Source organism: Hemitrygon akajei, chromosome 12 (genome assembly GCF_048418815.1).
Source record: "Hemitrygon akajei chromosome 12, sHemAka1.3, whole genome shotgun sequence".
NCBI lineage: Eukaryota > Metazoa > Chordata > Chondrichthyes > Myliobatiformes > Dasyatidae > Hemitrygon > Hemitrygon akajei.
The window spans coordinates 53,232,199-53,376,377 of record NC_133135.1 but is presented as its reverse complement, the minus strand read 5'-3'; the positions used below and the strand labels follow the sequence as shown (position 1 = coordinate 53,376,377).

Here is a 144,179-nt window from a genome sequence, read left to right as displayed (position 1 = left end):
TCATTACTTTTAAGAATATGTTGACTCACACTGGGATATTAGCACCATAGAACCATAGAATATTACAGCACAGAAACAGGCCTTTTGGCCCTTCTTGGCTGTGCCGAACCATTTTTCTACCTAGTCCCACTGACCTGCACCTAGACCATATCCCTCCATACATCTCTCATCTGTGTACCTGTCCAAGTTTTTCTTAAATGTTAAAAGTGAGCCTGCATTCACCACTTCAACTGGCAGCTCATTCCACACTCCCACTACTCTGTGTGTGAAGGAACTCCCCCAATGTTCCCTTTAAACTTTTCCCTTTTCACCCTTAACCCATGTCCTCTGATATTTTTCTCCCCTATCCTCAGTGGAAAAAGCCTGCTTGCATTCACTCTATCTATACCCGTCATAATTTTATACACCTCTATCAAATCTCCCCTCATTCTTCTATGCTCCAGGGAATGAAGTCCTAACCTATTCGACCTTTCTCTGTAACTCAGTTTCTCAAGTCCCAGCAACATCCTTGTAAACCTTCTCTGTACTCTTTCAAACTTATTAATATCCTTCCTGTAATTAGGTGACCAAAACTGCACACAATACTCCAAATTCGGCCTCACCAAGGTCTTATACAAGCTCACCATAACATTCCAACTCTTATTATTCTTCTTGTTCATTTCAGTATTCTACCACTATTGTTTATCTTATTGCCATATTTGCCCTCTATATGTATTGCCACTCATATTACCACAATGAATTCCATTTGGTACATTTTTGGCTCACTGAGCAATCCATTCTGCTCACAATTCTTTTATTCACGATGAACTTACAAAGTTGATATCATTTATGAATCTGGGGCTTCCTTATTGTTTAATCAAGTCCAGCTTATTGATCTATACCAAAAGGTGTAAGATTATACTTAGATAACCTTCAAATTATTCCAGATATCACCACCGATTAAGCTGAGATCCTATGCACTGATCTCTAAAGTCCAAATAAGATTATAAATAATGTACATTGGGTGTGAAGAATGAAGAATGCTCTAGCTGTAAAACTCACCTTCTAAACTGTTAATCCCAGGTAATGATAGGTGTTTTAATTTGACATTCCTTTTACTGCTTTTATTAGCTGTTGCTTTTACTGGGAATCTTGGAGAAATTAAGGGATTCACTGTAGAAGTTGAGCTTGTGTTAGCTGTAAAACAAAAGTACAGCTGCAAATAATTATCCATTCACTTACTGCTTACATTCCAGACTTTAGGGAAAGCAACCATGGATTCTAGAGCATAGAATCAGGCCATATTGTAGAGCTGCTTTGCTTGTAATTGCTCTGCCACATCAATTACTTTGTCACTCTGCCTTTGCACTTCCTCTTCTCTCTCATATTTGAATCAAGCCTTCCTTGAAATATGTCCATGCTTTTTCTACTACCCATGTGGCAGACTACATCTGCATTTTTACAACATAGAAAGTGATCGGAAATTCTTTTTGATCTGCCAGTTGTCTCATTTATACCTTTGTTTTACTAGCTTATGTTTAATGATTTTCCATATCCATCTTAACAAATTACTGCACAATTCTAAGAACCTGCAACTGCCAGAATGTTCTCTTTTCAAGAGCCTTAATCTTCTTTTATTACAGTACTCAATTCAGTCATCCTTGAAGATAGTTTCTGCATTTTATTCACGTCTCCTTGGGTGACCCAACAGAAAGTCTACATAAATTCAATATTATTTCAAATATTTTTTCCCCTTCCAGAAATTAACTGCAGTCTTAGGTTTGTACTTTCCAGCTTCAATAATATATGTACCCATTTCCAGATCTCATTGCTCATTTATCCTATTTAGCTGGCTTCCAAAAAAGGAACAAGTGGCCTCTTTTATTTATTTTATAGGTAAGCATTCTCATGTTTGAAATGATAAACTTGCCCAAGATTCATGCATATGCTTTTTGTTCTAGTTAATTACATTGTAATCAAACTCCCATCTCCAATTTCGTATAATGATTTAACATCACAGCTCCAATTCTATTATGTGAATAACAATGACTGTTTTAGCACAAATTCCTATGGATCATGTTTCCTAAGACACTTCCCTTAAACTAAGCATCTATTTTCAATCTATTAACCATCTTTGAATCCATTCTGTATCTGGTCCCTGACTCCCTATGCCTCTAGCCTTACCAATAACTCTTCATACAATACCTCACTGAAGGCATTCTGAATATTTCACATATTATCATTTTCTTCCAACAACTCCTTGGGCTGGCACTTCTTTGCCAAAGTCCCAAACTGGTTGCCCTACAGTGACAACATCCAGAAACTTTGTGACTAAATTCATGACTATTTCCATACACTTTTATTGGGGAATGGGTCCAATGACCCTGCACCGGTGGTAAGACCTGGCAAAGTATATTAAAAACAAACATAACAATGGAGAGGAGCAACACACAATCAGCTGGAGAAATTCAACAGGTCAAACAGCATCAGTGGGATGAAATAAATTGTACCGATGCACATTTTCAACTCAAAATATTTATTTTCTCCTAATGATGCTGCTCAACCTATTCACTTCCTATAACAGTGTGTTGCTCCAAATTCCAGCACCTGCAGTCTCTTGTTTATCAATAGAGAAAAATGGCTGCAGTTGGCAAGGATCTAATGAATAATTTTATTTTTGTATTACCTGAGCTGAATTAATTTTTTCAAGTCTGGAAAAAATTGTAATACCTTTATTTAGAACTCTGAATAACACGCTTTTGATAGGTTCAGCAGATGGCCAAGTGAAAGGATCGGACTTTGCTGGCTGATAAGGACATGCACCAGCTTCAGTTTTCCTGTTTGTTCTCTAATCATATCCCTAAACTGATGCTGCTCCATGCGCAAGACAAGCCATAGTGCAGGATCCTGCTACTGAGGATTGGGACAACTTTGGAGATCAAAGTCATCAGTGCATATTTGTACTAGATATTTTCACATTTACCTTATGCTTAGCAGTAAGCACAGCAACTTCTGGTCTTTGATTTTTTTTTGATACACAAATGGATAGTCAGTGGAATAACTTATTCAATGAATTGGAGCAAATTTGCTCAAGTTAAAGTTCAGCTTTCTTCTAGATTATTCTATCATAACCAGTATCTGTGTATAAATATTGTACTAACTTTCTTGATATTCTGATCAACCTGTAGTAAAATTGCACCATGTTTTCAATGAGAAGGCAGCAAAGGGCCAGATATGATTTAGCGCTGAAGTTCAGAGTATTCAGGCGAAGTTTTCTTTTCATATTTTCCATGGTGGCTATATTTGGCTACTGTAATTAATTAGAGTTCTTTTCAGTGATCTGTGATATAGATGTAAGGAACTAATGGATGTACTATATTTATATTTCAAGGATTTGATTCCAGAAAACCATATTGTTGAAAATTAAGCTCATAATTTAAAAAAAGGTAACACATTACCATGAACACAAGACTGACTGGCTAGTGGGAAACAAAGTAGGCAGGATTATCCTTTTTCAGCATGCAAACTAAAGAGTGACAACACGGATCATGTTGGGGCTGAACTTTTTACAATTTACAGCTCTTCCCCAAGTTACACAAGTCAGGGCCTGTCTTATGTGAGTTGCATGAAGGTACCAACAGATATAATTGCTAAATTTGTTTATGACCAAAACTAGATATGAAAGCAAGTTGTGGGGGACATTAGCGAGCTACAAAAATATACATTAGGTGAAGTGAGTAGGCAGAGATCTGAAAAATATTGTGGAAAAATGTGGAATATTCCATTTTGGCAGGGGTAAAAAGGACATTACATAAACGAGGGCAAATTGCAGAGCCCTAAAATGCAAATGGACCTGACGATGCATCACTATACTCTAGCTAAAATAAAGCTAACAAAATGCTGTCGTTTACTGTTAAAGGGTCTAAAGATACAAGTGCAGTAATAAAGTTTAGTTACTGAATACAAGGCATTGACAAGATCACGTGGAGTACTAAGTACAGCTTTAAAACATACATACACTGAAAACAGTTCTTAGAAAGGTTATTAAGCTAATACCTAGAATGTGCTGATTATCTGAGGATAAATTAAGGTTGTAGCGCCTGAAGTTTAGAATGAGAGAAAGTGAGGATGTTCTATATTGTAAGAAAAGCTAGAACTAGGGTTCAATACAAATGGTGCAAAATGTTTTCTAAGGGCTGACAGTCCCCAGAATGCTCTCTCAAAAAACAATATAAGCAGAGTCAGAATATTTTTAAGGAAGAGGCAGATACATTCCTGATCAGCAAGAATGCAAAAAAAAATTATTATACTTGGAGGGAATGAAGAGTTGAGATTAGTCTGATCTGGCAAATCGTTCTTCTCCCATGACATTACTAAATGAAGAACATGCATGAGAGCCCAAGTGGGTTCTGCTGCTCCAAATTCATATGTTCATATATTGGAGCAAAATTTTAACAAACCACAAAGTACAACAAAATAGTTTAAAAACTTCATGGACTGTTTCCATCCTCTAGGACAAAAGTCTGCAACAGAATTGATTGACTTTTCTCTCAGACGATATCCAAACTGAACATTGATTTTGATTTTATATCTAAATATGCATATACTAATTTTTTTCTTCAATGTCATTCAAACTACAGAAAAACAAATTCATCTAAAATCATGCTTCCAACAGGAAATCATGCTGACAGTATGCAATGCATCATTCCATTTCAAGAAAAATTATCTAATGAGGATAATTTACATCATTCATTCATCCTGGAAATCTTAACTTCTTCTGGTTTATTTTCTCTTTCACAAAATTTACAACAAAGGTGCTCATCATGCCTCTGTCAAAGGACAAACAGCCTAATCTTACCTTCCAGCTCTAGGTTCATATTCTTGCAGGTCATGACTTAAGTACACAACTACATATTAATTAAATGTATTACATGTTTTTGTCTCTACTACTTCCCTGGAGTTCCAGACCCCTATTACGCTGACAAAAATACTCATCTCTGCACTGCTATAATCAATTACTTCAAATCTACGCCCTGCTTCTTTCACTGCTAGAGAAATTTGATCCATCGTTTTAGCCGTCTGTGCCCTTCAATTTTATTCACCTAAATCCTAGCCTTTTCCGTTCCAAAGAAAACAACACAGGCCAATCTAATCCTTCCTTGATTTTCCAGTTCTAGTAACATTTCCCTCTATATGCTAAATATTGGATTAAACATATTCTAACAAAAGGGATGTTGGGTAACTGAGTGCACAAAGGCTATGTAATACATGGCCTACTCCATACTAAACCTACAAGTATTCAATGTCAGAAACAACAAACTGACTATCCCATCCTTGATTTCCAAGCACCACACTCAACATAATTAAATTTGCCATCAAGTTACACGTCACTGATCAGCTCTAATTTCAATATGTTTGTGATATCATTTTTCAAAGTATACAGCAATACTGGCCTTCAGGCAAGATTAATTTTACCCACTTTTAAACAAATGTCAAAAATGATTATTACATACACAATCATTTCTTAGAATAAAACTCATGCTATTTCAGAAAATTTTCTACAAAAATCAAGATTCTCCTTGATAATCAATCACTTTTACTAAATTTTAATTAAACTTTTTAAAATTCAACTATTGATGACTTTCTGAAAACAAAAGTATGACATTTAATTCTATTCTCTCATTTTGGAAACAGCTTATCAAATAGTACCGTAGATGTCAGATTATAAGCCGCTACATTTTTCCCACGCTTTGAACAGCTTTGAACACTGCGACCTTTACTACGGTGCGGCTAATGCATGGTTTTTTTCCATGCCGCCAAAAACATTTTGCCTCGTAACAGTAGACCAATAAAATTGATGAGTAGTTCACAGAGGTCCAATGAAATTGTACGATAAATCAAGCGCACTTTCACAATTAAATTATTGTAAATCAGTCATTTGTACTCACCCTCATCAACATGGAAAACACTCGAAGAAAAGCATTGTGCTGCCTTTATGGCAGTTATTTAGTTTATACTATTTTCGCTTAGTAATTCATTTGTTAGTATTTTCTAGTTAAAGTTAGAAGTGTTTTAAGTATATTTGTTTTCTGTACTACATCCCGGGATACTATGACGTCACATCTGGTTTCGCCGGGTCTTGTGGGAAATACTGGTTTGCGATAAACAGGAAGGTGGGGGGGGAGCGCATTAGACCCGAGCAAACGCTGCTTTTAAGTTAAAGGCGATCAATAACTTTTCCTGGTAGGCTGCAGTATATATTTTTTTACCAGTCGTTAGGAGATATTGGAATGTTGTTCGTGCACTGCTCAGTAAAAAAGTATACGCAACGTAATTTGTGTGTTACCGATACGTATGTATATTTAAAAGTAGCCGTGTTACAGGCACGGTTCGAAAAAAAGCATTTGCAATATGTATTTGTTTATGTTACCATATGGATTTAATTAAAAGTTAAAAAATCCTCACGTGTAATATCTTTCTGTGTAAATATCTCATATTACAACGTGGGACACCTGCGGCCTAAAATCCAGTGCGGCTTGTACAAGTACAAAATTGATTTTCTTTCTAAAATTAGAGCCTGCGGCTTTTAATCAGTTGCGCTCTGTAGTGCGAAATCTACGGTAACTTTAGTTCATAATAACATCTTGCAAATCTATGACACCACTGCTTCATAAATATCAGTTGGTATTAGTGCACAGTTGCATTCATCATGTGTAAGCTTGTGCAAAATCCAAAGGTTATTGAATTCTGGACATTAAAGCAAACCTACATCTCTTCCTCATTTGAGGCCAATACACCTACATATTCCAGATATCTATTATAAGTAGAATCCCTCAGTTCCTTTTCCAGCTTTTATGGCACTTTGGCCCCACTTTCACATACAAATTTGACAATCTCAGGCAGTATAGCTTCATAAACTAAACTGGAAGAAACTACATGACATATGCAAATCTGAGAAATGAAGATCTCCGAAATAGCTGTGTAGATAGCCAGCTGGAACAGAAACATTTTGCTCAGGAAGGAAGGTTCCCATCTATTTTAGGTTTTGCATTGGGCATCACCAAAACACAGCTAACACCAAAAAAAACCCAATTTAAAATGGAGTGTGCCTTGAGGTAATTGATCTAGGAACACCAGATAAACTTGAAGGCAAATATTTCAACTATTATAAGATGTTGGAGGGCTCACATTTTTAAAGTTTGCACTTTTTTTTGCTGTTGGTAAAACAGAAGATTGATCCTGAAGAAACAGAAACATAAAGCCCTAGAAAAGTTCATTTTAGTTTCTCTATATCAGTAGCCTCCAGGGAAATTATTAAAGGTCTATCTGTACGAAATGGATTAATCTCCAGGAGGTATCTTTGAGATTGCTCATGCTCTTGTTCACAATGGTAATAATCTGCATTACTATGAACTAGTGCACAAACCAGATCGTGGTCAAATGAAAACATACCTGCCATCAAAATCTCCAAAACCACTCAAGCAAAAATTATGGTAATTTCAACAAACATGAAAGCTTTGCAAATTTTTTCTAAGAAAATTTGTTATCCAAATTTATAATTATAATGAATTTCAAATCAAATACTGCTACCTCTCTTTGGCCGGCAGATAATTTGGCCCAAACCTGTGTCCAACTATCTAAAGAAATGACACATCATCACTTCTGCCATGGTTCTGAACTTTCTAGTTGCTCTTTATTTGCAAGTAATGTTACCAATGAGCAATGTTTTTTAAATGAGTATTATGATCCATGGCGATCCTTGGTTCAAATCTCATAAGGAATACTAATTTTATATGCAAACTACTTAATTTCAAGGTTCTTGTGCTAAAAATGTCAATTAACTAATCATTTGAATTAAACATAAGCCCCAAAGTGTTCCAACATTGATTTAACATTATTCAATGTTTTATGTTACACACTGTTGCACTTGGGGGCATGTCTTTCAACACATACTAGACTTTTCATGTTGAGTCACTTATTACTTTGCAATAAAACTCACAGCACAGTATAGTCCTAAAGGTATATAGCCATTAAAACTCTGCAGCAAAGTTTTGAGTAATTATTATTTTGCCGTTGACTTTTTATTTGAATTTCATGGTTGTTTCATTCTTTGGATTCTTCTCCTTTCTATGCTTACAGTTTGCATAACACAGATAGGATCACCTCAGAAATTCAAAGGATTTCAGCAGTTATTCACCTGACTTAATTGGAAAGTTCGGAAGAAAAGCTTCAACTACGAAGGGAGACAGAGATATAAGAGGGCATAGTTAGAGAAGTTATACTCCTGCTATATAACAGAATCTTCTTTCTCCTCTACCTTCAACCCTCCCAAATACTTAAAACAGAAAATACAGAAATACATCTTAAACACATTCAAAATGTCGGTCCGAGACTGCCTCTATTGCTACAATGAGGCCACTCTCAGATTGGAAGAGCAACACCTCATATTCTGTCTGGGTAACCTCCAACCTGATGGCATGACCAATGATTTCCTGAACTTTCCAGTCATTTTTCCCCTCTCCTCTCTTCTTCCATTCTCCACTCAGGCTTCTCTCTTACCTCTGTGTGAAGTTGCCATTACCAGGGAGAAGGTTCTTGGGAAACTGAAACATCTGAAGGTAGACAAGTCACCTGTACTGGATGATGTACATCCCAAGGTTCGGAAAGAGGTGGCTGAAGAGATTGTGGAAGCATTAGTAATAATCTTTCAAGGATCACTAGATTCTGAAATGGTTCCAGAAGACTGGACAATTGCAAATGTCATTCCACTCAGGCAGAAGAAAGGAAATTATAGTTCAGTTAAGTCTGACCTCAGTGGGTGGGAAGATGTTAGGGGTCGAATATTGGGATTCAATGTACTTGGAGGCAATGATAAAACAGGCCATAGTTAACATGGTTTCTGTACGGGAAATCCTTGCCTGACAAATCTGTTGCAATTGTTTGAAGAAATAATTAGCAGGATAGACAAAGGAGAACTGATGGATATGGTGTACTTGGGATTCTCAGAAGACCTTTGATAAGGTGCCATACATGAAGCTGCTTAACATGGTAAGAGACCATGGTATTACAGGAAAGATACTAGCATGGATAAAGCAGTGGCTGACTGGCAGAAGGCAAAGAGTGGAAATAAAGAGAGCCTTTTCTGGTCGGCTGTCAGTGACTAGTAGTGTTCCACAAGGATCTATGTTGGGACCAATTCTTTTTACATTGTATGTCAATGACCTAAATGACAGAATTGATGGTTTTGTTGCAATGTTTACAGATGATTCAAAGTTAGGTGGGGGGCAGGTAGTTTTGAGGAAGTAGAGAAGCTACAGAAGGACAGATAGATTGAGAGAAGGGGCAGAAAAGTGGTAGATGGAATACAGTGTCGGGAAGTGTACGGTCATGCATGTTGGTAGAAGAAATAAAGGTGTAGTCTGTTTTCTAAAGAGGGAAAATTCAAAAATCTGAGGTGCAAAGGGACTTGACAGTCCTTGTACAGGATTCCCCAAGGATTAATTTGCAGGTGGAGCCTGTGGTGAGGAAGGCAAATACAATGTTAGCATTCATTTCAAGAGGACTAGAATATAAAAGCAACAATGTAATGTTGATGCCTTATAAAGTACTGGTAAGGCCTTACTTGGAGTACTGTGAGCAGTTTAGGGCCCCTTATCTTAGAAAGGATGTACTGAAACTGGAGAGGGGTCAAAGGAAGTTCATGAAAATGATTCCAGGATGGAATGGCTTGTCACATAAAGAGGGTTTGATTGCTCTGGACCTGTATTCACTAGAATTCAGAAGAATGGGGCGGGTGACCTCATTGAAACCTATCGAATGTTGAAAGGCCTTAACAAAGTGGAATTGGAGAGGACGTTTCCTATGGTGGGAGAGTCTAGGACCAGAGGACACAGCCTGAGAATAGAGGGGTGTCCCTTTGGAACGGAGATGAGGAGGAATTTCTTTGGACAGAGAGTGGTGAATCTCTGTAATCCATTGCCACAGGTAGCTGTGGAGGCTATCATTAAGTATACTTAAGGCAAAGGTTGATAGATTCTTGACTGGTCAGGGCATGAAGGGACACAGGGAGAAGGCAGGAGATTGGAGCTAAAAGGGAAAATAGATCAGCCAAGATCATATACGGAGCAGAGTCGAAGAGCCAAATGCCTTTATTCTGCTCCTATGGTCTTCTTTGCCTCACCTGCCTATCAACTCCCCAAGGTGACCCCTCCTTCTCTTTCTCCCATGATCCGCTCCCTCTCCTATCAGATCCTTTTTTTCCCTCACCCTTTACTTTTCCACCTATCACATCCCAGCTTCTTACTTCATCCTCCTCCCCACCCAAATGGCGTCACCCATCACCTTCGAGCTTGTACTCCTCTCCCCACCCCCTACCTTCTTTTTCTAGTTTCTATAGATTCTACATGACCTGCTAAGTTCCTCCGGTATTTTGAATGTGTTACTCTGGATCTCCAGCAACTCTTACATTTAACATAATCTCTTGCGTTTAATACATCTTAAAGCAGTGGGAAAGTTCAAAACATCTATATTTGTACAGATGGCTGAAAGTTCTATGGGGGTAAATTCTGACAGTTCCAAATGGAATTGCCAGCTTTTCTAAGGAAGACTTGAGCCATTATTTTCAAAGGAGGTTGGAACTCACATACTTGATAAGTATATGAAAAAAATTAATTTGATGAAATAAAGACTAGCAAGATGTCAGCAGAATATGGCAACTCAATACAAGCTGCTCTGTGTAAAACTTTTCATTATGTCTATTACAATCATTCTACTCTTAAAACTAAAATTCTAAGTCTCTTAAAAATTACTAATAATGCTCTTAAATTTATTTACAGGTTTGGTGATACTCTAGCGATCTGAGCGAATGAACCACCAACCCAACTCCACAACCCACACAGAACCAAATAGCAAGCCCTAGGATGGTCCCATCTACGCAGCAGCTTGTATAGAGTGCAGACCCAACTTGACAGACCTGTTGCCAAGGTTCAACTCCGGGATCCCAGAGAGGCCTGATCTGCAGGAGCAGATATCCAACCCACTCCTAGGGCACCGTGATTGGAGTCCCAATCAACAGCAGCTCCAGTGACCAAGTCTTGATGCTTGACCTACAAGAGCAGCCAACATCAAAGCCCGACAGGATCAAAGACCCAACCCTACAGAGCATGTGAGACAGAGCCCTGATGCACAGACTCCACCGGACACTTTCACTTACTCGCTGGTGCAGCTTATTCCTCACCACAACCTCTGTATCTGTCCAGAAACAACAGCTTATCTTCCAGTTCAGCTGATTCCACTCCAGAAACCAAAAGAAACTACAGAGTTGTGGGCACAGCTCAGAACATTGTGCAAGCCAACCTTTCCTTCATGAACCCTGTCTAACTTTTACTGAGGCAGCACAAACAGCCAAGCATAATCAAAGCCCTCTCCCAACCCAAATGTATTCTCTTCTCCCACCTCCTATAATGCACAAGATACAAAAGCCTGAAAGCACGTAGAACAAATATACCACCACACTTAAGGACAGTTTCTATCCCACTGTTATAAGACTAACGAATGGACCTCGTACAAAAAATGAACTCAACTTAAATCTACAATCCATCTCATCATGGCCTTGCATCTTATTGCCTGACTGGACTGCATTTTTTCCCTAACAAAAAAAAAGAGACACTATATTCAGCACCCACGAGGAAATCTGCAGATGCTGGAAATTCAAGCAACACACACAAAATGCTGGTGGAACACAGCAGGCCAAGTAGCATCTATAAGGCGAAGCACTGTCGACGCCCTGACGAAGGGTCTCGGCCCAAAACGTCAACAGTGCTTCTCCTTATAGATGCTGCCTGGCCTGCTGTGTTCCACCAGCATTTAGTGTGTGTTGCTATATTCTGCATTGTGATTGGTTTTCCCTCATATTACCTTGATGCACTGATAACGATGAAAATATCTGTATGAATGGCATGTAAAAGTTTTCCCACTGTACTTCAGTACACCTCAGATTTACTGGACAGTTCATGGACGAGGAACAACTCCCAGAAATACCTAGCTTTTAAACTATTAATTGGACCTAATTTTCTGTAAAGTTAACTTCGTGCACCTTCTATTTTATTTTGAACCTTTGTGTCTCAAAAGAATTTAAAAAGACAATTACCCACTTTGGCTTTTGCTACAGAATTTTCCAATCTCCTGACCACTACTGCTAAGTAGAACAAAGGCAAAATAAAAATGGGAATAGCACCACATACAATGTATCCCTCCAAGTCACATACCATCCTAATCTAAGAAATATTGCCTGTCCTGTATTGTTGCTTTAACTGACTTCCAGAAAAGATGTAGCAGGTCAAGGCAGCAGTTTTCCACCCCCTTCAAAGACCTTTTAGAGAGCAGTAGGATTGTCAGCCTTGCTAGTGATACTCACATCCCCTCAAAAACAAACTGGAATGAAACAACATGTGCTTAGCAGTATTAGACAAACAAAGCAGAATAAGTAAGCGACTGAAATTCAGAAGTACATCACCACTGACATCTGCTGGTTAATTATTGAACATGTCTTCAATTTCTCACTCCATTCACACAAACACATCTAGTTTTCTGCTCCCGCTCTTTCTTTACTTCCCTTTTGCCCTTTCTCCTTCAACTTCCTTATCAAAAATACACAAAGATTAACAATAAAGTGCTTAACTCTCATGTCACATCTAATTTGCTGGCTCCATTAATCCCAGGACATCAGAAGTACTAATATAGATAAAATGGTGCATGTCTAAAAAGGTGAAATCCTCAAATTTGCTAAGTAGTACCAATTTTCCAATCATCAAGAATACAAGTTCATTAGATTTTATTCACACACTTTATCATTTGACCATACAAAAGCTAACCCCATTTACTGTATTAGCAGTAGCATATAAAACTTAACTAAACAGTTTACTGCAAATGGTCCAAATAATGACTGGACTTCAGAAAATGCAGAAAGAAAGTCCTGCCCCTAAAACAATTGGTAAAACTAGTGATAATGGAGAAATTACTAGAGATAAAAAAGACACACACACACAAAGAGACAGAGAACTGCATGCCAGTTCTTCCATTTTGGTGCCACTTTCTTACACATACTCAGTGAATGAGCCTTCACAGCTCTCTTGGGAAGTGATATCTGATGTTTCAGCATACCAACTGCAGAAATCTCACCTTGGCCCAGCCTGAATGCATAATCCTTATTTTCAGATTGTGACCCTTGGCTTGAAATACTTCAGTTCACAAAAAATACAGGGCAGGAATCAGCAAAATCCAGCTATTTATCCCATAATTGCAGGTACTAATCTTACTTATCGATTTCCTTAATCATTGCAAGTTAAATTTTTCAAATACAGGACTATTCTTCCAATTTCCTACTTCATTAATGAAGCATTATCCTTTAACCACTCGAGTTCACTAAGCTATAACCCTCTTCACATTGTGCCTTCCTGAAAGCACATCTCTTGGTTTGCTTCAGGATTCAGTTTCTCTTCCTTGCAGCCTTAAGATATTTTTCAAGGTACGTTCCATATAATCCATTTTCTATGTAATATAATGGAATTTAGTGAATGCTCTATGACATTAAAAGTACTGATACAAAGTTCAAAGTTTTGAAGTACTTTGAACTTTTAAGACAATTCACATAGTGCTAATAGACAAAATTTGACATTGAATTACAGTAAGAACATTAATCAAAGAGGTAGGCTAATACAGCATATGCTAATAGGGGAGAGGGACAGGGAAACACGGATAATCTGACTATAAGAATATCAACCTGGAGATTCGCAATGTAATTTAGATATAACAAAATTCTTTCTAATTTATCACATATGCAATCTCAAATGTGCAAACTTTAAATTTTGTATTAGTAGGGAAGAATATGAATAATTGATTTTTAATCTGTTCTGATCAGAAAACCATAATGATGAACATCCTTATGGTTGTTTAACTATGTTGTACTTTTAACTATGAAGGAACCAAACAGATGCTAATGTTATCTTTTACAGGGAGAATTTTTTAAAAATGAATAGCATTTTCTTAATACATCAAATCCAAAAGCAGCGTTTCCTATCTTTAAATTAGCTTACCTTGGTTGTTGACTACACTTGTATTACCTAGATTATCTGATTTGTTGGCGAGAGCATTGACCATAACCTTCAACCTTTCCCTAAAATTTGGCATTTGAATGTTGTCATTTTGCTGAAAGAAAAAAGTATTGAAAATAATTATTTAAGATCAGGAAATATCAGAAATAGAGAAATAAGGAATTCAAACTATAGTGGTAAGAAAGCTAACTTCAAAGTTAAAAACAATTAAAAGGTTTTAGGGCTCTTGCACATGTGGAAAATTGGTGCATACGAAAGGCCAAGATGTAGCCTCTTTTTTTGGGTCACAAAAAGGGTGTTAAATCTCAAGATTTACTGATGTCAAAACAACAATGAGTGCATCCTGGCAACAATTACAGCAAAGGGAATTAAATAATTCATTAAATCATGAGACGTCTTTACCATCTGATTCAAGAACAACAGATGAATTCTTGTTTATACTTTCAAATACTGAATAAAGGACTATTCCTGAGGTGTATTTGATATTGTAACCCCTGAGCAATAGGAAACCTATGAAGCTTAGATTAAAATTTTTTTTGTATATGGAGCTCTTAAGTTCCTAGAAGAAACTGGGGCTAAAACAAATGAATTGGCAATAATAGAGCTGAAAAAAATTCTGTCTGTTTTATTCTCTCAACATTGCATTACAACACAAATATACTCCCTAATTAGTCATGACCATGATACAAAAATGCGGGCACCTATTGTGTTTGATGAGGGGAATGTCAGAGAGACATCCCTGACTGTGAAAATGTTCGATCTGCTGCAAAGCAGTGACAATTAGAAAATTATGACATGACTGGGCAGAGCTGACATGATTTTTGGAAGAGAAATTATGTTTTACAAATTTAATACAGTACTCTAAGGCTGCAAATGGTAGAATGGCCAGTGGAAAGCCAGAAAATATACTGAATTTGGATTCTCTCTGCAACTTCCTTTTAGAGAAAACTCATAATTTTTACAAACCACTCCCATATAACCATTGAAAATATCTGCCCATCTTTCCTGCCCCTTCTCTCAATTCCGGGACCAAAAACAATATTTCCATAAGACTACATTTAATTTGCATTCCTTCAATTTAATTTATTTGCTGCTCCTCCACATTGGACAACACCAAACACTGATCCCTTTGCAGAATATCTCGAAGAGCTAAGGGGAAGACAAGTTATCAAGTGATATTCCCAAGTTCAACATCAGTAATGGCAGCACATAACTGAAGATCTTGGCACACTGATGGCAATTGAATCAAAGAATATGTTCATCTTATGCAGATGCTGCTGAGCTTGAATTATCTATCACTATCCAGACTCGTACATGAATAATCAGCGTGATAAGGTAATTGAGAGCAGAGTCTTAAACTTCTCTTTAAAGCTTCAAGACCCACTAAAAGTAAAACATTTAAAGACTACAGAAATCTTTTAGTCCTTACGGCAATATTTTGGTCAGCATCAAGGTTCTTTTTTTACTTGTCTGTCAAACCTTTTAATTCTCAAATTGTGAGATATTTAAGAGGCCCAGGTGGTGTAATAAATTGAGTTTCATTTTGTATTTGACCTTCAGCACAGCTATCTGAAAGCTAACAGCCTTTTGCTGCTAGGCAAGCAATAAATGTCAGCTAGTTGGGAAGCCTTTGTGGAAACAACTATTGGCAGTAATTCCCCCTTATGAGGTACGAGCATACTAATTAGCATATCCACTAGCTACATAGTTTGACATTTCCAAAGTCCATTAAGTGTCTATTTGTACTGCTCGTTCATGTTTTTCTTTGCAATAAACTGACGCAGAAAAATACACCTCAAATAGTTTTTTTTTAATAAATGTCAAGATATCTGTTCTTGAGGTTCCATTCGTTTTATAGTTAAAATGACTACAATAACAACTTTATGAGATATGCATGAAATTGCCTCAAGAAGGACAATCTTAGACAATTCATATGGTTATTTTTAAGTATATCAATTACAGTTTGATTTGAACCATTCAAGACTAATGTTATTTGACCTACAGAAATTTTTGTTCTTTCAAGTAATTTTCTTTTCACTAATATTCAGATAGTATCTGTATTTGATTTAATAACAAAAATAGTTGATTAAATGAAAAAATAGTGTTACATTGAAATACCACACTAGATAGTCCAAGTTTTAAGGTCAAGCTTTGTGCTGATTCTCATTGTTGATCTTATTTATCTGTTAATTGTCTTTAAATTTGTTAAATTGCTGTACTGAACATTTTATTTATTTTGTTTCTATTCAGAACTTAAAACAATTGCTTTACAGAAAAGTTATTAATTTTAGAGTCATAGAACACTACAGCACAGAAACAGGCACTTTGGCTCATCTTATCGATACCAAGCTACTAATCTGCCTAGTCCCATCAACCCGTATCCAGACCACAGCCCTCCATACCACTCCCAGCCATGTGTCTATCCAAATTTCTCTTAAATGCTTAAATCGAACCCACGTCCACCACTTCCATTGACAGCTCGTTCCACATGTGAAGAAGTTCACCCTCATATTCTGCTTAAACATCTCACCTTTCAATCTTAACTCATGATCTCTAGTTCTAGTCACACCCAAGCTCAGTGAAAAAAGCCTGCTTGTATTTATCCTATCTATTCTCTTAATAATTTGGTAAATCTCTATCAAATCTCCTCTCATTTTCCTGTGCTGTGGGGAATGGAGTCCTAATTTATTCAACTTTTCCTTCTAACTCAGGCCTTCAAGTTCTGGCAACATCCTTGTAAATTTTCTCTGCACTGTTTTGATTGATTGATAGATATCTTTCCTGTAGGTAGGTGACCAGAACACCACACAATACTCCAAATTAGGCCTCACCAATGTCTTAAACAACTTCAACATAGCATCCCATCTCCTGTACTCAATATTTTGCTTTATGAAGGCCAAGGTGCCAAAAGCTTTCTTTACAACCCTATCAAGTGTGACACCACTTTCAGTGAATTATGGACGTGTATTTCTGGATCCCTTAGTTCTACCACACTCCTAGTGCCCTACCGTCCACTGTGTAATACCTACCCTGGTTGGTCCTACTGAAGTGCAAGATCTCAAACTTGTCTGCATTAAATTCTATCTGCCATTTGTTAGCCCATTTTTTTCCCAGCTAATCCAGATCCTGTTGCAAGCCATGATAGTCTTCTTTGCTGTCCACTACATCCCCAGTCTTGGTGTCATCCTCAAATTTGCTGATCCAGTGATGTACCTTACCATTCAGATTATTGATGTAGATAACAAACAACAATACACTCAGTACCTATCCCTGCGGCACTCCACTACCCACAGGCCTCCAGACAGCGAGGCAACCACCTACTAACACTCACTAGCTTCTCCCACAAAGCCAATGTCTGATCCAATTTACTACCACATATACTTACTAATTTTCATTCCTATGCTTTGCTCCATACATTTTCATTCAAAACAAAGAGCAAAGAGCACCAGCAAGCTATTTACTAGTACGTGTAGAGTTGCCAGTGTGGGCCTGAAGAAAAATCAGGAACTGACAAATGGATGAAATCAGAGAAACAAGAAATCCAGCACAGTAGAGAACTAGAGGAGTTTGGATAAGCAAATGTAAACCCATAAAGTGATTAAAATAAGAAACTTTTATATTTTATTATTCGGTTACAAAGCAAACAACATGTTCCATGTGAAAATACTAGCACTCTAATAGTTTGATTAAGATCACAATTAACACAATTAATTATTAAATAATTAATCCCAATCGAATATCTTTCAATGGTTTTAACTGAGAATAAAGCAAGCTTTGTGTGTCAAATTATTTTACGGCATTTTTGTTAGCGTCAATTTTTTTTGTAATATATGTGCATTCTTCAATCAAATGCAAGAAACTCATATTGTCTACACTTTGCTTGGATGAACTCATCATCAAGCACTGATTGAATTAAAAAGTATACTTACCATAGTGCTATTCATGCTCTTGATTTTAGCAACATCAGCAACTGGAAAATTCCTTTCAAGCAACGTAACTCTCTGGCTCAGATTACGAACATTTAAATCAATACGTTGCAGTTTTTGGTCATTATGGGTGTGGTAAAATAGAAGGGTGGCATTCAACTCATTTAATTCATCTTGCATGTCCAGGATATCCTGAAATGAAAAAAAACCACACTTAATTGCTAATGGTGTTAGAACACAGATTAAAATAATAGCCAATCCAAACCCAACACAGTCCAGGTAACTGTAATTTTCCCAAACCCAACTCAATTTGCAAAGTTTGCAGAGAAGCGGAAAAAAAAGACTGGTTTAAATAACAATGTATGGGCAGCTAGAGCCAAAGAGCACATGTAATAATACTAAGTAAATTATCCTGACCCAAAATACTAAATAATGTTCAATCTCTTCCCATTGTTTCTTTATCAATGCATGAATCTTATTAAAGTGATGAATCAGAAGATTGGCTATTTTAAGTTTCTTAATATCCATTGCCTTCAGTCTAACTAGCCTGCCCCAACCTAATCAAATGTTCTATAAAATAATGTGTACCTGAACCTGGCACACTGATTGCCCCTATATGGTAGCATGTATCTGGTAAAATAACTTTCAACAGCAAACTGACAAAAGCCACTACTTGAGTAATACTTCAATTATCCAAGTATCAATGTTTTGATTGGTCACATCTTGAGAGATTTGCCTTCAAATAATTATTCGCTTCAAGAGAATGGCAGGCATCTATTTGCTGCCGGTTTAAAAAAAATAAATGAACGAGGCATCATTTTGTCTACCAGTTTTCAGTCTACATCTAAATAATCTGTAAGCAATGTAAACAAGTAAACAATTACTTCAAGATTGCATTTTTTTTGGCTAGCCTTTCATGGTGGGATTGTTATTCAGAAAAGCCTCTAACATTTCTGCATTTATGTCTGTCAAAAGTGAAATCCAATTTTCATCTCAGTCTCTTATTTCACTACTTCAAAACAAGTTTGTTTTATTCTAAACATTCAAGAAAAAGAGTAATGGTATGTGTTGTGAAATGTTCTGTTCCAACAGAATTTGTTAGGTTAGCTGTGCAGCCTTTCTACTCTCAATAGATTACAGCACTTGGAATTTACATAAATAAATCTACCCCAATCTGTACAATAGGTTCCTTTCATTGACCCTAACAATTTACTGTACTGGCAAAAGTGAATAATGTTAAGGGCTGAAATAGAAACTGTTCTGTATTAGGAGTATATAATCAAATGTGTGCATGCAGGATAAGTATATAGTAAGAATCGGCTTCATTGCAGTTCCTGGGAAATTCCAAAAAATTTATTCTCTGTATATTTCTTCCTACCTACCTTCCTTCCCATCAATTTAGAGAAATTGATTTAATCACTAAACACAGTACAGTTAGACAACACTTGAATATTTCCATGCTTTTTATATAAATAGTAAAAACAATTACCACTTTCTTTCTCTACTTAAACAGATCTCCTATATATATTTCCAAAGATAATATGTTAAACTCTTAAATACTCACTTCCACTTAACTTTAAATCTGTAGTATTTCTTCCTGCAAGGTTTTTTCTTTGGATTATTGAGATTTTTTTACACTCCATAATAGAGTCACACATCACAGAAAGATGCCTTTAGGCCCAACATGCCCCCTCCAATCTACACCAATTCCATTTTCCAGTACTCAGTCATAGTATTCTTTGCAATGGCATTCAGCTGCTCAAATGCTAACATCCACCACCCCTCAGGCAATAAATTCAGAATTCAAGCACCCTCTAGGTGAAAAAAAATCCACAAATTCACTCCAAATCTCCAACTGCTTATCTGAAAACTATGCACACTGGTTATACATATAAACTGCAGCTCATGGAAAAAGTTTCTCACTTTTTCCCTCTTATCTATGCTCCATCAATCTTGTATACTTTTATCAAATCACCCCCCAGCTTACTCTGCGCCAAAATCTCATTATTGAAACTTTTACTCCTAGACAACATCCTGGTGAATCTTCTCTGCATCTTTCCAGTGTGTGCATCAAGAAACTTGTTGGAAAAAAAATGTTTATTTCTTTCACATGAATTCTGTGAGAGTCAATTCTGTAAGGATCTGTGTTCTATCCACAGCAAATATGAAGGCAAGTATTCTATATGCCTTCTATACTTACCTACTTGTGCCACTGCCTTCAGACCAATATCCCTCTGCTCCTCAGTACTTAAGATATGGCAATTTATTGTTTGCATCCTAGCCATAGCCCTCCCAAAATGCACCAGCTCATATTCTACAGGATTAAATTCCATCTGCCATTTTGCTCCTTATTTAATCTAAAGTACGATATCAGTAGCATAATGGTTAGCACAATGCTTTACAGTTCGAGCAACCCAGGTTCATGTCCCGCCACTGTCTGAGGGGTGTCTATACTTTCCCTGTGACTGTGTGGGTTTATGCTCCAGTTTCCTCCCAAGGTCCAAAGTCGAACCGGTTGGTAAGTTAATTGGTCATTGTAAATTGTTACGTATTAGGCTGGGGTGCCATCTCACTATCAACAAAAACCACCATGTCATCTGTGAACTTACTAAGTATACTTTCTACAGACACATTCATAAGCAAGGGTCCCAACACAATAGCTGTGGTACACCAAGTCTCAGGTCTTCAATTGTAAAAGTACCCTTCTACCTCCCACTCCTAAGCCAGCTTGAAATTCATTTCCCAATTTGCCCTGGATCCCATATCGCACATGGTCAAAGGCCTTACTGAATTTCATATAGACTGTCAAATAAACTGTCAAAGCAACACACTTGCTTGAAAAATTCAAACAAATTAGTCAGCAGGAACTTCTCATACAGCCACGCTGACTCTGCCTGAAATCCTCAAGTGCAGAATGTTCTCAACAAATGGTTATGCTTCAATCTTTTGTGCTCTAATCTGACTTTCTAGTTTGCATTTAAACCATAAAGTGGTTTATCTAGAAAAAAAATTAAAGTTAAATAGCAGCAATTAAAGCAATGGGCTAGAACATGCTGAGCTCAGTTTACTGCCTGGATCACTCCCACTTTTCCAGATGTGCAAAGCTGAATAAACTGACCTTACGTACCCAAGTTGCAACCTGTAGGTTCTGAAAGGGAAGCAGGCCTTGAACTCATCCAGGAAATTATGGTGATCCCAAGCTATCTCATTATATATTATAAAGTCCAAGAACATCTGAAATCTGAAACACTTCCGTCCTCAAGCATTTCGCATAAGGGGTATGTACTCAACCTGTGTCCAAAATCTAAAATGATGCAATGCAATTATCCTGAAACACCAGTTCAGTTTATCTTTACAGAGGAGACACCTGATCAATTGAAAACATATACCCGTTTTAGTTTTAATCTCAAGTTCCTTGTATTTTCAGTACTTTTCAAACTTTCAAAATGCAGGTCAGCTGTCCACAATGTTACAAATGGTAGTATGTGATTATGCCAATTGAAAACCTGGCATAAAACATTTAATGGGTTTAAAACTGGCATTTCTTTTTCCAGTAAACCACAAAGAATGAATGCAACTCATGAGAAATTATGCAAAGCTAAGTAGCTTTTAAAAATTACTTAATAAATGCAGCAAATAAAACATTGATAGATTCTTAGCAGCGGTCATAAAAAAGATTTGTGCAGTTTTTGTCCCCTAATCTGAGGAAAGACATTCTTGCCATGGAGGGAGTACAAAGAAGGTTCACCAGATTGATTCCTGGGATGGCAGGACTTTCATATGAAGAAAGACTGGATCGACTGGGCTTATACTCGTTGGAATTTAGAAGATTGAGGGGGGATCTTGTTGAAACGCATAAAATTCTAAAGGGATTGGACTGGCTAGATGCAGGAAGATTGTTCCCGATGTTGGGGAAGTCCAGAACGAGGGGTCTAGGACCGAGATGAGGAGAAACTTCTTCAAACAGAGAGTGGTGAATCTGTGGAATTCTCTGCCACAGGAAACAATTGAGGCCAGTTCATTGGCTATATTTAAGAGGGAGTTAGATATGGCCCTTGTGGCTAAAGGGATCAGGAGGTATGGAGAGAAAGTAGGTACAGGGTTCTGAGTTGGATGATCAGCCATGGTCATACTGAATGGCGGTGCAGGCTCGAAGGGCCGAATGGCCTACTCCTGCACCTATTTTCTATGTTTCTATGTCATTTTCTAACAATTCATTTGTATTATAATCAGTTTAGATTGCAGGTTCAACTACAACATAGTTCTAAACTTTCCACATTGCTTGTAATGATCACACACAAATTGATTTTTACATCTGCGAAGAACACTCAAATGATATGAAGAAAACACATAATCATAATGTCATGCAGGAAAGAGTGTATGAGAAATGTTGGTAGAAAATAAAAAGAGACTGTAGGCTAATATTACAGAAGAACTTATGTGTCAAAATAGCAACCTGCATGGATATGTCTGTTAATCCATCAAAGATAGCGGGACACATTGAATTTGAAACTATTAAAACATATGAGATCCAGGGTTAGATAAGCAGAAGCAGAAAATAAAACAGGTTACACAAACATCTCAACTTAGGTTAGGCTACAGCTTGAGTAGTGTGTCCAAATCTAGTCACTATACATCAGAATGTGAAGCTCCTCAAGAATATAAAGAATGTCCAAGAACGAAGAACTTTTGCTTTGTTGGATTAGAAAAGCTGTTACTCTCCTTAGGAAGTGTTCAAAGAATTGATAGGGATGGCAATAATTAATCAAAAGACAATTGTGGAATCTCCTTCCTGAATTCAGCTGCCCACAAGGATTCATCTCTCCTTTATGTTTGCTCTATAACAGTAATCAAAAGGTCTTCAACAGAGCTAAATCTTACTGAAGGTCAGAGTCAAATAAGGCTGAACCTTACTTGCACCCACATCAAATAAACTGACAGTGTTGCTAATCTTCTTTATTAATGAAAAACTGTTTAACTCATTGTGACTACACGAGAGCCAAGCTTCCAAACTTCCAATAGCCTAGCTGCAATATGCAGATGATGGATGCACTTGTAGACATTCAAGAGGCCAAGTTCCAACCCTTTGAAACTCTTTCTCTAAAGCATACCAGAATTGGCCTTGTACTCCATAAAATGTTTGCAATTCATGTGTTTCGTTTTGTGTGTGATATACACAAAATAGGTGAGCTGATTAATAAGTTTGGAGATAGTAACAAAAATTGGTGAAATTCTGGGTAGAGAAGAGGCAGTTAAAGGATTCAGTAGGATTCAGACCAGTTGAAAATGTGGGTAAAGAAATTGCAGATGGAGTTTAATCCAAACAAGTGAGGTGTTGCATTTTGGGAGGCCAAATGCAAAAAAGTACACAATTAAAAGCAGGACCCTTTGAGGCACTGGAGTACAAAGTCTTGGGGTGCAGGTCCATTCCTCTCTGAAAGATACAACACAAAAGAAACACGGTGGTAAAGAAGGTCTGTACCTTTAGATGTAGGGATGTTATGTATAAAAGTCAGACAGTTGTATAAAATTTTGGTGAGGACACATTTGTAGTACTGTGTTCAGTACTGATCACCCTGTTACAGGAAGGATGTGGAGGTTTTTGAGAGCGTGCTGAAGAAGTTCACCAGGATGACAGTGGATTAGAGAACACTACCTATAAAGCAGAGGTTCCCAACCTTTTTTATGCCATGGACCAATACCGTTCAGCAAGGAATCCTGGAAGCCCAGGTTGGGAACTCCTGCTATAAAGTGAGAATGGACAAACCTGATTATTTTCTCTGGACCACTCATCTACCTTATCTTCACTTGCCAGTTTACACTCCTCACTCTCCCCCCACATCTTATTCTGTCTTCTGCTCCCTTCTTTTCTATTCCTGATGAAGGGTCTTGGCTTGAGATGTCAACTATTTATTTCCCTCCATAGATGCTTCCTAACCTGCTGAGTTCCTTGGTATTTCGTGAGTGTTGCTCAAGATATCCAGCATTTGCAGAATCTCACGTCCTCACTTATAACACAATATATCAAGTGTGATCTAGCCAGAGTTTTATAGAGCTCCAACATTACCTCATGGCTCTTAAACTCAATCCATGACTAATGAAAACCAACACACCATACGCCTTCATAACCACACTATCAAACTGCACGGCAACTTTGAAGGATCTATGGATATGGACTCCAAGATCCCCTAAGATTAATGGACTTCTGTTAATCAAAAGATATTAAACAGCATAGCAAAAGTCACATCATTGGAATTAGGTCACCAATCAATGACTGTATCAGCATCTTGGGACTGGGAATCTTAAGGATTTAACAGCCTATTTCTATTCCTACATTGGAGTGCATTTTTCTGTGTTGAAAGTGAGCAGGAAGCAAATAAAAACAAGTCAGAAAAATAAAATGGTCTTTTATAGACAGTGAGGAACAAATGGTAAAATGAGAATATTAAAGGGAACGCACTATCAATTCAGAATCATTCAGGTAAACAGAATGTTCACCCAAGTTGTCATCCATGTGTTTGGCCTCTTTATAGAGGTCACACTAGAGCAGTATTTACTGTATGGTAGCTTCAGCTTGGCACATAAATCGATATCCCAGATGGAAAAGCATTTTAGCGTAGAACTGACAAGCACCATATCTGTTGCAATTGTACTGAAAACAGACAGTACTAAAGTTAAAGAAGGGATATTGAAGAAATAAACACAAATACTCCAGATGTGTTAAATAACAGGCAGGATAAAATAGAAACTGTGTAATACAGTGGGATTCTGGAGTGACTTGTGGAGTTGGGGGTGCAATTGGAGTCACTACTACATTATAAACAGTGAAATGGTAAGAGCAAAGATTCAGGAAACCAGGTGTAGACACAAAGCATAGATTAGTATAGATACATCAAAGAGAGCAAAGGATGCAGCCTTTGTAGGAAGTGAGAGACAAAGCACAGGATCTAGAGGACCTAGAAGATTTGGAAAAGTGCTTACAAGAAGGGAAGGGAACACAGGTTACAAAAATCAAGAGGATAACATTTACCTGATAACATTCTCTAAATCAGAGTGAAACAATATGGAGCAGAGCAGTGACATTTTCATCATGTCAGCAGAAGTTGAGTGCTTCTCAGATACTCAAAACAAGGTAGGCCTATTTTGAACGCAAGGTTTCCAGATATACATATTTTATCTCGAGAAAAGGACCTAAAAGGTCAGACTGTGTGGACTAATGCCAGCAGTTCCAATGGGAATTGCCTGTATTAAGCTGCTAAACTGAATGGTGGCAGGTAAGAGAGAGAATGAGGTAGAACAATGAAATTGTTAGCAGCTGGGCCATAATCCAATGGACAATAGGATGCCATGTATATAGCTGACAGTAAACTTCAGCCATAAATAGAGATGCTTCCCCCAGTTTTAAATCTGATACTGGCAGAGAAAATGGAATGCCCCAACTTCAGAAATCTTTACTCAATTTCAGAGTAATATTGCTATTTTTAATGCATTCAGGTAAGAAAGGATTTTTAAATTAATGCATAAACCAAAGAAAAATTATGCTTAAAATTTGGCAATTTCCATTTTGCATCCAATTGGTCAACAATATTACAAGCACAAAAATCCATGTTATTATGCAATGTCAAAGACAATCCATTTAGTATTCAATCCTGCAAAACAATTGTCAGTGGGGACAGAAAAGCCTATCGGAAAAAGTTTTGGAAGCTGACCCAATCAGACTGGAGAATAAACCTGATATTTTCTTTTCCTGAATGACTTAATGCTACACAATACAGGTGACCCCTGTATTGTGAACGTTGGCCATTCAGGTAACAAAAACACTCTTGCAGAATTCACAAATAACTATTCAAAAACTTATAAAACAGGATTAGATTCAGTTTTACAGAATATATGTGAAAAAGTTAGTAAATCAACAAGTTTAACTTTTCTTTAAACTCATATACACAGATCCAGCTTATTACAGATAAATCATAATATGGCAACTGCCTGCATAATTAACCTTTGAACCTTTTTAATGTACCCATCTACAGAAATACAAAAACAATTTTAATTTGTCAACTTAGACTGTTTTGTCTACATTATCAACACCAGAAACTAACAGATTTATTATTCAAAAGGGTAATTGAGGCAATATCTCCAAATAGTACTCTGATGATTAGTCTGTTTAATCACTAAGCAATATTGATAGAAATTGTTTGACAATTTATGAATGATAGAAAAGTTGAAGTGTTTACTGTTAAATCTCAGTAATATTCTTCTACTTCCTTTCCGATATTATTTTGATGAAATGTCATCAGCAAATATAGAACTAATACATTACATCAATGCAATCTATTTTATTACAACTCCAGTATGACAAATAAATTGCAAAATGGAGGATATAGGGAGTGAGTGAGTGAGTGTTCTATGTGACATTGAAAAAATAAAATCACTTGATTTGAAATACTTTGATCCTCATTTCTTTCAGGTGCATTCCTTACCTCATTTTGCTGAAGTGTCTCCACTTTTTTCTTCTGATCTTCTAAGGCTGTTTTTATAGTACCAACATCATGTTGAACACTAGTAAGCGTGCTCCCAATTGTGGCAACACTCTGTAATGATCAATGCAATGAACTCAGGTTTTTCATCACACATATTTATATTTTACAACTTTTTTGAAAAGTTTTTAAATCAGAAGCATTTGTTCCCAGATATTACCAGAGTTTAATAAGCATAACCATTTGTTAAATACCAATTTTCTGGATCATAGAAATTCATTCATGGTTCAACCCAAATTGCTATTCAGAAGTGATGATTGGCTGTTTCCTTCACACAGAACAAGTCAAATGGCCAAGTGCTCCCACAATTCTCTTGGATAAAGAATTTGATTAGTTTAAACTCCACCAAAATATTCTACACCTACAATAGGAGAATGTGTACAAGTGAAGTCTACATATTTTGTCTATTCAGTGAGTCATTTCAACAATCTATAAATCAGCAAATTACATGTTACAGACATTTCTAAAGATAAATTGGGTTTTATACTTTTATATTGAATTTGTTTTCAACTGCAGCAGTTTATCAAAACCATCCTTACAGCCAAGCCCACTGTTACATCCAACACAAGTCCTACTCTTCTGGAACCCCACATAAATGATTTTCACCTAACATTCCCACTGTGACCAGGCTCCAAAGTGATCAAAATTCTGAAGTGTACATATTAATTTTGTTTTCACAGAACTACTCTTCTCTGCAAGCTGCCCTAGTGTAATCATGCCAAAGTATACCTATTTTCTGTTCTTCACTCACATATAGTTGAAATATTAGGATTCCTCCTCAAGAATAAAACACAGAATCTTGCTAAGTCATCTCTTAATTGATTTTCAAAGACCACATTGGATATATCCAATGTATGCTCTGCAGACCAGTTTTTGCAAGAGTTTGATCAAATGATAGCCAAGAGATTTTAAAAACACTATTCTCAGCCTATCGTGTGTATCTATATATTAAAAAGTTCCTTTGTAACATATTCTTCTGCTTTTAATATCTTCCTTTATCTTTAACCTATTGGGTAAAAAAACTGAGATACCAAAAATATTTTACTGTTGTAATAAATCATGCATAAAAAAACAAGTAATTGCATTGATGACAGAAAAAACCTCTATTTGATGTAAAAATTTAAAATGATGCAAATGATTTTAGTCAATTAGATCAAGAAAATAAAAGTACAGAAACCTTCTGAAGTTCTTCCACAGTGACTGGAAGGTTGATTAGATCAGACGCTGATTTGACATTGGCTTTTAAATGAGCAACAGCTGAATTCAGTTGGTTAATCTAGTACAAAACAAAAATGTGAATTGAGTTACATTTAAATACATGCAGGAAGTCAAACAAAAATCTTACAATCAGTCTCTCTTCCACTTATGTGCCAGTATCTATTGCTTTCACAGACACAAACATTATCTTCAGCTTGTAAAACAGTGTATTTTAACGCCAGCAAATTGCTGGCTTCAGCCAAAAATAAATACCTTTTGCTGAAGTTGGCCAACATGCAGATTTTGAGAGCAGCAATGGAAAATTTGACCAAATTTAAAAAGTTTAAATAATATTAAACAGACATAGCAAAGAAATTGCATAAATTAAAAGCATTCATCAGGTTTTTTGAATATCAAAAAAAGGCAGATTCAACATTGGACTGAGCTAGGAAGTAATGAAAATAGTGAAACATCAGAAACATGGCACATATAGACAAAGGCAAAGAATGGGCTGAACACCAGAGAATCAAAGATAAACTACTGTAGAAGAGATAGAGCTGGGCTATAAGTAAGAGTTGGAAGAATCAGAACAAAATCGACTTCTCAGAACTTAAACAATTGTTCTATTTTGGTAGTAATCATGCTTGTTCACAATGGAATTCCACACCTTAAGAAGCCCAGGTATCATACAATATATATAACAAAATACTGGGAAGGGTGAGCCTGACATCAATGATGGAAAATTTATTGGAAGATATTCCAAGGAAGAGGATATACAAGTATTTGGATAGAGAGGGATTGATTAGGGATCATCAACATGGCTTTGTGCTTGGTAAATCTTGTCTAACTAATCTTAGTTTTTCAAGGAAGTTACCAAAAGGCCAGGCAGTGGATGTTGTCTACATGGACGTGCCTACTTGACAGAGACTCGCATGGAAGGTTGATCAAGAACGTTCATCAGTTGCTCGGCATTCAAAATGAGGTAGTAAATTGGATCAGACATTGGCTTTGCTGGACAATCCAGAGAGTGGTATTAGATAGTTGAGTTCTCTGATCGGATTTCCGTGATTCGTGGTGTGCCACAGGATCGGAGCAGAGTCTATTATTGTTTGTCATCTATATCAATAATTTGGCTTAATTTGGAGGACTGTGTCTGTCCAGTTTTGGTCACCTACCTACAGGAAAAATGTAAATAAGATTAAAAGAATATAGAGAAGATTTACAAGGATGTTGCCAGAACTTGAGGACTTGCGAAAGGTTGAATAGGTTTGGACTTTATTGAGGGGAGATTTGATAGAGGTATACAAAATTGAGAGGGGGAATGCAAGCAGGCTTTTTCCACTGAGGTTGAATGAGATTACAACTAGAGATTATGGATCAAGGGTGAAAGGTGAAATGCTTAAGATGAACATGTGGGGGAACTCCTTCATTCAGAGGGTGGTGAGAATGTGGAGTGTACTGCCAGCAGAAGTGGTGGATGCAGGCTGATTTCAACATTCAAAATATATTTGGATAGGTATGTGGATGGGAGGGATATGAAAGGTTATGGCCCAGGTGCAGGTCGGTGGGTGTAGGCAGATTAACGGTTTGGCATGGACTAGAAAAGCCAAAGGGCCAGCTTCTGTGCTGTAATGTTCCATGACTAAACATTTCCACTGTACTCCTCCCTATCATTTCCTCCATCACCTGTTCCACCTACCCTCAGGCAGCATCTATGGAAATGGTCACAGCTCATATCGAGTCACTGTAACAGGGTCGAGAGCACAGAAGAGAGATAAGAGGGGTAAGAGGGATGATGGAGCCAGGTAGGGTGAGGAGAAGTGGAGCTAGAGAGAGAGACTGGAAGGTGATAAGTAGAAACACAAGAGATTACAGTGCTGGTATCTGATGAGGAAGGAAGGTGATAAGGAAGGAATGATAGGCAGTTGGAGGAGACTCAATGTGTGTGTAGGTAATAGGCAGATGGAACCAGGTAGATCATAAGGAGAGAGAACAGAGCACAGGTTTCCTGAAACTGGAAAATCCCATGTTTAGACCATTGGTTTGCAGACCGGAGACAGAATAAGAGACAATGTCTTCTTGTTTATATTTGGTCTCACTTTGGCAGTGAAAATGTAGAGGACAGACAGGTAGGTGTGGAAATGGGAAATGTTCTCTCAAATGGTGTCTACACTTGTCTTGCATTGTAAAGGAGGCCAGATTTGGAGCACTGAATGCAGTAGACAAGGTTGGAGGTAGTGCACATGAATCTCTTCTTCAGTGGAAAGGGTTATCTGGGTCCCTGGATGGTGATAAGGGATGAGGTGTAGGAAAAAGTGCTGTAGGGGACAAGCAGGGGTAAATAGGTGGAGATGTAGTAAACAGGGTTATGGTGAGTGAGGTCCCTGCAGAAAGCAGAAAATGGTGGGCAGGAGAAAATGTGATTTATGGTGGGATCTTATTAGAGAAATTACAAAGGACGAAGTGCTGGATTCGAGATCTGGTAGGGTGAAAGACCAGGACCAAAGGGACTCTGTTCTGTCTGGGTGGAAGTGGGGTGAGAGCAGAAGTATGGGAGATGGAGGAATGCAAATTACAACTCCATTAACCCTAAGAGTTAAAGCTATATTTCCTGAAAAAGGATTTTGCAGACATCCTGGAATGGAAAGCCTCAATTTAAAAACAGATGCAGCATAGACAGCCTAGAAGCTGGGAGAAAGGAATGGCATTTTTATAAGAAGTTGAGTGGGAGGCAGTTTAATCAAGGTAGGTGTGAGTGTCAGTTGGTTTAACATAAATGTCAGCAGATAGTATGTCACCTGAAATGAAGATAGAGTGATCTAGAAAAAATAAGTGTCAGAAATTGTCCAATTGAATATTCATTTCCTGCTGATCTGCCCATATGCAAAATATCACTAACTAGGGATGGTGTTCTCCAGATATTTTTAAAGCCTTTTGCTCTCATCATTTCTTTTGCTTCTTGCTATCTTCTGAGCCCTCCCGAGCTTTCAAATTTCAACTGGTTATATACAGTATTCATTGCCACCTTTCTGACCAATACTCAAGTAAATGAATATTTACAGCTGCAAGAAAAAGTTTGTGAATCCTTTGCAATTACCTGCTTTTCTGTATTAATTATTCATAAAATGTGGTCTGATTTTCATCTAATTCACAATAATAGGCAAACGCAATCTGCCTAAACTAGTATCACAAACAATTGTACTACTACTCATTAATACTGAGTACACTTAAACATTCATAGTCCAGGTTCAAAAAAGTGTGAATCTCTGGGGTAATGCCTTCTGCAAAAGTTATTTGGAGTCAGGTGTTCCCATCAATGAGACTGAAGGTGGGTTGTAGAGGTGTCCTACTTTATATAAAAAAAAGACACACAAAGTCAGGTTACTGACAGTCTGCTCTTCTCAAGAAAGATCAATTTATGTGCACCATGCCTCAATCAAAACAATTTTCAAAGGACCTTAGAAGGAGAATTGTAGAGATGCATGGAGCTGGAAAAGGCTACAAATGCATTTCTAAAGACCTGAGTGTTCACCATTCAACAGTTCATGTATCCACTATAAGAAAAACACTAAAGAAGAATGGCGTTCATGGGAGGACACTACAGAAAAAACCACTGCTCTCTAAAAAAAAATTATTGCTGCACGTCTCAAGTTTACAAACAACCACCTGGATATTCTACAACACTTCTGGGAGAATGTTCTGTGGACAATTGAAACAAAAGTTCAACTTTTTGGCAGAAATGCACACCAGTATGTTTTGAGGAAAAAGCGTACTGTACACCAACTGTGACGCATGGTGAAGGAGCATCATGGTTTGGGGCTGTTTTGCTGCCTCATGGTCTGGACAGCTTGCAATCGTTGAGGGAACAATGAATTTAAAATTGTATTAAGACATTTTACAGAAGAATGTCAGGGTAGTGGTCTGTCACCTGAAGCTTAATAAAGCTGAATGATGCAAGACAATGATCCAAAACAAAAGAGTAAAGCAACAACAGAACGGATTAAAAAGCAGAAAATTCATGTTTTGGAATGGCCAAGTCAGAATCCAGACCTCAACCCAATTGAAATGCCGTGGCATGACCTGAAGAGGTCTGTTCATGCAAAGTATCCCAGATATACTGATGAATTGCAGTAGTTTTGTATGGATGAATGGTCTAAAGTTCCTCCACACCATTGTGCAAGTCTGATCAGCAGCTACAGATGGAGGTTCTACCAGTTATTAAATACAGGGTTCACAAACTTTTTCCAGCCCGGACAATAAATGATTAAATATTTTCAATAAAGACATGAAAAGTACAAGTAGTTTAGGCAGATTGTGTTTGTCTATTATTGTGACTTAGATGAAGATCAGACCACATTTTATGTAATTAATGCAGAAAATCAGGTAACTGCAAAAGGTTCACAAACTTTTTCTTCCAACTGTATTTGGCATATTCCAAACACGAGGAAATCTGCAGATGCTGGAAATTTAAACAACACACACAAAATGCTGGTGGAACACAGCAGGCCAGGCAGCATCTATAGGGAGAAGCACTGTCGACGTTTCGGGCCAAGACCCTTCGTCAGGACTAACTGAAAGGAGAGATACTAAGAGATTTGAAAGTAGTGGGGGGAGGGGGGAATGCGAAATGATAGGAGAAGACTGGATGGGATGAAGCTAAGAGCTGGAAAGGTGATTGGCGAAAGTGATACAGAGCTGGAGAAGGGAAAGGATCATGGGACGGGAGGCCTCGGGAGAAAGAAAGGGGAGGGGGGAAGCACCAGAGGGAGATGGAGAACAGGCAGGGTGATGGGCAGAGAGAGAGAGAGAGAGAGAGAAAAAAAAACAAACAACTAGGAGGAACAACACCTTAAATACCGGCTGGGTAGCCTCCAACCTGATGGCATGAACATTGACTTCTCTGACTTCCGTTAATGCCCCTCCTCCCCCATCCCTGACATATTTAGTTGTTTGTTTTTTTTTCTCTCTCTCTCTGCCCATCACCCTGCCTGTTCTCCATCTCCCTCTGGTGCTTCCCCTCTCCCCTTTCTTCCTCCCGAGGCCTCCCGTCCCATGATCCTTTCCCTTCTCCAGCTCTGTATCACTTTCGCCAATCACCTTTCCAGCTCTTAGCTTCATCCCACCCCCTCCGGTCTTCTCCTATCATTTCGCATTCCCCCTCCCCCCACTACTTTCAAATCTCTTAGTATCTCTCCTTTCAGTTAGTCCTGACGAAGGGTCTTGGCCCGAAACGTCGACAGTGCTTCTTCCTATAGATGCTGCCTGGCCTGCTGTGTTCCACCAGCATTTTGTGTGTGTTGTTTGGCATATTCCAAATTTACAATAAATGATTTGTTTTCTCTTGAGCCATTATGTTCTCCATTATGCAAACACCGCACATTTGCTTACTTGTTTATTTAGTTCTGTGATGTTGGTCCATATTTTGCTAATTCCTTTGTCACCAGCATCTAGGTTAGTAAGATCCTTTTGGATTGCAAGAAGATCTTCATTTAGCTTTGGAATGTCACTAAACGAGGCCTTTTGACTAGATTCCACTACAAGGACAAAAACATGTTTTAGTCTTAAAACTAAAATTTGAAGGAAGATCAAATGAAAAGCATAAATCCAATGGAAAAGCTGATTTGCTCCACATCTATGCTCTGAAATATATATTTATGAAATAAATGGAAAACCAGAGCAGTAGCGAGTTGAATGCAGGCTTTGATTGCATAAACTTTACATCCAAATACCAGAAAAAAACTGAACATTACAAAACCTACTTTAATCAGAATTACCAAGAGGGCAACTTGCTAATAGGGGCAAATACATTCCCATAAATGATGCTTCTGACAACTTTGTTACTCCAGAATAATAAAGGTAATAGAAAGCTGAATGGAAAACCCTGTATGAAGAAAACATACAGCAATCACTCATGACACTTTACATTGGGTTCACTGGCATTCATATTGTGAATGTGCCTATTATTACTTAGGGCAGAAAGTGAAAAGAGGAAGTTAGGGTTCACAATTTATCAATCAACCACATAAATCACATTGGAGATGTGTTGAAGTCATGAGTTACTGCCAGCAATCAGTAAACACAGCCATTTAGCTGGAACAAAAACAGTTGAAAAATTATTTAAAAGAGCAGTTGTACTTGTGTTCCTACTATCAGCAGATGTGCAACTTAACCACAGCGATTCTAATTATTCACCATCCCATGATGATTTTGCTTCTCTAATTGCTTAATTTTTAATTTTCTTAATACAACTTTTGTGGGACAAAAGAGGGAAACTAGGGTCAGGTTAGGGTTTAGGGAATAGAACATGGAGGAATTAAAGGTCAGGCTGGAGTCTAAGTCTTCGCTCTATGTTTGAAATCCAGAGATGCAGATTTGGGACATCAGACTAGAAGTGAGTGAGTTGTTGACTGATTCTGCAGTTAGAGTTCCATGCAGAAAGAGGTAAGGAATTCCAATGACCCTTCTGGGTTTACAAATGAGTAAGAAAAGAGTGAGACACAGGGTTCAGGGTCCTAAGATCAGTGAGTCTGGAATTCAAGACCTAGTGTTCAGTGATTGGCGTCTCCTGGGATCGATGTTGAGGATTAAGGCCCAAGAGTCAATCAGAAGTCTGGAGGTCAAGGCCTGTTGGCCAGAGCTGAGTCTGCAAGTCCGATGAGGAGATTGAAGCCCGATGTTTGCAGACCCGAGTCCTGTCCTGTCCTGGGTTTAAAGGACTATGTATATGCATGGGTGAGAAAGGAGGAACAGGGTTGTTTTTGCCGTTTTTGTCTTGTTGTTTGTTGTGTTCTGTGTTGTTCTGCCAAGCATTGTGTGTGCGCTATATTGCCACTGGAATGTGTGGCAACACCCTCAGTGTACTGGTTGTTAATGCAAATGACGCATTTCAGTTATGCTACAATTACATGTGACAAAACTTGAAACTTAGAAATTATGACAATGGAATACAACAAACATACAATATTTGATCAGTGCTTTCATTTGTGAAGGCCAAGAGTAAGTGCAGTTACTTTTGTAAAGCACTGAGTTTTGTATTTTGTATCTAAATAGATCAACCAACTGCTGCAATGAATCATTACAGTTTCAAAGAGGTTTCCTTATAATATTCCAAACAGATCAAATCAAAAAATATAAAATGGTGTCACAGCTCAACAACTGAAAGTACTGAAAATTAGCACAGCTATATTAAACTAATAATTGCCTTTCTCAGCAACTAACAAAAACACAGCTTTACTCTGCTTTCTTTCAGCAATCAATCTACAATCCTTTTTTATTCCCTGCAACCAAAATATCTTTACCTCATTATTCTTTTCTATTTGTTACTGCCTACATACTACAAACTGCTCCACTATATTTACCTCCCCATTAGCTTGTTTAGTGATTTAATGTGTACAAGATGATGAGAGACATTGATTGTGCAAATAGTCAGAGGCTTTCCCCTAGGACTGAAATGGCTAACATGAGAGGGCACAGTTTTAAGGTGCTTGGAAGTAGGTACAGAGGAGATGTCACAGCTAAGTTTTTTTTTTAAACGCAGAGAGTGGTGAGTGCGTGGAATGGACTGCCAGCAACGGTGGTGGAAGTGGATACGATGGGCCTTTTAAGAGACTCCTGGATAGGTACATGGAGCTTACTAGAATAGAGGGCTATGGGTAACCTTATGTAATTTCTAAAGTACGTACATGTTCGACACAGCATTGTGGGCTGAAGGGCCTGTATTGTGCTGTAGGTTTTCTATGTTTCTAATGTATCCAGCAATGGAATCTGTTCAACTCCTTGGTCAAGGCCCAGTAATAACTATCATATTTTATAATAACAAAGACATTACATAACACTTAGATCATAAAACTGTACGCCCTCCAATATCACAAAAGCTTTTCATAACTTCTGAATATACTAAAGTGTCCGCAAACCAATAACGTACTTTTCATAGTGTGTTTATTGTAATCTGGCAAGATAATGGACAATTCACACAAGGCAAGCTCCCACCAGCAAGTCTGATAATGACTGGTTAATTGTATTTTGAGACTCTGAAAAAAGTTGGCCATGACTTCAAGATCACATCCCACAACTTTCATCAAGATCATGTTTAATTGTCATTGAACCACACACAGAAGTAAAGCCAAAGAAAACAGTGTACCTCTGGGACTAAAGTACAATGCACAATACCAACAGTCATACACAGCACACAGCATATATAGCACACATAATTATGATTTTTAAAATTCCTCAGGCAATATTTTAAAATATGTGCATACGGGGGGGGGGGAGGGAGATTGTTGCTCGCTGCCGCTTACACATGGGAGGGAGGAGCAGGGGGCAGAGGGACTTTGGAGTTCACACGTTTAACTGTCATTCATTCTTTGGGGCACTTCTCTGTTTTCATGGATGTTTGCAAAAGCATTTCAGGATGTATATTGTATACATTTCTCTGACATTAAATTGGACCTTTGAACCTTCAATGTTTTGCCTAAAGATGGGCTTCCCTAACTGTACAATACTTTCCAAGTACTGCAATGCAGCATCCAACTGTAATTCAATGAAACTTCAGACTATAGTAAAATGGGGCTTCGACTGATGTTTGTCTCAGAGGCAAGATACTACATGTTTATTAATAGATTTCATATTTATCCAGTTGGACACTGTATTCACACCAACAGTTTAACCTCAATGAAGGAACCAGATGAATAAAGAAATACATTTCTAAACAGACCATAAAATATGCTCGTACAATTCACAAGTTCCCAAAAACAAACAACGCAACAAACAGCTAATCCGTTTAGGCAAATGTCAAATATGGGATAAATCTTGACTAAGACTAGGAATAGCTTATTCAAATTTATTTAAGGATGGTGAGCAGAGCCTTAAATTTTAATGCCATATATGGAAGCTGGAGCTTCAGACAGCATCATTCTGAAACTGTTATGCTGTATGTAAGCCTTAGCTTTTGTATGCAAGTCTCTACAATGAAACTTGAACATTTGACCAATTGCCAGAGATGCTACAAGCTGTGTGATGATGGCTGTCACCAACCTAAAGGAAAAAAATTATCATTAAGCCAGTAACTATTTTCACACTCAAAAAATTTATACTAATTTCAAGAGCTTTAAAACAAAAATAATTTTGTAACTTCAGATGGGTTTCAACTTACTACTTTTACTAACGACTAGTATTACCGAGCCACAGAGTATAGAACATGTCTTTGAGCCTAACTGACATGTCCATCCAAACTAGTCCCATTTGCCAGTGCCTGGTCCATAATCTAAGTCTAACCCATCCAAGTATCTGTCCAGTTATCTTTCAAAGATGATATTCTACCTATCATAACTACTTCCACTGGCAGTTCACTCCACATACACACCATCCTCTGTGTAAGAGGTTGCTCCTCAAGCTACTATCAAATCTTTCCCCTTAAATCTATGGCCTCTAGTTGTTGATACTCCAACCTTGGGTAAAAGACCAAGTGCATTCACCCTATCTCTGCTCTTCATGACTTTATATACAAAATCTATCTTTGGATCATCTCATTTGTGTCTGTCCATGAACACTACCTCATTATTCCTTTTTTTACACTAACAAATAACTTATTGTAATTTCATATCTTTGTACTGTACTGTTGCTGCAAAATAACAAATTTCATGTCATAAGGCTATGATAAATCCAATTCTGATTATGTAATTTCCCTAACAAAAGGCATGACATTAACATGGCTATAACAAGATCACCCTGCCACATTTTAAAATAATGAACTCATTAGTTACACTCATGTTACCCAAGCCCCTGCTCAAAAGACAGACAAATTATGATTCCAAATGCTCTACCATCTACTGACTGACTAGAAATAGGTGAAAGTCTTGTGCAATTACTCAGGAGCTCATGGAGAGGAGAGTTTTCCAATGGTAGGAGAGTCTAGGTCCAGAGGACACAGTCGAAGAATAGGATGTCCTTTGAGAGCAGAAATGGGGAAAAATCTCTTTAGCCAGAGATTGGTGCATCTGTGGAATTCATTGCCACAGACGGCTGTGGAGGCCAAGTCATTGAGTATATTTAAAGTGAAGATTGACAGGTTCTTGATCAGGAAGGGTGTCAAAGGTTATGAGAAGAAAAGGCAGGAGAATTAGTTTAGTTTCGTTGGCCATTTGATGACTAATTTATTTGGTTTGACACAACATTGTGTGCCAAGGGGCCTGTTCTTGTGCTGTTCTAAGTATGTACTTTGATAATAAATTCACTTTGAACTTTGATGACATGAATAACAATTTCTCTAACTTACTGTATTGCTCCTCCTCCATCCTTCTCTTTTTCCGTTCATCATTCTGGTTACCCTCTCACCCTTTCTCTTCTCCTCAGCCGCCCATCACACTTACTGGTTCCCTCCTCTTTCCATTTCTTCCCTGACCCACTTCCACCTATTCCCCCCTCCCAGTTTCTTGCTTCATCCCTCCTTGCCCCATCCACACACGTTTCCCCTCATTTGGTCTCACCTATCACCTGCCTGCTTCCCTTCCCCCCACCTTCTTTATTTGGCTTCTGTCTCCTTCCTTTACAATCCTGAAGGGTCACGGCCCAAAACATAGACAATTTATTACCCTCCATAGATGCCGCCTGACTCGCTAAGCTCTTCCACTATTTTGTGTGTGTTGTTCCAGATTTCCAGCATCTTCAGAATCTCATGTGTTTAGGACAATTAGGTTTTGATTAGCATATCAAGGAAATAGTTTTCCTTTAACCGTGATTAAACATTCCTTCCATTTCCCTCATTCAAAGAAAAACACCACAGCCTAGTTTCCCCTCATAACAATAATTCTCCTACCTCAATAGCACTGTCATATGTCCTCTGAACTCCTCCAATACTAATGTATTCTTGTAATATGGGATCCAAAACAGTACACATACAAACATGACACAAACTGAAGTCAAAGTTAATGTTTTTATACTATGATGTCCATGCTCATGTCCTGTACTTCAACCAATAAAAGCTAGCATGCTACAGGCCTTATCTACCCATCTACGTGTCCCACTACTTTTAAGTAAACACAAAGTACACTGCAGATGCTGTGGTCAAATCAACATGTATAAACAAGCTGGATGAACTCAGCAGGTCGGGCAGCATCTGTTGAAATGAGCAGCCAATGTTTCAGGCCGAGACCCGAAACGTTGGCTGCTCATCTCAACGGATGTTGCCCGACCTGCTGAGTTCATCCACTACTTTAAAGGATTTGTGAACTTGCACTATAGATTCCCACTGATTCTCCATACTTCTAAGTATCCTGCTATTAATCATGAATTTCCTAGCCATTTTTGCTCACCTCATTTGTTATTCCAGAAAGCAGAAGGCCATTCATACCATTGCATCTATAGCGGTTCTCAGAAATCTCATTCCCCTAGTTATTTCCATCTAACCTAAACCTTCTCATTTGACAATCAAATCTACTTGATTCTACCACCCACCTGCTCCCTGGATTATTAAAATCAGCCAATTGACCTACTAACACACACACACACACACACAAAATGCTGGAGGAACTCAACAAGCCAGGCAGCATCTATGGAAAAAAGTACAGTTGACATTTTGGGCTGAGACCCTGAAAACATCCTTAAGCTGTGGGAGAAAACCAGAGCATGTTGGAGAAACCCATGCAATCACAAAATTTGGTGATTTAACCTGGCTGCTGGAGCTGCGAAGCACTATAGGTAATTCTTGTGAAACAACGCCACTGTCAAATATTATCGCTTTTATTTAGAGACACAACATGGTAACAGGCCCTTGTGGCCCAACAAGCCCATGCCATCCAATTCCACTCATGTGACCAATTAACCTGCTTGTCTTTGGAGTACAAAAGGAAGCTGGAGTACCCAGAGGAAGCCCATACTGTCACAGGGGTACAGGTATACTCCTCGCAGACAGTGGCAGAATTGAACCCAAGTATGTGGTGCTGTAATAGCTGACTTATGGAGGTCTGTAGCTAGATCTAATCTAGCTACAGACCTATTCCTTATCTTAATGCTTTCAGTATTTCTACCACATGATGCTCAATATACAAGATTACTGACTCTAGCTGATAAGTTTGAAGTAAATGGCAATCTGGAGGATACCTTACCTTTTTTTTTAGCATGACAAAACAAAAAAATACTGAGATCCAGTGTCAATTCTGAAAACTAATGTGTATGGACAACCAAACATGCACGCTGACCCTTTTACTTGTTAATCTAACGGGACTGGAAGACCCCGTCAACGAATGCCAAGGACAATTGTTGAAATGGATATTTCTACACCACTGTCAGCCTAGCCTCTTGTTTGTCTGAACTGTGGAACAACACTAGCTATTCTTGTCACATTCCCAGTGGCAATGAAGTGGTTCAACAGGATCGCCCAGGTTAGTGTGCCTGCCAAATTAAGTACTTAGGTCAATGCTGGTCTGTTCAGTTTTAAGATGATCGTACTTCCTTGAAGAAGGTGAAAAGTTCACCATTTCCATTGACTGTTAAAACTTGGGTAAAATGGCAGATTTACTTCTCTGAAGAACTACATGGGTTTTTTACAGTATTTTATTCCATACTCATTTCACTAACTGAATGTGGAACATCCAGCTGCCGTTGACATAATTTGAATGTATCTGCAGCTCATTAATTCAAGACTCTGAATTTCCAATGTACTAGAGGGTTTGGACCTCAACCATCAACCTCATTTCAAGTTCCAAATCTATGCCACCCAGCTGGAAATCTTTATATTCATCCCTCTGTATAATCCTCCTACCACATAACCGTACAGCACAGGAACATACTCTTCTGCCCAGAATGTTGTGCTAATCAATTAAATTAGTAATCAAATGGCCAACTAAACTAGTCCCTTTTGCCTGCATAATGTTCATATCCTTCCATTTTCTTCACATTCATGTGCCTAAAAGTCCCTAATATACCTCCCCCCACCAGGCAGCATGTTCCAGGGAACCATCACCATGTTGCGTAAAAATCTTGCCCCTCACGTCTCCTCTGAAATTACCCTCCGCAACCTTAAATGCATTATCTCTAGTATTAGATATTTCAACACTAAAAAGTAGGTACTATCTACTCCATCTATGCCTTTCATAATCTTATAAACCTCTTTCAGAACACCCCTCCATCACTCTACAGTAAAGAACCCAAGTTTGTCCTACCTCTTGCACATGCCCACTAATCCGGACAGCATCCTGGTAAACTGCTCCTGCACATTCCTCAAAGCCTCAACATCCTTCCTCTAATGGGATGACCAGAACCATATGCAATACTCCAGATGTGGCTTAGCTGCAATATAACTTTCTGCCTTTTTGAACTCAGTGCCTCAACTAATAAAGGCAAGCATGCCATATTTCTTAAGCAACCTATCAACCTGTGTAGCCACTTTCAGAGAGCTATGAACGTAGACCACAAGATCCCTCTGCTCATCAATACTGGTAAGGATCTTACCCTTAACAGTGTACTCTCTCTTTACATTTGATCTGCCAAGGTGCAACACTACACATTTGTTCAGGTCAAACTACATCTGCCCATATCTGCAAACAATCCATATCCTCTTTTATTCTTTGCCAGTCTAAGTTATCCATAACATCAATCTCAATATAATCTGCAAATTTATCCACCTATCTATATTTTCAACCAGATGGTTTATATACATCACAGACAGCAGAGGACCCAGTACAGATCCCTGTGAAACAGCATTAATCACAGATCTCCAGCTAGAACATGTCCTTTCAACCAGCACCCTGTCTTCACTGAGCAAGCCAGCTCTAAATTCAAACGGCTAATTCAATATTGATCCCTTGCATCTTAATTTTCTGGATGAACCTTGTCAAACGCCTTACTAAAATCCATGTAAACAAAGATAGAGTTGTGGATGTTGTTTATCAATCACTTTTGTCACCTCGTCAGTAAGACTCAATCAAGTTAGTAAGACATAACTTGGTCCACACAAAGCCATGCTGACTCTCCCCAATTAGGGCATGGTTCTTCAAATGCTCATATCCCTAAGATTCTCTCCAGTAACTTCCCAACCACAGACATGAGACTCACGGGTTTAGTTCCCAGGATTATCGCTGGTTCCCTTCTTGAATAATGAAACAACATTAGCTACTTGCCAGTCCTCTGGGACCTTATCTGTGGCTAGAGGACATGAAGATAATTTATCAAAGCCCCAGAAATCTCTTCTCTTGCCTTCTCAATAACCAGAGGTATATCCCATCAGGCCTTGGGAACTTATCCACCTTAATATTCTATAATGGACCCAAAACCATCTCCCTCCTTTACCTCAAAATGCCCGAGCATATCAATACGCTCGGCACTGATCTCCCTACCCGCTACATCCTTCGCCTTGGTAAATATTGATATAAAATAATTAAGAACCTCACCCACATCCAAGCACACGTTCCCTACCCCCCACTTTATCCTTGAGTAATCCTATCCTCTCCGTAGTTATTTACTTCCTCTTGATACATGCATAGAATGGCCTGGGATTCTCTACAATCCGACTTGCAAAGAACATTACATGACCCTCCTGACACGTAATTCCCTTCAGTTCTTTTCTGACTTTATAATCCTCAAGGGCTCCATTTGATTCTGGTTTCTGAAGCTTTACACACGTTTCCTTTTTTTAAATTCTGGATTAAATGCATCACCTCCCTCGACACCCAAGGTTCTCTTACTTTACCATCCCTGTCCTTCCTTCTGACTGGAACATACCTGTCCTGTACTCTGTGCTGTGGTACTTTAACACCCTCTACATGTCCGATGTGGACTTGCCCCAAATCATTTGTTTCTAATTAAATCTTCCCTAGCTCCTGGCAAATACACTCATAATTTGCCCTGCTCCAATTTAATACTCTCCTGCAAGGTCCATACTTATCCTTATCTGTAGCTATCTTAAAACTTAAGACTTACCATAAAACCATTTGCTAGTACAACCTGCAATTAGAAAGCTTGATCTAAAATGAATATTCTAGTCAAAATATTTAAATAAAAGTTAAGCAGGAACTCAGCAGCCAACAAGCATCCATGAAAAAAAGAGTAAACGGTTGACATTTTGGTTCAAGAATCTAAGGTGATGATGAATCTGCACATAGGAAGAGATTAAAAATCCAGTTGAGTGGTACCACAACAACCACCTCTCACTGAACATCAGCAAAACCAAACAGCTGATTATCAACTACAGGAGGAAGAATCCAGAGGTTCATGAGCCAGTCCTCATTTGGGGAATGGAGATGAAGAGGATCAGTAGCTTCAATTTCCTTGATGTTAACAGATCAGAGGATCCATCGCAGGACAAGCACATAGTGTCATCACAAAGAAGGCAAGACAACATCTTCACTTTCTTAGAATTTTCTGCAAATTTATCACAGCCTGGTGTGGAAACACCAATGCACAACAGAAAAGGCTACAGAAAGTGGCGAATGCAGCCTACTTCATCACATACAAGGCCCTCCCCAACATACAGTACATTACATGGAGTGGTGCCACAAGAAAGGAGCATCAATCATTAAAGATTCCCACCAACCAGGCCATGCCTGCTTCTCGCTACTACCATCAGGCAGGAGGTACACAAGCATTGGGATCCACAACAGCAGGTTCAGGGACAGTTATTACCCTATAACAATAGGCTCCTGAACAGGAGAGGATAACTTCACTCACCACAAAGATGAGCTGATTTTATGACCTCCAGACTCATTTTTCTTGTAAATGTCTACAAGAAAACTGAATCTCAAGGTAGTATATGGTAACATATACATACTTTGATAATAAATTTACTTTGAATAGGAATAGCCTTGGGCTATACACTACATCTCTAGGGAAGCATGCAACAATATGAAGCTGTTAGCCTTTTTCTCATTCTAGCTCAAATTCTTAGTACTGCTGCAACTTAGGTACTACCCCACAACACTCAGAATGAAGTCTGGAAGTCTGAATGAAATCACTACTTATGGGATGAAAGTACCTCTGCACCATCTTTAAAGCTTCCACATCATTCCTACAATGAAGAAACCAAAATTGAACACAATATTCCATGGTCTCTAATCAGTCTTATTGAACTGCAATATGACCTCGCAGCTCTTGAACATAATTTTCCAACTAATCAATTCCAACACACCATATGCCTTCTTAGCCACCCTAAGTGACTTGCGTGGCAGCTTTGAGGGATCTATGGACTTAGACCCGACTCTGTTCTCCACACTGCCAAGAATTCTGTAATTAACCTTGTACTCTGCTTTCAAGTTCAAAGTATGTCTATCATTTCAATTTCTGAATTGAACTCCATTTCTCTGCCAACTCTGCACCCTGTCCAAATCCTTTTGTAGCTCACAGCAACTTTCTACACTATCCACAACACCTGGAACCTTCATATCATCTGTAAAATTACTAAAGCGGCCCTCTACTCCCTCAGCCAATCATCTATAAAAATCACAAACAGCAGGGTTCCCAGGAGAGATCCCCGTGGAACACCAATGGTCGTCAAATGCCAAGCTGAGTTGCTCCATCTACTACTATCCTCCTTTCTGTGGGCAATCCAATTTCAAATCCATGAAGCCATGTTTCCATGGATCACAGGCCTCATGACTTTCTGGATGAGCCTAAAATGGGGAGCCTTGTCAAATGCATTACTAAAATCTATACATCTACTACTCTACCTTTGAAACTTTGTTTTGTCACTTGAGAAAGTCAATTAGGTTCATGAGGTACTACCTGCCCCTCACAAAGCCATGCTGAATATTCCTACGTTTCTCAATGCTTTTAAATTATGCCCCTAAGAATTCTCTCCAACAGTCAGCCCACCACTGACACAAGTCTCAATGGTGTACAGTCCCCACGATTATCCCTATTACCTTTCCTGAACAACAGAACAACATTTGTCATCCTCCCATACTACTCCTGTGGCCAAGGAGGACACAATCACCATCACGCCAATATCTCAAAACTTTTTTCTCTCATTTCCCAAAGAAACCTGCGGTACGTCCCAACCTGACCCATGGACTTACCCATCATGTTTTTCGGAAGTTCCAACACTACCTCTTCCAGCACACTAGCCTGTTCCACACTGACCTCAAATATGTAAAAAGTCCCTCTTCCTGATGAACAATGAAGCTAAGTATTTATTAAGAATTTCCCCTACCTCCTCAGCTCTGGGTACATTTCCCCCTTAATCCCCAAGCTGTCCTACCATCACTCTTGTCATCCCCTTGTTCTTTGTGTGGAATGCCTTGGGGTTTTCCTTAATCCTACAAGTTAGGCCTTTTCACTGGCCCTTCTAGCTCTCCTGTCACTACTTAAATGCCTTCCTGGCTACCTTATAATTCTCTAGCACCCTGCCTGATTTTTGCTTCCTAAACCATAAGTATGTTTCATTCTTCCTTTTAACTAGATATTCCACCTCTCTTATTAACCGTGGGTTCTTTACCCTGTCATTCTTTCACTGTCTCAGTGGGTCAAACTTATACAAAACCCCATGCAAGTGGTCCCTAAACAATCTCCACATTTCTGCTGTGCATTTCCCTGAGATCAGGTTTTCCCTACTTATGTTCTCAAGTTCCTTCCACTGTAATTATCCCTCCACCAGGTAAATACTTTCCCTTATTGTCTGCTCCTAGCCTTGTCCATAGCTATGTAATAGGTCAGGGAGTTTTGGAGTTCATTATCTCCAAAATGCCATCAAGAAGACTATCACCTGACCAATACCAGATCCAATATGACCTAGTTGGCCTGTGGGCAAGATATCCCAAACTACACAGTAAACAAAAACTTCTTTATGACTAATTGTACATGCATATTTCAATTCTACTTACATGTTCTAAACTTTTCTTTCAGTGCATCCAAATCTTCTTTGAGAGCAACCTGCATCCAGACCAAACCAACACAAGCTACTACACAAGCAGCGAGCATAACAAATGCACACAGTGGATAACAAATCTTGCAGCATTTCACATAGCCTCCCCTGCAAAAGAACAAAAGGCAAAGATTGAAATGCATATGGATAATCTGAAAACTTTAAACAAAATAACTGAAGTTTTGATCCATTTAGTTTATATATCTGAATAAACTTGAGTAAGGACAACAATGTTAATTCCACAGTTCTATTGCTATTAATTTTATAGGCAATAAAAAAAAATATACACCTAACATTTAAAAAATATTACTTCAGTGATAAAAAAATATCCAGTTAAAGTTCATTCTATAGATTGATGCTTAAAATTGTGCATACTTCTGCATTCTAAGGGCTTGCGGAAATGACAAACACTGTACAAGGATACAATCTATACGAGGGTGTCATCCGATTTTGTGCTAAAATGCAATAATTCATCCCATTACATCTACCCCACAACTAGAACAGGTAGCCACTAAGAACATTTCCTCCGATTTTCCCTCCATAATATGGTAGAATTTATTATCAATTCTGGATTCACACTTTTTTTCTCCCATCTGTTTTTGGTGATCAATTTGAACATGCTCTCCAGTTACAAGCAAATCACAACAAAATATTGAAACTCATGACTCCGTGGTCATGGCCACGGAGAACTTTGAAATGGATATTTTGGAATTGAGGTACTGTGTAGTCAATGCAAGTCTACAATGAAGAAATAAAAGGACATGGTGCGGGACAGAATGCATCCCGCAGGCTTTGGTTAAAGATATTGACGAGACCGTTTTTAAGGAAGGGGGGGGGGGGGGGTTAATGCAGTACTCTCGTAACAACGCACATAAAATGCCAGAGGAACTCAGGAGGTCAGGGTCTCGGCCCGACTGTTCATTCCCCTCCATAGATGCCTGACAACCTGGGTTCCTTCAGCATTTTGTGTGTGCTGCTCAAGAGTTCCAACATCGGCAGAATTTCTTGTGGTCACTGCTTCATAGCTGAAAATTTGCAAAATTTGCCAAAGTCAATTAACTGGGTCATCGTGGCAAGTCGTATTTTAATACACTGCTTCAGCTACATGCCAGAGATCCACACGACGCCGTTTCGTTCCCAAACCGTCAAACATCTCAAACGCAGTTTGAGTTAAAGGGCCTTATCCTGCGCTCATCCTTACTTTGCGAAGGAGCCGGAGACCGGTTCAGCGAACTCATCGAAATCGGAGGATGATTCTGATTCCGAGGCCGTGGGCTCGGTCCTCAGCAGCAGATGGTGCCCGGAGCTTTTCTTCGACTTCTTTTTCTTGCCGTCGCCGGTGAGACCGATGAGCGCATTGAGCTCCTTCCGTTTCTTCATTTTCTTCTGCGGGGTCGCCGCTTTATACTGCACATCGAGCTGCGCGTGCTTGCTCTCCAGCTTGCAGCGGTTCGTAAGTGAACATATAACCCAGGAGGCAGGGAAACAGAAGTTGGGGAAAGGAGGGAGACAGGAGAGAAGGAGCTACCCGATCAACCTGCAGACACCGTCCCAAACAGTAACATAGCACCACCCCGTTACATCGGAGCCCCTCGTTGGCCAACGCTCGGGTTACGTCAGAAATGCAGCGACTGGGTGACGTGCTAAGAGCGCGCGAACGCCGGCTGGAAAAAGACGGAAGGAATGCATGTTGGTGGCTAATTGTTTGTCTGTTAGTTTGTAGCTTCAACTTCGTCACGCCGTTAGTCTCCGGCAAGACAAATCCCACGATGGCGCGGTTGTTAGAACTCCAGGGGTCAGCAAGGAAATCGGATATAAGGAGATGTTGTTGAGGTGTCTGGGTTGCTTCATGGAAGGTCTTCGCCTACCGAACCCTGAGGTGAATTCGGAAGGATAGTTAGTCGGAAACGGAGCAGATGAATGTGAGAGTAACGAGGAAATTGACACCAAAGGTGATTAAGCTATCAATAATCTGCTGGAGGAACTCAGTGGTTCGAGCAACATCTGTAGGATGAAAGGAATTGTCGAGTTTAGAGTTGTGATTTAGAGTTCAAGGGAAAATGTGGAACCCCGATGCTATCCTGATTTGGCACAATAGGGACCAGGAAAATGGAAATAATCAGTTGTGTTGTGGATATAAATGTGAAGGGACTGGAGAAAGGGGGAACGAATAGTCAAGAAGGAAGAAATTTTGTGGGAAAAGAACAAACTGACACTTTGGGGCTACCAGCACAATTCTCTTTGTGGATCTTAAAAAGGAAGTAAAAGTTGCATTTGCGGAACTTAAGGCTAAAGCTTGGGAGGAAAGGTCTGAAATGAGGTCGCTAACTGTCTAGGAAACAATAGGATGATCAGTTGTAGATTCATGGTCAGAGTTGTCAACGTTGCTTTATGACTAAATTGGTTAATCTGTATCATAAATCTGTCCATCTGGTCTTGGCTCCATAGCATTTATATCTTTGTGGAACAAAGCTCTTTCAAACTCAGATCTAATTACTTTGAAAATAGAACCCATACTTTTAATCATGTGAGGAAATCTTGTCATCTTCTCTTATAGTTTTCTCTCATTTTGAGGGTCATCTGCACTTAGAACAGAAAATGTTTGTAACATCTATGCTATTATTTTCTTTAACACAAAGCAATCAAACAAACAATATTCTTGGGAAGTGCAATGCTAGTTATTTAGTTCCTCATTATACCTGGTCCACAACAGATGATGGTGTGTTGCCTGCATTGAAACTCATCTTTTAATAATACTTTTAAAATTTTAAGGGTAACAGCTACTTCAGAACAACTTCAATAAGTAACCCTTAAAAGGCTCTGTATACTACTTCCAAAAGATATTATCCTCAATTATTTTACCAACTTGTACAGTAAATTCATCTGTTAGAAGTGTCCACCTTATTAAAAATTCTTTGGCTAATATTAAGCAGCTTGTATTTCTCCTCAAGTGTTTTGTTCTCAATTATATATTCTTATAATTTATCCACAATAGAAATTAGATTAACAGTTGAATAATTTACTGTTTTTTTTCCCCCTTGCAAGTTCCTTAAGGAATGGAGTTACACCTGCAGTTTGCCTACATCAAGAGGTAAATTTAGATTTCTGAATTGAGAGAGCTGCAAGAGATCATGTTATGTTTCTGGCATCCCTACTGTATCTACATATCTGATCCCCTTCTATTCTGCCTCCTAAAGCTGTATGTTTCTTGCAACTCTTCAGAGCCGGTATAGAATTAAATTATGGTATCTGACCAGAATATTATAAAATTTAGTCACATCCAGCCTATGTGTTGTATTGTCTAAATATCTCAATATACCATTTTATTGATTGTTGCTCATTGATTGAAAATATTCACAAGGCTTGTTCAGCTTCACCCATGACGGTTTGAACATGATCACATGAAGCTTACTTTTCCTTTGTACGTCTTGTGCTTTGTAACTTAAATAATAAATCTCATCTGCCAATGACCTGTCCACGTACAAACTTTAATTCATCCTGTAATTTATGTTGCTCTCCCTCCTGCTTTGGCATCTGGAAACACTATTAAATTGGTCTGCTAAATCCAAGGCATTTACTGAATTTAAGAACCAGAACGACATCAGCACTAAGCTCTGGCACATTCCACTTTGGTTTGTCAAGTTGGATTCTCCTCTTGCATCCTTTTTGATAGCTATTGATTGTTTCATTTATATTAAATATTACACTTCCTGCCTAGTTGTGCACAGCATTTTGGTACTGATGTGATCTATCCTTGGAAATTGGGAAATGGCACCGACTCACATAGAATATATAGTACAGGAATTCTGTGCAGGTGCTTTCATTTCACACAAGTACCTTCCCATTCCATCCAACTCTTTTTAGTCCTCTGCACCAATTTTTCAGCCTTATTTCCTAATGTTGGTCTATTTTCCTTTTGAAAATATCTAGGACATGACAAGAACCAATCTCTCTGATATTATAAATCCAGTCGTGATTATGTATTTGTGGCTCGTGGTTCTGAGTTCTTCTGAAAGAGGATTAATTTTAAGCCAGGAGACGTAAATACAGAATTCATTTCTAAATCAGTGAACACTTCCACCATTTTTAGTTCTCCATTTAGCCATCTCAAATGTTCTCTTTCCTCTAAAATAAACCAGTAATTTGTTCAATCTTACCTATTTATTTTCATTAATGTCATTTCTATGTTCAATTTACCAGTTCCATGTTTGATCAGTGTGGCCTGATCAAGGTCTTTCTTCACTGCTTAGAATTCAGATCCCCAGAAATACTTCTCAGTGTTTTGCTAACTTAATTGCTTTTGAGATCCTTTTGCTTCTCTATTTCAAAGCTGTTAATATGATGGTTCTGTATTTGACCAAAGTGAAACACCTGTTTATGCCTGTTACAAAAAAAGCTATGTTTTGACAATAAGCTCCAGTGAAACAGTTGTTCATTGAAATTGCTCCTTGGAGGCCCTGATTCAGGCAGTTGACAGCCAAAGATCAAGTTTGGCAGTACAACTTTTTAAATATTTTATCTGCCTTTTGCCATTATACATTTTTCTTTTTTATTATTATTAATTTTTAATGCATTTCTACAATTACTACGACAAAAACCCAACTACAAAATAAGAGATTAATACAGTGCAAGATAAACATACAATAATATGGTTCAAAATAATGATGAAAAAGCACCCAAAATAAAGTCATGTAGAGTTAGTATCCACCCCCCCCCCCCCCCACAGAAAAAAAACTCCAGACCAACCACTGAAAGATGTAGGAAATATAAATCGGAGCATTCAAACCCCCAAAACTGTAAATGAAAAAGAACAAAAGATAATAATACATTTTTCCGATGGAAGTTTTTTGGATCTAAGTGAGACAGCTATTCAATAGAAACACACCCTCAACATCCTCCATGTATCCTGATTCAAAGTCCAATAATCAGTTAAATGTGGCAGATATGACATGGGTGATTCATAAACCTTTAAACTCATTTACAAGCCATTTCATATTGTCTAAGTAAATATAAGAATTGTTGCCGCACAATTAAACTTTTATGTTGAAATCATGACTTTGATAAGTTTCATTGATGCAGTTAAACAAAGTGACAATCATTTTACTCTCAAGATTGTAAGACAGCTGTGTTGCATATTTAAAAAAAAATATCTTGCTGGTGTTCTTTCATGTTTAAGTGAACCATCATCAAATACTGGAGGATTTCCTGCATTATATTGGACACACAAATGAAAGCTTTTCTAATAAATTCTATTTATATTTGCTAATTCTTTGATCTAACAAAAAATACAGCTTGACCATAATGTTATTAATCTGAAAATGTGCTGTGAGAATGTTTATGCAAATTGTTTACTGGTGTACAATATATTAATTAATCAATTAGTCGATTAATATTTTTTCATTAGTTGGGCATTGATTTAATCTTCCATAGTGATCAGAATAGAGACTTAGATGAAAGAAAGCCAGAAATGGATAATTGTATGTTCTAAGGTTTTGATGTCTTAGAGAAAATAGAGAAGTCGTGGGAGAAAGGGGATGCAGGGAGTTGTGCTATTAATCATAGCTGCAGCCAGATGACATAATAGACGGTTCATCCACTGATCCTATATAGGTAGAAGTGAACAATATGAAAGATGCAATCACCTTGATGGGGCTATACTACAGGCACCCCACCCCTTCCCATTAGCCACTGATACAGTGAGGAATTGATATGCAGGCAGATTAGGGAAAGGTGTAAAAACAACAGGGTTGTTGTCATGGGTTACTTCAACATCAATATAGACTGGGATCTCCTTGATGTAAGAGCCTTAAATGGGGCAGATATTGTTAGGTGCTTCCAGGAAGGTTTCTTAAAAATCAATATGTAGATAAACCTACAAGAGGAGGGATCATTCTGGATCAGACATTGGGTAATAAGTATGTCCAGGTTACTGATCTTTTGGTGGGAGAACAGTCATTGATCACAAGACCTTAAATAGATAAGCATAAGTATGGACCTTGGAGCTGGGCAAATTATAAGAGCATTAGGCAGGAACTAGGGAGAGTGAACTGTGAACAACTGGAGCAAGTTTGCATCAACGTGGAGGTGTTTAAAGAGCAACTGTACAGAATGGCAAGGTAAGGAAACTTTGGATGTCAAGAGGGGTGGTGAATTTAGTCAAGGAGAAAAAGGATGCTTATGTATGGTTTAGGACGCTAATATCAAAAAGATCCCTTGATGATTATATATTTAAAAAGCCAGAAAATAACTCAGGAAGGAATTGGGAGAGTCTGGGGTGGGAGGGGCATGAAAAGTCTTTGGAAAGTAGGATTAAAGAGAATCCCAGGGCATTTTATATATACATCAGAGCAAAGAAGATAACTATGGGTAGATAGGACCTCTCAGGGATAAATGAAGGAACAAATGTTTGATCACAGAGGACATGGTTGAGGATGTAAATGAGTATTTTGCATCAGTATTACCGTGGACGACAGAGAGATCAGTGTGGAGTGTCCTAATGTGCTAGAGGATTTTGAAATGAAGAACAAAGAAGTGTTCGGTCTTTTAAAAAACATTAAGGTAGCTAGCCCTCAGATCCTGGTGTGATATACCCAGATTATTGAGAGAGGCAAGAAACAATATTATTGGGGTCTTGACCAATATCTTCACAGGTGAGGTCCTCGAGGACTGGTGAGTAGTTAATGTTGCTCCATTATTTAAGGAGTGAATTGTGAATAATCCTGAAAAATCTCGACCACTGAGTCTCATCAGTGGTTGGGAAGCTACTGGAGAAAATTCTTAGAAATAAGATTTATGAGCAGCTAGACAACAGCAAAATATACATCCAGCACTAAGTCTGAAGTAAATTTATTATGCAAGTATTGTGCATAATGTATATGTCACCACATATAACCCTGAGATTTATTTTCTTGCGGGTGTTCACAGTAAATCCAAGAAACACAATAGAATCAATGAAAGATCACACCCAACAGGACGGACAGATAACCAATATGTACAAAAAGAAAAATAATAAATAAATAAGCAATAAATATTGAGAACATGAGATAAGTCCTTGAAAATGAGTCCATAGGTTGTAGGAACATTTCAATGATAGGGCAAGTGAAGTTATTGCCTCTGGTTCAAGAGCCTGATGGTTGAGGGATAATAACTGTTCTTGAACTGGTTCTTGTTCTTGGTATGGGTCTTGAGGCTCCTGTACCACCTTTATGATGACAGCATTGAGAAAAAGCAGGCCCTGGATAGTGGATGTCGTTGATAATAGAAGTCTCTTTCCTGCAACAGTGCAGTGTGTAGATGTGCTCAATCGGGAGCGGGCTTTATCCATCATGGACTGGGTTGTATCCACTACTTCTTGTAGGATTTTCCATTCAAGCGCACTGGTGTTCCCATACAAAGCCATGATGCAACCTGTTAATATACTCCTCACCACATATCTATAGAGGTTGTCAAAGTTTAAGATCACATGCTGAATCTTCATAAACTTCGAAGAAAGTAGAGGCACTTCCATGTTTTCTCTGTAATGGCACTTGCTGGACCCAGGACTGATCCTCTGAAATGATAACACTGAGGAATTTAAAGTTGCTGACCCTCTTCACCTCTGATCCCCCAATGAGATCTGGCTTATGGACCTCCAATTTCCTTCCCATGAAGTCAATAATCAACTCCATGGTCTTACTAATGTTGAGTGAGAGTTTATCTTTGTGGCACCACTCAGCTAGATTTTCAATCTCCCTCTTTGATTCATTACCACCTTTGATTCAGCCGACAACAGTGGTGTCATCAGCAAACTTAAGTATAGCATTGGAGCTGTGCTTAGCTTCACAGTCACAAGCATAGAGTGAGTAGAGCAGGGGGTAAACACACAACCTTGTGGTGCAATTGTGCGGATGGAGATTGTGGAGGAGATGTTGCACGGGGTCTGCAAGTGAGGAAATTGAGGATCCAGTTGCACAAGATAAGTATTGAGGCCAAGGTGTTTAAGCTTATTGATTAGTTTTGAGGGGATAATAATATTGAATACTATAGTCAACGAAGAGCATCCAGGTGTTTTCATCTTCACTGTTTATCGATATAAGCTTGGCATAAACACCATCATCCCCTCAGTACTAATCAAGCTTCAAAAACTGGGCCTCTGTACATCGCTCTGTAACTGGATCCTTGACCTCTGTATTGAAAGACCACAGGCAGTGCAGATTAGTAATAACCGGTTCCCCTTGCTGACAATCAACCCAGGTTAACTACAGGGTACGTTCTTAGCCAACTACTCTACTCTCTACATTTATTTAGATATACTGTGCGGAACAGGACTTTGGTCCTATGAGCCACGCGCCCAACAGTTTAACCCTAGCCTAATCAAAGGATAATTTACAATGACCAATTAACCTACTAATCAGTACGCCTTGGGAACGGGGGAGAAAAAAGGAACACTCGGAGGAAACCCATGCGTTGATGGGGAGGAATGTACAAACTCCTTACAGATAATGTTAAAATTGAACTCTGAACTTCGATGCCCTGAGCTGTAATAGCGTTACGATAACCGCTATGTTGTGAGGTTAGGCACAGCTCAAGCATCACCTATAAATTCTGCAATGACACGACTGTTGGCAGATTCTCAGATGGTGACAAAGGTTGCCTGGTTGAGTGGTGTCAGATCAACAACTTGGCATTCAATGTCAGCAAGACCAAGCAATTAGTTGTAGACTTCAGGAAGGGGAAGTCGAGGGAACACACGTCAGTATTCACTGAGGGGTCAGAGGTGTAAAGGGTGAGCTGCAACAAGCTCTTGGGTGCCAACCTCTGAGAGGACATAGAGTATCTTGAGCCAACACAATAATGCAATCATGAATAACAAGTCAAGTCAAGTCACTTTTTATTGTCATTTCGACCATAACTGCCGGTACAGTACACAGTAAAAACGAGACAATGTTTTTCAGGACCATGGTGCTACATGAACAGTACAAAAGCTACACTGAACTACGTTCAGCTCTACTTCATTCGTTGAGGGGATTTGGTAGGTTACTAAAGACTCCTCCAAATAGCTATAGATATATGGTGGAGAGCATCCTAACTGGCTGTATCATAACCTCAATGCACAAGATCGCAAGAAGCTGCAGGAGGTTGTAGACTCAACTAGTTCTGACACAGGCACAACTCACCCTATCATTGAGAACATCTTCAAGAGACGGTGACTCAAGCAGTCGGAATCCATTGTTACGTATTCAGGCAACAATCAATATATATGAGTTAGGCAAAGGGTTTTTATAACAAATAACACGTTTATTAAACACTGAAAACAAACCCCCCAAAAGTAAACAAACTCAAACGTAACCGGAAGACAGCTGCTGTGCGACAGCTTAAACAGTTCTTAAAGTGATGCAGCAAAAACAGTTCTTACAGCGATGTTGAAAAAAAACAGTTCTTTAAAGCGGTATGCCGAAAGTTCAAAAGCTCACAGTCCATTTTAAAAAGGAGAGACTTTTTAAGGCGATTCAAATTCTCTTCCACGTCGTTGTCCTTCGATCCCTGGCGTCGAACTTTTCCCATGAATACTTTTATGAAATGTAACGGTTTAAAGGCACTGACCTTTCCTTCCACACTATTCTCAAATCCTTTCTGGTCATCCCAGGGATTAACAGCAAGAATAGTCAACGGAATCCTTCCAAATGAGGATCAAATAAGGTCGAAACCAATCCTCCGTCGAAAATCGATTCTCCTCGATCTTTAACTTCCAAATTCTTATCTTCACTCTCCACCAGCAAAGAAACTGCTGGAAATGACCTTTTAAACTTTAGGCATTAGATAAAACTTCATTTTCCAACTAAACCGCGTCATCACATTAAATCACACAGTGGCATGAAGTCAACTTGGCAAATCCAGCCACGAACTACCCCACCTCACAGGGTGGGTCTTCCTTTTATAACCTGTCAAAAAAAAACTGTCACATGACCTCTACTGGCGGGAAAATGACGTCACTCCACCATCACAAGACCATTACCTCAAGTCCAGTATAGCTTCAACCCCAGTCACGTGACAAGGGTACCACTGTCACATGTCACGGGTACGTAACACCATCATTAAAAACCCTCTCCATCCAGGATATGCTCTCTTTGCAATACTGTCATTGAGGAGAAGTTATAGGACCCACATTCTGTGTTTTAGGCACAGTTTCTTCCCCTCCAGCATGAGATCTTTGATCAGTCCATGAACCCATGAACACAACCTTATAATTCATCCTTTGAGTTACTTGTTTATTTTTGTAACATAGTAATTTTTATGCCTCGTACTGCACTGTTGCCACAAAACAGCAACTTCATGACCCGTGTCAGTGAAAATAATTCTGATTCTGTACATTTGAAAAACTATGGCGTAATTAGGGACAGTCAGGATGCGAGATAAGTTATATCTTACTAAACTGATTTGAGTTTTTCATGGAGGTGACAAAGGTGATTGATGAAGGTAGAGCTATGGATATTGTCTAAGTGGATTTGAGTGTTTGATAAGATCATGGGAGACTCATCCAGAAGATAAGACTCTGATAGGATGTTATGTTAAAGTTGAAGATGTGTATAAGACATTGATGAGGCCAAATTTGGAGTATTATGGGAAGTTCTGATCACCAACCTACAGGAAATCTATTAATACAATTGAAAGAGTACAGAGAAAGTTTACAAGGATGTTGCCAGGACTTGAGGACCTGAGTTATAAGAAAATGTTGAATAGGTAAGGACTTTATTCCCTGGAGCATAGGAGAATTAGGGGAGATTTGAAGATGTATACAAAATTATGAGTGGTATAGATACAAGCTTTTTCCACTGATTTAGGTGAGAATAGAACTAGGGACCACAAACTAAGGGTAAAAGGTGAAATATTTAAGGGGAAACTGAGGGGGAACTTTTTCACTTAGGTGGTGCTGCAAGAGTTGAAGAAGCTGCCAGTGATGGTGGTGAATACGGATTTAAATGCAACAGTTAAAAAGATTTTGGATAAGTACATGGATGGGAGTGGTATGGAGGACCATGGTCAAGGTGCAGTTTGATGGGACTAGGCAGAATAACAGTTTGAAATGAACTTTTGGGCCGAAGGACCAGCTTCTGTGCCGTTTTGTTCTATGACTCCATAATATTAATATGCATGGGAGCAATAGTGAATTGGCCATTTGGATTCAGGACCAGCTTGTCCATCGAAGGCAGAGGGTAGTGGTCAATGGGAGTTACTCTAGCTGGAGGTGCGCGACTTTTGGTGTTTAGCAGGGATCTGTACTGTGACCTCTGCTGTGTGTGCTCTATATCAATGATCTGGATGAAAGTGTAGATGGTGGGTTAGTAAGTTTGCAGATGATTTGAAGATGTGTACTGTGGATAGTATAGAATACTACCACAGTGGGATATAGATCAGTGCAGATGTAAGAACATAATAAATAGGATAAGGAATAGGCCACCCCATGAAAAGCGGTGATAAATCAACATACCGGAGGACAAACCTCTGTAGATGTGTAGTGGAGAGTGTATTGACTGGCTGTATCATGGCCAGGTATGGAAACACCAATGCCTTCAAACAGAAAATCCTACAAAAGTAGTGGATTCGGCCCAGTGCATCACAGGTAAAGCCCTCCTAACCATTGAATACATCTACATGAAATGTTGACGTGGAAAAGCAGCACCCATCATCAGAGATCCTCTTTTCTCACTGCTACCATCAAGTAGAAGATACAAGAGCCTCAGGTCTTGCACCACCAGGCTCAAAAACAGTTACTCCTCACAAGCATCTGGCTCTTGAACAAAAGCACTACACTCACTTGCCCTTCCGTCGAGATGTTCTCACAACCAATTATCTCACTTTAAGGACACTTTATCTTGTTATTTCATGTTCTCATTATTTATATTGTTATTTATTTATATTTGCATTCTCACAGTTTGTTGTCTTCTGTACTCTCATTGATCTTTCATTGTTACTATCCTATAGATTTGCTGAGTGTGCCCACAGGAAAGTGAATCTCAGGGTTGTATGTGGTGACATATATGTACTCTGGTAAAACAATTTACTTTGAATACTACTTATTTATACATATATTTCTTATTGCAGTTTAAATATTATTATGTATTGCATACTGCTGCCACAAAACAACAAATTTCATGACATGTCAATGATATGAAATTGGATTCTGATGTGACATGAGGAGGATAAGAGGGATCGTCATCTTTATTGATTTCAGCTGTCATTTACCATCGTCTCAGTCATGACTGTTGAAATATGTCTGTATCACGTTCACCAGTAGGGTGAGCTGTTGCTACCAGAAATAATGCACTGTAGCGGTGTGCTGCACGCAGAACTGCAATAAACGACATGAAGTCGGTGAGCTGCAGTTGCAAAAGAGATTTATTCAAACTTCGCGGCCTCGCTTTAAAGCCTTCCTGATCCTGCCCTCCCCAGGCGGGAATACTGTAGGGGGTGCGTATTCACAGTCCTGTCCCGCGTGCGGGCTTTTCCCCTTGCTGGTGAAGCAGACTTGGCGCCCTCTTTGCGACCGGCCTCTATGCTGTTGCGCGCCACTTTGTGAGCCGGTTCGAATGCGCTGGGAAGTGGGTCGCCACAGCACCACCTTGGTTTTTTTCTGAGGTGGAAGTGCATTAATGAGTAGTGCCTTAAGAGATGCAGCCACACTAGTTTTAGTAGACTACATTTCAAAATAAGAACTAAGTAGATGAGTGAACAAACTCATTCGTAAGGCCAGTGATGTTGTGGGGTGGAACTGGACTCTCTGACGGTGGTGTCTGAAAAGAGGATGCTGTCCAAGTTGCATGCCATCTTGGACAATGTCTCCCATCCACTCCATAATGTACTGGTTAGGCACAGGAGTACATTCAGCCAGAGACTCATTCCACCGAGATGCAACACTGTGGCCATCAAACTTTACAACTCCTCCCTCAGAGTGTCTGACACCCTGAGCCAATAGGCTGGTCCAGGACTTATTTCCACTTGGCAAAATTTACTTATTATTATTTAATTATTTATGGGTTTTATATTGCTATATTTCTACACTATTCTTGGTCGGTGCGGCTGAAGGAAACCCAATTTCCCTCCGGATCAATAAAGCATGTCTGTCTGTCTGTCTGTCTGAGTGGAAATGAATTTGCAGGCACATATTCCTCAGGAAGTGTAATTTTACTGTAAAAATATCATAATTGTTAAATAGCAATATCTCAAATCACCTGACTGTGTTCCCATGCTTTACAAACATAAGACAGAATATGTAAAATTATCTTATTCTCTGGAGAATTTCAGTTTAATTTTGATCTCAGAGGGAATATATACCAAATGATCACAATTCAACTTCTAAGCATGTTTTTATTTTCTTAGAATACTTGAATTTCTTGACACATAGAGTTACTTGACACATACTTTATTAACTGTTTGAAACTAATAAAAAAAACAGCAGATGCTGGAAATCTGAAATAAAAACAGAATTTCTGGAAACATCCAGCATTCTGACGAAGGCTCCCAATCCTAAAACACTTAATTTCTCTCATTCCACAGACGTTGCCTGACCTGCTAATTTTCATCACTTTCTGTTTTTATAACGGACATTTAGCACATGATTCTTATGCCTTCAGTAACCATTATCTAATTCTCAATCGCAACTGCTGCCTTTGCTTTAGGCACTGCATTAAAACTGATAGAACATAGAACAGGTCAACTACTTGAAGCTTATAACAGTTGCAAGACCGGAAGGAAAGATGAAGAGAGTGTAATGAATTGGGTAATTCTTTCAAAGAGTGACATTAATGGAATAGCTCAAATGGCCTACTACTGTGTTGCATCATTCTTTGATTTGTGATTACTTTGATAAGATGAAAAGGTACAGTATTTGTATTAGTCCATCAATTCCTTCTGTTTTCTTTTGCAAATTTGTAATTAAAATTATGCTATGGTGAATGAACATGTATATCAAGTTACCATGGATTTTCTTTTTGAAGTCATTAAACCTTTTACTGCACTGTGGGGAAATTCCTCTGATGCGAGAGGTTCCACTGCCTTCCTCAGCTTCCTCCCTCCATTACTGCTTCTGTCTCTCTTTTCTGGATACTTCTGTTCCCACTACGCATCAGAAGACCATACCACAGCCTCATTCCTGATCCAAAAGATTAAGTCGGAAAACGATTTTGCGTTCTAATTGCCTATGCAACACAGACAAAATGCTGGAGGAACTCAGCAGGCCAGGCAGCATCGATGGAAAAAAGCACAGTCAGCATTTCAAACCAAAATCTTTCAGCAGGACTGGAGAAAAAAAAGCTGGGGAGTAGATTTTTAAGGAGGGAGAAGGGGAGAGAGAAAAACCAGGTGATAGGTGAAACCTTGGGGGAGGGGAGATGAAATAAAGAGCTGGGAAGTTGATTGGTGAAAGAGACAGGCCATGGAAGAAAGAAAAAGTGGGGGTAGGAGCACCAGCGGGAGGCGATGGTTGGGCAAGGAGATAAGGTGAGAGAGGGAAAGGATAGGAAATGGAGGAAGGGGGCATTACTGGTAGTTTGAGAAATCGATATTCATGCCATCAGGTTGGAGGCCACCCAAATGGAATATAAGGTGTTGTTCCTCCAACCTAAGTGTGACCTCATCATGACAGTGGAGGAAGCCATGGATGGACATATTGGAATGGGAGTGGGAAGTGGACACTGGGAGATCCTGCTTGTTCTGGCAGACGGAGCATCCCAATCGATGTTGGATCTCACCGATATACAGGAGGCCACACCGGGAGCGCTGAACACAGTAAATGACCCCAACAGACTCACATTCCCCATTTCTCTGTAGGAGCAGCAAACATGTCACCTAAAGCTAACAAACAGGTGAAGCAAGAAATTAGGAAGACAAATGATATGTTGGGACTTTTAAGAGTATATGTGTCCATGAATATGATGTCTTAGTCAAATTGTTTGGGGATTTGGTGACATTGCACCTTGTGTTTTGTGTACAGCTTTGGTCTGCTTGTTTAAAAATAGATCCACTTGATAGAGCACAATAAGAATTTACCACATCGTTTCTTGGGATAATGCTTTGCTGTACAGGGAGGTATTTTATTTATTGGCCCGAATTCACTGGAGTTTAGTGGGGTAAATAGTGATATTATTTAAACTTAAAAGGCTCAACGGAGTAGATATAGGAAGGATGTTTCCTCTGGCTGAGAAGTAGGTAACTAGATGACACATTCTTGGTCAGGAGAAATCTTTCATTCAGCAACTTCTGATTCTTTAGTATTATTTATACTGGAGATTTGTGGAGGTTTGATCATTAAGTAAATTCAAACCAGAGACATATTTCTGGATATTAAGGACAATGGACCTGTAGCTTCATAATTATATTGCTTGGAAACAGGCCCATTGGCCCAACTGATCCATGCAGACCAAGATTCCTAGCGAGTCCTATTTTCCCATACTTGGCCAATGTCCCATAGAACCATAGAACACTACAGCACAGTACAGGCCCTTCAGCCCTCCATGTTGTGCCGACCCATATAATCCTTTAAAAAAAGTACTAAACCCACACTACCCCATAACCCTCCATTTTTCTTTCATCCATGTGCCTGTCCAAGAGGCTCTTAAATACCCTTAATGTTTTAGCCTCCATCACCATCCCTGGCAAGTCATTCCAGGCACTCACAACCCTCTGTGTAAAAAAAAACTTACCCCTGATGTCTCCCCTAAACTTCCCTCTCTTAATTTTGTACATATGCCCTCTGGTGTTTGCTATTGGTGCCCTGGGAAACAGGTACTGACTATCCAACCTATCTATGCCTCTCATAATCTTGTAGACCTCTATCAAGACCCCTCTCATTCTTCTACACTCCAAAGAGAAAAGTCCCAGCTCTGCTAACTTTGCTTCATATTTGCTTCATTTCTAACTTGTTCTCCAAACCAGGCAACATTCTGGTAAATCAACACATACAAAATGCTGGTGGAACGCAGCAGGCCAGGCAGCATCTATAGGGAGAAGCGCTGTCAATGTTTCGGGCCGAGACCCTTCATCAGGACCCTGGTAAATCTCCTCTGCACCTTCTCCATAGCTTCCACATCCTTCCTATGATGAGGTGACCAGAATTAAACACAATACTCTAAATGCGGTCTCACCAGAGATTTGTAGAGTTGCAACATGACCTCTCTATTCTTGAACTCAATCCCCCTGTTAATGAAGCCTAGCATCCCATAGGCCTGCTTAACTACCTATCAACCTGTGCAGCGACCTTAAGGGATGTATGGATATGAATACTAAGATCCCTTTGTTCATCCACACTCTTAAGTAACTGACCATTAATCCTGTACTCAGTCTTCTGGTTTGTCCTTCCAAAATGCATCACCTCACACTTGTCCGGATTGAACTCCATCTGCCATTTTTCTGCCCAACTCTGCAGCCTGTCTATATCCTCTCGTAACCGTGGACAACCTACAGCTCCATCCACAACTCCTCCAATCTTTGTGTCATCCGCAAACTTACTCACCCATCCTTCCACCTCTACATCCAAGTCATTTATAAAAATCACAAATAGCTGGGGTCCTGGGACAGATCCCTGTGGCACTCCACTAGTCACCGACATCCAGGCAGAATACTTTCCTTCCGTAATTACCCTCTGCTTTCTTCCTTTAAGCCAATTTTTTATCCAAACAGTCAAGGTTCCACTTATCCCATGCCTCATGACTTTCTGGATTAGTCTCTCATGAGGGACCTTGTCAAATGCTTTGCTAAAGTCCATGTAAACCACATCCACTGCCCCACCCTCATCAATTTCTTTTGTTACCTCTTCAAAAAACTCAATCAGGCTCATGAGGCATGATCTTCCCTTCACAAAGCCATGTTGACTATCCATGAGTAGACTGTACTTCTCCAAATGCTTGTAGATCCTATCCTTAAGAATCCTTTCCAGTAGTTTGCATACCACTGACGTAAGACTCACTGGTCTATAGTTCCCAGGTTTCTCCCTATTACCCTTTTTTCCCTCTAAAATTTTCCCTCTAAACTTTCCTATCCATGTACCTGTCCATTAGCCTTTTAAAGGTGTTGATGTACCTGCATCACTTTCTCTGGTAGCTTTCTCTGGTTGCTCATTCCATATACTGACCACCCTCTAGGTGAAATAAGTTGCCCCTGAAATCCTCTGAAGTCCTTATCCTCTCATCTAAAACCTATGTCAATTAGTTCTTGATTCCCTAACAATGAGAAAAAAGATTGAGTGCATTCAACCTATCTATGCCCCTTGTGTCTTTAGATCCTTGTAATATCACCCCTCATTCCCCTATACTCCATTGATTAAATTCCCAGCCTGCTCACCATCTCTCCATAGTTCAGTGCCTCAGGTCTGGTGAAAAGGTGACCAAAATTGAACACAATATTCCAAATGCAGCCTTGCCAACATCTTGTACAATTTTAACACAACATCCCAACTTCTATACTTCCTGCCCTGTCTGATGAAGGCCAATATGCCAAAAGCATTCTACCTGTGACACCATTTTCAAGGACTCATGTACTTGTACACCTTCAACAGTCTCCAGTTCTCTGTAAGCACCTTAGCCTTATTTCTCTTCCCAAAATGCAACACATTGCACAAAACTGAATTAAACTACATTTGCCAGTTCTTGGCCCACTTACCCAACTGATCCATCTGCAATTCATGATACCCCTCCGTACTAGTCAAACAGCTTCAAAGCCTGGTCCTCTGAACTTCCCTCTGCAATCGGATCCTTGACTTCCTCATTGGGAGACCCTAGTCAGTTTGGATTAGAAATAATATCTGCTTCTTGCTGAAAATTAATACCAAATGCACCGCAAGGACTAGCCTTGAGTCTGTTTGGGGTATAAAAGCAGACACCCCTCTTGACATATTCTACCTAACACAAATTGGTAGTCTCTCTATTATGGCAGAGATAATCCAAAGGGAACCCAGAAAAGACCCTACCCTACACTGTCTCAGTTCTACAAGGTAACCTAAACTGGTTGGAATCTGCAGCAGAAATTTCTGTTCATTTTTATCATGCCAGGATGAGCGTGTCCTTGACTGTAGTTGCCTTCTGTGGAGATTGAGAGCTGTTGTATCTTCCAAGCCGAGAGCTAAAGTGTTGGAGGAGTTACATGCTAGTCATTTAGCCATGGTCAGAATTAAAGTGTTGGCTCGAAGTTTTGTCTAGTGTTCTGGTGTAGGTCAGCAGATTGAGCAGTTTGCCATGCACTATTTGGGATGCCAACACAATCAGGCCGAGGAGCTTTTACATCACTGGGAATAGCCTGCATTGCCCTGGCAGAGGATTCATGTGGGTTTTGCCAGAACTTTCTTGGGCACAGATCTCTGCATTATAATGGATGCAGCTACAAAGTGGCCAGATCCCTATTGCCTCCTCTTCAGCCTCGCACACTGTTGATGTGTTGAAAAGCCTCTTCTCAAGGAAAGGTGTTCCTGAACACTTAGTTAGGGACAGTGGACCATATTTTGTTGCAGAACAGTTTCAGTCATTTCTGAAAATGAATGGAATAAGACATATTACATCTGCACTGTACCGCCCAGCTACAAATGGCTTGGTAGAAAGGTTTGACCAGAGTCTAAAGAACACTCTGTGAGCAATGTCGGCAGAACACACTACTGAAGCTCACCAACTTCCTCCTTGCATATTGCAATGCAGCACGCTCCACAACCAACAACTCACTAGCTATACTGTTCTTGGGTCTGCCCTTGTGCTCAACTTGGATCTCCTCAAACCCAATCTCGGAAGGTATATGCAGGACGTACAGCTGAGACAAATTGAGGAGTCCTCAAGAAGGTTCAATGTTTCACTCCTGGACAAGCAGGAGTGTCCAGGCTTCAGCAGTGATCAAAAGTGGTAACTTTGAAAGATTAAGGACAGAACTGGATCACTCTCCTACATAGTAGAGATTGCATCTGATGTCATCTTGAGATGAAACGTCAATCAGTTGAGGAGAGCAGAGTCAATTGTTAGAGAAGAAATGTGTCCAGAGCGGTCAGAACCACTTCCTGTAGTCCCAGATTCAACTCCTACACCGGCCAAGCAAAAAGACATTATCCCACAAGAGTAAGAAATCCTCCACAGCAATTAAATCTTTAGGCCTGAGTGGGACCATTTAGATTTACTCTGCTGTGGATGTCTAAATAATAGTTGTTTGATCAGAGAACAATACGTTACATATTTGAGTTGAGGTGCACTCTATGTTGAGTTGGAGTTTATAGTTAAACAGGGAGGAATATTGTATATTTAATATTTCAGTATATTTGAGTAATATTGTAAATAAATTGTTTGATTAAGCATTGTATGTTACATACTTCATTATGAGTTATATGTAAGAAGTACATGGATGGTATATGTCTTTGTGCCACCATGTCATCTGTGCACCCCTCACTAAAGTAAAAATGCATAGTACAGATTTATCCCAGTCTCCCCTTGTTTTTCTTTTGATTAATTTTGGAGTTAAAAGATGTAATGGTTTTGAATCAATGTTCTTGCACTCAAGATCAGTAAGTCCAAGGAATTGATTGTGGATTCCAGGAAGGAAGTCGAGGGTACATACACCAGTCCTCATTGAGGATTCAGCGGAGGAAAGGGTGAGCAGTTTCAAGTTTCCGGGGTGTGAACATCTAGATCTCTCCTGGGCCCAATTCATCAATGCAATTACGAAGATGGTAGGCCAGTGGCTATATTTCATTGGGAGCCTGAGAAAATTTGGTATGTCACCAAATACACAATCAAATTTCTACAGTTACACTAAAGGGAGCATTCTGATTACATCACCATCTGGAAAGCAGGCGCCGCTATACAGGATTGGAAAAGCTGCAGAGGATTGTAAACTCAGCCAGCTCCATCATGGGCATTAGCTTCCCCAGCATCAAAAGGCAATGCTTCAAAAAGGCAGCATCCATCATAAAGGCCTATTATCACCCTGGATAAACCCTTTTCTCGTTGCTACCAGCAGGGAGGAGGAGCATGAGCCTGAAGACACGCATTTAACATTTTAGAAACAGTTTCTTCCACTCTGCCATCAGATTTCTGAACAGACAATGAACCACCCATGAACACTACCTCAATATTTTTGCTCTCTGTTTATAGAATTTATATATTCAATATATATTCCTTATTGCAAGTTATAGTTTGTATTGCAGTGTATTGCTGCCACAAAACAACAAATTTCACAACATTTGCCAGTGATACTAAAACTGATTCCGATTCCACCTTCACTGTATATGACACCATCTATTTCAGTGTTATCTGCAAACTTTATTACTTTGCATACTGCTGCCTGCTACTCGAAGACATCAGAGTTGGTGCCTGAAAGCAGTGCAGTCTAATCGCGAGTGACTATCTTGGACATTTATTTTGTGATCGCAAGACCCTGTTGAACATTAGTAATGTGAGTTGGCACATGCCTGTTTCTCTTGTTTGGTGGTGAGTTAGGTGACTAGGTCCAGTCCGTGAAGTCCGCATTCTGGTTCATGATCCGGTCCGTGGACTCCAGCCTCTGGGTCTTCCAGCTGTCCCTTGTTTCATTTGGGCTTAATCATAGGCACCTGATTCTTGTCTTGAGGCCGGGAATATAAGTGGCTCTGGGTTCGAGTGCCGGTGCTGGTTCGTTTTGTCAGTATCTTGTCATCGTCTCTGTCTGGTTCGACTCGTTGGTATCCTGTCCTCGCCTCTGTAGGGTAAGTCAGGCCACTCTTGCCATTACCCTATGATGGGATCTGTCCCTTTCTGTCCTTACCTCTGTTGGGTAAGTCAGGCTGTCTTTGCCGTTACCCTGAAGCTGGACTGTTCCCTTCCTTCCCTCTGAAGCCTGGCCTGAGGCCCTGCCGCCTACCCATGCCTGAAGCCCTGCCGGCAATCTCGCCTGCGTCCTTGCCTGTACTGCCATCAAGTTCATTCGCCGGAGTGAGACCAGAAACTATCTATTGTTGAGCTTGGAACTGTCTCTTTGTGCCCCTGTGTTTAGTGTCCGTGTATGAGTCCCAGCCCTACGTCCTGTTCCCAAGGAGGGGTCCTGGCTCTGTGTTCCGTGTTCCCGTGCTCGAGTCCAAGGCTCAGTAGGCAGGCCATTTGCCACTACTTGAATGGACTGTCGTTATTTGTCGTTCCGTGTCCAAGTCTCAGGCTCCGAGTCAAGTCCAGTCCGGGTCAAAGTCTCTGAGGAGGTTCCATTCCCTGTCCAAGGCTCCGAGGGGGTTTCCAGTCCATGTCCAAGGTTCTGAGGAGGATTCCTGTCCATGTCTGAGGCTCCAAGGGGGTTCCAGTCCGTGTCCAAGGTTCTGAGGAGGATTCCTGTCCATGTCTGAGGCTCCAAGGGAGTTCCAGTCCGTGTCCAAGTCCAAGTCGTAGCCCAGGCCCTGAGTCCTGGTCTTGTCCAGGGCCAGTGTCCGTGTCCAGCTACGCCTCTCCCCGCTTCTGCTTTGCTCTCCCTCGACCAAGACCTAGCCTGAGCTTCATGTCCTCGTCTAGCCCTGGAGTCCCGCGTACTGCCCCCACGTCCAGTCCTGTTACCTTGCCATGTCTTGTCCTCGCCTGAATCCGGAGTCCAAGCCTGAGTCAAGAGCCAGGTTCCGGGTCCCTATCCAGTCTCTGGCTCGGAGTCCTTGTCCAGGTTCCTAGTTCCTGGTTCTCTGTTCCTAGTTCCTCATCCAGGTCCCACTTTCCTAGTACTTCAGTGTCTGTGTCTGCATTTGGGTCCGTTCCCAATGCCCCCCTTATGACAGAGGAAGCAGCATGGCCTTTGTTATGGCGAGGACAAGGCCTCAAACGGGCTTGCTTGCTGCTGCAGTCCAGGTGAGACGATGCTGGAGGCAGTATAGCATAGAGTCCATGCTCGGTTGGGAGCTGACTTCTCCTGTCAGTGATACCCTCCAGTATTCGACCAGCAGAAGAACAGGCTGGATTGCCAGGAGCTGTACTGTAAATTTGCATGTTGCTTAGGGACTTGGACTACACATGTTTCCTTGCATAATGATATGTGCGTGTGTGTTTTTTTTCTCTCTCACTATTTTAAATGTATGTTATGAACCTAGACCCCAGAGGAACACCATCTCGTTTGACTGTATCCATGTATGGTCTGAATGACAATTAAACTTGATTTGATTTGTCTTGTGCCATTTTTTTCAAAGTCATTGAGTTTAAGTTAGAAGAATGACTGTGATCTTGGTGAATAGTAGAGCAAGTTCAATGGCCAGATCGCTTATTCCTGCTCCAAGTGTTTTTGTTCCAAAACAGCTTGATTTAGATTTTTATGAATTGCTCATCTGGGAAACTGATTCTTTTGTTGAAGTGGATTATAGGTAAGGCAATGGAACAGTTTTGTGCTCTAGACGGTAAATGTGGATTTATTTTTAAGCAGACTTCCAAGAATATATACTCTATGTCTTACTGGTTTGAATATCTACCCAGGGCATAAATTTAGGTAATTTTCGATGCAAAAATATCATAATAAATTGGCAGATCCGAAATTACCTCCTCAATTAGAACTATTTCAGTGAATGAGACTTACAAAAACATATTCTTACTTATTAAGAAAGTAGATCTATTCATCAGTAATTTCCCTTGCTTCTCTAAATTTCTCAAATTTTAAAATCTATTCAATGGCTTAAAAAGTGATGAGTAGATGATTGTAAAACCACAAACACGAGGAATTCTGCAGATGCTGGAAACTCAAGCAACACACACAAAAAGTTGCCAGGCAGCATCTATAGGAAGAAGTACAGTCGACGTTTTGGGCTGAGACCCTTTGTCGACTGTACTTCTTCCTATAGATGCTGCCCAGCTTGCTGCATTCCACCAGCTTTTTATGAGTAGACAATTAACTGGCAAAAAGGTTAAATAATTTCTGATAATTATTGACATGTGCCTGCCGGTGTAAAATAATCTCTGAAGTAAAATTATAGAAAGTAAAAAATGAAGTATCTTTAAGCTATATTGCAAAATGACAAACAAGCTTTTGCAGAAAATAAAAGTTGTTATGCTACTGCCCTGAACTTGACCTGTATAATAAAAGTGTACATTGTTCAAGAACAAAAGTAGGTAGGCATTCCTTTGTGACAAGAATTCCAGAAAATAAGCATGCAGTTTATGTATTTATAATGGCATCTGCCCAAGTCAGAGATTGTAGGTTTAGATTTAAAAAATTAAGCACAAAATGTTCAGCTGACACCTGTACAGAACTGACATACTGTAGGACTGCATGCTCAGAAATCTTGGTGTTTGGCTGAAACTAAACTGAAGCCTCATCTGCTGTCCAAGGTGGATGTAATAATCCCATGGCACTATTGGACTGAACAACTGCATAAATTTCCCGTGCCTATTTTTTCAGTTAATTTGACTAAACTATTTATCTCTTTGCCATTTGTAACAAGTTTTGTGGAGAATTTTCCAGCATTGCAAAACGACAGAATACTTGCAGCTTAGAAAGAAGCCATTCAGCCAAATGCGGGTTATTCTGGCTAGAGGTTCATGACTAGCAGTTTTCCATAGGAGTCTCTTCTGGGACCTCTGCTAAACATGGTTGAGAGGATTAGTAAGGTTGTAGGCAATACAAAGTTTGATGGCTTGGCAGATAATGTGGAAGTCTGCCAAATGATACAATTGGATATAGATCAGTTGCAGAAATAGAGTCATAGAGTACTACAGCACAGAAACAGGCCGGTCAGCCTATTTAGCCTGTACTAAATCCATGCCCTTCCCATCCATATACTTATCCAAACTTATCTTGAATGTTGCATGGGCAGAGAAACGGTAGAATTTAATCTGACCAAGTGTGAGGTGTTGCACTCTGGGAGATCAAATATAAAGAAACAGTATACAATTAATGGCAAGACTCTTAATAGCATTAATGTACAGAGGGATGTTCGGGTCCAAGTCCATAGCTCCTGAAAGTGGCTGGATGGTAATAAAAATGAGAGTATGTTTTCCTTTATGAGCAAAGGCAGAGAATTCAGGAGTCAGGAAGTTTATAAAACTCTAGTTAGGCCACATCTGAAGCATTAAATTCTCATTCAATTATGGTCATGATAGGAAGGCTTGGAGGCTTTGGGAAGGGTACAAACAAGATTTGCTAGGATACTGCCTGAATTAGAATGTATGTACTTTGAGGAGAGGTTAAACAAACTTGGTTTTTTTCTCTGGAGAGGCGAAGTCTGAGGTAGACTTGATAAAACTTTATAAGATTATGAGAGTCATTCTGTAGTTATAGTAGACAGCTAATATCTTTTTCCCAGCATTGACATGTCAGATATGAGAAGTCATGCCTTTAAGGTGAGAGGGGAAAGTTCGGAGGAGATGTACTGGGGAGGTTTTTTATATACTGGGAGTAGTGGGTGCCTGGAATGCACTACCAGGGGTAGTAGTGTGGCAAAATGCAATAGTCACAAACAAGGGAATATCTGCAGATGCTGGAAATCAAAGCAACGGTCCAGATGAAGGGTTTTGGTCCGAAACATCAACTGTTTACACTTTTCTATAGATGCTGCCTGGCCTGCTGAGTTTCTACAGCAATTTATTTGTGAAAATATGATAGTGATGTTTAAGAGGCATGAATATGCAGAGAATGAAGAAGCAATATTAGTTTGGCACAACATTGTGGGCTGAATGGCTTATTTCTGCACTGTACTCTTCTATGAAATTACTGAAATGAATGGACAAAGATGAAGCAAATTGTATAAAAAATTATTGGAGAAAAATTTGTTGCAAACTTCAGAGAGGTGATCTTCAAAATATTTTGTATTTCAATACCTTGAAAAACAATCCTGCAGATCAGAAAACTCTGTAACCTAGACAGCATATTATCAAAGTTTCTTCTTCTTCTTCTTCTTCTCTTCTTCGGCTGTCCATCAATTTCGATGTTGACTGTGCTGAGAGTTTAGTCTCTGTAGGCACGTTTATGGACCACAAGACCAGCATTGACACACCATCCAGAAACTGTGCTCCAACACACCTTGCACAGTAATAAGACAGACGATGTCATGCCCCTCACCATACAGTCTCTCTGGGCTTCCAAATCTGATGCTAAGTGGTACACAGGAGTGTAACAGACTTAGCGGATAAAGAAGCTGCCCCACAGTGACAGCTAACTAGTCTGGTGATGTCATCCGTTGACCAGCACTCAGGTTCCTCCGCATGCCACCAAGGTGCCTTACCATTGACCCTTCTGGATTCATCTGCCACAGACACTATCAGATGCCCTGCTGTCGGCGTCCTCGTTCGGTGCAGCCATTGCCCGAAGAGGCATAACCTACAAAGTAGCAAAGGCATGCTTACCCCTTGACTTAGCTAACCACGATTCTACTACTAGATCTAGTCTAATAGTATTGCGATGGAACATCACCTTCCCGGCTAGGTTAGACCTGCCAGAGAACAAATCTCTGCGTACTTCACTGATGCTCGGCCAGTGTCACTCCTACGCCATGGTGAGGCGCCAAGGTAGGATTTTGTAGGAGATCAGACCATGTCCAAATAGATAAACATAACAATATCCCCAAGTAACATGGTAAAGAATGACAAACTGAGTTTGACAGGTGGGTAAGGAAAATACATTGACCCGTTTTAACCAGAGACGGAAGAAAATAGTAAACACAAGATACTCTGCAGGTGATAAAAAAAATCTAGAACAACACACACAGGAACTCAGCAGTTCAGGCAGCATCTATGGAAATGAAGAAACAGTTGACATTTTGGGATGAGAACATTCATCAGGCTAAAAAGAAAGGGTGAAAAAGCCAAAGTAAGACAGTAGTGAGGAGGGGAAGGATTACAAGCTAGAAGGTGATAGGTGAAGCCAGTTGGTTGAGGGTGGGGAGATGAAGTAAGAAGGTGGAAGGTGATAGGTGGGAAAGGTAAAGGACTGGAGAAGAAGGAATCTGATTGGAAAGGAGAGAACCATGGGAGAAACAGGAGGAGGAGGGGCACTACAGGCAGGTGAGGAGAGAAGAAGAGAAGAGGTAGGGGGGTCAGAGTGAGGGATTGATACCCCCCTCCTCCTTGCACCTGGCTACACCTATAACATTCTAGCTTGTATTCCTTTCATCTCCACCCACCTTTTTATTCATTTCACAAGAAGAAAACAGACACCTTTTCTGACAATGAATAACATTTCTCAGAATAGCAGGAAAAAGGTCAAGCTTGGATTATTAATGTTAAGGATTAATTTATTTCCAGTTATCCAAAGGGGTTTGAGTCATCAAAGGGAAATGGTTATTATTTGGTGACTTGGTATTTGATCTAGTTTTATCCTTGGTGGAAGCGTTTGACCACAGAGGTTAGCAAATGTTCAATATAAATGTGAATAAGGAATTTATATTGAAGCTTGGTGATGACAGTGACAGCCAAGCTTCACAAAACTTCAAGTTTGAGGGAAGTAAAGTAAGCAAATCCAACTTGTGGTGATTTGGAATCATTCAGTCAGAGGTCATGAAAACACTGATTAGGGTTTGAGTTGGTGGTTAGAGTCGAGCGGTGCTTCAGTGGTGAGTGCAGGAGGTCTCGTTGATGGCACATAATAAAGCTGAAGAAACCCCAGTGTGTCTGTGGAGACCGTAAGGTAATTCTTGCACAATATATGCCCATTCTTGTCTGTAATGTGTTTTGTTTTGTAACTCTTCTTTATTCAAATTTACATGCCTATTTTAATAATGTAAAGATACAGAAGTGTAGCAAAAAATAAAGTTGGGTAAGGGTTTTAAGGGACACACTCAAATGCAACCATGTGAGCCTGGCTTGGTACCTGGGCTGGCATGGACAAGTTGGGCTGAAGGGTCTGTTTTCTTGTTACCTGTAATGATGTTAGTCATGACCTGCTCGCCACAAATAATGACAATACATCAATGCCAATACATCAATGCCGCACGTGGGTTTCTTCCCACAGTCCAAAGACGTACTGGTTGATAGGTTAATTTGGTCATTGTAAATTTGCCCGTGATTAGGCTAGGGTTAAATCGGTGGGGGGGAAGGGGTGCTGGGCGTCGTAGCTGGAAGGGCAGTAAGAACCTATTCCGCGCAGTTACCTCAGTCAATCAACGTTACCAAAGAGCCTTAATTTTAACTACTATAAAATGAACATAAATTAATTTAAATTGAAGGTGGCCTACTCCAAAATCCTATTCATTAACCCCGCTTCACAGGCAATTTCACTTGATTTTGTTTCAGGATGTCTGTAAAACTCAATCAGAGAACAGGTATTAGACGAGCTTTCCTGATGGTAGGAGGATTTCCAGCTTTAAGGGTGAGAGCACGTAACGGTGTGCTGTCATCGAGTTACGTCGGGTGCGGCTACAAAGTCAACTGTAATACCACCAGTGATAGTTGGGAGATTAGATCCGGTCCGTGAATCACATTTATCGAGTGCCCGATCCCATTGACGTTTGTGCAAATGGCATTAGCAGAAGCGTTAAGGGCGCTGTATTTTCCCGTCGAACTCTGCAGGCTGGTGCATTTGATCGCGGTGTTTTGTTCAGTTTACCTTCTGTTCATGACGGTGAAGCTCTGTCGCCGTAGATGGAAGCTGAAAGAAATTATGCAACTTTTCCCGGGACCGCCGGAGCACTGGTTATTTGGACATGTACTGGAGGTCGGTACTTTTATCTGCGGCACTTAAAGGTCTGTCTGGTAAAAAAAAATGACGGGGAAAATAATGGCAGTTCTGAGATCTGTTCGAAAAATATGAACTCATATTGAGCAGGTTCGTGTTTGTGACGCCTGACTGTAATAAAACAAAATCAAATGGAACAATGACTGTGTATAAAATAAGATGGAAGTAAGAATAAGATAATAATCTCGAAGTGTATAAACATAAACCAAAGCCGCGTGTTCACTCCATGATTAGTTGTGGCTTTCTTTAATACTAAATACACACAACATGAATGGCATCAAATGCTTTGCGAAATGCGTCTTGGATGACTTTGCAAGAAGTAACTTTTTCTGGTAAATTGGTTCATTATTGTAACATTCACTGAGGTACAGTGAAAAACTTCGTTTTGCATGCCATCCATACAGATCATTTCATTACAATAGTGCACTGAGGCAGTTCAAAGTAAAGCAAAAACAGAGTGCAGAATATCATTTACAGGGCAACGGTAAGGTGCACGGTCGCCGAGATAGATTCCCAAGGCCATGTGTCAACTTAACATCCACTAGTGGACAATTTAATTGTCTTTTAACAGCGGGACTGAAGGCTTGAGCCTGTTGCTACAGATGTGCTTTCAGGTTTCTGTATCTTCTGCTCTATGGGAGGTGAGAGTCTTTTCAGGGCGAGAGTTCTTGGATTATCTTATCTGCTTTGCCGACGACGCAGTGAGAAGTGCAGGGATGGAGGCTGATTTCCATGAGCTGTGTCCACAACTCTGCAGTTTCTTGTGGTGATACCAAGCCGTGATCTATCAAGACATCTATCCGTGATCTATCGTGCGTCGATAAAAATTGGTGAGGGGGTAACAGGAGCATGCCTCCTGAAGAAGGGGATGTGCTAGAGAACTTCCTTGACCATAGAATCAGTGTGGTTGGACCAGGACAGACTATTGGTAATGTTCCTTCCTAGGAGCTTGAAGCTTTTGACTTGTTTGACCTCAGCACCATTGATGTAAACAGGAGTATGTGCAGCTCTTCCCCCCCCCCCCCCCACCACCACCACCTTCCTGAAGCCCTTTTTGTTTTGCCGACATTGACGGAAAGTTTGTTATGATGTCACTAGGCTCTCTATCCCCTTCCTGTATTAATTGGTCATTATATGAAAATCTGCTGGCTTTGGTGGTATCATCTATAAATATGTAGATGGAGTTAGATCAGCATCTGACCACACAGTCGTGAGTGTGTAAGAAGTAAAGTGGGGGGGGGGGGTTGAGGACACAACTTCGTAGGGCACTCGAGTTGGGGATAGATAGATAGATACTTTATTCATCCCCATGGGGAAATTCAACTTTTTTCCAATGTCCCATACACTTGTTGTAGCAAAACTAATTACATACAATACTTAACTCAGTAAAAAATATGATATGCATCTAAATCACTATCTCAAAAAGCATTAATAATAGCTTTTAAAAAGTTCTTAAGTCCTGGCGGTAGAATTGTAAAGCCTAATGGCATTGGGGAGTATTGACCTCTTCATCCTGTCTGAGGAGCATTGCATCGATAGTAACCTGTCGCTGAAACTGCTTCTCTGTCTCTGGATGGTGCTATGTAGAGGATATTCAGAGTTATCCATAATTGACCGTAGCCTACTCAGCGCCCTTCGCTCAGCTACCGATGTTAAACTCTCCAGTACTTTGCCCACGACAGAGCCCGCCTTCCTTACCAGCTTATTAAGACGTGAGGCGTCCCTCTTCTTAATGCTTCCTCCCCAACACGCCACCACAAAGAAGAGGGCGCTCTCCACAACTGACCTATAGAACATCTTCAGCATCTCACTACAGACATTGAATGATGCCAACCTTCTAAGGAAGTACAGTCGACTCTGTGCCTTCCTGCACAAGGCATCTGTGTTGGCAGTCCGGTCTAGCTTCTCGTTTAACTGTACTCCCAGATACTTGTAGGTCTTAACCTGCTCCACACGTTCTCCATTAATGATCACTGGCTCCATATGAGGCCTAGATCTCCTAAAGTCCACCACCATCTCCTTGGTCTTGGTGATATTGAGACGCAGGTAGTTTGAGTTGCACCATATCACAAAGTCCTGTATCAGTTTCCTATACTCCTCCTCCTGTCCATTCCTGACACACCCAACTATGGCCGTGTCATCAGTGAACTTCTGCACATGGCAGGACTCCGAGTTATATTGGAAGTCTGATGTGTACAGGGTGAACAGGACCAGAGAGAGTACGGTTCCCTGCGGCGCTCCTGTGCTGCTGACCACCGTGTCAGACCTACAGTCTCCCAACCGCACATACTGAGGTCTATCTGTCAAGTAGTCCACTATCCAATCCACCATGTGAGAGTCCACTCCCATCTCCGTTAGTTTGTGCCTTAAGATCTTGGGCTGGATGGTGTTAAAGGCACTAGAGAAGTCAAGGAATGTAATCCTCACAGCACAACTGACCCCATCTAGGTGAGAGAGTGATTTGTGCAGCAAATACGTGATAGCATCCGCCACTCCCACCTTCTCCTTTCAGTTGGGGATAATGGTGGCAGAGGTATTGCTGCCTATTCTTACAGGTTGTGGTCCTCTGGACAGGAAGCTTGGGATCTAGTAGAGGTCCAGGAGTTAGGTGAGTTTGCTTGTTATTATAGTATTAAAGGTGAAGCTGCAGTCAATAAACAATAGCCTAATATAGGTGTCTTTACTCTCCAGATGCACAAGAGATGAGTGTCCTGCCAGGGAGATGCTGTCTGCTATGCATGTGTTTCAGTGCTAGGGGAATTGCAATAGATAGTTGTCTGCAGCTGATGGAGCCACTGGGTTGTAGCTATTGAGGAATATTACCATGCGTTTCTTAGGTATCGAGACAATAGTGGCCCTAAACCAGATGGGAACCTTAAACTGAAACACGGAGAGGTTAAAAAATGTCTGCAAAAAGCCCTGTTAGCTGAAGATTGCAACTGGGCCCTATGCCTTTTGCAGGTTCACTCTCTGGAAGACTGATCTGACATCTGCAATAGTGACTGTGGGTTCAGGTGCATTGGAGACTGATGACATTCCAATGCTCTCCTGTTCGAAGCATGCATAGAATGTGTTAAGATCATCAGGAACTGATGCACTGTTTTTGGCAACGCTGCCCGACTTTGTTTTGTAGTCCTGCTGGCAACTGGTCTGAGGCTCGATCTTGGACTGGCGTTATCTCTCGGTATCCCTTAATGAAAGTCGTTCCTCAATTTCCTGTGTAAGTCGGGATTACCCCATTTGAACTCTGCAGTCCTAGACTTTGGTAGGAAGTGGATCTCCTGGTCCAAATTCTGGTTTGGGACACTACATCTAAATTGTCATATAACTATACTTGTTTTATACAGTTTGAAGATCAAAGCCCACCTTTTGTCCCAATCACAAACTTTATTCCTTGGTCATTAACTCCATGCTTCTGTCTGGCATCTACCTGAAACCCAGCCAGAAAGCTTTCTTCGCCTTGATAATTCTCAATCATGAGATGAACCTGGGTTCATAATCTCAACCATCTGCCTTTGTAACATAACCTTACTCCGCTACTATTTCAGTTCAGCTGTAGCTGAAACCTTTGCCCTCAGCTTGTTATTTTGAAATTTGACTCTGTTCCAATGCACTTCCAGCAAGCATTGCTTATTTCACCATTGGAGATACCTTACCAGTATCCCATTCACCGAACACATACAGTATGTACAAATGAATCATATTGTTTCCCCATTAAGCAATATCTATGTTTACTAATCTGTTTCGAGATTCCCTTCCTGGCTTTGACCTCCTAATCAATAAGCTTCAAGAACTTGGTCTCACTATCACCGTGTGTAATTGGATCCTCGATTTTCTCACTTACAGCCCCCAGTCAGTTTGCAGCAACATCTCCTCCACAATCTTCATCAGCACAGGTGGACCACAAGGCTGTGAGCTTAGGCCGCTGCTTCATGTGCGTTATACTTATGACTGTGAGACTAAGCACAGTCCAATGCCATGTTTAAGTTTGCTGACGACACCACTGTTGTTTGCCAAATCAATGGTTAGAGGGAGGTTAGAAATCTAACTGAATGGAGCCACAACGACAGCCACTCACTCAATGTCAGCAAGACCAAGGAGATGGTTATTGACTTAAGGAGGAGGAACCCGTTCTCATTGGAGGATCAGAGGTGGTGAGGGTCAGTAACTCTAAATTCCTCACTGTTATCATTTCAGAGGATCTGCCCTGGGCCCAGCACGCAAGTACACATATGAAGAAAACACAGCATTGCCACTATTTCCTTAGAAATTTGTGAAAGTTTGGCATAACATCTAAAACTTTGACAAATCGCATAGATATGTGTTGGAGAGTATATTGACTGGTCTGGAAACCCCAATGTCCTTGAATAGAAAATCCTGCAAAGTGAAATGGATATGGCCCAGTCCATCATGGGCAAATCCCTCCCCACCATTGAGCACATCTACACGAAATAGTGTTGTAGGAAAGCAGCATCCATAATCAAGGACTCCCGCTACGCAGGTCATGCTCTCTTCTCACTGTTGCCATCAGGAAGATGCCCACACTACCAGGTTCAGGAACAGTTATTACCCCTCAGCCATCAGGCTCTTGAACCAGTGGGGATAATTCAACATTACTTGTCCCTTCACTGAACTGTTCCCACAACCTATAAACACATTTTCAAGGACTCTTCATTGATGTTCTGGATATTAATTGTTTATTTATTTATTTATTGTTCGCTTTTGTATTTGCACAGTTTGTTGTCTTTTACACACTGATTGTCCTGCTGGGTGTGGTCTTTCATTGATTCTATTGTCTTTCTTGGATTTGCTGTGTATGCCTGCAAGAAAACAAATTCAGGGTTGTATGTGGTGACATATACAATATGTACTTGAGTAATAAATTTACTTCATACTCTGAACTTTATCACTTGCACCTTCTTCAGCACTTTAAGATATCTGTATTATTACAATTCTGATTATTTCTGAATTTAATTGTACCATCATTGATTGGTGTGCCTTCAGCTCTAAAGGCCCTATATTCTGGAATTGCTCTCTAAAGTCCTCTTTACTACCCGATTTTCCCTTTTTAAAAGTTCCTTAAATCTATCCCCTTAACTAATCTTTTGTTCATCTCCCCAAATATCTTCAAATGACTTGCACCAAATTTTGCTTCATACTGCTTCTATCAATTTGCTCCTTTCTCTCTTAGGTAATTGATTCTGGAGTTAATTGCCTTCAGTACTATCTACTCCAAAGCATAGTCCAGATGTTTTATTTCCTCAGCGTGGAGCCTGAGCTATTGTATTGACAGGCTATTTAAGCAATCCAAGGTATTACACAGAAGTACCTTTTGACTTGCAGTGGTAGCGATGCTTTCTTGCAGTGGTTGACACAATAAATTGTGTTTTTAATAATAATTCCAGTTATTTATTGAACAACGTATATATTTATACTGGTATTCTAACCAACAAAATTAAACTTAGCAACACACACAAAACTCACCAGGTCAGGAAAAGAGTAAACAGTTGATGTTTTGGGCTGCTTCCCTGTAATGGAAATCATACTTCAAAAAACAATTATCAGATTCTTAAACTTATTACTGATTTCTAAAGAATTACAGAACTATTACAACATAATTCTATGATGAAATGTGGATTTCAGCTTCAGTTCAATATCATATGGGATTCTGTTTCTGAAACATCCTCTTGGATTTGTTGTTATTTAGTAACAGTTATTAACTGTTTTAACTAAACAGTATTCACTTAATAGGAAATAATTCAGACTTTTACCTACAGTTTTGAATCATAAACAAATTTTCTTTATGTATCAATTGCAATTGAGACGACAGTTATTACTCGCCTATTTGCCTATTTGAGTGGGCTTAACCAATCCTAGCAGTTTTATTTGTGCATTTGAAATTTACATTACTCACAGTTAGTAAAAAAAATCTGTGAAATAATTTCTTCATCTTCTTGCATCTTCATATTTGAACCAGGATTATAGAGTCATAGAGCATTACAACACAGTAACAGGCCCTTCTGCCCATCTAATCTGCACCAAATGACTCTTCTGCGTAGTCCCATTGACCTACACCTGGACCATAGACCTCCATACTCAGTGTACCTATCCAACATTCACTTAAACATTGAAATTAAACTCGCATCCATCACTTCCCTTGGCAGCTCATTCCACTCTCTCACCACCTCTTGAGTGAAGAGCTTGCCCCTTAATGTTCCCTTCAAAACATTTCACCTTCCACACTTAACCAAGGACCTCTAGTTCTCGTCTCACCCAGCCTCAGTGGAAAAAGCCTGCTTGCATTTCCCCTCTATACCCCTCAATTCTGCATGCCTCTGTCAAATTTGCCTACACTCCAGGGGCTAAAGTACTAACCTATTCAACTTTTCTCTATAATTCAGGTCCTCAAGACCTTGTAAATTTTCCCTGTGCTCTTCCAAGCATCCTAATATTTTCCGTGTAGGTGGAAGTCCAGAGCTGCACACAATACTCCAAATTAGTCCTCACCAATGTCTCATACAATTTCAACCCAAAATCCCAACTCCTGTACTCTGCATTTTGACTTAGGAAGGCCAGTGTGCCAGAAGCATTTTTATGACCCTTTCTACCTGAGATGCTACTTCCAAGGAATTATAGATCTGTAGTCTCAGATCCCTCTGTTTGATTGCACTCCTCAATGCCCTACTGTTCAGTGTGTAAGCGATCAGAGGTTTCTGAGATATTCAAACCACCCTGTCTGGCACCAACAATCATTCCACAGTCAAAGTCACTTAGATTACATTTCTTTCCAATTCTGATGTTTGGTCTGAACAGCAGTGCAACCTCTTAACGATGTCTGTGTGCTTTTATGCATTGAGTTTCTCCTACATGATTGGCTGATTAGATATTTACATTAGTGAGCAGATGTACCAAGTAAAGTGGCCACTGAGTGTAGATCTACAACGGGACTATTTTGTCCCTTGCTATCCTTTTATGCTCAATATATTTGCATAAGCCCTTGGGATTCATTTTTACTTTGTCTGCTAGAGCAACATCATGACTTCTTTTAACACTCCTGATTTCTCTTTTAAGTGTTCTCTTGCATTTTTTATACTCCTCAAGTACCTCATTATTCCTTGCTGCCCATTCCTGCTATGTATCTCCTTAACAAGGTCTCAATAGCTCTTGATAACTAAAGTTCTCTAAACCTGTTGACTTGCCTTCTATTCTGCCAGGAGCATACAAACTCTGTACTCTGAAATTTCACTTTTGAATGTCTCCCATTTACCAAGCACATCTTTGCCAGAAATCAACCTCTGCTAATCGACACATGCATATCCTTTCTGATACTATCAAAATTGACCTTTCTCCAACATAGGATATCACCCTGAGGACCATTCCCATCCTATTTCCGGGAGCAGAACCAGCAAACCTTCCTACAAGAATATTAGCACCCCCACCCTTCCAGTTCAGGAGAAAGAAGTCCTGGCTGTATAGGTCCCACCTTCCCCGGAAGATTGCCCAATGATCAAAAAATCTAATGCCCTATTTGCTGCAGCATCTCCTTAGCCTTTGGAGTATTGAAATGTATTACCTGGCCTCTACCCTGTAAAATGTGTTGTAATCTGGAGATCACAACCTTGGAAGTCCTGTCCTTTAACATAGCACTTAACTCCCTGAACTCACTTTGCAGGACCTCATCACCCTTCCTATCTATATCATTGGACCACGACCTCTGGTTGCTCACCCTCCCACTTAAGAATGCTATGGACTTGATCCGAGATGTCCCCAACCCTGGCACCTGGAGGTAAAATAACATCCAGGAATTCTGGGAATCTTGTTCATGTCCACAGAACCTCCTGTCTGTTCCCCTAACCAATGAATTTCCTATCATGAGTGCTCACTCTTCTCCCCTCCTCTTCCCTTCTGAGCCACAGAGCCAGACGCAGTGCCAGAGACCTGACCCTGTGGCCTGTCTGTGGTAGGTCATTACCCCCTACCACACCGCAACAGTTTCCAAACTTTTTATTGAGGGGAACGGAATATGCTCCATCTGTAAATAAATTGCAGAGTCCAAAAAGTAAATTAAAAATGCTATTAAAAATACTCAGTTCTTTTTACAGCTCTTACTGACCTTTGAATAATAGTTGACAAGTATGCACCCCTGAACCCCATCTTTATTTATTTGAATCTCCAGTGAAATTCTGACTAAATTTTGAGAACTTTTCTGTAATTTTATATTTACTTTCCTTAAAGTAATGATCACCAAATCTGGTCTTTTATAAAAATGCTTACCGCTGACTTTCTGTAATAAAAGTTTAACTAAGAGGCACAGTACAAAATTCACATGCCACTGTGATTTAAGGCTACTAATCATAGTAGCTTCAAATCATAGTAACTTGATTTAAGGCTGCTGTGCTTAGGCTTAACATATTAAATGTGTTTAAGACTTTTACTAACATTTTGGAAAAAGGCAAATATCTTTTAACTTATGGGCTCCAGCTGGAAACTCTTGCCAGTTAGTCACTCTTTTGTTTCATTAAAATCTCTTTGCAGTTTCCGCAGGATGGGACAGATTTGGACAAGACTCTGGCATGGGCAAAGCAGTATCCATATGCCTACCCAATCTGGTTTGGTCCATTCACAGTATTTTTAAATATCAACCACCCTGATTATGTTAAAACTTTACTCTTAAGTACAGGTAAGATTATGTTTCTTTGGAATGTAACTGATAATTGTTCATTAAGTTGTGTGGACATTTTCCCAATATTATCTGTTGCCAGGATCACTACAGCAAAGTATTTGTACACAAGATTGTATATAAGGAACTAAATTTAATTTTGGAACTAGGATGAAAGGGACAATATCATTTCACCTGGTCATTATCAACCTCTTAAAGGAATAAAAACAGGTAGATAAAATATCCTTGTAAGTTTTTTAGTTATTCATTCACAAGATGTGGATATCAGTGGTAAGGCCAGCATACATCCCTAGTTAACCTTGACCTGAGTACCTGGGCTATTTCAGGATGTTGTTAAGAGTCACCAATACTAGAGGTCAAACCAGTTTAAAAATGCCAGATTTTAATCCCTGAAGTACACATGCATGAACCAGGTGGACTTTTGCACTGGTTTGGAAATTTAATGGCCATCATTACTGATAATAGTTTTTTATTCCAATTGTATTGAAGTTCTTCAATGTAAAATTACCATCTGTTGTTGTAAAATTCAAACATCAATTATTATTAAATGTTTGCCCATGTACTTAACCATTATGCTTCAATGTGTGAGATTCTTTGTGTGTTAGTATAATGGTGAAGTAGATTTACCAGGTAATTTATCATGCTCACAGTACCTCAGTGAAATATTAGTTGTTTTGTTTCCTTTTGTTTCATGGCTGCTTTTCAATGGAGAACAGGCTATTAATTGCTTTGTTCTTCAGTGCAGTTCAGAAGCTGACGTTATTAATGGATGACAGCACACAAATTCAAATTGGAACCTCATGGCATTTATTAAGAATTACTTAAATTTTACTGTCGTATGGTTTTTGATTCTTCTTTAAAGAAAACTGAAAACTACCTGCAGCGCTAGGTTTCTGCATAAAATCATAGGAATATTAGGAACAATAAAAGACCTTTAAAAATCCAAGAGACTTCAAGGGAAATTGTTGAACAAAAACTTCCACTAAACCACAATTGATATGCATACAAGTTTTTTTTTGCTGATGATCGCAGCCTCCGCTGTATCTTTCGACAAATTAATTTGCTACGGTACATCAGCTCTATGACATTTTGCTAAGGGAAGGTTTGTATAAGTCATTGACAGTCAGAGTGCGTTTCTGTCTTGGAGTGAGCATAATCTATTCAGTGTGTATCTGGTAAGGCCAAAAGCCTTGTTCCCTTTAAAAGTAAATATGTTTGTGCATTTCAGGGACAGTGCTACAGTCCAAAGTATCCAAAGTGTAAAGGAAAAACAATCCTTTCTGGTGCTCTACCAAGTTAAATGGTTTTCAATCAATTGTAGAGTTAACTCCTAGTAGGCCAATGGATTTGTCCTGTCCAAGACTATTTATTTCTAATAATATTCAAACATATGGTAATTCTTTGAATGCATTCACCCATTTGTTTAACATCCTTTTCTTCTTCCTTTCACTTTTCCAAGCATAATCGGATTCTCCATATCATGTTATGACCAAATATCATCTCAAATACAACATTTTCTGGTTGAGCATAATGGAATCAAGATAGCTTTATTCTGCTAATAGCTGAATGTTTCATTCTCCCTAATATCTCAGGGACATTAAGCTACCATCTCCAACACCACCCTTTTACATAGGCTAATCCTCTTGTCTATACTCTTTCAAAGAAGTATGGTTTTCACAGCCATGCAATGAAAAACTAATTCCATTCCATACTACACTTAAATTTGTTGCCTTTCAAACTTCTTCATTTTGCTGTTGTTCCTTATTTACAGATTGTCAAATCTTAATGGATGAAATACAGTAAGTTTAACTGTTGTGATTTCTCTGGAGGAATGAGGATGTCACTCTGAGAAAATACAAAGTTGCAAGCATGTTTTAAGTTGTTTCAGATCAGAATCAGAATCCAGTTTAATTTCGCTGGCATGTGTGTGAAAACTGTTAACTTGCCAGCAGCAGTACAATGTATGTGTATTAAGTAGATTAAAAATAGTGCAAAAAACAGAAATTTTAGAAAAGTGAGGTAGTGTTCATGAGTTCAATGCCCATTTAGGAATCAGATGGCAGAGGAGAACAAGCTGTTCTTAAATCGTTGAGTGTGTGCCTTCAGGCTTCTGTACCTCCTTCCTAATGGTAACAGTGAGAAGAGGGCATGCCCTGGATGATGGGGGTCCTTAATAATGGATGTTGCTTTTCTGAGTCACCGCTCCTTGAAGATGTCTTGGATACCACAGAGGCTAGTACTGTAGATGGGGCTTGTGGGAGATCTTGTGAGAGGTGAGTGAAGAAATTGCATGGACCTTGGCAGAGATATTTAAAATGCCCTTGGGGTGAGGCGCCAGAGAACTGGATGTGATGAAAGACCTCGGCGAGGATGGTTAGTGATGGAGTATACTAGATTTGAGACAGAGAAAAACTATTGGTCCAAACTAGACAAGAATCAAGGTAGAGCTAAGTTCAGGTGCTCGTTAAATATAAAAATCCTACCACGAAAACATGGCCGCCACTTAGTGGAATGAGACTGAATCTTTAAAGGGGCTGTGCCAGCTATTCCTATTCCGGAGAGTCAGAGTGTCTAAACCCAGGAAGCTGGCATGGTTGGGTGTGTATCATAACAGGAACCCCTCCACTACGGCTGACTCCTGAAGGCCCTGGCTTCTTGGAGAGATGATGATGGTAGTCATGGATGGGAGCCAAATCCAAGATGTCCCTTTCAGGAACCCAGCACCATTCCTCAGGTCAAAATCCTTCCCAGTCAATGAGGAACTGCTGAACATCCCGAACAGCTCGTGAATCCAGAGTTTTTTTTAATGGTGAAGACTTATTCTCTATCAACAAACCTGGATCGACAAATCGTGGGGAAGCCACCGGTTTTAACTTTCTTGAGAACCTTGAAGGGTCCAATAAGCTTGGGCGCCAATTTCCTACGCTCCACCTGGAGAGGCAAATCCTGAGTAGACAGCCAGACCTGTTGCCCAGGATGCAAAGCCTTCTCTTGTGGTTATCCTTCATTTCAGCCTTCTGGGTAGAGGCCAACAAAATATCCCTTGCTCTAGCCCATTTTACCTCAAGCCAGCGACGCCATTCCTCCAATGTCAACTTGACTGTGAGCAGTACACTATTTTTGATGTCACAGTTCACCTCTTCTGGGGATAGCCGCCTGGAGAAGAATACACATGGGTGCAAGACCATAAGACCTAGGAGCCGAATTAGGCCATCATGGCTGATACTCAATTTTCCCTCCTCAGCCCCACTCCCTGGCCTTCTCCCTGTAACTTTTGATGCTGTGGCCAATCAAGAAACTATCAATCCCCACCTTAAATATACATAACGACCTGGCCTCCACAGCTGCCTGTGGTAACAAATTCCACAAATTCACCACAGCTGGTATGTTGCAACTACCCCCAAACATCCCTTTGCGGATGACAAGGCTACAAGGGTCTGCATTTAGGAGCCTTTCCATTAGATGAAACCTGGTGACTGGTTCCCTTAGGCTTGGCTTCTAGGGCTCCAGACTGCTTGGGCAATTCCTAGTTGGGCCTCTTGGCTTGTTCCTAAACTGGAGACCCTCTCTCTGCAGTTCCAGTGCACCCCCGACTGGACAGCGTTGGAACTTAGGAGGACAAGGGGTGGAGCTTAGGAGGACAATAGTGCTTAATGGTGACTCCTTTGCTTGCATCTTCAGAAACTGCTCTATCTCTATCTTTAATATCTCTGTTTCCTTTTCTCAGGGTTCTTTTGAAGACCCTGACCTGAAGTTATACACTGACTTCGGTTCTTTGCGAGAATAGTCTCACGGAGTCTTGGAGTCTCACGACTGGCCACTATTCGATATGCCAAGGACACGGCCTAGAAGACTAGTGTGCCTTCAGGGTTCCGGGATTTCGTGGCTCCGCAGGAAACTGGTGTGTCATGGGAGATGGAAGATTGAAAGCAGCGAGCTGGCTGTGTGCCCAGAGACCTGAGTTCTTTGGGCACAGAGCTCGGAAAAAGCGATGCCACACACTTTTAACCTTGTAAATCGGCGAGTTGTTTTGTTATGTCTCCCATCACGCTGTGAAATGGGAACACCTCTTTTTCCCTTGAGAGTGAGAGAGAGTGAGAGAGAGTGAGAGTGAGACTGAGACATGTGGAATTACCGGGTGAATGAGTAGTCTTTGGGGCACTGCAAGTCTGTGTCTTTATTGATGCTTTGCTGCACTCTTGAGTGCCTGGTGGTGGGGGGGGAGCACCGATTTTTTTTTTGTTTGCTGGTGGGCGTGATCGTTGCTTTGCTGCTCCTTGTGCATGGGTGGGGGGAGCTGGGGGGGCTTTAGGGTTCTAACATTTAACTGTCATTCATTCTTTCAGGCAGTCCTCTGTTTTCCTGGATGGTTGTAAAGGAAAAGAATTTCAGGATGTATATTGTATACGTTTTTCTGACTTTAAATGTACCTTTTGAAATCTTTGAACTCACATGGTCCTGTTGGCTGGAGCCAGCTTGTCTGCCGGTGGATGCGTGACCGGGTCTCAGAAACGCTCCAGGTAACCCCGAGCAAAAATCTGCCTCCTTGTTGGCTGCTGGCCTCGAGTGTTTGGGGGTCGGAACACCAAACTGAAAACATTCCCTCTTGCATTGACTTGACGATGCAATGATTCTCTCTTCCTTCCAGTTCATGGAAGGGTTCTGTTTGGACAGCTAAGGGTGCCCAAGGATCAGGGGTATGTGAGGAGAATCTACCATATGTAAAGATATGTCCTCTGCCTCATTTTCAAAACTGATGTCTGCTGCAGGATCTCCCCAAACCCAGGAGAACGACCGTCTAGGAGGTTGCGGGCATAGGCTGGCTCAGCTCCTGCAGAGGTACGTTGAGTCGACAGGCGATCCCCAAGTCCAGGAAATTACTAGCTGCCTGCCCAGGGTCCACAAAGGCATTCACCTCTTCTGGTTCTTTCCCCAGGAGACCTCACCATTCAGTGTGACACCAGAATCCGTGGGGTTGTTAACAGTGGCTGATACTGTCACAGTCCTCCCGATACTGGATGGTCTTAGCAGAGTTGGCTGCAGCTTCAGACGTTCAACCCACAGGTGGCCTGCTTCCCCGCAGTAATAACAGCAACCTCGACTCCGGTGCTGGGATCTCTCATAGGTGGAGAGTTTTGTGCAGCCAACCTGCGTTGGCTTGACAGAATCTTGTGCAGGAGACAGGCTGGTCATTGTCTGAGGTCGGGAAGTGGAACTGTGATACATACAGGCCAGGCTTGGGCGGGGCCAGTCCTCTTTGACCTCCTGGGATAGTCCAACGTTTGCTCTGCCAGGAGATAATCGAGGTGGATGGACTAATCATTCAGAGCCTTTAAGTCCTCTACCGGCTCTCCCAAGGCAAGGATGTTCTTTAATTTGCCTCTGAATCTATGGTGGTACAGTGACCAAAGCCTCCTCATTCTAGCCACACTCTTTGGCCAAAGTCGAAAACTCAATAGCGTAGGCAACTGCTGAATGACTACCCTGATACATCTTCATCAGACAATCTGAAGCTCTGTTAGCTCCAGCAGGATGATGGAACACCCTCTTCATGGGCTCATGAGTTCATGAATTCTTCCGAATCAGAGCAGATGTTTAGCCTCTGAATATAGTATTAATGGTAAGAGTCTTCGCAGTGTGGAGGATCAGAGGGATCTTGGGGTCTGAGTCCACAGGACACTCAAAGCTGCTGCGCAGGTTGACTCTGGTTAAGAAGGCATATGGTGCATTGGTCTTCATCAATCATGGGATTGAGTTTAGGAGCTGAGAGGTAATGTTGCAGCTGTATAAGACCCTGGTCAGACCCCACTTGGAGTACTGTGCTCAGTTCTGGTCACCATAGTTCTGGATGTGGAAGCCATAGAAAGGGTACAGAGGAGATTTACAAGGATGCTGCCTGGATTGGGGAACATGCCTTATGAGAATAGGTTAAGTGAACGCGGCCTTTTTTCCTTGGAGCGACGGAGGATGAGAGGTGACCTGATAGAGGTATATAAAATGATGAGAGGCATTGCTCGTGTGGATAGTCAGAGGTTTTTTTCCCAGGGCTGGAATGGCTAGCACAAGAGGGCACAGTTATAAGGTGCTTGGGAGTAGGTACAGAGGAGATGTCAGGGGTAAGTTTTTTTTTATGCAGAGAGTGGTGAGTGCATGGAATGGGCTGCTGGCGACAGTGGTGGAGGCGGATACGGTAGTGTCTTTTAAGAGACTCCTGGACAGGTACGCGGAGCTTAGAAAAATAGAGGGCTATGGGTAACCCCAGGTTACCTAATTTCTAAGGTAAGTACATGTTCGGCACAGCTTTGTGGGCCAAAGGGCCTGCATTGTACTGTAGGTTTTCTATGTTTCTGTGTTTCCGTGCTCTGTAGGGAATTGGGATGAAGAGAGTTTGAACACCAATGAACCCTGAATGAAGAAGCCCCGGCAAGAACCTGGGTCACCACTGAATCTCTCTAGGGTCCGAGGATGGACTGGCTCCAAAGAGCGACCGATAGTCTCACCTGAGTGATTCTGGCTTCCTCCTAGTGATAGCTGGTGCACAGTGACCTGGAGGTCATATATCTCTGGGCTCTGTCTTGAAATTTTCTTGCTGTGTCTGACCACAGCTGACGAGAGGCTCCCATACCCTGCTGGGTCCACGTTAGGCTCAATTGTACTGTAAGGAGAGACCTGTGCGAGGATGATTAGACTAGAATCAAGACACGATACAAGACTGAAACAAAAACAGAGTTCCAAGCTACATACTAGATGAGAATCATAGTAGAGCTGACGACTGAGCACAAAATCTCAGTTCAAGTGATCTTTAAATATTAAAATCATGGCGCCAAAACATGGCTGCCAATTAGCAGGGCAGGCATGTATCTTTAAAGGGGCCATGCCAGCTTTGCATATTCCAGAGAGACAGAGCGTCTAAACTCTAGAAGCTGGCGTGCTCGGGTGTGTATCATAACACCTGAAGGTAGCCGCTATTGTTATGTTGCTCAAGAAAGGCTCTAGGAATAAGTTGGGAAGATGTCGGTTTGTGAGCTTGACATCAGTCATGATTAAGCTATTGGAAGGTGTTTTAAGAGACAGGATAGACAAGGACTGATTGGGGATAGTGAAATGGCTTTGAGCATGGTAGGATATGTCTAAGTAATCAGAGCGGGAGAAATCAGAGAGTGGTGGTAGTGGGTTGTCCCTAACTGAAGGCCTGCCACTAGTGGTGTGCCACAGGGAGATCAGTACTGGGTCTGTTCTTCTTGTCATCTGTATTAACGATTTGGACGATAATGTGGTAAACTGGATCTGCAAATTTGCGGGTGACAACAAGGTTGAGGGAGAAGTGGACAGCGGGGAAGGCTGTCAATGTTTGTGGTGTGCTCTCCACCAGCTGAAAAATGGCAGATGGAATTTAATGTTGACAAGTTTGTGGTGTTGAGATTTGGGAGGGCAAACCACGGTAAGACCTACACAGTGTATGGTAGGGCACTGAGAGATGAGGTTGGACAAGGGGACCTGGGAATGTAGATCCACAATTCCTTGAAAGTCTCTGGTTCATTATAAATCAGGACACTGAGCATAGGAGTTGGGATGCTATGTTGAAGTTGTATAAGACTTTAGTGAGCGCAAGTTTGGAGTATTGTGTGTAGTGCTGGTCACATTCCTACAGGAAAGATACCAGCGAGCTTGGAAGAATGCAGCGGAAACAGCACGACGTTCAGGAACAGTTTAAAACACCATGTCAGCATGCTGAGGTTTTATTTGAATGCTTCAGGGCTGATAGCATGACAGCTTCCAGTTTGTTATTGGCTGATGTCTCTGTGTTCTCCCCACATTAGCAAATGGTGTACGGGACACTTTTAATTTAGTTGTCCTGGCATTATTTTATTATTAATGTGGATGGCACATGACAGTGTACTTATTGTATTCACTGGCCTAGATGGTTTGGATATTTGCTGTAGTGATGGAGTCTCTATTAGACTTGCCTAATACATCACACATTTCAATTTGAATTCATTGGTGACTCAGAGCACACAATGCTATCCATAACTCGTGTGATCACGCCACTGTTGAAATTTTTCAAAACTTTCTTCAGATAGCATAATTTAGCCAAGACCTACCAAAGTGATAAAAATCAAATGCTTTTTGTCAGGTTAATGAAAGTTGTTGGGATTTTTTTAAATCCCATTTCTCCTCTAATTGAGTTGCAAACATTATCTCTGTGATTTGTTTTCTGAAGCCACATGCACTCTAGGATAGTTCAAAAGAATTTGGCTCATAATAGCCAGGAAATGTCAATTTGCGTGGATTTTTTGTACAGGGTAGTTCCCTTTGTACAGGAGAGTGATGACTATATATTTGTACTTCTAGGATTCTGTTCCTTGGGCTCTTTTTGATATTTTTGACAACAGTCGACTTGCATGTAAATTTATTTGAGTAGAGGAAGTGCTGAACATTTATTGATATTGTTAGGTAGAGCTGGACACTCCTAATGAAAGTTAATCTCATTGTAATATCTCATCAAACATTCAAAAAGCATTCAAAACACTACCAAAAATGAATCATAATTTTAACTAATTAAAAATATACTTTATTATTGTATTCTAAAAGTACAAAAATAAATACATTACGTCTTTATTAAAAAGATATATTAAATTGCCTGAAATGTCTCCCTCATTTGCATCATTCAGCTCAATTGAAATGACTGAAGTTGCAAAAACTGTACGTTTCATGATGTAACTGCTGGCAAATTGCAGAAGATGACAGTCCATCACTGGACTGCATCCAGCACTGCCAATTCAGTCAGGATAGAGATGGCAATCAGTTCGGAGAGAGTTCAGAAGTCCTGTGTTCTGACACTCTTGTGTAAGGGCCTGAACTCCGTGCCAGTTATGGTGATATGACAGTATTTCCACACTAAACTTGCTACATGTCTTAGAAAAATCCAGGGCAAAAACTGGTTCTTGTCTGGTTATGATGGAAGGCGTTTCTACCCCATGTGAAAAGTTTATTAATAAGTTTTGATTTCAGCTCTCCATTAAAAGTTTTGAAGATACATTGGTTCTAAGACCACTATTACACAGCAACAGAAGCTGTTCCAGTGCAGATTTAATCAGTTCAATCCAAATATGCTGGCAGTCAGAAAACAAATGAATCAGTATACATGTAGCAAGAATTCTCTTGAAATTGGTTTCAAGCATGGTTTCTCCATTTAATTGACTCTATTTAAAATAACTTCCTTATATGCAATGATGTTTGCAAAAGTTGTTTTTTAAAGATTCTGTCTGTTTGCATTTTTGGTACTGCTGTCATCCAAATTTAATTTTACAGTTTTTAACTGTAAAAGCTAAGTGTGATATAAATGGATTCTATTTGAGTCTCCCACATGTGAAAGCATTTCTATTTGTACATTGTGTCTTGTGTTTCAATAGTAAAGTTTATTGTTTGCCAGCCTTAAGTAATATAGTCTTGTGTTTAAATATATTACAGCACCGAAAGATGACTTTGTGTACCAGTTTATAACTCCCTGGATTGGTAAGGAATGTCATTCCTATTTTGCAATATTACAACATTTTATCCCATTGAGCAGGACGAAGAATACCTACAGTGAGAATTTTGACTTCTCTAAGTATCCTGACTGAGCAATTTGTCACACTTTAAATGCATGCTCATCCAACTACTATTAATGATATTAACTCTTATTTGGTGGCTGCAAGTCCCTTCTCCCTCAATCACCAGGGCCCTCAATTGTCCCTCACAGAGCACCCTTAGCTCACATCACTTTACTGTAATTATCAAAAGTAGCTATGGCCTACTCCAACCTAGTAACATGATTACTTATATAACAAACAGTATTACTCCCAGGCAGAGGTTTCAATGAGGGTCTCTGATGCACCATCAATAACTCACGCCGAGACTTAGGTAGTGAGATATCGGCTTTTATTGACTGAAGAACAACACTACATCCTGGGGAAAATGAGGGAGAGCAGCAGGCCACAGTCGCCTTTATACAGGGGTCTGTGGGAGGAGCCACAGGGGTAGTCAGCAGGGTCTTGGGAGGAGCCACAGGAGCAGTCAGACAGGTATATCTAGTTCACCACAGTCTCTTTCTTACCAGCAATCTTCTGGTATCTCTCCCAAAAGGTAGTTCCTAGTTCAGTCAATGACAGTGAACATCAGCAAGTTTTCAATATGGAGGATATCGCAGCTGAACCAATATTTATTCCTGCCCAATATTTATGAATCTGCTTACTTAAAGCATAGAACATCAGAAGGAACTATATTCTCACAGAGGTGTTGGGAACAGTTCTTGTAAACAACAATCACTCACTTGCTGTCAACTAGATTAGACCTATTTCTTAACCAATAGATTTTGGGGGTGGTGGAGGGATGATTTTTGAGCACATTTTGTATCAGAGTATTTAGTTCTTAATGACAAGCTGTTCTAGATATTTTAAATTGTTCTACAGATATTTGTTTTGTAATATTCCTTGTGTGGCTTGCCTTTCTTGAACTGCCTTAGCAAAGTTGGTGATTGTGTAGAATCACAAGGTGCATCTATTCTAATCTAAATCCTGTCTTGATAACATTGGAGTTGGGAGCAGTCAATTTTCTTGTTTAGTTGAAAACGATTGAAGCAAATTATAATGTCCTGAACATCAGTCTGACTAATGCCAGTAATTTCAGCAGAATCAGTGAATTGAACGTGATCTATGTGGTTCAAGGTAATTTGGCTCAAAGTCATAGAAAAGCTTTTAAGTGATTACACTGGAGAATTGGGAAATCTACAACTCAGATGCTGATGGTGTTCAGGAGTGAAAATGTTTGACTCCTAGGTGATGGCTTACTGGTGAGTTCCGGCCAGAAATGGTTCCGCCATCGAAGACTCTTAACACCCGGATTTCACTATGATGTTCTGAAACCGTATGTAAAGCTGGTCGCTGACTCTGCCAAATCCATGCTGGTATGTTCTTTTGTGATTTACTTTATTCCTTCCTAGTTTAATATCATTTTGTCTTCAGTAAGCTCTTAGTACTTTCCAGTGGAAGAGGGATCATTTTAAGTATGTATTTTGTGCAGAGTATGCATTCTTTACATTTTTCCCTTGTACTAAATAGTGGTCAGACTTGAAAAAGTTATTGTTCTGCTCATAAAGGAACAGGGACATTCAGTCACTAAACTCCAAACATCATCCCACTACTGCTCTCCCACCAGCTGGTATAGAAGTTTTTTTTTAATGCTCTGTCCTGCAGTAAATATAACTGACCCCACTTCAGTTTCACTAGAAATACATGTAAAGTTAACACCATTCTTTCCTGAAACCTGTCAAGTGTTATCTGACCAAATGCTACCACCTGCTCTAGTTACCTTTCTCTTCCTTAATCGCTGGCCATCACAGTGCAAAGAATAAGCACCACCACAAAAATCACCAAATTTATTAATAAAATGACATGGCACCTCATGCAAAAAGAAGTATTACTCATGCTTATCTTCTCTGCCTTTACCGGTTTTATTTCTTTAATGTTGTCACCTCAGTGGAAACAGGGCAGTTCGAAGCCTGCTGACCTTCAATGCAGGGGTGTGCTTGTGGCCTAGCAGGCTTGACAACGCTGCTACAGAAACAGCGGCCGTCGCAGCTGGTTGATTGTTGGGCAACATACACAAAATGCTGGACGTTTTCGGGCCGAGAGCCTTCAGCAGGAATGAAACGTCGACTCTATTCTTTTCCTTAGATGCTGCCTGGCCTGCTGAGTTCCTCCAGCATTTTGTATGTGTTGCTTGGATTTCCAGCATCTGCAGATTTCCTCTTGTTTGTGGTTACTGGGCAATCCACTCTTATCAAATTCACATATCGGTACAGAATAAAAAATTGCTCTTGCATATTTGGTGTGTGAAAAAAATAAATGAACATACATATTTTAAAAATTAAATTTGCAGTTCTTCACACATGTGAAGATGATACAGCTTCATGGTACAGAAAAATGCGATTCAGATTGTCCTGACGAAGGGTCTCAGCCCGAAACGTCGACAGCGCTTCTCCCTATAGATGCTGCCTGGCCTGCTGTGTTCCACCAGCATTTTGTGTGTGTTGTTATTCAGATTGTTTTCTAGGATTATAACCCACCCTCCCGGTTGCCATCTGTAACACAGGGGTCTCCAGTACTCCTACCTTTCAACAGTCCTGGTGACTTGTGGAAGGACAGGTTACTGAGCTACTTTGAGAACATAATGGTAATTGTCATCAATGAGATACAGATCTGAGCATTTCTGTCTCCAGGCTAGTAGTCTGAGGTTCTGCTGCAGTGCACAGACACGAGCTGGCTGCTACAACACAGGCCTTCAGATACCACATCGTGGATAAATTCACAATTGTGTGCTTGGATTTAGCCACCAGTTCAAAACACAGTAAAATGTCCTGTGTCATATTGGTGCTTGGTTCCATAACTCCTTAACAGTGTTCAGAGGGTTTTGGCAGCTCTCCCCAAGCATTTTATTGTCTACAGCTACCAGAATTCCGATATGCAGTCCCTATTAAAGACCCCATCTGAAACCTCTGCAACAGAAAATTTCCCTCCAGTGAGCTGAGTATAAGGTCCCTGTGCATGGTTTCTGGCTGCTGGTCACTCAGTGGCTTATCATGCACAAAGCCCATCTCGGCAGCTTTGAATGAAATCATACGGTATCATGTCTTTATTGTTGACTTCTTGCTGTTTACTGGCTGGCAGGTTACAGTACTTGGTTATACCTGATCAGAAAGGGAAGTGATACTGGGATCAGCCAGTACCGCACACACTCGCTGTTAGGACCAGCGAATCGAAAGAGATTACAGGATAAAGATAGTGCCAAGGAGGATTAGGGGATGACTTTACAATGTTGGGAGTGAGCATCTCATTAAAGATTGGCACATGCTCTCAAATGCGCTGGGCTGGGCAGGAGCATTTGTTTCTTATGGTCATTGTTCTTATTGTGTTATCATTGGAGAGAGTCCAGAGGAGGTTCACTAGGATGATTCCGGGAATGAAGGGGTTAACATATGAGGAACGTTTGGCAGCTTTGGGGCTGTACTCACTGGAATTTAGAAGAATGCCGGGGTCCTCATTTGAAACCCATGGAATGTTGAAAGGACTAGATGGGGTGGATGTGGAGAGGATGTTTCCTCTGGTGAGTGTTATGAAGGCACAGCTTCAAAATTGAGGGGCAACCCTTTAGAACAGAGGAAAGGAATTTTTTTAGCCAAAGAGTAGTAAATCTGTGGTATGCTCTGCCACAGACTCTGGTGGAGGCCAAGTCCATGGGTATATTGAAGGAGGAAGTTGATAGTTTCCTGATCGGTCAGGGCATCAAAGGGTATGGTGAGAAGGCAAGTGTATGGGGTTGAGTGGGTTCCAGGATCAGCCATGTTGGAATGGCAGAGCAGACTTGATGGGCTGAATGGCCTAATTCTGCTCCTATGTCTTATGGTCTTATTGACCAGTTTCGGCTGCCTCGTATTGTGTGCCTCCTTGTTCTGTAAGAGACCAGAGTGAGTGTTGTGTGATTGGTTTAGTTAATATGACTAAATAGCTGGCAAGATGTATTCAGGCTGTGAGATGTAGGCCTGCAGCTTCTAGCAGGACTACATGTGTGAGGATGCAGTTAAGGTTATAAATGTAGGGCCCGAATTATGATGGAGATTGTTACATGTGAAGGTGGGGTTTGATGCATTGAGTCAGTAAGACTGTTTGAAGATTCACTCAATTTAACCACACATGAAATCATTGTAGGCACTGCAGTTGCCTCATTGGAATTGAATTTCTGGCCTTGATTTCTTCTGTTACCTGTTGTCAAGTGCCTTTGAGCATGTGGACAAAAATAACTCAACATTTACTAAATCTCTTTATCTATTTTCATGCACACTTATTAGCAGCATTTATGGCTTACATAGGTTGTTGGTGTTTTTGAGGTCACTCATATCTAATTCATGAAAAATTTATTTTAAAGATGGTCAGATTTTGGTTATTGAAATTGCTTTAGATTCTTCTGACCTTATGTAGAGGGGAATAATTTACAATCTGTTCTTTGGAAGTAGGGTACAGGAAAGATCCCAGCACTAAATCCAATGGAACCTGCACCATCTTTTCATTTCTGCTCTGTTTGTTGTTTGCCTCTTATAACTTTTTCTCTGATCTTGGTCATATATCTACAAGTCAGATTCTTATTAAAACCTGTTGAAGTAACTAGGTGTGCCTTCTTAGATCACTCCTTTTATTTCTCTTTCTCTTTTATTTAGACATGAATCCAGTTGAGAAGAAAGATACAAATTATGTATTTCCTTTTAGTGCTGCTTAATAATATTGTTAACTGAGCAACACACACAGAATGATGGAGGAACTCAGCAGGCTAGGCAGCGTCTATGGAAAAGAGTAAGCAGTTGACATTTCAGGCCGAGACCCTTCATCATGAGTCCTGCTAAAGGGTCTCGCCCCAAAACATCAGCTGTTTACTCTTTTCCATAGATGCTGCCTGGTCTGCCGAGTTCCCCTAGTATTTTGTGTGTGTTGTTTGGATTTCCAGCATCTGCAGATTTTCTCATGTTTGTGATTATATGAACTGATATGTTTGTGTTGTTTCTAAATAAAGCTGAAAATAAATATCTGTGTGTACAGGACAAATGGGAACGATTTTGCACAGAAGGAAGTAATACTTTGGAGCTCTACCAGCACGTCAGCCTCATGACGTTGGATAGTATACTGAAATGTGCCTTCAGTTACAATAGTAACTGCCAGATTGCAAGGTCAGCATTTGGACAACATTACCAAATAACTTGAATACTGATTTTTTAAGTAATACATGAAAAATATGTTTGAAATAATGTGCATGTGATAAGGAGGAGGAGCTATAAATTATTTGAATCTAATTTATGGACATATAAACATTGAATTGAATATTTTCCCAATAGCAAGTTTATCAAACTACAACTCTGTCTTTGCAGTGTTCCTGCCCTGGTTCTGTAATCTTCAATGGTTGAGTTCATTATCAGCAGATTGCCTCCGTTATTTTCAGCCTGTACAAATTAATGTCTGGTGAAACATTGAAGCCACAGATAAAACACACCCCAGAAACATATCCGTCCTTTTTGCCTGAACTATTCCAGATTTCTGAAATGTCTTGTCATTCTTCACAGCAACAGATTCCCATATTTTAGACCCCTTCATTTTGACTAAAGTCTATCACCAGGTTACGCTATCTCTCCAAAAAGATTCGTGAAGGGTCACTCACGTTCCAGAGGTGGCAAAAGGTAGTGAGATCACAGCTCCATTCACTCCACATGATGTATTAGTTTAGGAGAACATCAAAGTGCTAACAGAAGATCTCTAAACACAGTGACCTTGCACCCTAACAAATATTCTGTTTTAAGCCAGTTTGGATTCTGTACACCTATAATAAACTATCCTCTACCTTTGTTTCTTCTGTGTGATCCTTTATTCAAAAGCTAATGGATAGATTAGTAATGAAATTCTGTTTCTCTCTCCTGACCTGCTTCTGTTTCTCTTGGAATTTCTTCTTCTGTAACTTTTTATTTTCCTTTTTGATTACTTTTAGTGAAACATTTTCCCCGTATTTCCCACATTACTGTTGTGTTTTTTTTTTGTTTCATCTCCTTCACCATGTAACTTCAGTCATCTTCAATAACACCAGTTGGCCAAATTTGAACCTCAATTTAATTGTTTGAAAGTCAATGAAGGGAAATATTGTGGCTACAAAAAGTGCCTGAATTCACAGGTCACACACACAAAATGCTGGAGGAACTCAGCAGGCCAGGCAGCATCTATGGAAAAGAGTTAACAGTTGAAGTTTCGTGCCGAGGCCCTTCAGCAGGACTCCAGAATTTGTGTGTGTAGCTTGGATTTCTAGCACCTGCAGATTTTCTCTTGTTTGTGATTTAACTCACGGGTCTTCTATTTTACCAGCAGTTAGATGATATTGTAAATTATTTGGGATAAATTAGGAGAATGCCAGTGAGAAGGTGAGGTGGAGTGTTTTTCAGATACGGGCCGTGGCTGAATGTGTATGCCAATAAGTGAGTGAATTTATATCGGGAAAACCATGGTGCTGGGAGAGATAATGAAGACCCTGGTTTTGGATGAAGTGTTGGTAGCACACTTGCCTCAAAAGTTGAAGGCTCCAGTTCTACTCCAGAGATTTAAGCATAAAAATCTGCTTTTAGAGTCACCTGCTGGATGATAAATTAAACTGAGATCTTGCCTGCTGACTTAGCTGCCATTATAAAGGAAATCAGGTTGTTTGCTAGTGTTCAGGCTATATTTGATCGTCACATTAGCTGTCTAAAATCAACTATCTGGCTACTAAAGCTCACAGTGGAAGATCCTTCCAGTCAACCTTGCTGCTCATAATAAAAGTGATTTCATTTTAAAAGCAGGTCATTGGTTGTATGGTGCTTAGAGACAGCCCAGGACCACATAGGCAGGATATAAAAGTTCTTTTTAAAGAGTAGTCCCTCAAAAGTATTGATTGGTACCCAGAAGAAAGCCGAATATAGGGCTGCAGGATGTAACCCTAAAGGCGGCTCTCATCTCCACAGTGCAAATGGATGACTCAGAGTCCCCTTGCTGAGAAATAGTGATAATGTACTGGCACCAGTATACTTTCATTGTCCTGACCAGTTCCTGAAAAGGTCAGTAGAATCATTGTTAGGTACGCACCTCAGTTCTTGAGGACTTTAAAGTAAGCCCAATCGCTATTGTTGCACCATAACGGGTTGGATGTCAGCACAGGGATGCACCTGGAAGCACTTTCTGTGATCCAAGTTCAATCTCAATCTGCCTGTGTGGAGTTTGTTTCTTGTTCCCCTCCATGTGTGCTTCAGTTTACTCCCACATCTCAAAGGCACCGTTTTAAGCTAATTAGCTACTGGGACTAGCCCCGTAGTGTAGGCGTGGCTAAAGAAGAAGGGATTTGGTGGACGAGTATAAATTCAAGAGCTGTAAAGTGAAGATCTATGGGGAAATAAGATAGGGAATAGACTGATGAGATTGTTTTGCTGGGACCAATATGGACCTGATTATTAACCCTCAGATTCAGAGAACTGGAAAAGTAAGAAGACATGTGGGTTCAGAGAAGCGAAGGGTTGATGACGCTAAGGTTGTTCAAACATTTAGTGCCGACAGTTAGAGGCACAAAACACAAGAATGTGGAATTGTTAGATGTGGAGCCCAGCAGTTGCCAGGAGAGTGAAAGAAGGCTGAACAAAAAAAATGTTGCCACGCCATACTTATATTTCAGATTTCCAGGAAGCATGAAGTTTATGTTTCTTTTCTGTCTCGAGGTGCTGACACTAAAGTCGATACCTGGACAATCTGGTTTCTATTTGATCACAGACAGCTCTTTTGTTCCCTCCCCCTCAAGACAAACTAAAACAGATTTGCTTTCTCACAGTTTGAATTCTTTTAAAGGGCCATTGTCCTTGAAACTTTGATTCTTCCTTCACAGTTTACCAATACTTACCAATTTGCTAAGTATTTCTAGCACTTTCTGTTCCTCTTTTGTGGTAATAGTGATTTGAAGGAGAATAAGCAAGTTTACTCTGCTGTCTTCACTGTGGAGGACTCTAGCAGTATGGTGGAAGTTCTAGGTGCTGGGGGCATGAAGTGTGTGAAGGTACCATAACTAGGGAGAGGTTCTTGGGAAACTGAAAGGTCTGAAGGTAGATAAGTCATTGGGCCAGATCGTGTACACCTCAGAGTTCTGAAAGAGGTGACTGAAGAGGTCGTGGAGGCATTATTAATGATCTTTCAAGAATCACTAGATTCTAGAATGGTTCTGGAAGACTAGAAAATTGCAAATGTCTCTCCACTCTTCAAAACGGGAGAGAAGCAAGAGAAAGGAAACTATAGGCCAGTTTGTCTAACCTCAGTGGTTGGGAAGATGTTGGAGTCGATTATTAAGAATGAGGTCTCAGGGTACTTGGAGGCATGTGATAAAATAGGCTGTAGTCAGCATGGCTTCCTCAATGGAAAATCTTGCCTGACAAATCTGTTGGAATTCTTTGAAGAAGTAACAAGCAGGATAGACAAAGGAGAATCAGTTGATGTTGTGTACTTGGATTTTCAGAAGGCTTTTGACAAGGTGCCACACATGAGGCTGCTTAACAAGCTATGAGCGCATGGTATTACAGGAAAGATACTGGCATGGATAGCCCAGTGGCTGATTGAGAAGACCTAAGAGTGGGAATAAAGAAAGCCTTTTCTGACTGACTGCCAATGACTATTGGTATTCCACAGGGGTCTCTGTTGGGACCAATTCTTTTTATGTTATATGCCAATGATTGGATGATGGAATGGATGGCTTTGTTGCAAAGTTTGCAGATGATATGATAGGTGGACGAGTAAGTAGTTTTGAGGAAGTAGGGAGGCTACAGAAGGGCTTAGATTAGGAGAATGGGTAAAAAATGGCAGATGGAATAGTGTTGGGAAGTGTATGGTCATGTACTTTGGTAGAAGAAATGAAAGAGTTGACTATTTTCTAAATGGAGAAAATATACAAAAAACTGAGGTGAAAATGGACTTGGGAGTCCTTGTGCACTATTTCCTAAATTTAGTTTGCAGGTTGAGTCTGTGGTGAGGAAGGCAAATGCAATGTTAGCATTTACTTCAAGAGGACTAGGGTATAAAAGCAAGGATGTAATGTTGGTAGACGGTAGTGCGATATTAATATGCAACAGCCTCTCCGGACTCTGGATTGGGGATTGCCAAACGTTACATGGATTTTCTGGTGTAGTCTGTTTTGTCATATGCCTTTGTGATATCATTCTGGGGGAACGTTGATAGGGTGGATTAGAGATGTTCCCTATGGTGGGAGAATCTAAGACTAGTGGACACAGCCTCAGAATGGATGGCTGTCCCTTTTAGAACAGAGATAAGGAGGAGTTCCTTTAGCCAGAGAATGGTGAATCTATGGAATTCCTTACCACAGATGGCTTTGGAGGCTCAGCCTTTATGTATATTTAAGGCAGAGGTTGCCTTTCTTACTTAGCCAAAGCGGTGAATTTCAAGATACTGTATTTTATGTTAGAATTCCTTAGTATTTTTATCAAATACTTAACGAGGGATTTGGGCGAGATAGAAGCCGTTCAACGACCTGGGGTTAACGTGGGCCCGAGATATAGAGCTGCAAATATACTTTAAAATATTCAAGAATAATAAGGTTGGAAATTCCCCAGAAATGTCAATTAGGATATGTGTGTTTCCTTGAAAATGTTTGTCAATGTGCTTTGGAAGACTGTACATCATATGAAAAGCATTTACCCTGCATACATAGGACTTTCACCAGATCTAAGCCTGTAGGATATGTCTGATAATCTGTTCAGAATCAAAAACGGGTTTAGTATCACTGGCAAATATTGAGAAATTTGTTGTTTTACAGCAGCACTACATTGCAATACATGATAATAGAACACTATAAATTATAATACTTATATATAAAATATTATATTAAATACGTAGTGCAAAAAGAGAGAAAAAGTAGTGAGGTAGTGATCTTTGATTCATTGTCCATTCAGAAATCTGATGTTGAACAGAAAGGTTGAATGTGTCTCTTCAGGCTCCTCTCCCACTTTGATGGTAACAATGAGGAGAGAGCATATCCCAGGTGATGGGGGTCCATAATGATGAATGCTACCTTTCTAAAGCCTTGCCCTTTTCTGCAGCTTTTTCAAATACAATGCCGTGACCCCTCCATACCAGTGATGCAACCAGTTAGAATACCCTCTACGATACATCTGTAGACATTTGTGAGTGTCTTTGGTGACATACCAAGAATCCTCAAATTCCTAATGAAATATAGCTGCTGCTGTGCCTTCTTTTTAATTGCATCATTATGTTTGGCCCAGGATAGATCTTCAGAGATGTTGACACCCAAGAATTAAAAACTGCTCACCCTTTTCTCTGCTGATCCCTCAATAAGTACTGGTGTGTGTTTCTTCAGCTTTCCATTCCTGAGGTCCATAATCAATTCCTTAGTCTTCCTGATGTTGACTGCAAGGTTGTGACTCCACTAAACCGGCTGATCTGTTTTGCTGCTGTACACCTCCTTGTCACCATAAGGAAGTTTGTTAACAATAGTTGTGTTATTGGCAAATTTATAGATGGCATTTGAGCTGCGGCTTAGCCACACAGTCATGGGTGTGAACAGAGTAGAGCAAAGGGCTAATACCCCTATGGTGCACCAGTGTTGATTTTCAGCACAGTGGATCTGTTATTTCCAATCTGCATAGGCTGTGGTCTCCCATTGAGGAAATCAAGAATCCAGGTGCAGAGGGAGGTACTGAGGCCAGGATTTTGGAGCTTGTGTTGAACACTGAGCCATAGTCAATCAACAGCAGCCTGTTGGTGGTATTGCTATTGTGAACAGCCAATGAGATTGCATCCACTGTGGTCCTATTGTGGCGATAGGCAAAGTGCATCAGGTCCAGGTCCTTGCCTAGGCCGGAGTTGACTCCAGCCATGACCAACCTCATCACAGTTGAAGTGAGTGCCACTGGAAGATAGTTGTTAAGACAGCTCACCCTACTCTTCTTAGGCAGGGGTATGACTATTGCACTTTTAAAGCAAGTGGAACCGTCCGATTGCATTAGTGAGAGATTGAGGATGTCCTGAACACTCCTGCCAATTGGTTGGCATAGGGTTTGTTTTGTAGGAAGTATCAGCCTGTAGATCCTGCCAGAACTGATGTGCATCCATTTCTGTCTTTAACATCAATTGGAATTGTTTCTTCCACTCTTAAAGTAGCCTTCCACAGTTGGTACCTGGACTTCTTATCTAGTTGTGGATTGTCGGTCTTGAATGCCACATATCTAGCCCTCAGCAGACTACGAAGCTTCTGGTTCATCCATGGATTTTGGTTTGGGTGAAAGGCATCCTCTCCCATCTGAACTTCTGGAAGTGTGAGGGGACATTTGGATTGTTTGCTGCAGAAAAGGGATTCGTACCATGCAAAAAAATTCCAGCAAGCTGTCCATCACTTGAAGATCATTGATGAAGAGGGAGTGGTAAAGTTCATTTTCCAAAATGGTACAATTTTCCTGAGAGTTTTTTTTTAATGTTAAGAACTGTTAACATTTTGAAAAATATTAGGCCTCTGACCTAACCCTTAGCTCCTATCACCCCGGAGATAATCCTCACTTAAGTAATAATGGGAGTTCCTAACCTGCTCTCGTAAATAAATACCTGAAATGCTGCACGTTCAGGTCAGAATCACTGTTTACATACTGATCAATTCCTTATCAACATGGCTATTTCTAATGTGCTGCTCTTGTAAATGCCAGATTTTAATTGTGTAACTTATGAGAATGAGTATTAATTGAATGGAGTTTTATGGACTGCTTTCTAATTTTCCAGTGACAGCTCATATATCCAGGCTGTGTACAGGCTGTGTTTCCTCTCCAATCAACGGTTTAGAATTTTTCCATATCACAGCAACCTTATCTACTATCTGAGCCCGCATGGATTTCGTTTTCGGAAGGCTTGCAACTTGGCTCACCGTCATACTGGTAAGTATGAAGCCCTTGCCAAGTAAATGCAGTCACAAAGTATATAAGCTCTAATGAAGTATTATTAAAATCAGGTTGTGTCAGTTATGGAGTTTGTGATGAAACCAGTCTTGGTGCATTTTAGTGGCTCATTTCTTCATCAGATTGAAGAAAGACAGCAAGGAGAATAAAAATCTTAACTATTTGACTTTCATTATCCACAATAATAAAGTACTGGTGGCAGTTCAAAGATTTGTATTGAAACAGCAAAGCTGTTTATTCTTGCTTGTGTTCCCTGAAACATTGATTAAGGATGGTTCCGTTGCTAGAGCCAATCAGCAAGTCATTTTGTCCTGGATAGATATCCTTGTAACATATTTCAGGGCATAAGTTGAATAATAAATTATGGCCAGAACTCACTTCTCTTCAAACAGTAGCATAGAATCTTTTATATCTATTGAAGAGAATATGTGGAAGGTATTTTAAGTCAACTCTGAAATGCAGCATCATTGAACATGAAAAGTTGGTCTGAATTTCCAAGCATCTCTAGGTAGGGCTTGAGTCTACAACCTTCTGACCCTGAGACAAGATTGGTACACAGATGATGTCAATTTATTTGTGAGGGGATATAGAAAATTTGTAAGAGATGGCAAAAGTAACTTAACTTTACATGCATGTCATTGACTTCTGATGGTACTCACCCCAGCACACTGAGAGAAGTAAGTGAAGTGTTAATGATAGCTGGCTAGAATATTTCAATCCTCTTCCACATTGCTACACAGGGGACTGAGTACAGAGGACACAAAGGACTTTGTCCTCAGCCCTGGTATGATGTCGATAAAATTTCATAGAATCATGTAACAGACTTTAAGCCACTTTCCCTTTAAGCTTGTGTTGTTTTGTCTTAAGTCTTCATTATTTATGAATATGCTCCTTTTTCCCTTTCCAAGTCTATATACAATTGCTTTACAATAATTCTTCTTAGACAGCGCATTCAGATTGTAACAACTCGCTTGTGAAACAAAATCTTATTCTCCTTTAGGGTCTTTTATCAATTAGTTTGCATGCTTTTGAAATCTCAGTGCCCACCTGCTGTGGACATTATGGACATGAGATAAGGTCAAACCACTGATTTGTATTATTTTAAAAAAGGCATAACTTCCTTTTTTATGGTTTCTATTGATTACGACCCAAAATCCTATACTGATGAATTGGACAAGAAAAGGTTTTTGATTCACAAGACAATGCAAAGTACTGATTTAGTAACAAGCAGTACAAAATATAGAGGTCAAAAATACCGCTCATGTAAGTTGCATCACTTCATGCGAGAGCCTAAAACTACAAAATTCTGTTCTGCACAAGATCAAAAGCATTGTTTTTGATGCAAATGAGAAAGTATGAGGCCAGGTGCAAGACTCTGGCAATTCAACTCATTGGAGATGAGGGAAGAAAGTCTAGGCTACCTTTGGCTGTTGGATGGTGAGAGTCTGCCTTTTAGAGGACAACTGCAGTTGGAAAGGGGTAGAGTAGTAATAGATGTTTGGGCTGGATATTAGTTTGCAAATGAGATTAGCTTAGATTGACATCTTGGACATGATGAACCAGTTGTTTCAAATGTTCTATTTCTGAGCTGTGTGGCTATTAGCTTGGGGTTCAATTTGAAAAGATGAGGTTGGAGATCGGAGAAGATTGTTCTTAAAAAGAATTGGGTACAGAGGGCTGTGCTAGATATTAGTGAAGTGGGAGTGTGGTCAGAGAAGTCCCACTGGAGATAGATTAGGATGGTGTTGTAGTACACAGTTGAAGAGAAGATTGGGATGTGGGGTGGATGAAGATAGGGAATGATATTTGACATATTGTTTGGGCTCAAGCTTTTCTAGTGATCAAGGTTGAAGATGTTGAAAAAGATTTTATGTGTAGCTTTAGGCTCTGCCTGCTTAGTCTGACAAAGACTTGGTCTTGAGTAACACTAAACCTGTGAATTGCTATAAAATCACATCTACTTAATTTAGAAGGGTCTCGGCCCAATATGTTCACTGTTTACTCTTTTCCATTGATACTTCCTGGCCTGCTGAGTTCTTCCAGCACGTTCCCTGCGTTGCTTTGTTAATTTGGTTTCTTTAGAGGAGGAAATCTGCAATCCTTACCTATTCTGGTGCATATGACTCACCACGGTAGTTGGATGATCCTTAATTGCCCCCTTAATGGCCCAGCAAACCGCCACTCAATCAGTGGCAGCTAGGGTTGGGCAACAAATGATGGCCTTGCCTGAAAAATGAATAAATTACCAGAAAGATGATATCTTGACATTAGCCTACACAGCTGGATCACTAGAAGACTGCCAGGGGTTAGACCATGTCTTCTTTATGCACTGCTTTGTAATGGGAGATTTTAAGTGATTGCAGAAATTTATAGAGAAGTCAATATAAATATATAACTTTATGAGAATAAAATATCAGTGTATACTTTCAGCATTAGCTTGAAGCAGAAGGAAGAAATGAAGATTTAGAACAAGTGCAGATGAAGCTTTGTTTTACACAATGAGTGTTGCAGAATTAGTCATGGCAGTAGATAATCTGAGAGCAGCTGATTGTAATTGGTGATAAAAAAGGGGCAGGAATAAAGTGTGTACAGGCAGTGACATTATTGTTGGAGATTAAGCATTAACAGGAGTTGTTTGGGTTGAATACCCTGCAGGTTTTTAAAAAATTCTTGTTTACCTTTATATTCTTTGACTTGGGAACACTTAGTGTTATTTGTGATAGGAACATAACAGTAGCAGGAGCTGGCCACAAACCTGTGCCATTATTCAGCAAGTTTACAGCTAATCTAAATCAAAGGTTTCAAAGGTACATTTATTGTCCGAGGAATGTATACAATGGACATCCTGAAATGCTTTTTCTTTGCAGGCATCTGCAAAAAACAGAAGTGCCCCCAAAGAATGAATGGCAGTTAAATGTTAGAGCTCCAAAGTCCCCCCCCCCCATCTCCCCTCCCTCCCATGTGTAAGCAGCAGAAAGCAATGATCCCCCCTCCCCCTGCTAGCAAATAAAATCATCGGCACCCACTACCAAACACTCAAGTGTGCAGGAAAGATACAGACTTGCAGTACTCCAAAGACTACTCGTTCACCCAGTATTTGACATACCACAAGCTCTCCCTCTCCTAATAAGGTAGAAAGAGATGTCTGTTTCACAGCAAGAGGGGAGACATAACAAACAACTTGCCGGTTTATGATGTTAAAAGTCCATTGCATCACTTTTTCCGAACTCTATGCCCAAAGATCTCAGGTGTCCAGGCACATGGCCTTAGATCTTCCGACTCCCACCACACACCAATCTCCTGCCCAGGTACCGACCTCCGATACCCCTGTCTCCAGAGTCATGAAATCTCGAAAGCGAGTGAAGCTATTAGGCCATGCTGTTGGCGTGCCGAGAAACGGCCAGTCATGAAACCCCGAGAGCAGGTCCCGTTCCCACAAAGAACCATAGTGAGCATGTAACTCCAGGTCAGAGTCTTCAAAAGAACCTTGAAAGGGAAAAATAGAGATATTAAAGATAGAAGTAGGGTTGTTTCTGAAGATGCAAGCAAAGGAGTCACCATTAGGTGCCATTGATTCTCCTAAGCTCCTCCTCTTGTTTCAATTTCTTGTTCCCAAAAATCTATGAATCTAATCTTAAACTGGCATATAATTTGTCCTCTTTCTCAACCCTAAATGGTTTTCCTATTATCTTGAGAATACATTTCCAATTCTGAATTTTTAACAATGTATAAACATCAAGTGCTTGTTTCTCAACAACACTGATGACACAAATTTATCCAAACTTTAAAAAAATATTTAGAAAGAGCACAAAGATGCAAACATAGAAACATTTCTGCTCAGCCTTATTGCCTCCCTGCATGAGTACAATCATCTTAGTTATAATGATAATTGTGTGTGCATTGTCCTAATGACGTTTCTATCCAATAGAGGAAGTAATACGGCAGAGAAAAGAGACATTGAAAGATGAGAAAGAATTGGAAAAAATCAAGGACAAGAGGTATTTGGACTTCTTGGATATTCTGCTTTGTGCGAGGGTAAGTGTCTGCATATAGTAACAGCTAATAGTTCTAGTTAAGCTATGTTTTCTGCTGTGTAAGTAACTTTTGCAGTGATATCTACTGTGGTTTCAGACTTTTCTTATAGCTGTAATCCCAATGGCAAAGCATAGATCAGGAATACTGTTAATGATATCAAGGTCCTGCTGCGTGATAAGCATATATCAGCTACGCAAGTGAGTTCAACATTCTCAGAACAGATACTCAAGAACCATGATGGAAAGATTCCCAAGTTCATTGTGATACAATGAAAAGAGTAATGGTTAAGATGAGACTTCGTCCTCCACTGAGGGTCTGAGGCTGTTGACTGCCTTTTGCTCTTGTACGATGTTGACAATAAACTTACACCTGGCTTGACCAAGACATCCATTCACAGTATTTGAAATAATCAGCCATTTGAATCACTGACTCCTCAGTATTTTATGAAGGAGTAAAAATGGGCTTCTTTTATTTGTAACCTTTACACACCCTGTTAGCTGCCAGTAATATTTAAGGTCCTAATCAATAAATGTTTAATGCGTCAATCTTCCTTTTTATTTCAGTGGCCTGGATTTTGAACAAACTGAATTAACAGATTTAATTCAATTTTCTTCAGCAACAATAAGATTTCTTAACTATTTTAATTTCCCACTAGATTTCCATAATGAGTCTGCCTTTTAATATTTTAAAAGTATTTTCTGAAGTTTCAACATATTTAGAAATGAATCACATTAGATTTATTCCTGACTTTTAAATAGGGAATGGCTGTCTATTTCACAAAATCAGGATGCAGTGCACTGGTATTTTTATTCCTGGGGGGAAAATTGTGGAAAAAAAGGGTAGAGTAAGCTCTATCACTTAGCTATCTTTAAGCACAGATATCTTGTTCTCTCTGTATTAGTGAGTTCATATAACAATCCTATTGGATAGGAGAGTCCTATAGTAAGTCTGCATTGACACAATTATCTCAGACACATTCAGTTTGTCTGCTTAAATGATTGACATGTTTGTGTTTTGCCTGGCAAATAAATGGGATACAGTATTTGTATCTCTCCTCCCCTGTAATCTATGCAGATGAAGATGTTGCATTAAAGAATGGAGGAATGTGCTGTTAAATTAAAAGCTTTGCACATGTTAGCACATATCCACTGAGATTCAGATCCAGGTTTGGCAAGCTTGGCTGCAAGAGAAAAAAATGCTTGATAGTCATCCAACACACTTCTGTCTCAAAATTTCAAGTTGACTTATTAAAATATAAACCATAAAATATCAGGGCATCACAGTGGAGCATTTGGTATTCAAGTCTGCCCCGTGATTGCCTTCACATGTACTGTAGGTTGAATTCTGCTGTCTTGATTCTCCTTGTATTTCTAGGCACCATCTAATTCCCCTTTAAAAATACTTAGTCGACAATAATGTGTGATGGAGAATTTCACATTCTAATCACTACCAGTACTAGTAGCTGGGATGTGGACCACAGATTATAATGGGAAGTAGAAAAGACATGTCAAACTGGCAAAGTTATGATAGTCATGGGAGAGTTCAACAAGCAGGTAAATTGAGAAAATCAGGTTGGTAATGGATCTCAAGAGAATGGGTTTCTTAAATGCCTACAGGATGGCTTTTTGGAGCAGTTTGTCAATGAGCTTACTAGGGGATCAGCTATACTAGTTTGGGTGTTATGTAATGAACAGAAGGTGATTAGGGAGATTAAGGTGAAAGAACCCTTAGGAGGCATTGATTACAATATGACTGAGTTCAACTTGAAATTTGATAGGGAGAAAGTAAAGTCTGACATAGCAGTATTTCAGTGGAGTAAGGGAAATTACAGTGATATGAGAGAGGAGTTGGCCAAAGTAAATTGGATGGTGATGTTGGCAGGGATGACGGCAGGGCAGAAGTGGTGTGAGTTTCTGGGAAAAATGACGAAAATGCAGGATAGATGTATTCCAAAAACAAAGAAATACTCAAATGGCAAAATAGTACAACCATGGATGATAAGGAAAGTCAAAGCTAATGTAAAAGCAAAAGAGAAGGCATACAAAAATTAGTGAAAGGACAGAAGATTGTCAAGCTTTTAAAAAAATGACAGAGTATCTAAAAGAATCATTAGGAGGGAAAAGATGAAATATAAAATCAAGCTAGCAAACAATATCAAAGTGGTTAGTAAAAGCTTTCCTCAAGTGTATAAAAAATAAAAGAGAGATGAGAGTAGATAAGAACCACTAGAAAATGAGGCCAGAGAAATAATAATGCAGACAAGGAGATGGCAGATGAACTAAATGAGTATTTTACATCAGTCTTCACTGTGGAAGACACAAGCAGTATGCCAGGTGTTGAAGGGTGTGAGGGAAGAGAAGTGAGTGCAGTTACTATTACAACAAGGAAGGTATTCAAAAAGCTGAAGGACCTAAGGGTACATAAGTCACCCGGACAAGATGAATTACACCCTAGAGTTCTGAAAGAAGTAGCGGTAGAGAATGTAGTGGCATTGGAAATAATCTTTCAAAAATCATTGAACTCTGGCATGTTACCTGACGACTGAAAAATTGCAAATGTCACTTCACTCTTTAAGGAACAGGAAGGCAGCAGAAAGGAAATTATATACCGGTTAGCCTGACCTCAGTGTTTGGGAAGGTGTTGGGCTCAATTGTTAAGGATGAGGTTATGGAGTACTTGCTGACACAGGACAAGATAGGACAAAGTCAGCATGGTTTCCTTAAGGGAAAATCTTGCCTGATGAACCTGTTTGAATTCTTTGAGGAGATTACATGTAGGAAAGATAAAGAGGATGCCGTGGATTTTGTATATTTAAACTTTCAGAAGATCTTTGATGAGGTGCCATACATGAGGCTGCTTACCAAGTTAAAGGGGCATGGTATTACAGGAAAGTTACTGGCATGTTTAGAACATTGGTTGGTTGGTAGGAGGCATTGAGTGGAGGCAGAAAAGATCCTTTTCTGGTTGGCTGCCAGTGACTAGTGGTGTTCCGCAGGGTTGGTGTAGGGACTGCTTTTTATGCTAAATATCAAATTTAAGTGATGGAATAGATGGCTTTGTTTCCAGGTTTGCAGATGATATGGAGATTGGTGGAGGGGCAGGTAGTGTTGAAGAAACAGGAAGGCTGCAGACGAACTTAGACAGATTAGGAACATGGGCAAGAAAGTGGCAAATGAAATACAATGTTGAAGAAATAATTGTGCAGACTGTTTTCCAAATGGGGAGAAAAATCCAAAAATCTGAAATTCGAAGGGGCTTGGGAGTCCTTGTGTAGAACACCCTAAAGTTTAACTTGCAGGTAGAATTGGTGGTGAGGAAGGTAAATGTAATGCTAGCATTCATTTCAAGAGGTCTAGAAAACCAGAGCAAGGATGTGATGCTGAGGCTTTATAAGGCACTGGTGAGGCTTCACCTTGTGTATTGTGAACAGTTTGGACCCTTCATCTAAGAAAAGATGTGCTGTCATTAAAGAGGTTTCAGAGGAGATTCAGAAGGATGATTCCAGGAATGAAAGGGTTATCATACGAGGAATTTTTGATAGCTCTGCGTCTGTACTCGTTGGAATTTAGAAGGATGGGAGTGATCTCATTGGATCCTTTCGAATGTTGAAAGGCCTAGACAGAATAGGTGTGGAAAGTATGTTTTCCCTGCTGGGGAAGTTTAGGAAAAGAGGGCACAGCCTCAGGATAGAGGGGCATCCATTTAAAACAGAGATGTGGAGAAATTTCTTTAACCAGAGGGTGGTGAAATTGTGGAATTTATTACCAGAGGCAGCTGTGGAGGCCAGGTATATTTTAAGGGAAAGCCTGATAGGTTCTTAATTGGCCACAGCATCAAATGTTACAGGGAGAAGGCTGAGGAGTGGGGCTGAGGAGGGAAAAAAATTATCAGCCATGATTGAATGGCAGAGCAGAATCGATGGGTCAAACGGCCTAATTCTGCTCCTATGGTCTGAGTAACATTTTCTTAATCACCTTTTTAAATTTTTTTTTGGATTATTTTAAATCCCCTTAGCATCATGACACTGCCTGCTCAGCATTTATTCAAATATAATCCCTTTTTTGCTTTCATCAGGCCACCCAAATGCTTTTCAGCAATGGACAAACAAAGCAATTTTCTGTTTGTCACTGCAACTATTTCTCTCTCTTAATTTTGAATCAAACCGTACTTACCATTGTCTTAGTTTTATATCCTTGCTATTGGGTGGTGTCAAAGACTGCATGGTAACTAACTTCCTAGCAGGTCATTTTGGTGGGATAAGTTTAGAACTTGTTAATCCAAAGGGCACAGTTATGTGTATCCGGCAAGTCACTGACACTCGTTTCACATTCAACTGAGGAGAAAAATAAACAAAACCCATAGATTCACAGAAGCTGGATTCTGCTCTTAGGCATTTGCAGGTCTGTCTGTACTCTAGTCATAAAATTTAAACACAGGGAAATGTGCATTAGTAGCTTTTAAATTATACAGTCATGCAAATATAAGTGCTTTGCCAGTCAGCTGTTCCTCTTTAAAAAACACCCATTGCAACATAAAGGGCTCCAAGATGAACTGAGCAGCCAGTGAACCTGTTGCTTTCTTCAAAACTTTCTGACGGCTTCCTTCAGTTTCCATCCTGCTCTAGTCCTTCCTCGTGTGCCAGAGCTATGGTTAAGTGTATATTCCATAGCACTGCTATTCTGCCAGCTCTTGGAGAGGCATTCTAAAGCTTAAAGAGTAGTACAAATACCAAAGACAGCTTGTGCACATATGCAAATCTGTCTTGAAGTATCTGTGCTACCTATCAGCCTAAAAGATTGGAGTAGGATTGGGCCACTTGGCTTCTCAAGCCTGCCCTGCCATTCAATTTGCAAAAACATTTAATTGGGGTAGGGGGAAATATGATGCTATTAGGCAGGAACTTGGGAACATAAATTGGGAGCAGATGTTCTCAGGGAAATGTTCTGCAGAAATGTGGCAATTATTCAGGAAACATTTGCATGGAGTTCTGCATAGGTATGTTCCATTGAGGCAGGGAAAGGATGATAGGGTTAAAGATCAATGGTGTACAAAGGATGTAGAAAATCTAGTAAAGAAGAAAAGAAAAGCTTACAAAAGTTTCAAGGAAATACTGTTAGAGGCCATGAGAACACCTTAGTGAGCAGGATTATGGAAAACCCCAAGACATTCTACAAGTATGTGAAGACCAAGAGGATGAGCCGTTAGAGAATACAACTAATCGAGTGCGATAGTGGAAACGTGTGCATAGAGTCGGAGGAGGAAGCGGAGGTATTTAATGAATACTTTGCTTCAGTATTCACCAGGGATAGAGACATTGGCAATTGTGGGGATGACTTACAGTGGACTGAAACAATTGTACATGCAGACGTTATGAAGGAGGATATGCTGGAGCTCTTGGAAAGCATCAAGTTGGATAAGTCACCGGCTGTACGAGATATAACCTAGGCTACTGTAGGAGGCGAGGCAGGAGATTGCTGGGCCTCTGGCGATGATCTTTGTGTCATCAGTAGGGATAGGAGAAGTACTGGAGGATTGGAGGGTTGCAAATGTTGTTCCCTTGTTCAAGAAAGGGAGTAGAGATAGCACAAGAAATTATATACCAGTGAGTCTGACTTCATTGGTGGGCAATTTGTTGGAGAGAATCCTGAGAGGCAGGATTTATGAGCATTTGGAGAGACATAATCTGATTAGCGATAGTCAATGTGGCTTTGTCAAGGGCAGGTCATGCCTTATGAGCATGATTGAATTCTTTGAAGATGTAACAAAACACATTGATGAAGGTAGAACAGTGAATGTAGTGTATATGCAATTCAGTAAGACATTATATAAGGTTCCCCATGCAAAGCTCCTTCAGAAAGTCAGGAGGCATGGGATCCAAGGAGACCTTGCTTTATGGATCCAGAATTGGCTTGACCACAGAAGGCAAAGCGTGGTTGCAGATGGTTTGTATTCTGCGTGGAGATCAGTGACCAGTAGTGTTCTGCAGGGATCTGTTCTGGGACCCCTCCTCTTTGTGATTTTTTATAAATGACCTGGATGAAGAAGAGTGGGTTAGTAAGTTTGCTGATGACTCAAAGGTTGGGGGTGTTGTGGGTTGTCCAGAGGTTTGTCAGAGGTTGCAGCGGAGCATCGATAGGATACAGAACTGGGCTGAGAAGTGGAGATGGAGTTCAACACAGGTAAGTGTGAGGTGGTTCATTTTGGTAGGTCAAATTTGAAGACAGAATATAATATTAATGATAAGACTCTTGGCGGTGTGGAGGATCAGAGAGATCTTGGGGCCCGTGTCCATAGGACACTCAAAACTGCTTCTCAGGTTGACAGTGTCGTTAAGAAGGTATATGGTGTGTTGGAATTCATCGACCATGGGATTGAGTTCAAGAGCCATGAGGTAATGTTACAGCTATATAAGACCTTGGTCAGACCCTGCTTGGAGTACTGTGTTCAGTTCTGGTCACCTCACTATAGGAAGGATGTAGATACTATAGAGAGAGTGCAGAGGAAATTTCCAAGGATGTTGCCTGGATTGGAGGCATACCTTATGAGAATAGGTTAAGTGAATTTGGCTTTTTCTCCTTGGAGTGATGGAGGACAAGAGGTGACCTGATAGAGGTGTATCAGATGATGAGGGGCATTGATCGTGTGTCTAGCCAGAGGCTTTTTCCCAGGGCTAAAATGGTTAACACAAGGGGGCATCATTTTAAGATGCTTGGAAATAGGTACTGAGGAGATGTCAGGGCAAAGTTTTTCATATAGAGAATGGTGGGTGCATGGAATGCATGCCGGTGGCGGTAGTGGAAGAGAATTCAGTAGGGTACATGGAGCTTAGAAAAATAGAGGGCTATGTGCTAGGGAAATTCTAGGCAGTTCCTAGAGTAGGTTACATGGTTGGCACAACATTGTGGGCTGATGGGCCTGTAATGTGCTGTAGATTTCTATGTTCTACAAAAGCCTATCCTGTTATTCCTGTTATAGTGTACCTACTCTTAAGGATAAAGCTCAAGCACAGATTGGGAAAGGTCAATTAGGAAATACAAATGATAAATTTAAAAAACTTGAGTATGTATTTTTCTTTGGATTTCAGGTGTAAGATTTCACTGCTACTGTGTTCGCTACTAAAGAGTAGTTTCTTTACATCACTGTTCCTCTACAGAAAAATTCAAACAAATTCTTATTTCCTTGGTAAAGTTCCAAACTGCTGTATGTTGCCTATTCAAGTAAAGCATAATTATAACTACTGCTTAAGAGCATTTATCAGTGTTTTTTTTTTTGTTCCATGTCATTTGAAAATCCTAATTGCAAACAAGCCTGAGGGTCATTTAAGGCTCCATTAATATGTTGTAGGATGAAGATGGAAAGGGACTATCTGATGAAGAAATCCGAGCCGAAGTTGACACTTTTATGTTTGAAGGCCATGACACAACAGCAAGTGGAATTTCTTGGCTCCTGTACTGTTTGGCCCAACACCCAGAACACCAGCAGAAGTGTAGAGAAGAAATCCAGCAGCTCCTCATGCAGCATAAACAAGTTGAATGGTGAGTTTTATGTAAACCTTGTCTCTGTTGTTGCTTCACTTCTCCAGGCTTTGAGGTTGTTGTACAAAAAACATCAGAGTGAATTTTCAGGAATTCTTTTGGCCTGCACACAGTTATTGAATGGTGAGTGAATTGGCTACAGAGTACTTTCAAGTACAATATTATCTCTTGCGAACCATACCAACATTATTCCATTGATGTTCAAACAATGCTGCAATTGCCATGTAAAAACTTGTACTTCTAAAACAATCATATTGAGAGCTACAGATGAACTATTCCATGTTTTTAACATTACAATGTCTTTTTATCTGTGTTATTTTATTTCAAATTACAGTCTTTCAAATTTTTCTATGTAAAAGACCCAAAGGAACTATTTTGAAGAAGAGTAGGAACATTATCCAAAGAACCTTTATTCCTCAAACCACACCTCTTAATGAGGAACGATGGATTTACTTTTAAGCCACTATTTGAAGGGGTGGGCGCTGCATAGTTTGACAGTCATGTACCCTACCTACTCAGTGGAATCCTCTGCCCCAAATGCTCAGTTATTAGATACGTCTAACAATGAGGATGATAGATTTTGTACATTAAAATACTCAATAGATTGTCAAACCGGCTTGTATTGCATTAAAGGCATGCTGTGTAGTAACTTAGCTACCTGACGAGCATCCTGAGTGGACCAGTGATCCAGGGACATGTCTATGGAAGTTGGAAATTTAAATTCAAGTAATTAAATAAATCTGCAATTTTCTAGTCCTTGTAATAGTAACACAATTATTCTGAGAACCTATCTGATTCAATAATGTCTTTCAGGGAAGAAATCTGCTATCCTTACCTAGTCTGGCTTGTATATGATTTCATAAGACATAGGAGTAGAATTAAGACATTTGCCCCATCGAGTCTGCTTTGACATTCAATCGTGTCTGATCCTTTTTTTCCCTCCTCAGCCCCACTTCCTAACTAGCTCCCCATAACCTTTGATGCTGTGTCCAATCAAGAATCTATCAAGCTTGCCTTAAATACACTAAATGACTTGGCCTCCAGAGCTGCCTGTGGTAATAGAAGACCTGCGGCTAAAGAAATTTCTCCACACCTCTATTTTACATGGGCGCACCTCTATCCTTAGGTTTTGCCCTCTTGTCCTAGACTCCCCCACTGTGGGAAACATCCTTTCCACATCTACTCTGGTCTAGGCCTTTCAACATTCAAACGGTTGCAATGTGATCACCCTTATCCTTCTAAATTCTAGTGAGTACAGACCCAGAGCTATAAAATGTCCCTCATATGATAACCCTTTCATTCCTGGAATCATCATTGTGAACCTCTGTGGAACCTCTACAATGCTAGCAGATCTTTTCTTAGACGAGGAGCCCAAAACTGTTCATAATGCTCAAAGTGAGGACTCACCAGTGCCTTATAAAGCACATCCCTGTTCATATAGACCTGTTGAAACAAACGTCATTGCATTTGTCTTCTTCACCTCTGAGTGAATCTGCAAGTTAACCCTTAGGGTGTTCTGCACAAGAACTTTGAAGACTCTTTGCATCTCAGATTTTTGGATTTTATCCCAGTCTATAAAATAGTCTGCACATTTATTTCTTCTACCAAGGTGCATGACTATACATTTTCCAACATTGTATTTCATTTGCCACTTTCTTGCCCATTCCCCTAATCTGTCTAAGTCCTTCTCAGCCTACCTGCTTCCTCAAAACAACCTGCCCCTCCACCAATCTTCATATCATCTGCAAACTTGGCAACAAAGTAATCTATTTCATTATCTAAATCATTGATATACAGCATAAAAAGAAGCGATCCCAACACCGACCCCTGTGGAACACCATTTGTCACTGGCAGCCAATCAGAAAAGGACCCTTTGATTTCTACTCATTGCTTCCTTGCAATCAGCCAATGCTCAAAACCATGTCAGTAACTTTCCTGTAATACCATGGGCTCTTAACTTGGCAAGCAGCCACATGTGTAACACCTTGTCAAAGGTCTTCTTCAAGTCCAAATATACAACATTCAATGCATTCCATTTATCTATCCTACTTGATATCTCCTCAATGAATTCCTACAGGTTTGTCAACCACTGAGGTCAGGCTAACTGGTTTATAATTTCCTTTCTGCTGCTTTCCTCCTTAAAGAATGGAGTAACATTTGCTAATTTCCAGTCCTGACACCAATCCAAAATCCAATGATTCTTTTTCAATATTTTTATTAATTTCTTACATAAAAATACAGGGTACAGTAAGATATATATCGATTACAATGTATTGGAATCACTGATAAAGTGTAATTACCCCATATCCATATAAATTAAATTTAAGCATAAAATTGAAAAGAAATAATTTTATTATACAAAAAGCCTAAACCCACTACCAGAAAAAAAACAGCTGTTTGGTTGAAAAAAGAAAAGGAAACATTCTTTAACATATAGTAAAACATATTATTAGCCAACATCTGTGCTTAATAGCAAATCAAAGATTTTGAAAGTAATTCAAAAAACGTCCCCACAATGTTAAAAGGTCTTGTCTAGGTTCAGAAATTGAACATCGAATCTTCTTTAAAATTAAGCATGACATGGCGTCATGTAACCAATGAGTATGAGCAACAATGCCCTCCTGACTATGAGAGAAATAAAGGCCAAAATATGCAAATAATGTGTCTCCAAAATAATATCATTTCTTCCAAGTAAGGCAGTCCAAGGGTTAGGTTTTAAATTTACTTTAAAAAGCACTGAAAATGTTTGAAATATTTCCTTCCAATATTTTTCAAGACTTGGACAAGTCCAAAACATATGGATTAGTGAAGCTTCTCCATTATTACTGTAGTGTTCTCGTGCAGTGTGTTGAAACTCTAACACCAAGTTAAACGGAAGTCAATGAGGACGGGATTGCAGTGAGATTGACCGTTTACTGTTCACCCTGCCACATTAACGTATGGTGAAAACTTGATAAAACAATACAAAATATATACAGTATCTGTTTCCTTCTTGGCATCACATTTACATCATAAATACTTGTAAAAGTAAAACTACAACAAACTATATTACATTAGTCTCATTAAAGTACAATATACAGTCAGAAGCTACCTACGCCATTAACAACTTTAAATACATTTCAACACAAACTTTCCAGCAAAGCTTTCAATAGCACAAGAAAATAAACCTCATCAACCGTCATTTCTTTTAACAGAATCAGCATTAACATTATGAGCAACAATGCCCTCCTGACTATAAGAGAAATAAAGGCCAAAATATGCAAATAATGTGTCTCCAAAATAATATCATTTCTTCCAAGTAAGGCAGTCCAAGGGTTAGGTTTTAAATTTACTTTAAAAAGCACTGAAAATGTTTGAAATATTTGAAAATTACTAAAGCTAAATAAATGCCTTAAGGGCAGCACAATTACATCTATCACAACAGGGAGATATATCTGAATAAAAACGGGACAGCTTATCCTTAGACATATGGGCTCTATAAACCACTTTAAATTGTAGAAGGGAATGACAGGCACATAATGATGAGTATTAACCAATTTAAAAATTTCATTCCAAGTGTCCTCAGAAATTGAAATCTGTAAAGCTTGTTCCCAAAGATGTTTAATTTTATCTAAAGGAATATTTCTCATTCCCAACAACATACCATAAATATTAGGTATAGTTGCATTATTGAAGGGTTTCAAATTAAAAATTATATCAAGTAATTTTTTATCTGGACTTTTAGGAAATGTATGTACTTGAGAACGTAAAAAGTCTCTAATTTGTAAATATCGAAAAAAGTGAGTTCTCGATAGACTATACTATACTCAATAGTTGTTCAAATGAAGAGAGACTATCTCCACCAAACAAATCATGAAAAGATTTAATACCCAATCTATTCCACTCTTTAAAAACTACATCAGACATAAAAGGTTTAAAAAAAAAAGTTGGAAAAAATGGGACTGGAAAGTGAAAAACTCAATAAACCAAAATATTTTCTAAATTGTACCCAAATCCTCAAAGTCTGTTCAACTACAAGATTATCAGTTAAATTACTTAAAAATAAAGGAATTGAGGATCCGAGAAGAGAAATTATAGTAAATTTATTAACAGATTTAGCTTCTAGACTGGACAGTCCTCTCGATTAATATAATATACAGGCAGTCCCCAGGTTACGAACGAGTTCCGTTCCTAAATTCGTCTTTAAGTCAGATTTGTACGTAAGTCAGAACAAGTACATCCGGTATTATTTAACATCAGTTAGTCAAATGTTTGTCTTAGTATATACATAGTATATATTTTACCTTTCTATGCATATAAAACACTTAAGAAACATATGTATTCCAATAATTTAACCACTGTGTTGCTTAGTAATAATTGTAGCTTTCATCGGGACAGGGCCTTTCACATGCTCCATTATTCTCACTTTATCCTTTATCCTTTAAAATTGTTCCGATCGTTGACTAACTGTAGCCTAATACTTTTCCAATGACCGATGTTTCACCTCTTTCTAAACGCTTTATTATTTCTACTTTATTTTCAATCGTGATCGCTTCCCGTCAACGGAACAGAAACACTGTGGGCAGCGGGTCCCGACGTCCGCTGGGTCCCAAGGACCATCGCACTCAATTCCCCAGGTCCTAAGACCACCGCACTGAGAGAGGTTAAATGGGACAAATGGAGGCTGTGCTGGGTTTGGGTATTTGATCCTCTTCAATATTCTGTGTGGGAATTTAAACTGGAGGTGTATGTTTTTTTTTATGACTTGCAAACTCGACATCAACCCGGCATGCTTGGGAGCAGTCTGTCACTGGATCGAACTCGGGAACCTCCGTTCTCGAGCCCGGTGCTGATCTCACTGGGGAATGGGTGGTCGGGTGAATCTTGCTAAGAAAAATTTAAACTAAATGCAAAGTTACACACTCAACACAGTGTCAACAGCAATGACTTAAAATGGTGGAAGGCGTCGCGATCAGACAAAATGGCGGACAGCGTTCTCCTTCCTCGGTTCGTAAATACGAGTTGTTCGTAAATCAGATGTTTGTAACTTGGGGGCTAGCTGTAACCAAAACATAAGATTCTGTATATTGACTGCCCAGTAACAAAACCTAAAATTGGATAAGGCTAAACCTCCATTCTTTTTAGCTTTTTGAAGATGAACTTTATTTAGTCGAGAAATTTTATTATTCCATATATAAAGATATAATAGAAACCAAAGAATCAAAAAAGGGTTTAGGAATAAAAACAGGTATGGCCTGAAATAAATATAAAAATTTAGGCAAAATATTCATTTTAATAGAATTGATTCAGCCAATCAGCGATAAAGAGAGGGGTGACCAACTTAATAGTACCTTCTTAACATAATTCAGAAGTGTAAAAAAATTTTCTTTAAAAAGGAATTTATAATTCCTAGTGATTGTTACACCCAAAAAAGTAAAATGATTTCTTACAATTTTAAAGGAGGGTTAGTATTAACTAATACCAAATTATTCAAAGGAGAAGTTCATTCTTATGAAAGTTAAGTTTATATCCTGAAAACTGACTAAAGCAAGAGAATAAAAAAATTAAAGAAGGTAAAGAAAACTCCAACACCAACCCTGCGGAACACCACTGGTCACTGACAGCCAACTAGAAAAGGATCTTTTATTTCCACTCACTGCCTCCTACCAACCAGCCAGTCTAAACATGCCAGTAACTTTCCTGTAATACCATATGCCCTTTTAGCTTGGTAAGCAGCCTCATGTGTGACACCTCATCAAAGATCTTCTGGAAGTTCAAATATACAATACCCGCTACATCCCTCTTTATCTATCCTACATGTAATCTCCTCAAAGAATTCCAACAGGTTCAGCAGGCAAGATTTTCCCCTAAGGAAACCATGCTGACTTTGTCCTATCTTGTCCTGTGTCACCAAGTACTCCACAACCTCATCCTTAACAATTGACTCCCAACATCTTCCCAACCACTGAGGTCAGGCTAACCGGTATATAATTTCCTTTCTGCTGCCTTCCTGTTCCTTAAAGAGTGGAGTGACATTTGCAATTTTTCAGTCGTCAGGTAACATGCCAGAGTTCAATGATTTTTGAAAGATTATTTCCAATGCCACCACATTCTCTACCGCTACCTCTTTCAGAACTCTAGGATGTAGTTTATCTTATCTGGGTGACTTATGTACCCTTAGGTCTTTTAGCTTTTTGAGCACCTTCTCCCTTGTGATAGTAACTGCACCCACTTCTTTTCCCTCACACCCTTTAACACCTGGCATACTGCTTGTGTCTTCAACAGTGAAGACTGATGCAAAACACTCATTTAGTTCATCTGCCATCTCCTTGTCTGCCATTATTATTTCTCTGGCCTTATTTTCTAGCAGTCCTATATCCACTCTCATCTTTCTTTTAGTTTTTACATACTTGAAAAGGCTTTTACTTTCCATTTTGAAATTTGCTTTCAAATTTCATCTTTTCCTTCCTGATGATTCTTTAGTTGCTCTATGTAGGGTTTTAAATGCTTCCCAAACCTCTGTCCTCTGACTAAGTTTTGCTTTGTTGTATGCCTTCTCTTTTACATTATGCTTTGATTTCCCTTGTTAGCCATGTTTGTACTATTTTGCCATTTGAGTATTTCTTTGTTTTTGGAATACATCTATCCTGCACCTTCCTCATTTTCCCCAGAAACACAGACCATTGCTGCTTTGCTGTCATCCCTGCCAGTAATTCCTTCCAATTTACTTTGGCTAACACCCCTGTAATTTCCTTTACTGCACTGAAATATTGCTACGTCAGACTTTACTTTCTCCCTATCAAATTTCAAGTTGAACTCAATCATATTATGATCACTGGTTCCTAAGGGTTCTTTTACCTTAAGCTCCCTAATCACCTCCGGTTCACTACATAACACCCAATCCAGTATCGCTGATCCCCTAGTAGGCTCAACGACAAACTGCTCTAAAAAGTCATCTCGTAGGCATTCAACAAACTCACTGTCTTGAGATCCATTACCAACCTGATTTCCCCAATTGACCTGTATGTTGAACTCTCCCATGACTATCATAACAATGCCCTTTTTATAAGCCTTTTCTATTTCCTGTTATAATCTGTGGTCTACATCCCAGCTACTGTTGGGAGGCATGTATATAACTGCCATCAGGGTCCTTTTACACATGCAGTTTTTTAAACTCAACTCACAAGGAATCAACATCTTCTGATCCTATGTCACATCTTTCTACTGATTTGATGCCATTCTTTACCAGCAGAGCCACGCCACCCCCTCTGCCTGCAAAAGAATATGTAACATTGGACATTCAGTCCCCAACTACAACCATCCTTCAGCCACGATTCAGTGATGGCCACAACATCAAACCTGACAATCTGTAATATTGCAACAAGATCATCCACCTTATCCACCAGTCACTATGACTTGTTTGCTTGGGAACAATTAAGGATAGATAATCAATGCCTGCATTGCTAGTGTATAAAAGAATATTCAAAATTAAACCAGCTACCTAGCCCTCACCCTCATGCAAAGATGAGACACCTTTAACTATCGACAGAGTGATACACAGTCTGAGACAGGGGGTGGGGGGGGGGGGTGGAGACTGACTTAAGCCAAGTGGAAAATATGTCTGTTGACCAGAGATAGGGGGTCATCCCCATCTTTCTGTAGGCCTGCATGGACTGGTCTGGATGGACTGCATGGCCACCTCCTGCTTCTGTTTCTTCTGTTTCGCATTATAAGTATTGATAATAACTTTGCATTAGCTGTAAAATATTTCAGGGATTCGATAAAAGGCTGTTCTTTTTATCTATCTTCCTTTGCAACTGGCCCTCAAAGCTAAGACCCACAACAGATCCGTGGATAACTTCCCAAGTGAAGGCTTCAGCATGGTCTTTGCTCCTGTAAGTTGTGCCAGTCCAATGTATTTTGGGAACTAGGTTATGCACTTTGGGATATCATATACTAACTAACAGAGTAAATGGCAGGGACCTCAACAGTGTGAACATATAGGAGGCATCTTGTGGTACATGTTCATAGTATCCTGAAAATCACGATGGAGGTGGATAGGGTAATGAAAAAGGCATTTTACATACTTGCGTTCAGAGGCCAAGGCATTGATTATGAGTTGGGTTGTCATGTTACAGCTGTATAAATCATTGGCCAGGTTGCACTTGGAGTATCACGTACAGTCTGGTCACCACACTACACAAAGGATGTGGTAGTATTAGAAAGAGAGAGCAGATGAGACTTATGAAAATGTTGCATTGGGATATAAGAGGGGTTCATAGACAGGGTGGATCATCAGTCTTTTCTCTGAGGCAGGGGACTAGAAGGCAAAGGTTTAAGATGAGGGGAAAATTTAAAGGAGACCTGAGAGGCAGATTCTTACTCAGAGAGCCGTGGTTATAGGAAGGAGCTGCCAGAGGAAGTGGTGGAGGCAGATCCAATCACAACATTTAAAAAGCATTTGGACAGGAACTTGGATAAGGCAGTAGGAAAAGGATAGAGATCTAATGTGAGCAAATGGGATTAGCCAGATAGGCATCATGGTTGGAATGGATGAGGAGGGCCAAAGGGTCTCTGTATATGCTGTGCCACTCTGTGACTCCTGGAACTCCTGTGCTCTCCAATAGGCAACACAAGCTTCTATAAATTTTCCCACCACACCAGGTTAATCTGGCATGTGTACATTGAACTCACCGAATGTCAATGGGAGAAATAGGCTGCTGAGAGAAAGTTGAGGAAAGTTTATTTTTAATTTGGTTTTAATTACTTTAGTTTCAATTTCTTGTTTTTCAATGTATGAATCTTTCTAGACATAAAACATTAAATTAATTTTTTAAATGTTTCAACATTAGTTTATAATGTGTCTTGAGTGATTGCAAACATCGAAGACATTCATATTGATCTAAACAACAGATTTGATCTCAAGTGAGCCGTGGGTTGTGTGGAGCAGGCACAGTGGGTGGGCTGCGGGTCCTCACCACTGTCAGTACTGTTGTCATTTGTGAAAGGAGAGTCACTGTGCACCGATGTGAAGAGAGCCTGGTTCTGAATGGAAGACTACAACTAGGAGCATGCCGGACATAATGTCATCATCCAGGACACGTTAATCTCAGTTTAGCCAAAGACCTGCCTCGTTGTCTGCTCAAGAAGTCTCTGTATTATAACATAGATCTTCTCTTTGAATAAATATGATGAATTGAGGATTTTTATGTTTTCTATTTAGATAAAATTAAAGAAAATGCTGTGAGGTGTTAGAAAGGGATAAGTTAATAAATCACAGGTTAATCTAATGTTGCATTTGATATATAATGTGAGCAGAACAGTGGCAGATTTCAAGTTTAAACTACTACATGTGCACTACCCAGTGCACGTACTCTTTGATTGGAGTTGGATAAAGAAAACTGTAAGAGACACCTAGGAGAAATTCAAGCTCTTGTAAACCTGCAGAGTTAACATTGACATTGAGAGAGTATTCTTTTTGGCTTAATCATCCCTGAAAAATAGTGGCCTCCTAAAAAGAAGTACAAAGCTCTCAGGCGGGATTGGATTCAAAGGTTTAAAGTACATTTATTATCAAAGTATGTGTCTGGATGTAGTAAACAACCCTGAGATTCGTCTTCCCCACAGACAGCCACGAAACAAAGACCCGTTCAAAGAAAAATGCAAACACTCAACGCGCAGAAAAAGAACAAATCACATGAATGGCAAAAAATGAGCGAAAAACACAGAATATAAAACACCAGACCGCAAATCATCGAACAGTCCAGGCATATTCAGTTCAGTTCATTTCAGTCTAGTTCTGTGTCATTTACTAACTTCAGGCGGAGCCAGACTGCTCAGATCAAAATAGCAACAAACAAAAAAGGAGCAACCAGGAGCACATCATAACATGAACTACAAACTGTGTCGATCAAACCTTGCCTGAGGCCCAGGTCTCCGGCAGCATCGAGCAAGAGGGAGGGAGGGAGACCATTCAAACACAGTGATTTCCCTCCAGGATCGGTGGATGAGTGGGAGAGGGAGACTGTCACACACAGACACCTTCCTCCAGCAACAGTGAGTGAGAGGGTGGTAGGCAGTGCTGAACACCCTCTCTTTTTTTGTTCTCACCTTGGTGTCAAGAAATGAAGTCGATCATGGGTTGGCACCCTGTCTCCAGGCTTCTTGACCTCCAGCTCACACACATTGCTCAAACCTCACTGAGCCCCCAGAGCACCAGACTGTACAATCATCCTGAAAACACACCACCAAAATGTAGATCACAGGCTCCAACAATAGCAGAAACACAATTGAAAGAAAAAGAAATGGAACCCTCTGAAGGATGAAAAGTGCTGTTTAAATATCTGTGGTCTAACAATTCCTTCAAACAACTTAAAAAACTCATTGATTAGCAGCTGAAAACTGGCTTAACCTAGGGGAAAAGCAGCATCGTACCCAAAAGACCTATTGGAAAGTTCAACTCCTGAATTTTAGGCTAGGAAATTCTTTTTAAACTGATTTTTATGTTAACTTTAACTTTAGTTTATATGTACCTTTGAGCTCATGTCATGTACATGTTTAAGTGACTCTCAATAACAAATGTCAGGAAATTGCTTTAATATTTCTAATTGTGATCTTTGAGCCAACACAGTGAAACAGCTTACCCACCTATTTCAAGGAGAAATTTCCCGTTGTCAGCATGTCACCCTCCAGAACTAAGTAGCACGCTCGAAATGCAACATCAATCTCAACCATATTTTCAACTTGCACCTTCTGCAGTTTGTAGAAAAATCGACACTATTATTTCAGTCAACTTATCTTTAGTTAGGCAGAAAATCATTAACTACCAAAATAAATGGCTGTGTGAATTGAGCTGAGCTGAGCCGAGCCAGTCAGCCTTGTACAATTCAAAGTCTTTATTGCAGGTAATCACTGGCATAAAAAAGACTGATCAGACAGTTATGCGATTAAAGTATAACAGAAACCATGGAAGTACTTTTAAACCTTTTACTCACAATCTTTCCCTGTGCCTTGGGCCTTCCCATCTAGCCCAGCAGATGGAGAGGATTGGACACAAATTAGGAGCAGGAGTAGGTCATTCTGTCTCTGTACACTACCCACCAGTCAGTATGATAATGCTGACATCAACTTCTCTTCTATGCCAGTACCCTTGATTGCTCAATCTTACAAATTTTTACCTAATATTTTATTGTCTGGCCTCAAACAACACTTGAGGACCGAGAATTACAGACATTCAATACCTACTGAGAGAAGAAATTTTGAAGTGCCTCAATTTTAAATTCCTTTGTTCAAGACTTCCCCTCTGGTGAGAACACCTCAACATCAACACTGTCAAGCCCACCCCCCTAAGATCTTGTATATCTGAACATTCACCTTTCATCCTTCTAAATTCCAAAGAGTACAAACCCAACCTGTCTAGTCTCTCATACAGGAATTAGCTGGACTATCTTGTTCGGACTACATCCAACGTTGCTACACGGTATTCTAGATGTGGCCTCACCAGTATCCCATACAACTACAAAACTTAATATATCTTTAAAGAGCAGGAGCTGTGATTATTGCTGTGACATCATGTTTTTTTACCACCGTAGGCCAGAACAAGGAGATGCATTTTGATCTCGTACACAAGCAGGTTCTCCATGGCAGTGAAGTGTTATAATTGTTGACATACCTGCAAACCCTCTCAATGTGAATTCATGACAATTCACATTGCTGACGTTTCCACAGTGAGGCCTATGTCTGTGAGAAGAGAAGAAGAATAGCCCTTAACTCGGCAGTGGAGTTATCGGGGCACCATCTTTTGACAGTGTTTCCGTAGCAAGCTATTGTTGTTTTTACGAGGCCAAGTTGCTAGCTCGATGCTCAACCCGACTTGGATTCGAACTCGGGAACCTTCGCTCCGGAATTCGGTGCTGATATTATTGCACCACCAAGTGGGACATGTCTGGGAAGACAAGAGTTTAAACCTTTCAGGGAGCAGCTAATTGTGCAGTTAGAATTTACCATGTCCCCATCATCAACATCCTGGGAGTCGTCATTGTAGAGCAGGTCAGAAGCTGGACATCCTGAAGAGAGTGGCACAGCGTCTGACCCAGCAAAACCTTTGCCGCATTAAAAAGGCCGAATTTTGGAGTGTGCTGGAGCATCCTCCACTTGGATGGATGAGTGCAAGGCCAATCACAAAGCCCAACGACTTCCAGACAAAGCGGCTCACTTGAGCTGTTCGCTCTCCTAACGTACATTCGCTCTGCCTTTGGCACACAGCAGCTTCCAGTGTGCATCCAGAAAATGCATTACAGTGACTCACCTAGGTTGCTCCAACTGCTCCTGTCAAACATAAGACCAGTACTGCCAAAAACAGGGGCAATAGGTACATACTAAAGCATCATCTGTGGATTTTTCTTCACATGTACTCCTGATTTTGAGAGATACTTCTAGTCCATAATAGTTGTTGGGTCTGAGTCCTGCAACTCCCTACTCGCCCATCACAATCAGAATCAGGTTTAAAATTATTGGCGTATGTCATGAAATTTGTTGTTCTACAGCAGCAGTAGGTTGCAATATATAATAATAAAAAACTACACATTATAGTAAGAATGATATATTTTAAAAAAGAAAATTAAATTAAGTAGTGCAAACTGAGAAGGGAAAATACTGAGGTAGTGTTCATGGGTTCATTGTCTATTCAGAAATCTGATGGCAGAGGGGAAAAAGCTCTTTCCTGACACGTAGAGTGTGTGCCTTCTGACTCCTGTACCTCCTTGATGGTAGCAATGAGAAAAGGGCATCTCCTAGGTGTTGGTGGTCCTTAATGATGGGTGCTACTTTTTAAGGCATCGCGTTTTGAAGGTGTTCTGGATGTTGGGGAGACTCGTGCCCACGATGGTGCTGGCTGAGTTTACAACATTCGGCAGCTTTTTCCTCTGCTTTTAAATGACTGAACTGTCCTGTCTTTGTGGAGAATTCTGAAGCCATTGAACTGCAGTGCTGCATCTGAAATGACAGTGGATAACCATGTTTCCATGAAGCAAGATGCACAGCAGTCCCCGATGTGGTACAGAAATCTTGCTCTGAGGTCTTTGGCTTTGCTTTCTTGCTGTACTTCATCAGCAGGATAGTCAGGAGCAGAGGTGTAAGGCCTCTGCATTTCAATCTTACGTGTTAGACCAGCACAGTATCCCTGCTTTTGTTTTCTTGAAGAGGAACTGCACTTGGGACCCGAGCTTGCTGTCCGAGGTTTGTCGATTTTGAGTATCGATAGATTTTTTTGAAAAATGTCTTATAACGATGCTGGTTACTGAAGTACTGTTCCATAGCTTTGAGTGAGAATTTCAGCTGTAGTCATCCTAAATGGGAATATTTAATGTTTCCTTTAAGAGCTGCAAGCAAACAGCTGCCACTTAATGGTGCTTTCTTACCAGAAGATGGCAGTACATTTGACAGAAAGAGTGCATCAGTTCAGGAAGGCAGTCCAGTAGCAGCTTTGTAAGGCCATGAGTGATAGGCAATAGATGCTGCCCTTGCAAGCAATGCCATTTTCTCAAAATAATGAATAAATATAAAGGACATTGACAGGCACGTTTTGTGAAATCAGGTATCCTTTCTTCAGTATCAATCCACTCTCTTCGGGAAGTAGTAAAAATGTGGGGCCATGATTGGTGAAGTTTTTTAAATATGCAGTACATGGAGGGAACATGCTCCCATCACATAAGCAGAGCAGGATCCTGGTTCACTTTAGGGTCCCCTACTCTGAGTTCCCCCTCTCTTCACCCTCCCAGGTATTCTCCTCTCGATTTACCTGAGAGTCTGTGAGCGTACCTTTGGGGGCAGTCCGTGCCCACCATCCACCTCAGGTGGCATTCTGCTCACTGGATAACTCTCCCCTTCTGCTTATCAACACTACAGAGAAGGCAGGAGAGTTAAAGCCAGATGTGGCTCTCAGTCTTTGCCCAATTTGCCCAGATTCTTGTCCCAGATAGAATGTACCAGATATACCAGTCTTATGTTGTCTGGTTATTTAATAGCTCGAGGGGGTTGAGTGTATATGTGTCTTGTACATTTTTGGGCCCTCGGCTAAAAGGCCAAAATTCAGAATGACTAAGCAATGGGCTGACATTTCCAGGATTATTAAGCAGTCCTTGAGCAATGGCTGACAAAAATCGAACATACCACTGTAGAAGTAGAAGGCGAAGAGCATTGAAACCACTCCATCCCTAATTCATTACTTCTAATTGAAAAATTCCTTTTGTTGGGACAGGACAAAGTAATGTGGCCTTAATTTCAATTTTGACCGGTAGCAATGCTTCTTGTTCGAGCGTATGTTGTGATCTCTGCATTAAACAGTGAACTTGCACTCTTTGGAACTTCCATACAAGATTACCTGTGTTTTAATAAGTCACGTCTCTTTGTTGTTTGGCAGGAATATGCTCAGTAAGATGCCTTATATTACAATGTGCATTAAGGAATCTCTGCGTCTCTGCCCCCCTGTCCCAGGAATAGCCAGGAGGCTGAACAAACCACTCACATTCTTTGATGGGAGGATGGTGCCTGAAGGTTTCATTTAAAATTATTTTTTTATATAATATTAGAGAATTATTGTTAAGGTCTGGGTTTGTGCAATTCAAATTTGGGTTTTATATAGATTAGCTTTTCTCCCACATGATGCACTGAATCTAACATTGAGAAGAGAATGGATTGTAATCATGCCATTTGCTAGCATATGAATAGCTGTTTATTTAGTCAAAGTGATTAATGTCAACATTCATAATATCTCTTTTAAAAGACTTAATAACTTTGAGTTTAACTATGTATGTTCAACCATTTTCACCTGGGTTGATTTTAAATGTTAACAGAGTCAAAGTCAGATTCATGATCACTGACCGAGGCTATGAAATCTGTTGCTTTGTGGCAGCTGGACAGTGCAAGGTCACTGAGTTCCAATAAAAAAAACTAAATGCTACACAAGAGGAAAAGTGAGGTAATGTTCATCGATTCATGGACCATTCAGAGATCTGATTTGCAGAGTAGAACAAGATGTTCCTAAAATACTGAGTGTGGATCTTCAGGGTTCTGTGCTTCCTCTCTGATGGTGGTCATGAGAACAGGGCATGTCCCGGGTAGCAAGGCTCCTTCACCAGATTTCTAAAATATTTATGCACTTGGTATAGCTGCGGCTACTTTTGAGTGTCTTAGCTTTATTCCTTCTTAAACCTGAAAGTTTGTGTAGCCAATAATATTGACCAGCTGAGATACAGGTGTCATTTAATAGATCGGTACATTTAATTCAAAAATTATTTGTGAACTTAACAGTGTCACTGTTTTCACTCTCCATTGATTATGGTTGTCGGAGAAAGAAATTGTTGAACTTATTTTTCTATATGTTAGGTTTCAGGAAAAAAAGGATAATTTTTTTTTGCATTGGCCAAATATCATGCCATTCCATTCTTTTGAAAGCACAGATGAAATGAAGGATAAATGCAGAGATGGACTGGCCATTTTGAATTTCTGTGGTCTTTTTTACACAACAAATTATTGTTTTAATTGATTACTTCATTCACTTTCGAAAAATGAAGAAATTTCAAAGTGCTTACTATTTTGACTATTTAACCCCTCGTTATTCACCTCCCTGAAGAAACTGAACAATTTATATGCTGTCTGCCTGAGGCACACAGAGTACATGATGATAAATTAAATTTGTTTCGTTATGAGCTGTCTTTTTGCTGCTAACTGCAAAAATGAGTAATACGCCCCATTCATTTAGTTCTTCACAAATTAGGCACATATTTACAGTTTTTAACTATTCATGGTCAATGTGGGGCTGGATCATTTGTTACTAGTACAACATTGGATTCCTACTAACATTTTAACTTGAGACCAATGTCCAAACTGTTCAGAGGGGTAAACACAGATAGCACCAAAGGAGTCATGGATCAGTACTTGACTGCATTCAGTTGTGCTGTTGAGCCATGCCCCAGCTCGATCAGTTCCCAAAATGTCAAGAATTAGGAGATACAAAACTATTCAAAAATTATTAAAATCTAATTAAACTTTTGTTTTCATGAAAAGGTATTAAAATACTTAGAATTAGAAAGGAGGCACTTTAAAACAAAGTTTCAATAAAATGAAAACTATTTACCTTAACCTTCACTGATATCTCTCTCTAATGAAGTAACTGGCACCAGTTGATTGGCTGCCTGTTAGCATCAGAGGCAGTTATCAAGGATCTGGGGAACAACTATCAGCAAGCTGGGGACTTCTGCATTCATGTACACTCCCACTGAAGTTCTGCACCTGCTGACATTTATGAGGGGACATATGAACAGTTCTTTGTGGCTTTCTTTCATCTCTATGACTAATCTGAATCTTTTTTTAAAATGGACAGAGTGCAGTGTAAATTGGTTTTCCTTAGCGTTCATGGAAAAATATCTTCCTGTATCATTTCAATACTTTAACAATGAAGACAGAAATGGAGTGCATTACTCTTGTCCATCACTCCACTTGTTTTTTTAAAAAGTTTACTACAAGGAAAATGTGGCGTTATCTCTTGTTACCCATCAGATCTAGTTTGATCTATGATGTTGACAGTCAGTGCTCCCACTCAAAGTAATCCAAAGCCTCATGAACTCTTGTAAATTGGAGACAAATGTTCTTTCAGGACTAAAAGGTAATTTTGTCCTTCATGGCATTCTGATCTTGCTTACCGAACTGCAAATGCCAGTAATCTGATACAAAAATGTTCTCTCTACAACCAGAGTGATGCACCATCAATAACTCACGCCGAGACTTAGGAAGTGAGATATCGGCTTTTATTGACTGAAGAACAACACTACATCCTGGGGAAAATGAGGGAGAGCAGCAGGCCACAGTCGCCTTTATACAGGGGTCTGTGGGAGGAGCCACAGGGGTAGTCAGCAGGGTCTTGGGAGGAGCCACAGGAGCAGTCAGACAGGTATATCTAGTTCACCACACAGAGGTCGTGGGTTAAGGGTGGAAGGTGAGAAGTTAAGGACAACATGAGGGAAACTTCTTCACTCAGAGCTTTGTGAAGGTGTGGAATGAGCTGCCAGTATTTCAATGTTTAAGAGGCATTTAGATAGGTACATGAATGGTAGGGGTATGGAGGGCTATGGTCCTGGTGAAGGTGGATGGGAGTAAACAGTTTAAATGTTTCAGCACGGACTAGGCGGGCCTAAGGGCCTGTTTCTGTTCTGTACTGTACTGCTCTATGACTCTAAAAACAGAAAGTAGTGGAAACACTCTTTGTGGAAAGAGAAACAGAGTTATGTCTCACATTGAAGACCCTCTGACAGGGCTAGGAAAGAGACATGTCAGGGCTGTATTCATCTTGTGTGAAAAACAGGAAAATAATGTAAATAATGTAGAGTGTATGCAGGACAGTTAATTTTTGTAGACTTGTAAAACTCTTAATATTCATTTGTATTTCATAGGTTGCTTGGTGGGTGTAAGCATCTACTGCATTCACAGGAACTCCATGATTTGGAGTAACCCAGAGGTAACGAGCTATCCTGTTTCACTTGTAACAACAATATGCATACGTTGCTTCTATACAGCATGTAGTGTCAGTGGTTTGAAAGAAATGCCACTGCATATATTTACATTGAGTTAACTTGCATTGAGGAAGTACAGTTTTGAATTTCAGTAAACCTCTTTTATATATGAATATTTTAATGAAAGATTAAGGCAACTAGGACATTTCAGTCTCTATCCCAACACTAAGGTACAGTATCTCCTTATAACCTTGCTATTTGCAATTCATTACACATTTTTGATTGTATTATAATCTTCTAGCTGACCTGTTAACCAAGTTATACAAATGGCTTGTACAGCTCATACCCTCTGCAAATCTGGTCTCAAGGTTTCTGATATATGACTTTTGTCCTATCTAGCCCTATGCTCTTTTTATTTGCAACTTGAAACTAACTTGCTTTTCTCTCTTTCCCAATTCTGTTCAATGTGAAACATAACTCTGTTTCTCATTCGACAGATACCTCCTGACCTCCTGTGTTTCTTCAATTTTCTTTCCAGCATTTGCAATTTTTAAAAAATTTCCATATTCACTTTAACATAGGTCATTTAAAAAGTAGGCAGCAGACACCACCTGCATATGGGCACATTCAGAGGTCAAAGCTTACAGGTCGTCAGCAGTTTGTTTTCTGAGTAATGAGGGAATGAGCTTTATATTAAGCATATGAAAGTAAAGATCTCCTCCCCCCCCACTATAAAGGTTCATGATAAGGTCTTATAAAATGTGGGCCACTCTCCCTTTCTCAGAAGCCATCTTCCAGCAAAGGTAGACACATGGATGATGAAATTCATCACAACTTTGTGCACCAGCATTAAATTTGACTGTCCAAGGAAAAGAATATTTGAAGGTCAAAACCTCTAAGCCAGCACATATTTCGTTATTTATCAGGCAGTATTGATTCGCTGCCCTCCTTGCAATTTGAGATACCAGCTACATAGAGCAGGCAGCTCAAAGTACCGGAGAGGTACTACTGATGCTGTTTCTGCAAAACACTAAATCTATGGCAGGATAAACAAGCCAATGTTGGTGACCCCTCTTAGACGAGCAACCCCAGAATTTCAGCTGGAATTATAATTCTACTCATTCATTTCAAACAAGCATTTGACATTGATAAATTGCTAACAAGCTCTCGAAACAGAAACCCTTTGTCAAGCTGCAGCATTGAAAGAGGTTACAATGTGAACAGAGGACAAGTACTAAAATATCCCAGAACAAAGAGGAATCCACACCAATTCATGGAAATATTTAGTCCACACCCACTCAAAGTAGAGAAGTATTTAGCATGGCAGTACTCAGCACCTCAAGCCCTCTTGCTGAGAGCATATAGAGTGCCAACATAAAATGCAGAAAGGTTGTGACACTTCCGAAGCTCCCCATTGTGTAACCTAGTCCCACCTGGGCAGTCTGTGGTTCCCATGTTAAGACAATAAGGAAATGGGCCATTGGTCTATCGAATCTGCTCTGCCATTCCATCATGGTTGGTTTATTATCCCTCTCAACCCCACTCTCCTGCCTTCTCCCCATAACCTTTGACGACCTTATTTATCAACTTCCTTTTTAAATACACCCAATGACTTGGACTCCATAGCCATATGTGGCAATGATTCCACAGATTTACCACTCTCTGGTTAAAGAAATTCCTCCTCACCTCTGTTCTAAAGGGACACCCTTGTATTCTGAGGCTGTTCCCTCTGGTCCTAGACTCCACCGCTATAGGAATCATCCTCTCCACTTCCACTCTATCTAGGCCTTTCAATATTCAATAGGCTTCAATGAGTTCCCTGCCCCCCCCCGCCCCCATTCTTCTAAACTTCAGCAAGTACAGGCCCAGAGCCATCAAACGCTCCTCCTAGAATAACCCTTTCATTCCCAGGATCATTCTCGTGAACATCCTGTGGACCCTCTCCAATGCTAGGACATCCTTTCCTTGCTAAGGGGCACTAGTGCGGTCTGACCAATGCCTTATAGAGCCTCCTCAACCGACTCTGGACTTCTTTTTAGAATGGAAGCATCCTCAATCTCTAAGAGGAATATTTAAAGGCCAGAGGATAATCAATACAGCTGTCCAGATTTTTTTTGATGTAGCATTTTGGTAGAAGACAGAGTGTTGTCCAAGGAAGAATGTTGATATTGAGTACTCTGTATTAAAGTAGATGTAGCTTGCATCTTATACAGCAGATGGGATTCCCTGGCCTTTTGCAACATAAATCATATACAGGCATTTCAAAGAGGTTTTCTTCTGTCCACCCACTTTCCGTCTAAATCTTTCTTTCTACTGTCTAACAGGGCCTTAATTTTACCCTATTCCCTGCCTTTTTTTTAATCTTGAATTCACACCTTTTTACCCTGTGTTCCTCCTCCCCACCACTCCATCCACTTCTCCAGCAACAATTCTCTCTTGGCCTTTGTGTATTTTAAGCTGTTTTTGAATTGAATTGCTTTATTTCTTACATACTTCACATACATGAGGAGTAAAAATCTTTACATCTCTGTCTAAGTGCCCAATGTGCAATTTATAGTCACGTATAATAAATAGTATGTACAACAGGATAGTCAATATAACATAGAAATACAATTATACAATCATAAGTTAATCAGCCTGATGGCCTGGTGGAAGAAGCTGTCCTGGAGCCTGTTGGTCCTGGCTTTTATGCTGTGGTACCGTTTCCCAGATGGTAGCAGCTGGAACAGTTTGTGGTTGGGGTGACTCGGGTCCCCAATGATCCTTCAGGCCCTTTTTCCACACCTGTCTCTGTATATGTCCTGAACAGTGGGAAGCTCACACCTACAGATGCACTGGGCTGTCCACAGCACTCTTAGTAGAGTCCTATGACTGAGGGAAGTACAGTTCCCATAGCAGGCAGTGATGCAGCCAGTCAGAATGCTCTCAATAGTGCCCCTATAGAAAGTTATTAGAATTTGGGTTAGCCTGTCTCCATTCCTGGGTAGTCCATAACCAGCTCCTTTGTTTTTGCGACATTGAGGACTCTTTCGGGAATTAAAATGGAGAACAGTCTTAATTCCAAGATTTCGGTTTATTTTAGAGTACAAACAAACATACAAGTAATATACAAACTAAATAAGGCACTGAAAAATGATGCTAACAGGGAAATTAATGCTAAGGGATGTAAGACAATGTAATAAAGATGGCACTTCTAAACAATCTATCACTTTCATAATAAGATAAAGAAAATTCCTTAGATAGTGAAGAATTAATTAATAGGCTACATAATGGAAACAATTGCATAATGTGGGAGTATTTAGCCAATGAAAAATGGGAAAGGTGATAAACCATTTGTTTAGCTGCTGTACCGCTTTCTGCCAGTGAGTGTGAAAAATACATGTTTGTTAAAAAGTACAAATCATAAAACACAGTTAAAAAAACAGTGGTTTCCAACAAGTGTATTATAACTGTGTAGTAATAAAGTAAGTATTGGTTTTTCAGTCAGCATTGATAGGGAAAGCTCTTGAGATTTGATTACCTAGCAACAGGCAGTGGATTCTGTATAATTCTAATCTCAAATGAAGAACCAAGTCTGAACATTATGTTGTTTTATTCTTTTGTAGGTATTCGATCCGTTAAGATTCTCTCCTGAAAATTCAGCACACAGACACTCCCATGCTTTTATACCTTTCTCTGCTGGATCAAGGTAGCAAAGTGTTTGTCATCTTGCCACAATTGACATCTGTGTTAATTTGGAGTTATTTTGAGCAAATAACTTTCCATGAATATGCAGTTTTTTTAATGAAGATCATCACCGGATGCGGTGCAAAGCGGGGGGCGAACATAAGTGGAGATGTGGAGAAAGCGAACCAGCTGAACAACTTCTTCAACAGGTTCGACAGCTCAATCTCATCCTCACCGCAGAAATCCAGACCAGGCTTACTTCCCTCACAGGAAAATAGCCACTCACAGGAGACCTTGCCCACGTCCAGGATTACGGCTGCACAGGTGGAAGGTCAACTGAGGAAGATCTGTACCAGCAAGGCGGCTGGACCGGATGGAGTTTCCCCACGATTACTGAGGGCCTGTGCGACTGAGCTGGGAGAACCACTACAGCGCATCTTCAACATGAGCCTGGAGCAGAGAAGAGTACCCAGACAGTGGAAAACATCCTGTATTGTCCCGGTACCGAAGAAACCACAACCAAAGGAGTTGAATGACTTCAGACCTGTTGCCTTGACGTCGCACGTTATGAAGACCATGGAGCGGCTGATAATACAGAATCTGAGGCCACAAACCAGGCACGCCCAGGATCCTCTTCAGTTTGCGTATAAGGAGAAGGTGGGAGTGGAGGATGCTCACGTATTTGCTGCACAAATCACTCTCTCACCTAGAGGGGGTCAGTTGTGCTGTGAGGATTACATTCCTTGACTTCTCTAGTGCCTTTAACACCATCCAGCCCAAGATCTTAAGGCACAAACTAACGGAGATGAGAGTAGACTCTCACATGGTGGATTGGATAGTGGACTACTTGACAGATAGACCTCAGTATGTGCGGTTGGGAGACTGTAGGTCTGACACGGTGGTCAGTAGCACAGGGGCGCCGCAGGGAACCGTACTCTCTCCGGTCCTGTTCACCCTGTACACATCAGACTTCCAATATAACTCGGAGTCCTGCCATGTGCAGAAGTTCGCTGATGACACGGCCATAGTGGGGTGTGTCAGGAATGGACAGGAGGAGGAGTATAGGAAACTGATACAGGACTTTGTGATATGGTGCAACTCAAACTACCTGCGTCTTAATATCACCAAGACCAAGGAGATGGTGGTGGACTTTAGGAGATCTAGGCCTCATATGGAGCCAGTGATCATTAATGGAGTATGTGTGGAGCAGGTTAAGACCTACAAGTATCTGGGAGTACAGTTAGACGAGAAGCTAGACTGGACTGCCAACACAGATGCCTTGTGCAGGAAGGCACAGAGTCGACTGTACTTCCTAAGAAGGTTGGCGTCATTCAATGTCTGTAGTGAGATGCTGAAGATGTTCTATAGGTCAGTTGTGGAGAGCGCCCTCTTCTTTGTGGTGGCGTGTTGGGGAGGAAGCATTAAGAAGAGGGACGCCTCACGTCTTAATAAGCTGGTAAGGAAGGCGGGCTCTGTCGTGGGCAAAGTACTGGAGAGTTTAACATCGGTAGCTGAGCGAAGGGCGCTGAGTAGGCTACGGTCAATTATGGATAACTCTGAACATCCTCTACATAGCACCATCCAGAGACAGAGAAGCAGTTTCAGCGACAGGTTACTATCGATGCAATGCTCCTCAGACAGGATGAAGAGGTCAATACTCCCCAATGCCATTAGGCTTTACAATTCTACCGCCAGGACTTAAGAACTTTTTAAAAGCTATTATTAATGCTTTTTGAGATAGTGATTTAGATGCATATCTTATTTTTTTACTGAGTTAAGTATTGTATGTAATTAGTTTTGCTACAACAAGTGTATGGGACATTGGAAAAAAAGTTGAATTTCCCCATGGGGATGAATAAAGTATCTATCTATCTATCTATCTATCTAATAGAAGTAGTTCCCATTCACAGACATAGTTAAGTATCTTTTGCCAATGTGGACTGACAATTTGATACTGGTAACTAAATATATAGCTGAAATCTTCAAGGCGAAATGAAATGGCCATGTATTGTAACATAAGATTCATTGTTTAAAATTGCACAGCTTGCTAAATAGTTGCAAAGCCAATGTTGCATTTCAGTGTTACTGAATGGAGACCTGGACAGTTGTTTTGTCATTCCCACCTGTGATTTATATTGCTCGATTTTTGGTTCTTTTTCTTTAAATCACAGATTGCTGCAAATTCTCCATTCCAGATATGACTGTGGCTAGGGAACAAGTAATGAACAGTGTGCTTATAAAACTTGCTTCTGTTGTTACCTTTGTGACTGATGTTTCTAGAACTTTCTTATTTTAATTCTTAATAATTTGCTGCATTTTCTACCAAGTTGTAGAGGTCTTTAGCAATTCTAAGACAGATGGGATATCTTATGGTTCAAATTCTTCTTAAGAAATTAGACCTGAAATTTTAGGAGGTGTTTGTGTGATGTGTTTAGATTATTTTCCATTCAGAATACAGATTGCAGTGGTCCATGATTTTTTTTTCTGGCTCCCCAACTCATTCCCAGCCTTGTTCCTGCTTTTTATGTTGGTGAGATATAACTTAGAGTTGAGAGGTACTTTCTCTTATGCTCCAGGGACATACTCACTACTTGCTTAGCTTCAGAAAGGAGTATCTCCATTTTGAACAGATCAGTTTACACAAATGTCTTTTTTCAATTGATGGGTTGAAAGAGTAAACTCCAAGAACAAGGGAAGAATAATATGTACATTAAGTACCTTGGCTAACTGTTTTCTATTTAAATAAAATATATTTCTGATTAAATAAAATTCTCATGGAGTTTGACTCAAAACCTATTTCATTTTCATTTACAGGAACTGTATTGGTCAGCAGTTTGCCATGAATGAGATGAAGGTGACCATTGCTTTGATCCTTAGTCGATTTGAGCTGGAAGTTGATGCCTCAAAGCCACCGATGAAAATACCCCAGCTAGTCCTCAGGTCCAAAAATGGAATACATCTAAAACTTAAAAAAATCAAATCAAGTACTGATGAAAGAAAAATTTAATTCTGAAAAACATTTAAAAAGTGGTCATTTCAATTTCAGGCAAATCAATCTATAAGACAAGCAATTCAAGAAATAATTATGGGATAGTAAGGAATATTTTTAAGAATTTGCATGTGTGTGCTAAAGCTGTTCATTACTTGTGTTATTGCTGGAATGTCATGAAACAATCAAATTATGTCAGATAATGCAGAACACCTAGTTGTGCCACATCCTGACCTAGAATTCTATTGCTGTTCCTTCATCTTGGAACTCCTTATAGGAGTACTGTTCCCCAAGGTATGTTCAATCTCTCCTTCCTCAGCCCATCATTCAGTTATTAGAAAAGTTCATACTGTGGCAGAAAATGGCAGATTGCCTGTTGGAAATCAGTAAAAGGTAATTGTGCCAGCTTACAAAAGCTCACTCAAATGAAACTCAGCATCGTCTCAACTTAACTTATAATGTTATTCATCATATAGGAATATAAACATCTCTAACCTGATGCAGTATCAAACTTGGATTTATCATACTCTAGTTAAATGAGTAAAACTTTGTGACTATCTCAAATTTACACGAATTTGAATCCAGACATCCCACCTCTCCCGGAAGTTCCAGGAGTCTCCCGCATTTTGATAGCGGCTCCCTGATGCCTGCAAATTATATACAATATCCCGGAAATCGATTTTGTTTGAGAGAGAGAGAGACAGAAAGCGCGAGAGTGAGCCATGGCAGAGTGTTCAAAAAAAAGAAAATATAAAATGTACTTCACCCTAGACTACACTAAAGTGTACTCCTGCTTAATAGGGGTCAAAAATAATGACAGTGTTGCTCGCTGCACTGTTTGCAACAGTGACTTTTCTATTGCCCATGGTGAGTTAAAATGTAAAAGGCATGTTGAGGTGAGTTTAACAGGTGTCATTCGTTCATTAGCATAGCTAACGTTAGTTAAACTAGCTGGCTAACTACTCTATTGCAGACATCCCACCTCTCCTGGAAGTTCCGGGAATCTCCCTCAAATTGATGGTGCTACCTCCCTGAAATGAGTTTTTGCAGGGTGGGATGTCTGTGAACCAGTTGGTAAAATATTTGCTAATATATTATTTCACTATTGAAGATTCCATCATGGCTGTTACAATCATCATGTAGATAACTTATTTGAGAAAATCATTCTGTCATTGCTTATAACTAGCATTTCAGCCACTAGATGGAACTTCATTAGGTTCACATAACCATTTCTACACTATCACTAATAAATTCCAAACAAAGTCTCTCTGTTCTGCCTTTCCATGAGCAGTCCTACAGTGAACAGACTAGTAAATGAATAAATATTTTCAGAGCAAATGTATTGTGTTTGTACAATAATATTGTAACGTTCTCGCTCGGGTGTAACGGAACCCGAGTTAAACGTCGAGGTAAACCGTTGTCAATGAAGACAGAATCACAGTAAGATTAACCGTTTACTGTTCACTCTTCCACATTAACGTATGGTGAAAACTGTTGATAAAACAATACAAGATTGGTACAGTATTTGTTTCCTTCTAGATATCACATTTACATCGTGAATACTTGCAAAGGTAAAACTACAACAACTACATTACATTAAAGTGCAGCATACAGTCAGAATCTATCTACGCCATTGACTGCTTTAAATACACTTCAACACAAACTATCCCGACTCTTTAACTAACGAAAACATAAACCTTATCGACCGTCGTTACTTTTAACAGGATCAGTGTTAACATTTTAATTCAACATATCGATTATCTCATGACTTACAGCGTTGCTTTCACTATGTTTCTGGTGCGTAGAGAGAAAACTCTGCTTGCGCTGAACTGGCACATGTCTGGCCTCCACCTTCCTGTCTTTTTCAAACCGGTATTTTCCCACAAGACGCAGCGAAACCGGATGTGATGTCATCACATGCCGCGATATATTACTGACAACGAATTTACTTAAACAATCCTAACTTTAACTAAAAAATGCTAACACACGAATTACTAAGCGAAAATACTATAAACTAAATAACTGCCATAAAGGCAGCACAAATATAAAAAACAATAAGTGAATCTTGCTGCACTTGACAATTTGTGGAACAAAAGTAATTGAGGTATTGCTGGAACTTTAAGAAATACCATGTGTAATTTGGAGATACAAGAGATTGCAATGCTGGAATTCAGAGCAACAAACAACCTGCTGAAGGAACTCAATGGGCTGAGCAGTATCTTTGGGAGAAAATAAGTTGTTGATGTTTCAGGTTGAAATCCTGCATCAGGACTGTACGACCAAGGTTTTTAACTGATCGATGCTGTTCAACCTGCTGACTTCCTCCAGCAGATTGTTTGTTGTGTGTAATTTGAATGCCTTCTCTCTGGTTCATCATCGGAGCATCGTACAAGCAGAAGAGCCAAATCCTTCTAAAACAGCAGCTGCTAGAAAATAATAATAGCCTGAAAGCCAGGCCAGCAGCAGATGTTGAGTGACTGAATGTACTAGTTGGTAAATTCTCTAGTGAAGAATGTTATATAAAAAGCAGCTACAAAACAAGGAATACTGCTGAGTATTGGTTTGTTTAAAATGTAAAAATACATTTTATTTCAATTGATTGATATCAGCTAAAACAAGAATTTTTTGTTAGATATCATGATATTTGAAATATTTCATTTCTTTCCTTCTAATTAGTATTTTAGTTATTTGAACATTTTTAGGAGCAATTTTATAGAGTTAAAATATTTTTCAGGCCCTCTGACAATATTTTAGACATTATTGCAAACTATACAGAACATAGAAGCACAGTAAAAAGCCCTTTGGCCCAAGATGTTGTAGCCAACATAATGCCATTTTAAGCTGCATACCTCCCTGCATGTCATCCGTATTTCTCAGTTCCCTGTATATATCTTAATGCCTTTTAAAGATTGCTATCGTATCTGCTTTCAACACTTGCAGCTTATTCCAGGTATTTACAACTCTGTGTGCACAAAAAGTGCCACATAAATCTTATTTAAACTTACCCCCTCTCACCTTAAAGCTATGCACTCTTGTATTTGGCATCTCCACCATCTATCAAGTCATCCCTCAGCTTCCAATGCCAATAGTCTTAACTTTTAGATCAGACATTTTAATATTTTTGAAATTACCTATGTTTGTTAGGTAATGTACAAATATTCTTAAGAATGAATATTGGTACTCCTAGATATACAACACCAGTGTAATTCTGTTGGTATTGAAACAGGAAAATCCAGAAATTGTGCTAATAGTCAGATAATGTTAAAACATGATCCTAGCTATCAGGAGTGCTAAAAGGTCTCAAAGCTGAAAATTTCTTCATATCTGCTTGGGGTTGGCTATATAATCAATGCACTCTGGACTCAGTTAAGATACAGATCTTTGTCCTGGCCCAGACCTTGTCTGGAATTGAAAACGTAGTTTGTAGAACTGGAGCAGATTTATTTGCCAAGCAGCGATGGTGTTACTTCATGCACTTGGTTACAATTAATTTTGCCATTTTTTTCTCTCCCTTCTGGAGAGTAGCCATGCTGTTCCCAGTGTAGTTCAGGTATCTAGCTGAATTCATTCAACGCCTATCCTTATTTATCCTGAATATCCCAAATAGTGTATTAACACAGATTCCTGTTGGTCACATCTCGTGCCTAAAATGAGAGGATTTGTTCTGAGCTCCACCTACAACTTCCTGATGACAGAGTCCTTATGATGATCAGTGATTGTAAAGCAGGAGTTTTGATCCTACATTCATCCTGTGCATTTTAAGAGTTAGAGATATTCCACCAGCATAGTTATTTTGTTTTAATGTTCCTATGGTAGAAAATATAGCCATGAAAAACTGACTGTCGGCAGAGGAACAGTGGAAATAGTGGTAAGTTGACAGGAGAGGCAGCTTGAAAACTGACAATAAGATTGTTTATGTAGAGTTGTTTAGTGATGATATCCAAAAATCAAAGCTTTTTCTAAAATTAATGTTGCTTGTACTTAAAATGTGAACTTTGTATTTTAACTATGCTTACATTTTATGTATGACCGTAACTACTGTTTTTAATTTCTTTAATGAATACTGTAAAAATAAAATACTGAACTTTGTGTATTATAATCTGATGAAAAGTCAGTCTGTCTTGGAATTAATCTAACAGTTTCACAGAAAGGGTCTGGCTTCTGCCAGAAGATAAGTTGTTTGGGTAGCATAAAAGAGAAAGAACAAGTCTATCAAAGAGCCATAGAGGTTTTTGCTTCAAATTAAGCTTAATGTGACTTGTATTGTTTTTTTTTAATTAATAAGGCACCCAGTTTGTTAGGTGTTTGCATATTGTGATACTGAGATTACAACTGATAGTAATTTAAAAATCTTCCAAGACAAGAAAAATACAAAAATGGCATCAAAATAACCATAATGCAGCAGAGAAGGATCCAGCATTCAGCAAATTGCAATAGAATCAAAATAGTTATGTGATATATGTTCAGGTTGGCAATAACTTTGAGCTAAAAATAAGATACAGAAATACTTTCTTATCAAGCAGCAAAGTTAAATAGGAAAGCATCTCTGCTAAATGTTGTAGAACAGCAAATGGAAAAGGGACCAGATATGCCATGAATTATAGAATGCTGAAGAAAAACAGAGAGAAATAATAAGATCTTACCATGTTAACAAAGCTTCCTTGGTTGTGGAAGTTGTCCCATCTAATTCCAAAAGAGTTCATTATAAATCTACCGAAGGTCTAGAGGTTCACAACCTCTCGTTTTAATTGCTAGAATGCACTTCGGCTTCCTTCACAGTGGTCACTACCAAAAAGGGCTTAAGTTTCATAAACAATGAGGAATTGACAAAAGTTCACTCACAGTGGGTAGTTTATTGGAGATTCAGAGAAGAACAGCTTGCAAGTTTCATAATAACAATAACAGAGGATGATGAAGTGACTTTATAAGTTGGACAGATTTTGAGAGATCTCTTGGATTTTACCTTATGTGCACATTGATATGCAAGTTCTTGTGCACTGTTACTACATCAACCAAAAGACAAATATTCTACTCAATGGA

The 144,179-nt window shown here is 39.9% G+C and overlaps 2 protein-coding genes across 3 annotated transcripts in view; one reads left to right on the top strand and one right to left on the bottom strand.

Annotated features, from left to right (window-relative positions):
- The window catches only part of efcab14 (EF-hand calcium binding domain 14), a 52,493-nt gene extending 5,306 nt beyond the window's left edge, over positions 1 to 47,187 (bottom strand). Inside the window, exons 1-8 of the mRNA XM_073063110.1 lie at positions 46,800 to 47,187; positions 45,558 to 45,706; positions 33,139 to 33,284; positions 27,731 to 27,829; positions 26,497 to 26,607; positions 18,020 to 18,208; positions 14,073 to 14,184; positions 1,042 to 1,176 (exon numbers count right to left, since the gene is read on the bottom strand). Of these exons, the coding sequence (XP_072919211.1) occupies positions 1,042 to 1,176; positions 14,073 to 14,184; positions 18,020 to 18,208; positions 26,497 to 26,607; positions 27,731 to 27,829; positions 33,139 to 33,284; positions 45,558 to 45,706; positions 46,800 to 46,978 (1,120 nt within the window). The 5' untranslated portion in view covers positions 46,979 to 47,187. The remainder of the gene's footprint in view (positions 1 to 1,041; positions 1,177 to 14,072; positions 14,185 to 18,019; positions 18,209 to 26,496; positions 26,608 to 27,730; positions 27,830 to 33,138; positions 33,285 to 45,557; positions 45,707 to 46,799) is intronic.
- A 25,687-nt stretch (positions 47,188 to 72,874) lies between these two features.
- On the top strand, positions 72,875 to 143,238 carry cyp4t8 (cytochrome P450, family 4, subfamily T, polypeptide 8). 2 transcript variants are annotated; one of them, XM_073063108.1, is made up of 12 exons: positions 72,875 to 73,177; positions 81,734 to 81,878; positions 91,350 to 91,394; positions 92,696 to 92,823; positions 96,506 to 96,633; positions 103,256 to 103,407; positions 107,357 to 107,463; positions 114,808 to 114,998; positions 129,397 to 129,530; positions 132,425 to 132,489; positions 136,090 to 136,172; positions 138,965 to 143,238. In XM_073063108.1, exons 1-12 carry the CDS (start codon positions 72,980 to 72,982, stop codon positions 139,155 to 139,157), a joined length of 1,569 nt encoding a protein of 522 aa, XP_072919209.1. In that variant the 5' UTR covers positions 72,875 to 72,979; the 3' UTR covers positions 139,158 to 143,238. The 2 variants fall into 2 exon arrangements, with proteins under 2 accessions (XP_072919209.1, XP_072919210.1); XM_073063109.1 differs by having other exon boundaries at positions 72,962 to 73,206.
- Positions 143,239 to 144,179: the final 941 nt, after the last annotated feature.

Excerpts from the sequence above, each read along its gene's own strand:
- cyp4t8 (XM_073063108.1), top strand. The coding sequence starts at position 72,980 with ATGGCATTAGCAGAAGCGTTAAGGGCGCTGTATTTTCCCGTCGAACTC. Across the intron at positions 107,464-114,807 it reads ATATTCTGCTTTGTGCGAGG|GATGAAGATGGAAAGGGACT; the intron begins GTAAGTGTCTGC and ends AATATGTTGTAG. Across the intron at positions 136,173-138,964 it reads CCTTTCTCTGCTGGATCAAG|GAACTGTATTGGTCAGCAGT; the intron begins GTAGCAAAGTGT and ends TTTCATTTACAG.